At 43.3% G+C, this 143,321-nt stretch overlaps 3 protein-coding genes across 6 annotated transcripts; 1 reads left to right on the top strand and 2 right to left on the bottom strand.

The window, feature by feature from the left end:
• Positions 1-1,218: 1,218 nt before the first annotated feature.
• Positions 1,219-7,434, bottom strand: ZBTB42 (zinc finger and BTB domain containing 42). Its single transcript, XM_058026013.1, has 2 exons — positions 7,397-7,434; positions 1,219-6,014 (listed from the first exon to the last, which is right to left on the bottom strand). Exon 2 carries the CDS (start codon positions 5,998-6,000, stop codon positions 4,573-4,575), a length of 1,428 nt encoding a protein of 475 aa, XP_057881996.1. The 5' UTR covers positions 6,001-6,014; positions 7,397-7,434; the 3' UTR covers positions 1,219-4,572.
• Positions 7,435-38,761: 31,327 nt separating this feature from the next.
• AKT1 (AKT serine/threonine kinase 1) lies at positions 38,762-117,356 on the top strand. Its single transcript, XM_058025451.1, has 14 exons — positions 38,762-38,970; positions 45,414-45,589; positions 77,184-77,312; positions 83,974-84,085; positions 86,860-87,007; positions 93,592-93,723; positions 93,888-93,953; positions 95,788-95,856; positions 96,568-96,693; positions 97,963-98,091; positions 102,983-103,197; positions 110,421-110,508; positions 115,379-115,481; positions 116,023-117,356. Exons 2-14 carry the CDS (start codon positions 45,544-45,546, stop codon positions 116,100-116,102), a joined length of 1,443 nt encoding a protein of 480 aa, XP_057881434.1. The 5' UTR covers positions 38,762-38,970; positions 45,414-45,543; the 3' UTR covers positions 116,103-117,356.
• Positions 111,946-135,061, bottom strand: SIVA1 (SIVA1 apoptosis inducing factor). 4 transcript variants are annotated; one of them, XR_009114534.1, is made up of 5 exons: positions 134,756-135,061; positions 134,457-134,633; positions 133,662-133,818; positions 132,723-132,878; positions 111,946-114,479 (listed from the first exon to the last, which is right to left on the bottom strand). XR_009114534.1 is itself a non-coding variant. In XM_058025453.1 (4 exons), the coding sequence occupies exons 1-4, from the start codon at positions 134,871-134,873 to the stop codon at positions 132,824-132,826; spliced, it is 507 nt and encodes a 168-aa protein (XP_057881436.1). In that variant the 5' UTR covers positions 134,874-135,061; the 3' UTR covers positions 132,667-132,823. The 4 variants fall into 4 exon arrangements, 2 of the variants coding, with proteins under 2 accessions (XP_057881436.1, XP_057881435.1); XR_009114533.1 differs by lacking the exon at positions 111,946-114,479 and adding an exon at positions 127,873-131,903; XM_058025453.1 differs by lacking the exon at positions 111,946-114,479 and having other exon boundaries at positions 132,667-132,878.
• Positions 135,062-143,321: the final 8,260 nt, after the last annotated feature.

Below are 143,321 nucleotides of genomic sequence, written 5' to 3'. Positions count from 1 at the left end.
CTCACAGTTATTTATAGCCTGTTTGCAAGCCATCCACCTCCCAGGTTTAGCTTCAAGCTTGCTTCTTTCTGAGCACCCTCTCTCTCAAAGAAAAGCCTTTTGCCTCCTCCTTCCCCAGCACCACACTCAGATTTGGGCAAATTTATTTATTTTTTGGGGGGGGGGCAATATCAAACACCTTTGAATCCACAACAGCAGAAAAGACTGGAAACAAGAGCGCCACAAATAAGCAGCTGCAGGGACACCTAACTCTCAGCGGTAGAAATTAAAAAAAAAACCTAAAAAAAATTATATATATTTATAGTTTTTAACACTTCACCACATTGCAGCAGATCACCACGCATCTTCAGCAGCTTTCAGCCCTCCCCACAGATGGGGATGCAGGCACAGGATCTCTGAGGAAGGACACATGCTTGAAGGCAAGAAATACCCACCTATTTTGAGACTATTGCGGAGAAACCGCTCCGTGGTAGCGCGAGGGGAGCGATGGCTGTGCCTCCACACCAGCATTAACCATAACCTGCTCATCCTTTAACCAGCACCACGCTGAGGCAGCCCCACTCTGCCAGCATCTTTTGCTTCCAGATAATTAAGAAGCACAAGACACAGTGCTCATGGTGCAGGTGCAAACCTCCCCTGGGCAGCTCGTGTGCCTTCTCCCTCCAGTCCCAGCTCCTGCTAAACCCAGCCCAAGGATTGAGGCAGGTGTTAGGAGTGGGTCAGAGCTCAGCTCCCCAGGGCTGGCAGAGATTCTGCACTTGAGAGAACGCCCTCGTGCCAGTCAGCCAGCCCTGCGATGGGTCTGCATGAGTGTGCTGGGCTGTCCTCACACACCGTGTCACCCCCGTGCTCACAGGTTTGTCACCTGGCCAGCACCAGCATCACTGCGGACAGAGCTGGCCCGCAGCTCCCCTGGAGCATCCAGGGAACACTGAGCCCCAAAACCCTGGTCAAAATGCAGAAGTGGTGCTAGGTTAGGTCCACCCCTGTCACTAAGGAAATGTTCAGTCAGGCTCTGACTGAGACACGGCAGCTCCTTACACGCCTAAAATTCCAGATGGCCCTGAAAAAGAAAGACATTATTAGAGTATTTTGTAACAAATTTTTTTAAAGTGGCAAATTATCAAGTACTTGCAATTAATGTAATCATTATTAATACATCATAAAAAATGGCAAACACCACGCCCCTTCTGCTAAAGGGGGGAGGAAGCTCAAAGCTTACAATTCTAGCAAGTTTTATTTCATGTAAATTTATAAAGACAACAATCCTAGTCACGATTGTCACATTGTACAGCACATACCAATACAGTTGCAAACAGAACTCCACGCAAAACTAAGCGCTAACAGTAGCCTGAATCACTCTTCCTGCGATTGTCGGGTCTAGACTAACAGTATTACACTAACACTGAAGGAAAAATAGTTCACTATAAAACAGTGATAGAACATTTTTATAAAATATATTCCATTCCAATAGCTTTTCTACATACTGTATACTATAAAACTCTCCCACAAAAATTAGTGTCTTTAAATATACATATTTAATCTGAACTGCACCAAGATTAAAAACAATTAAAAATATCAATGATTTTTTTTTTTTTACATTAACTTCACAGTATTTGTTTGTAGTAGAAGACAAATCCAGTGTTTAAAATGCAGAGCAGGACTGTTCCCTATGGAGACAGCAACTGCCCCACAGAGAAATAGTTTATGAAGAGACAAGCCTTAAGTGTGCCATGTTTCAGTTCTTCTCCGCAGAGCCATGAACCATTTTGAAAACATGCTCCGAGCTATTGCAACTTAAAAATAAGAGACACACAGAGAAATAGCCAAAAAAAAGTCACCTTAAGAACAAAAATAAGTGCAAACATTTCTTTACTTTAGAAATTCAAGCTAAGAGGAGTGGGAACACAAATACCAGACTATGAGAACAGCGTGTTCATGATGTAGTCAAGGATGAGAAAGTCTTTTTTTTTCTTATTTAAAAAAAAAACAAAACAAAAACAAATTTTGCCCCATATTCACTGCAGCACAGAGCATGCTCATAGCATCAGTTTAATGAATTATTTCTATATTAAGATCAGACAAAAACTTGTTTCAACTTTTCCCTGCTCCATACGCTAATGATGTTCTTATGGCACATCCTATTTTATGATCTTCTAAAAAAAAAATAAAAACAAACAGTAATTGAAGACTGAAATGCAAACAAAAGTGTCACAAGAATGCAAAATTAAGATTACCAGCTTCAGTAATGCTGACTCTACATTAAACTCTTTACATGTTGCTCAACATGCAAAACCCATTGTTATAAAATTTAAGTGTAAATTAACTAGTTTTGAAATAGATTAACAGTAATAATTCCACTTCAAAAACAAAACAAAAAAATCTAATAAATACTATATCAAGTATCTTCAGGAGAAACAAATAACTTAATTTTAGTAGAAAGAAAAATAACTTAATTTAACTAGATTTTGTTCAGTGCTATTTCCAATCACAGCAAAAATAAAAAAAGGAAAAAAAAAAGAAAAAACTGATTAAGTAGAATAAGACCACAGTACCAAAGCCACTTATGTTCAAGATACAGTACTCTCCCACAACTTTCATATGTAACAGGTTCAGCAAAAATATTTTACAGTTGAGAAATTAAACTGAAAACAAACCCCAAAACTATAAATAAAAGCAAAATTTCACATTACATGTACATTCATAGTTTAAGAGATGAATAATAAGAGGCTGTAACAAGTATATCCTGATTTTCCTTAAAGAGGAAGTACTTATATAAAAAAAAAAATTCAATCCCATATTATTTATGTAGGTAGTGCTCAGTTTTTGGACCAGAGGGGGAAAGGCATTGGGAAGGTTTTTCTTCATAAGATGCAATACAGTATTTTAAGCACAACTTTTAAAAATAATCTAAATCAGTGCTTCAAATTAATTTCAAAACACACGCTTAAGTTTCACCAAACGACTCCAGGAGTGTCAAGAAAGCTGGTGAAGCAATGCTAATGCAGCAGAAGGACATTCACACCCCTCAGATATTATTATTATTATTATATTTCAGTCCCATGTACATGTACCTTGAATGGGTAATTTGACTGGAAGGGAACAAAGTGATATCCACCGACATGCACAGACCAAATGATGATCTAACAGGCAAGAATGTGAATCATCTGGAGTAAAACTGGCTATAGTTACAGGCAGCCTCAGTTTACAAACAAACTAAAAAAAAATAAAATTACCCCCAACAGCTTCCCCTGAAAAGGTGGGACCTGGGGAAGAAGTCAGGCCACGCTTTTCCTCCAGCGGTTCATCTTCATGCTGCCTCTTGGGAACACCAGCAATTGCACACAATTTGGCTCAGAGGGAATTGCCAACTTCATAAAAATAAATTAAAATAAAAAAACAATTTCACGCTGGTGGTTTTAGCACGACAGCAAACTTTTCGGGCAAGACAGCAGGGCATCTCCTAACACATAAGGCATGAGTTACTCTGAACCAGGAAACCCCAGAAACCTGGTATCAGGAGGGGTATTTGGCCACTTTGCAGCTGCTGTTCCCTCCAAAGGCGATGGGATCAGCCTCTGGATGTCCATATGGGAATGAAAATATTCACATATTATACACTCTTTTTGTATGTCCTAGTGTGCATCCTTCAACATTTCAGGAGTGAACAGGCTGCAGACAGAAAGTGTTTTTCCATCCACAATTTTATGCTCAAAAGCAGCTTTTCAGCAGGTCAGCCCAGTGAGGAGGATGGGTGGGAAGGGAAAATTTAAGTCAAGTCCCAAGGCAAAAACTTCTCATTTAGATTTTAGGACCAACTGCAGAACTGTATTAATGGAATAAAGAGAATAAAAAATGACCAGTACCAAAGATGCAGCCAGGAATCCTCAACCCCTTCAAAATTTGGGCCAATTCAATGTCTCATCCAGCTCTATAAAATAAAAGTACATCTGCCCACTCTGCAATGTGTGGACAGGTTTCTCTACACCAAAATGTATTTAAATCATAGTTCATCTCTTCAGATGTTTCTCTGCAACACACAGAGGGCATTTGGGGAACTTAATGGAAGCCAAATTTTTCTCCAGAATGTGCTGATAGTCTTTTTTCCAAAAAAAAAAAAAAAAAGTTAAAAAAAAAAAGGAAAAGAAAACCCAAACCAACAAAACCCTGACCACAAAGCAAGTACTTCCAGTGAGAAAACTGATGCTAAATCATTGCAGAATTACTTAAGATCATTTCACATTAATAATGTAACATGGGTGCACAAGAGAAGACCTAAAGGACCGTGCTGGGAAGGGTGGCAGGGGAAAGGGGGGGAGATGGAGAGGTGGAAGGATTGCATTAAAAGGCCTCTGGAGTGTTTACCGCTGCATCTTTTAAAGATCATATACCTGAAGTGAATATCACCAAAATAAAATAAAGGGAGGAGAAAAACAAAATTAAAATTCAGATGCTGCCTTTTTTTTTTCCTGTTTTGTTTTAAAAGAGTTGGAGGGGGGTTGTAGATATATAAAAAAAAACAAAACAAAACAAAAAAAAACCCCAAACGAAACAAAACACAAGTCACACGTCTCAAACAACCAAGGACTTTACAAGGCCACAATGAAATTTGCGGATGTGTCTGTAGAGATCCCCGGACTGCGTGAAGCGTCTCTCGCACCACTTGCACCCGTGGGGTTTCTCCCTGGTGTGCACGACCGCGTGCCGGCTGAGGTTGTGGGAATACTGGAAGCTCTTCCCGCACTGGCCGCAGGTGTAGGGCTTCTCCCCCGAGTGAGTCCTCTCGTGCCTCTTGAGCGTGTACATGCAGGAGAAAGTCTTTCCGCAGAGGGTGCAAGTGGGCACCGACCCGTCGGGGGACAGGCGGGTCCGCGAGCCGTCCTTGTCGCGGAAGTGAGAGCTCAGGTGCAGCTGAAGGATGTGCGGGCTCGGGAACACCTTGCTACAGAGGGGACAAATGCAGATATGCCCAGGAGGCACCAGGACGCCCGAGGAGATGTCCGACGAATCCATGTCGTCCTCGCTCTCGTCTCGCTCTTGATCTATGTCCTCCTCTCGGGCATGAGAGCTGCCATTCCCCGCGAACATGTGTCCTAACCCTGTCACTAGGCTTTTGGCTGAATTCCCAAAATGCTGACTCTCTGGACTCCTGGCTTCGCTGTCCTCCTGATCTGACAGCAAGTCTTGTTCATCTTTAACAAGTGGCTCGGTACCCTGCTGCTGGCTGTCGGAAGCCAGCTGTCCAAAGACATAGGAGGGGTGTAAGGAATCTCTCCCCGGCACGGGCTTGAAAGACAAATCCAGCGCGCAGTCCACATCACTCGAAGCCAGGGGATGGTTAACAGACCTTTGGGACAAAGGTCCTGTGGAACTATTGACATTAGCCTTTGTTTTTCCAGCTGCTGCGGCGCACGGTTCTGCCTCTGTCGGCACAGAGCTGACACTTATATGATCAGAGGACCAGGCGGGGTGACTGCTGACCTTTTCTTTGCCTGCTGCTCTCTCGTATTCTGCAACGCTGAATTTTTGTTTGTTTCCTGGGTCAAACTCGTGGACCAGGGGCACTCCGGCGTCTAGAAAATGCTCCGCTTTCTCCAAACTAGCCGCCTCATCATTAATCTTCTCTTCGGAACACAATTCTTTATCTTTCAACTTGCCCTTGCAGACTTTCACAATGTCATACATGTGAAGGTAGCTCGCCGCAGCCAGCACATCTTCCACTGGGAGACTGTTGAATTCCAGCTTTCCCTCGTACATGAATTCGAGCAGCAGGCTGAAGGCAGGGGCTGTGACAATGTCACTGTTCAGATGCACAATATCCCTTTTGTCTAACTGGTCCCTGTAGAAAAGATGGAAGTACATACTGCAAGAGGCAAGAACGGCTCTGTGAGCTCTGAATTGAGCTTCTCCAACTAAAACAGTACAGTCACACAGGAAGCCCTGGTGACGCTGCTGACTCAGACACTGCAGCAACTGGCGGCTATGGTCTGGAAACTCCATTCTTCCTTCATAACCTGTTCAAAACAGGAAAAACTTGAATGCTACTGTAAACTAAAGCCTCCTAGCAGCTGTAACAAACAGATCGGCTTTTTGGTAACCCAAGCCAAAGAAACAGCCTTGGAGATAACATTTACTGTTAATTGTCTGTAATAGTTTTATTAAGGGGGGAGGAGGGGAAAAAAAAAAACCACCAACACAACATGTTTCTCATCCTTTCGCACCTGCTCCGAACAGGAAAAACTTGATTGTAAGTAAACAAAAGCTAGTAAAGCAGCAGCCCCTCCAACCTTTGTTTCTCCCACTAAGCACTTTAATAAAATTATGCAGAGGAGAGCGCACACACACCCCCCGAAAAGAAAAAAAAAAAAGCATCAACTCCCAGGCTGTCTTCCCAGCAACGCTAACTTGGGGCATCTTTTAATAAAGCATATTCCCCGCGTCACGCACGCACACACACACACACACGCACATTTAAACTTTATCCTCAGTCGTTATGCACCGAATCACAACAAAACAGCGGCGGCTGGCGCTGGGGGAGCGGCGGCTCTGCGGGGAGGGGGGCGAGAGGCCCCGGCCCCCGCACGCCAAAAGGGCGGGGGGGATAAAGGGGGGAGGGAAAAAAAAAAGTTTCCCTTGAAGTTATTAAAAGGCAAGGAGGGAAATAAGCGGCGGAAGGCCGGCGGGAGGGCAGCACGGAGGCTGCAGCCGGCGGCGTGCCGCGGCCGGGCGCTTACCTTGCGCGGGGCGCGGCGGGGCCGGCCGCGGGCGCGGAGCCGGGCGGGCAGGAGGGAGCGCGGTGCGAGTGCGACCGAGGCGCGGCGGGAGGGAGGGAGGGGGGGAGAGAGAGAGAGAGAGAGAGAGAGAGGCAGGCGGGAGGGAGGAGGAGGGAGGGAAGGAGGAGTGCTCGGTTTGCTAATTACACCGCAAGCTGGAGAGTCAGCTGCTCTGACTTCACTGCGATGGAAATGCTACCTCCAGCTGTGCGCCTTTTAATGCCATATGTTACTCCAAATCTCGCTACCAGCCAACCACAGCTTGCTGCCTTTTAAAGTTCCAGCAGCCCCATTTATAGCCCGCGATTAAATCCCACAAACTTGCCCCGAGCCCGCCCCCCCCTCTCCGACACTCTCGCCACCACCAGCCCCCAGCCCGGACCCCACCTCCCGCCGCAAAGTTGCTCCCCGCAGCCCGCCGCGGTGACCTTCGCCGGTGCCCGGCTCCGCGCAGCGCTGAGGGGGCCGCCGAGGGGAAGCACCGCGGAGCCGCTCCCGGGATCTCCCCCTCGCACAGCCGCGCTCCCCAACTTTGCGGGGAGCACTTTCCCCCGCCGGGGTGTGGCGTGGCGGCGAGTTCCCCCCGCGCTGCCCCGCTCCGCGGGTCCCCCCGCGTTACTCACCGGCGGGCGGCAGCGGCGGCGCTCGGCGTCCGCATGTGCGCGGCGGCGGCGGCGGCGGCGCGGGCGCTCCGCGGGCGCGGCGCGGGGCTGTGGCGGAGCAGGTTGTTCGCCGGCCGCTCTCGCGATACTTTGGCCGCTGCGAGCCGCGGGTGCGGTGGCGAGCGGCCGTGTCCCCGTCTGGAGCACACAATGGCCCCGCCGCCCCGGCCAGCCCCGCCGCCGCCGGCCGGTGCGCGCTGCCGGCTGCGCCCTCCCCCTCGCCGCCTCCTCCTCCTCCTCCTCCTCCTCCCGCTGCTGCCGCCGCTGCTGCTGCTGCTGCCGCCCTCCCCTCCCGGCCGCTGCATTGGCAGCGCCGCCGTCCCGCTCCCAACTCCGCTGCGCCGCCGCGGACAGGGCGCGCCCGCCCGGCCGCTGCAGCCCGACGTGCCGCGGAGCGCGGGGCCGGGGCTGCGCGGCCGCGGGAGATGCGCGGAGCCGGGCCCGCCGCGGGGCTGGGGCGAGGGGCGCGGCGCTGCCCCCCCGAGACACACGCACACACACACACACAGACACACATATACACAGCCCGGGTTTGTCTGTAGTTGCGCGCCAGCCGATAAATACCAAATGCCGACGGATTTCTCAAGATGACCTTTTCGATAGTTGATTTGAAATTTAAATTTTAATTAGCTGTAATCGCATCAGGAGTGAGCGCCCGGCGAGGAGGGGGCGCGGGGCTCCCGCCGGGGCTCCCGGCCCGCTCGCACCCGGCAGGCGCGGCCGAAAGCGCCGGGAGCTGCCCCAGCCCCGGTGCCGCTGCCCGGGATGCCGCGGCTCTGGCCGGTCCCGGAGCCTCGGGGCTGCAGGGGGCTGTGGATGGAGGCTCCGGGCCGAGGTGGATGTTGGCGTTTTTGAGGGATGGTGGGTGAGGGGGAGTGCAGGGGTGGCGGAGCACCGCGGGCACTTCAGAGCTCCCCAGCGAACGCCGTGCGTGGTGCCAGCTGCAGTCTCCAGACTGTGCTTTAGTCTCCAACAAGTACGGCAGGGAAACTCCTTTCCCTTTCCTTCCTCTAGGTTGCTTTGCCTAGATCGTAATATCTGCAAAATAGCAACTTTTTTTTTTAATTAATCCATTTTCCCCCCACATTTTTCTACAATGGTAGCATTAGCACCTTAAAACATCAGGTTTAATTTGGATTTAATCTAATTTAATTTGGATCTCTGATATATCAAGGCTCTTTGTCACAGGAGCTGGGGTCTGCATCACCAACAACACTTTTCTTCCACAGACCTCAACTGTTTAACTCCATTGGCAGTGAATGCCAGGATATTTGGGTGGGTTTGAGCATTAATGATTGCATTGTCACAAAGCCCTTCTCAGAGTAGCAGCATTTGGTAATACTGTCAGCTGTAAGGTTCAAATTGGAAAACTCCAGCTCAGAATGTGGAGGTGCCCAGCTCCAGCAAAAGAGTTAAAGGTCCTGGGGTTAAATCAGTCACCATTCAGTAAAGCTGAGAGCTTTATCTGTTTGTCCACCATGGCAGACAGGACTGGGGAGCTCTGTCTGGTTAAGACAGTGTCATCCTGCAGTCACAGCCTGCACAGGCTCCACCAAAACTGGAGCAATTTCTTCCCCAAAATGCAAGAGCAATCTTCATGAAGTTACCCCATGGATTTGCTAACTTGTGATTTTGTTGTCTTTGTACAGTGGAAATGTTAGGCAGAATTTTGTGCTCATAAGAATTAGGCTTCTTGGCAGAAATACCTAGTTTTGTGTAAGTAATAATTCATGCTACCCTCTCCCCTTTAATGAATAAATTGGGAAAAGACAAGATTACAAAAAGAACCCAGGTATTAGTTCCTATTTGGGTGCTGTAAGCTCGGTGTAATTGCCTACAATCCAGCAGTGTCTTATTTTTAGGAAGCCAATTACAATTTCACAGTAAGTCCGTGGTCATTATCGGGTTAGAAGTGTCAGAAAATACAACAGCATTCCCATTTCCTCTAAGTATCCATTTGGCATGTTGCTGGCTTGCTTTTTCAGGACCCAGACACACTATACTCACCTTCACACCAAGGCAACGCTGGGTACAATGCAGGTGTTGTACTGATTTAGCCACGGCTGTATAAAATACTGGTAGTACAACTCACTAATGTAAACAAGCACAAAGTCATTACTGGAAGCAAGGCAACAGGAAGAACTGCCCCAGAAACTTTATTCTGAGAGCTCCTGCGCTTCTGACAGCCCTTGTGGGAGCACGACAGGGTGAGCAAAGGATCTGCTTTCCTCTGCCTGGCCCCTGAGCCCTTCTCAGGCTGAGGGCTCCCCTCCCACAGGCCCAGAGGAGGCTCTGTTTTCAGCCCTTCCCCAGTGGAGCAGAGCCAGGCAGAGCTGCTCGGCCAGCACTGAGCTTTGTGCTCACAGGAGATCACAGCCACCAAGCAGCAGGATGGCTGAATGGGGATGGGGGCTGATGGAAGCTTTGGGAGTGACTGTGTTCAGCATCCTTGTGCAGCTGTGTGCATTCCTGGGTCTGGCTAAAGCTCTCCTGGGCTCCAGCAAGTCTTTTGCTGCCTATGGAGCTTTCCAGAGTTGAGAGAAAGCCCAGCTTTAGGGCAGAGAGAGTAAAAATCAGTGGTGCTGGCAGGGCTTCCACTTGCCAGGCAAGGCTAGCCCTGCTCCTGGTTGTTTTTGCTGCCTGGACACCAGCCAAAGCCCACAGAAATTAGTAGAAAAACCAACTGGATCAGGTCCATAAAGCCTGAGGACTCGCTTCCATTCTTACCCCTTTGATCCAAGAAGAGTAGGTATTTACTGAGTGGGGCCTCTCTAGCCCTCTTTGTTGGCCAGATGCAGAAGCAGTAGCAACAGGTTTTTCATGCCATTTAATCGTTTTCTCTCTCACCGCATTGGGCAGAAGCCTCTTTGTGTTTGTTCCTACATGATTTCAGTGCTTTTATGTTCCTTTTTATTTTTAATAGGACATCTTCTTTGTGATAGTCCAGTTGTATTTCAGAGGGAGAGTCAGGGCCTGAGACTGTCTAGTACTTGTAAGATTGAAGCTATTTTAAGTGCATTGGTCATAGTGAGGTTTATTTGCAGAAGTTCTTCCAAACTTTTTCAAAGGCTGTTTTATCCCTTGCAGACAGCAGCGAGCATTAGAAGGACCGAATGCTTCATCCTCTCCTGTGAAACAGGGAGGAATTTAACCCCAAAAAATGCAGACCTGCTGGTGGTAAGACAAGGAGCTGCCCTTGGCATCCACGGGACTTCCCCAATTAGCAATCTCCTCCAGCACCTACCCTGCAGTCAAACCCAAGGTCAGCATTTGGGGGTTGCTCAGTTTGCAGCCAAGCCATAAAAGTGGGCACGACTTTCCCAAAGATCTTTTCAAGCATGTCATCCAAGACTCCAGAAAGCATTAACTTGCACTGCTGCCATTCCAGACATTAATCAGAGCATATATTGCAGACAGTCTCCTCAGCAGTGTGCTTATGTGAGTCGTATTTGTTTTATGGCTGTCCTGCTGATTTCTCCCCGATAACGAGACCCTGCGTGTGCTGCAGTGTTTGTGAGAATACATTGGAGCAGCCAGGGCCATTGTCAAATCACCCTAGCAAATGGAGAGGCTGGTGGCACTAAGCTGCATGTATAAATTACATATTGTTCTATTTGCCATAACGTGGCTGTCAATAAGGCTGCATCAATCTAGGAACAGGCATTAAAATCAAAAAGGACTCTGCAGAGGTGCCACTGGCACAGGTCACATTTGACTCTGCAGTGAGAGCTTGCAACATCCCTGTCCAAGCCAGCCAGGCATTTAATATCACACCTGTACCTTGGCTCCCCTGTCAGCTTTCACTCAGTTATTCATCTTCATAGTTTCATTCAGCTTGTCTAACCCTTGGTGTCTGGTTGTTTGGGTTTTTTACAGTCTGCTGTATTCTGTTTTTCTGGAAATGGTAAATGAAGGTACCTTTTCAGCCTTTATAAAGCCATTGCTTTTTCAGTAAAGAGAGCATGCTTCTTGCTTTGCAATGGTGAAGGAAATTTGCATGGCATTGACAAGGCACACTCTTCTTTTAGAGGTTTTTTCCTCTTTCACTCTTGTACATCACCCTGGCAACTGTATTTTAACATTGCTTGGGTTTTCTTTGCCAAATTAGTTTAAAAATTCAAACAAAATTAAGCAGGTTCCTTCCTTTTTAATATTTGTTTTATTTATTTATCAATGCCCAGGAAGGAATCTGAGAACCCACATTATAAAAGAACAGGTGTACAGAAGTTTTTAGCAGGATAAATAGAGAAGGACAGTGAAAGACCAGTGGACAGTAAGAGACAAAATTGGTGTCTGTCAAAATTTATCAAACCCAGACAAAAGTCTTTAAAACAGCTCAATAAGGGTCCAGTGTAGAGTTACTAATTTCTTATTAAAGGAGAGAATTTAATTGGTGTTGCTCTATTTGCAAGCAAATAATGCACCGTGTTAACAATGCACTTTATTTTGGTAACTCCCAGAAGAGACCTTAATACTGCAGAAGTGTTTTGCTAGATTAGGACTGGGAAATCTCAGGATGAAAATACTTGCTAAGCAAAAAATATAACCTAGAATAAAGGGCTTTCATTCTAAAGATGTTCTCACACAACTTTTTCAGCAGTTCCTCAGAAAACACTGCATCCCAGGACAAATCAGTGGTACCACAACTACTGCCCTGAGCTTTGTAAGGCAGAGATCTGGCATATTTATCCCACTATCTGCAAAAGGTCTCTTAAGCAGGATCCATTCCTCTCCTGGGACTTGTGGGGTTGGCAGAATGTGTTCTTGGAACAAGCGTTGGGTTCCTCATTAGATAAATCAGCAATCTCAGGGCATAAAAGACTCTGTCTTTTCTCACATGTGGGGTATATAATATCAGTCTTCTCTTTTGCTTTTCCATGGGGTTTCCGGATCAACCTAGCCTGAGTACAAACAAACAAGCATCCCAGATGCCTGTTAAAATAAGGAAATCCCAAACATCTTTCTTTTCTCCATTGCCCCTATTAAAACCTCCCTGTTACACAGTTCAGGCTGTCCTTGCTACAATGTGATATCCCCTCCTGCCCTCCCAAACACATCCCCATAGCTGCAGCAATCACCTCTACTATTCCCTTATCCTTTTATCAGGTGCTGAATCAAAACCAACCTCTGTAACTTGGGGTGCTCACACTGGTATCATCTGCTAACCCTATTCCTTACCCTCCTGGGATGTTTTCCTCTTCCCTCACCCTTGTATCCTTTTTGTGCTGGCCTCTTCAGCAAAGGCAATTCCTGCTCTTTGCTGTGCCTCAACCTTGCCTTGGTGTTGCTCACGATGTAGACAGAGGAGCTGGGATAAGGATTTTGGTGACACTGGATACGAAGGATTTTGGGTGCTCTGTGCAGAGAGAAGCTGGGCTCAGTGGGCTGTCTCTGCTTGACTCCTTAGGGAGCCTGAATTCCAAACTTGTGCCTCTGAGAGCAGCCCAGCTCCAGAGAAATGGGAGGCTGGGCATGAGGAGAGCAAGACAGACCATTTTTCTAGTCAAAATGAGCTGCTTTTGTCTCAGGGCTGTACAGTAGCCATCACACTGGTTGCTCTACTTCCCTCTCATGTATTCCAGGTGGAGGGGAAGTCCAGGGAATGTCATGTAAGAAATGCAAATAAAAATGTCTTTCTAGACTTCCTTCTCTTACGTACTGTCTGCCAGAACCTTTGCTCCCCTCTCTTACTGTTTTGCCTATGGATGCATTTGATGCTTTTATGTTGCTCTTCTGGTAAAAGAAGAATTACTTGCTGTGAGTTTACATAACTTGCCTTTTACTGCTCTGGAAATGAATATGGGACTTCAGTCTTAATTAGACTTTCAGTGTAAGTCCTGCTTTAATGAATTGCTGAAAGATGTGAATAAAATTAAACTTCAGAATGTGGCTGCAGAGTTGGATACCTGAGGCCGATCACCCCACTGAGTCTGTGGGAGGAGGAGCACTTAGTACCAAGGTGAAGGTGCAGTGAGGGGAAACAGACTCCCTGAAACCTGAGAAAGTTTGAATTTAGATGCAGGTAGACCCCTGCCTGTGGAAGAGTTTTGATTTCAGAGCCTGCACTTGTGTATTCAACACTTTGCTCCTGCATCATGGCTTCACAACACAGCAACAGACTTCACTGCTTCAGGAAGTTCAGGCTGCAGGCTGAGATCCAGGCTATCACATTACCGAGTTCCTCTTGCAACACAGCCACCAGCCTGAGCTCCACCTGCACCCAGGGAGGAGAGGGATTTCAGCAGTTTGCTCTTGGAAATAAAGTGGGAGGGTAGAGATGTCAGAAAATGTAAAAAGCCCTGAGAAAAATATACCGGCTCGTTAAGATATACCCCCGATGCTTTTGCAAAGTGTCTGTCTCACCTGGTGAGCCTGGTGACACTTCCTAAAGAGCAAAAGACACTCAGCACCACACTCAGGCTGGAGGCCAGCCCATAGCAGTTAATAAGTGAAAGGAAGCACCTGGAATGGTGATCACCTGCCGGGGACCTGCGGGTGTCGCTGGTAGGATGTCACCCGGTCACAGCACGGTGGGATGAACGGAGCACTGCCCTGGAAATGGTGCTGTGACCATCTGTAGACAAAATGGGGTTTTGTAGAAGCTGGCACTACAATGAAAGGCTCCTTAGCAGAAGACAAGGAAGGGGCCAAACTAAAAGTAAAACTAAATGGACTGGGAGAGTTGCAGAAGTAGCAGTGGGCCAAAACCCCGTGGCTTTTACATCTCCCTTTTTTGCCTGACCTTCATGACCCAGGCTTGATGATGTGCCATGGGGGAATGGACCCCTGGGCTGGGGTGACTGTAGGACCCAAGGTTTTTGTAGCCAGCAGTGTACATGGTGTGAGGTGCTGCTGCTCATGCCTGCCTTTAATTCCATAGTCCAAAAGGCTAAGTGCTTTTTTTCAGCTGAGTGAAGCAGAGATGGCCTCCAGCTCTAGTCCAGAGCAACGTTCAAACTACACCTTTGTAATCAGGATACTCTCAGGCTCTCTGCTGCATCTCAGTGATGATTATAGGAGAGGATTTGTGACTATATGAATTTAGACCAGACTCCTAAGAAGGCAGGGACAGAAAAGGAAAGCAGAGGTCCTTTTAAGATCAGTTCTAATAAAAATATAAAGAGGAATTTTTAAAAATTTGGTTATTGAGAGTTACTTGAATTTCCCCAGCTCTTTCAGCACTGCATTTGATGTGGAGTCAATACTGAGAAGATCAGCTCTGATGGAGAAGCTGAAATCCAAACAATTTCTCTCTTCTTATTAGGAGATCAGATTGCCCACTTGATTCATGTATACAGGTAAGGTGGGCAAAAGTAGTAAAATTTATGTAAAGCAGAGATGAGAAAGAAAGGAATTGTAAGTTAAATGATGTTTGGAATCATAGGGAACTCTGGGGAAATAAGCAAACACAAAGGAACAGGATAAGGATAAGGAACACAAAGGAAACACAAAGGAAAAGGATAAAAATGGCCAAAAAAGCAAGCTTTATTTACTGGAAAAATAAGATGGGTAAAGGCTAAATCCCACTATCCTTTACTCATGCAAGGATTCCTGTTGACTTAAATACTTGTGTAAAACTATTTCTCTGGGTAAAGGATTTGTTGGACTGTGTCCAAACCCGGGTTAAGGTTGATGTTTTCACAGAGGCAGCAGCAGCCTTTCGAATGCCACCCTGGGCAGCAAACCACATCCATGGGACACCTCTCACAGGACACAGCACACAAGTGAGCAAACAACAACAAGAAGCAGCCTCTGCTGAGGTGCCTGGGGTGCTCGGGGTGGCGGGGGCTGGCAGGAAGGTGACTCGGGGCTGCAGGAAGGGTCGGGGGTGCCGGCTCCGCGGACCCTCGGCCGCAGCTCGCGGCTGCCAGCAGCACAAACTCACACAAGCTGTTCTGGCACCTGGCCCAGAACAACACGGAGCTGTTTTTTCCCTTTTGTGCTCAACTCTGTTGCGCTGGGACAATGTGAGATTTTTAATTTTATATGCAGAAGGAAGAAAGAGTTCGACCTTTTCCTTTTTTTTTTTTTTTAACTTTTCTGTTTCTCCACTGTACTTATCTTTATGTGTGGTGGTGTTACAAGGCCAGGTCAGCAAATACTTTGTTCCAGTGGCAAGTTTTTTGTGCAAAGGTCATAAGGGGTGGCTATGAGTGATCGGGGCATTTTTAATAGTCACAGACAGATGTGCTGCTCCCGCCTTTAATTTTCTGCTTCTTCTGTGGGCTGCCAGGTCCAGCTGTTGCAGAAAGAGGGAGAGAACAACAAGAAGAGCAGTAGAAGGGAGGAGTTTGGTGCTTAAAGCCTGACAGACAAATGCGATAAAAAGTCCTGTGTCCCCTGTGCCCTGCTCTTGGCACCAGTGACTCAGGGAGCCACGTAGCAAACCTTGCACTCGTCCAGGTGTGCCTCGATGGAGATGCAGAACTCTGGCCAGCCACGGCTCTTCCCACACCTTCAGCAGAGCCATCAGAGTGAGCCTGCATGTACCTGCCCAGCAGCACCAGCCAAGGCTCCACTCTGCCAGCCTGAGCCCACTCTGAGGCAGAGCTGCTCATCACCCTCATCCTCCTGCAGGAGTTTGCATTAGGTGCCATCAACATGCACAGCCCTGGTGTCACTGAGGCTCCACTCCAGGCAGGTGCTCCCTGGATCAGGACCTAAATGGTTAATTTTCAAGTGGCTTCTTAGAGCAGATGTTCCCATGTGTATCCCCTCCTTCCTTCTTCTGACACATTTCCTACACAAACAGCAGATTGCATTGCTGCTGTCCTTTTGATCTGTGGGAGGGGGAGGAAAATCCCACACAAATGATATTAGATCTCTTTTCAGGCAGGCTGGTGATGGTGGGTATGGGCATGTGCCTGCCTCCCACCTCTCCCTGCCCAGATGCTTTTTCTGGGACTTTCTTCTTTGGTCCCTGCCCACTTCTGGAGCTGCTTTTGAGGTTGCTTACCTTAAAGTCTGGAAAGAAAGAGGAGGTAAGGATGGGCAAATTGAGGAAAAATTGTTGTTGCAAAACACTGCTGTCTGTCTAAGCATATCCAGAGGCTGGGATACTGTCTGCTCCATCTGCTGCCACCCTGCTGGCTCTTGTGCTTGGCTACCTGCACTCTTTGTGGGCACTGATGAGTTCAGCCACACTGCCTGGGTGAGGCTTAAGTTCTTACCAGTCATGAGACTCGCTTTGAGCTTGTGTCTAGATCATTCCCAACCCCAAACTTACTGTCCAGCCTAGTAGTCTCAGGTTGCTGAGGGACAGCTCCTGCAGCCTCAGTGAGAGGTGACTCAGGATGGGGTGGCAGCACACTGCAGGGTCAGATTATTATGGGGAGATCAGGCCTTCCCTTCTTCTTCCAGGATAAGAACCAGGACCAGCAGAAAACTCTGCAAGATTGTGGGTTCAGGATGAATTAAAGGAGGTGATTCTCTATGGGATTGTAGTTTAGGTGTGCATCTCCTTGATACAGCACCTCTGGGGTGTCAAGGCTGCATGGGTTTGGAGGACCATGAGGAAATTTCATGGTTAATAAATTCATCAAAAGGTGTTAAATGCAATGCAGAGATTTGGGTTTATAAAGCCACACAGTGCTGACAGTGTGAAGAATATTCTGGGGTAGCATCACTGATTGCTTACCCTGTTCTTACATTCATCTGACCACATCACTGCTGTTCTATTTTGGAGAGAAGGCACCAGACTTGATGTTCCTCTGCTCTGTCCCAGGATGACCTTTGTTTGTACATTATTATCCTGAGACAGAAGAAAGCTTCCTGTCACTCTGCCATGGGTGGCACTTGCAGAAGCCCTCTAGATGTGTGATGGGGATGATGGAGGTAAGGTGTGATGGAGCTGATGGAGTCAGGGTGTGGTGGTCACTAATTTTTCTAGCATCACCCACCTGTGACTTGACTGAGGTGAACAAGACAAACAGTTCTGCCTGAGCTCCTTCCTAGAAAGGCTCAGGAAGGAGCTGAGCCTGTTCAGGAAGGAGTTTTTGGGATGTCTGGGGGGCCTAACACTGCAGTGTCCCTGTCCCTGCCACAGCAGCAATGTGGGTGCACTGACACAGGGCAGGATGCACATGTGAAGTAGCCTAGCACTGAGCTGCCTGCTGCTGAGACATCTAAATGTAGCAGTGGAGTTTCAGAAATCATTTTTTTCTTTATTTAATTTTGTCTTTTTTTCTTGCTTTAGCATCATACTCACTTCTAACCCTCAGCAGTGGGCTTACAGCATCAGTGCTGTGTGCCATGGCCTTTGGAAGCTCCCATAACAAACACCTGATTATGATGAGGTCGATGATTCTTGAGGCAGGGGATGGGAGGGCTCAGACGTGACACTGTGACCAGCCAAAGCAGCAAGGCAGGGAGTGACTGATTGAAATGCTCTAAATAACAAATTCTTTTAAACCAAAACCAATTCCAAAGAGACTCAGCATATTTGCAGATGTTATTCATATAGAAGGAGAATCAAATATCATCAAATAACCCACTAAGCCTGACTTGCTCACTGGCTTAGATGGGATAAGTTAAGCTTTGCATGTTATTTCACTCGATTTCTTGAGCTTGTAACCAGAACCAGGCAGTTTGCAGCAGTCAGCTCTCACGTTCAATTCAGCTCCTTCTTCTGTTGCTAAATTTATTCAAATTGCCCAAGAGTGTGCACTGGAGCCGTCTCCATGTGGCTGTTCCCCAGCATTTCTGCGGAGACATAGAGTACACAGGGATCCTGGGTGTGTGTGAGGGGGAGGATGTGTGCACCCTGAGCCTGGCTGGGCACTGCCAGCACCTCTGCCTTCCCAGAACATCTGGGAGAGAGCCAGAACATCTGCCCCTGGCACAGGCCACCGGCCTCAAGCAGTGCTGCTCTTGCAATTGCTCCCACAGCAACAGGCAGCAGCGGGAAAGGGAAGAACAGGCTTGTTACACTCCTGCAAGGAAAAGTGCAGGTTGCTCTTCTTTCTTTTTGCTTTCTTCTTTTTGCTTTTCTTTCATGGTGTTTCACACACAGTGGCTTTTACAGTTGTGTTTTGGAATGTTTCCTAGATGGTGATTTATGGATATCTCTGGATTTCACAAAGGTCTGATGATTGATGTTTCACCCTGTCTGCAGGGGAAAAAAATCACCTGCCCAGTTCTTTGTTTTCCTCATTTACATTTTTTCATTATTCCTCATTGCAACCCATCAAGTGAGCTCTCAATTTTAAAAGTACAGGGGTAGAAAAGCTATAGTTTGCTCTATTTTCATTTCCCTGAAACTTTTTTGAAATTCATGAAATGACGAGAAGTCAGAGACTGCAAAGAAAAAGCAGCCAGAAAAATGGGGACAGGAGAATCCCTCCCACTTGTCACCCTGGCATCACCCCAACATCTTTCATTTCATTTTGTTCAGCAATAACAATAATAGGAAACAGACTTTTTAATCAAGTTATCAAGTGTCCTTTGTGAATACTCAAAAAGGTAATTGTTTTTTTAGTTTACTACCATAAGCACTGGGCTTCATGGCTCAACAACTGGAAATGGAAAAGTTAAAAAGAAAAGCAGGTTATGGTAGGGACAGTCCCAGTCACCAGGAGCTCAGACTGAGTAAGGGAGACAAGGATTCCCCCACAAGCATCAGAACCCTGAGGTCTGCACAGACCATGAGGGTACACTTGCTCTTAGACATTCAGTCCATCAGACCATATTGGCTCTGCAATATCAGTAAAAGCTGAAAGCAATTCCTTTGTGCCTTTCCCAAAGTTGCCAGCATCCCCCCAGTCCCAGCCAGCATCTGTCCCAAGGTACAAGCTGTCCTTCCCTGATGCTTTCACAGGTTATCCCAGGGCCTTAGGTGGTTATCTTTCCCATCGGGAGACTGTATGATGCATTTCAGCTCTTAAAAATATAAACCTACCAGTTTCATTGCCTTGTGTGTAATATGTTTATGAAGAGTGTGTCCATACAATTTATACCGCTAAATTTTCAATGCTGTGGCAGCCCTTAGTAGCCTTAGATGCATTCAAGAATCAAATTCTTTCCCTTTAACACCAAATTGTTCATTATTATGTGATTTATTCAAAGGCTGCAGCGTGGAAAGTAAGAAATGCCTGTTGTTGCCAATAATATAATCACATGTAGGGCTTAATCCTGTAAACATGCACAAGGAAAGTTACTTACATATCTAAATCTTTGGTGCAAGCAGCCATTTGAATAAACTCCTCGGCCTGAACATGCATCTGTACAGTATTTAACATGTAGGGTTTGAGCCAGCCTGGGGTCTTTGTGCTAAATATATAATAATTATTATAATGAGGGTATTAATGATTTGTTTGTGTGCTCTTCTTACATCTAGTGCCAAATATTATACAGAATGTGAATCTGGGAAGAATTTAGCCCTTCACATTTTATATCTGTAATAATCCATGACTGAATTGCTGGATTCCATCTCATTTGTATATGCCATATTTTTTTCCAGAACATCTGTTTAAACCCACACTGGATAGCTGCCAGATTAGTGGAAAGGATATGGTATAAAGAAGACTTTTGTTTCCTCCGAGCAAGGAGAAAAAATAAGTTACAAGTTGGTGCAGATTGCCGAGAAGAAGCAACTTTTTCTCTCCAGAAGCAGATGTCCTGTAGTGTTTGAAAATGAAATGTTTTTGTGTCTTGCAGGCAAAGGTTCTGTGCTTCAACAATATTGATTGTCAGTTAGTGCAGGCTGTCAGCCTGCCGTGGTTAACCTACCAGTTGTTGGAGAGACAATCACGAGCAATTAAGAATCACATTTCGCAGTTTCAAATGCATCCATATTGCCACTTCATTCAAAATCCTTTTTTTTTTTCCATATTGGAAAGTACATTGGTGAGAGAGAGAGAGAGAGAGAGAAGGAGTTTTCTTTTTTCCTCCTGCCAACCATATTTTCATTGCTGGCCAAATTAAGAGAGATATATAATGCTCATAAAGTTGTTGCAGTTTCTTGATTAAAATCTTACATCCAGCACTCCCTTCAACATCAATCTATATTAATAAGGAGGGAGCACATTGCATTGCATGTCTCTGTGTTGTGCCTTAGACACAAAGCACCAGGGAAGCACCAAGGAAAACTCAGCTGCAGAACAAGCAGAAGCACAAAGAGGAAAGGACTGTTCTTCATGAGGACGGATCTTTGTGATTTGAAACATGAAAATGGATAGGAAGATTAAAACCAAGAAGAGCCAAGGGCTTAGCAGCTGAAATTACACCAGTGCTGGCTATGCAGCAGCACTGGGAATGGCTGATAGAGGCAAGGTAGCAAAGAGCTGAAATCAACCTGGTACACTGAGAAAAGCAGCCCAGGTGAGATGAAAATGGAGCACTACAGATTCCCAAAATCAGCAGTGCCTGGCAAGCCTGTGGCTCTTGCCACCCCTCTGCCAACCATCCTTCAAGGCTTCAGTAGCTGGTGGCCCTTTAAAGAGGAATATCAGAGACACTGGGTCTGGGCATTCTCTTCCCATAACTCAATTTGTCACAAAGCCTGTGCCAGGCACAATGCACGTTAATTTGTGACAAACTGTGCAAACTGTCACCTTAGTTGGTGGTTTCAGTCCAAACACCTGGGAACCATCTCAACATCATAAACCAGCATGACTTAGAAGGACTTTAGGCAAAGACAAATCCTGCCTCCTTTTCCAAAACTATTCAATAAAAAATCATTTCCTAAAAGCAGCAAAAAAATCCATCAGTTCTTCCAAGACAGCACACCACTCACAGCCTCAAAAGAGGTTTCTGATCATCAGATGACTCCCATCATGGTGTTTCTCCCCGCCCCAAACCTCAAAAGGATTAACACAGTGAAATCTTCAGAAGCCCTTCCTGTGCCTCTGTAACCCACCTCTCATGAAATCCTTGTGCTGTCTGGGTCTATAATGCTCGGGGGAATGGGGCTGGGAGCAGCACTTGCAGGTTTTGTTGGTGAGAATATGGCTCTTGCAGACACATGGGGTTCTGCCTTATACACAGGGAGAGCAAGAAAATGTCAAATCCTAAGCAAACCCATATACATCATTCAGAGATTGTCAGGAGCAACCAGCAGAAAATGTCAGCACATGCTTCACAGCTCAGAGGATCAGAAAAAGAAGTTGGCTGTGACCCTGTCCTTGGGAAGGGTTTTTCCCCCACCCTGCACTCCCTTCCAACAGCATTGTAAGCACAGAGCAGCATCCAAACACACTGAGCCAGCAATGGACTTGAGCTGAGTCCCACCGAGCTGCTGTGGCATTGCAGCACTGATGGGTTAATACAGCGAAATCTTCATGATTTAGGATCTCAGCAGAGGTATTTCAGGAAGGATGGGCAATTTGGGTCAGCAGCACTGCAAATGAAAGATGCTCAAACTGGGGAATCCAAAGAAAAAAGGGAAATTATGCAGCTGAATAATATTGAAAAATCATTTCCTACATGCAAATGCACACAGGTTCTGATACCAAGGCTGATGTGAGTGTAGAAGTGAAGAGTTTCATGTTTAGTAAGACTTTGTCAATTCAAAACTTAGATTAAAGGGATTTCTGCGCAGTAGCACTCTGACCATCTTCACCTCCTCTCTGTACAAAACACAAGTTTGTGGTTTTACAATCACATTTTCCTATTTTTAAAACATGTTTTCTCTGCTGTCTTGCTCTGTGAGAAAGACATTGAAAGTGCAAGAGAAACTGTCTCAACAGAGGAAACTGAAATGGTTTCGTGCTTGACATGTGAACAAGGGAACAAAGTAAACACCGACAAAAATAGAAAGCAGTGCTTTATTTTCTCTCTGATCTTTCATTTTTAGGGGATATTTGTATTTGTGATTACAGAGAACTTCCAACATTTCAGGCAAATGGGAAATTTTTAAACAACTGATGTAAAAGAGAGTTTAGGTGCTAGCATGCGATGAAACAATATCTTATTCTTACTGACAGCAGGATACAAAGATTGTTTGTGTTCAGGACTCTTCCTGAACTGAGCGAGAGCAATGGATAAATGGCTTTAAATGGACTGCAGACCTTTGCAGCACACTCCATAACTCTGATAGCTCTGTCTCTTTGATTCATCTAGGGTTAAGCATTCAAGAAAACTAAACATGATTTTTCCCCCCTTCTCCTATGTCTGTCTTTGAGCTGAGGAGGAGTTTTCTATCAAGCAAGTCAAGCTGTGGAAAAGTACCCTGAGCACCTCACTGCTATTTATGATCCCCAAAATCTTGCTCCTGGTACCAGAGATGAGAAACTTGAGAAAATCACTTGGTCTTATGCTAATCTCGATCAAACTGTTGACACTGACATTAAGCAAACATACTGGGGTGTAATTACATTTCACACTGATCCATGAAATATTCATGTAATAATAACGAATACATACATGCAATCCTACAATATCATCATCATAAACTGTGGTCAAATACGTATGATATTTGCAATTCTTATACCTTGTTCATATAAATAAATATTCATTAGCACTGAAACTAATTACTGCATGGTTGATGACAGCTGAGAATATTAAGCACCACTACTGAATAATGCCTTCAAAGACAATGAAATGACATTCATTTTTAAGTTGGGTCAGTTTATTTGTCCAGCTATGATAATATTTTTTCCCCAATGGAAAGAATAATGTTTATACTAATTGTCATGAGAATGTTTAAGCATTTTCTGTGACTAGTAATCAAATTAGGGAGCTGCAAGTGTCTGTAAGTACACCAATGTTAGTCTATTTTCATATTTAAAATTGGCCTTTCCCACAGCTCATTCAAGTTTATGTTCTAGCCACATGTCCCACAGATAAATAAACAGATGCTCTATATAAAGAGTTAGATCATATTCTGAATGAGTGAGGAACATATGTCATCATTAAGGGAAGCTTCAGTGCCAACGCTGGCATTAAGGTAGAGGAAAGAAAACAAGGAGGAACTTGAAATAGAGCAACATAATCCCAAGGAAGTTGTCAAAACCAGAAGAGAGGTTATTTGTGCTAGAGTTGGCAAGAAAATGTTGTTCGGCAGTTTTTACTGAAAAACAAAAGAATAGCTAGAGGAAATTTTGATTTTTAATTAAAAAACATCCTCTGTTGTTGGTAGTTCTGGCCTGAAACCAGAGAGTATGTTTTTTTACCTTAACATGCCAAATCCCTATGTTTTGTTTGCACTGAACTTTTTGTGCAGTGTTTGAGGTGCCCAGTTTTCCAGTGAAAACAAGAAAACAAATAAAACTGAATATTCCCAGGAATATTTCTCTTTGTTGGAAATCTAATTTTTTTTTCAAATGAGAAATTTTCATGTAAGTTTTTTTTCACATGCTGCTGATGAAAGGAGGATATCCAGATATAGCTGATGATAGATCTTTGCTGTCTGAATGCAACCAGATGACATTGCCTTTATTGTTACTGTAGTGTTGTGTGCTTCATAAATAGAGACTGGAAAGAGAGTTCATGCCCAAGAGATCATTGTAATCTAAATATAAGTCTAGAGGCTTTATTTATAAAATGTACAGAATCAGGGGTTTTTAATTGCATGCAGAAATATTGTTCAGAGAAAAGTACTATGCACACATAAAAAGAATTTTAGTTCTGAAGTTTTGAGAAAATTGTAAGTGAAAGCTCATGCTATAAGTGACAATAAAAAAATAAAAGAAGAAAAAAGATATTTGCAAATACCTTAAGGATTTAACTGCAATTCAGTCATAGCAAATGAGCAGAGGACTGACACAGAAAACCTGGAAAAGACCAAAATCCCCCTGAAGAACCAAAAGAGGGAGGCGAAGTCTGTGATGGGCAGAGATCATTGATGCAATCAGAGGGTTTATGCAGGATATTGATCCAGATGATGGTTGATTTCCCTAAATAACAATCTTTCAAAGATACATCCAGAGGTGTGGTGAATAATAATGCACAAGATATTGGAAGGAACAGCAGAGCTGCTGCTACTCCGATTTTTATCGCTAAATTCCCTAAAAAAGGGTCAATTTTTTCGTTTTGGGGTACCCAAGGGTGGGAAGGGAGAGACTGTCTAGAGGAAGAGGAAAGACCCAGTTGACTGCTATCAGCATGGGGGGATGAGGATCAGGAAATTGGGGGCCATTTGGCTGATGGTACAAGGAGAGGAGGGACGCTCTGCATCTGCACAGCGCGCACCACCCCCGGGGGAGGCTGCTGCTTTTAGCAGCCACTTTTGGCTGCCACTTGCATTGGTCAGTGGCAGTGTGTAAAGGTTTGGCAGTACACAGCCGGATCTCTGTGAGACTTGGCTGCCTGCACCATCTTTTTATGTACTTGATTTGAGAAATGAGTACACGACAGAAATTTCTCATGGCCTGACGCGACAGAAAACATCCAGTGCTTTGTAAGCTGAAAACCTCCCTTAAAGCCCCAGATCCAGGAAACACCCGCCTGGCACTCTGCATTTGGAAAAGAAACTTTACAGGAAAGTTGTTGAAAGGCTATTTGGGGCAGGATTGTTTATACCAAGAAGCTTTATGGTATTTCTTGTCCATGGCTGTGCAACTGCCCCTCTGTCCAGGTGCCCAGCATTGCCACAAAATGAATCTACACCAACCAGTCTCTGATAACAGGTCCTGACCTCCTGAAAAGGGAGTGGGGGAAAGGGTGGCCTAGACCAGGGTGGCCATTGTATTCTGAATATTCATTCAGAATATGATCTAGCCATTGTTGTGGCCATGACCATCTGCTCTGGGACCCTTGGATGGGCCAGTCTTCTGAGGCTGACTGGAAGAAGAGCAGAGCCATAGGTTGCCAAGCCCAGTCAGCAGGCCCTGGCAGGCAGTTGGCAATCAGGTATGTTCCTACCTTGCTCCAGCTATTTCATTTATGGGACTGTTTGGGGGAAACATCTGGCACAACATCTGACTGACACATATACAGCAACAGAAAGCTGATAAAAACCAAAGCAGATATCAGGGATAACAAAATGAATTTTTGTGCATCTTAAGCCTCATTCTTTTCTCTCAGCCTCCAGGAGTAACTCAGCTGAGGTCAGTGAAGGACAGGCTAAAGATGGTGTGAGTTTTGGTTAAAATGTTCCTGTCTGATGAGACATTCTCTTAACCAAGCCATCCATTTCCCCACTTGCACCATCACTGATTTTGTGTAGGACCTGGGATAGTAATTTTTCTTTCCCACACCTCAGTTTCTCTCTCTAAATGACAGAAACAAAAGGCTGCTTTGGTCATACAAGTTGATATCTGCCAGTGCATTCTAGAAGAGCTAAGCATAATTACAGCCACTCTGGCTCCATTGATGATTGCATGTAACTTTTGGTGACCATTTAACAAGCAAAGGTAAAACAGGATCAGGAGCTGGAAAGTGAAATACTTGCAGTTTAGCCTGAATGTAAAAAGCACGTCTTCAGGACAAATGATGAACATTTGTCACCATGAACAGAAGCTGTTCACCACTGCAACAGCTTCCCAGCCACCATGGTGGATTCTCCATGCAGAGCATTTACAGGCTGCCTGGCTTTTTTTCTAACATTAAAGACAGAGGATCCAGAGGACTAGAAATGTGCTTTAACATTTAGCTTTCCTGTATCCAAGAGCTGCTGTCCCCAGTACTTTAAATTAAAGATAAGAGGATGATGTGAGGGAAGCCCAGGTCCCCGTGGGGCTCAGATCCAGCTACCGCGAGCGAACAAGCCGCCTCACGTCAGCTGAGATGTGGTAACTCTGTGGGTGCTTGCTCCTACAAGCAATAACAATAGCTCCCTACAGCAACTGCAGGCTGCTGCCTCAGCCCTGTTTCACCACAAGCCAGGGCCATTCTGCTGCTTTTACAGGAGGCAAAGCAGGGCCGTGGCTGCAGCAGTCACCCTGCTCGGCTGGGCTGACAGGCGGCAGCTGGTCAAGGGGCAGGAGCTCCACTGAGACCCGTCCAGGGATGTGGTCATCCTTCAGACATCTTAGAAGTGGATTGTGGCTGTGCAGTGGCAAAGTTCAAACAGGAAGCCCACAATCTTCTCCCCAGGTCTACGTGAAGTTCTACGGCTTCACAAGCAGTCGCTGCTGCTGCTGCTATCCAAAAGAAATGCTTAAAATACTTTCTGCTGTTGGAATATGCCAGAACAGCCCTCCTCCCACATCCAGCCCCCATATGGAACGATCTAAATGCAAAAGAAATGACTAAAAGGGTGTTTTTGGAAATAATTAGGTCAATTAGAATGTAACAAGGAGAGTGGTCTAGACATAGAGAGCATTTAAATTAGAAACAAACTACTCCATTTGGGTTCTTCAGTTCAATCAGCTATTTAATCATCAATTCATCTATGTGAATTCCTAGCAAATTAGGGAATTTGCTAATTTAATGTACCCTCAAGGTGGTGACTAAATTATGTATCAATGTCACTGATGCCTGCTCTGTCTAAAGCAGGAGAAACACAGTCAAGCACTTCAGAGTGGGGCTTTGGTGTCACACACTCTCCAGGGATCACACAAACTGATGTGTTTTAGAAAGGTCTGTAAGGGTAAAAAAGAGACTTTGGTTCTGCATTAGCCACTCTGAATTTTCTTTAATGTTTCCTTGCCCAAACCTGAAGCCCAAGCACAAAACTGCTAATAAATGAGAGGGAATTGAAAGGAATTTGTTTCTCAGCATGTCCTGTACTCTGGAGTGGCAGGTGGCCATTTTTGAAGCCAAAGGTAATAAACAATAATCACTTTTATAACTGATACAGTATGAGCAGGTCTAAAAGTGGAAGGTGATATAGGAAACCACAGCATCCTCTTACAAGATGTGTTAAGAAAGTAGTCCTGGGGCATGTACAGCATGTCTCCCAGGCAATAGGAAATGCTTTCAGTGTCTCAGAAAATGCCATCAGTGGAGCTAACCCTTACCTGGGCGAACCTGGCCCCTGTGCAAAGCCACACAAGAGTTATCCATCACTCAGGTCACTCCTCTAATTGTGACTGACACATTAAAAAAATCTGTTCTGACTCTATAATTGATGCCCTGCCAGAAGCCAAAGTGTCCCTCCTCTGGGGCTCAGATGTGATCATCTCACATCCTTTAGGACTGACACAGACTGAAGTCAAGCTCTGAAGAAAACAAGTGTGTGGTGTGTCTCTGAAAGGGACCTTTGCAGAAAACATGGGTGGGGAGGAAATGGAAGATGAGAAAGTTGGGTAGAAAGGAAAACAAAACTGGAATTTTTGAAAAATTTTATTTTGTGCTGCACAATCTGCATGTTTTACCCTCTTTGCCATCCCTTTCATTTAGACTCAGCAATCTGAGGAAGCCCCCACTGTGTAGTCAATAACAGGATTCAATCCTGGGTCCTGCCTAGAGCAAAATGGATGCTATTATTTGTCACACAGTAGCTCTGCTTAAACACCCCATAGAAAAGGGTGTGCTGCTGTGTGCTGAGAGCAGGCTGACAGCCCCAGAGATCCTTTCTGGATGGAGTGGCACCTCTACAGGCAAGAGGCAGCATCCTTCCAGCACGAGGTGCTCTCTGTCAGACACTGTCATCTGCAGGGGTTCCTGAGAGGTGGCACGGTGACGGAGCCAGGCTGAACGTCACAGGGTTCAGATGTTTCTTGAGTGGTGTTCAAATGCCTGGAGATAGAGGGATGGGTGCAGCCTTGGCAAGATCTTAAAAGCAAGATAAGGAGCAAGGAATAATTAGGCATCTGACTGGAGCTGAAAATTCACATCTCTCCTCAGGATTGGTGAACAGCTTTGGCTAAAATAAGATGCAATTTGAATCTCTGCCAGTTGCCTGTATTAAGCTGAACCCTGCTTTTCTTTTCTTTTTTATTTTTTTTCTCCTCAAGATCAGAGATTGCTTTGTTCAATGTTGGAGCACGTCAGAAATTCTTCTGTGATCCTTGGAAGCCTAAGTGGGGGAGAAGAAGGAGTTGCCATATTGCTGCATTTCACACCTGGTGCAACCAAGTGAATGCTGCCTCCAGGTCTGGGTCTGGGATTCAGCAGGGATTTTGTGAAATTGCAGAAGCTGCATAGATACAGTTACCCACTTTGCTACCTCTCTGTGCCTGTTTTTAGGACATTTGTCTTGGTTAAATATACACTCCAAAGAGAGGGACCCACTGCTCATGCCAGGGCTGGCTGTTTTCAGAGATGTTTGCCCTTCAGCCCAGGAGCTTGCACAGAGATCCATAGCTATTCCTTCCATAGCTATTCCTTCCATAGCTGTTCCTTCCACAGCTATTTGCTGGCTTTAAACTGACTTGCACTCTTCCCACATGGGCCTGAAATGGCACAGAGCTGGCCTCCCCAGGTCCTTGGGATTCTGAAAGCTTGCAGGCACCATCACTGAAGCCCAGAGCAGACCCAGGAGAGGGGTTTCAAGAAAAATACCCTTTGACTTCAGCAGAAAGTGAGATTATTTGGGCAATACATGAATACACCAAGTATAGACTAATGTGGTCAGATCTGAAATGAAAATAAAGACAATTTTAGCATTCCTTTACAGTGCCTGATTGAAGAATTTGGTCACATGGCAGGAAAGAAGGTCACTGATGAGATCTCTTTTAACAGAAGCTCATTCGTATTTTAAACTGGTCACATGCCTTCTCATTTGTGTCTTCTCTGATGTGAGTCCCCTCTTCCTTCATCTTTATTTACACAAATCAGTTTTCATAATTTGCTTTGAATTGCAAGCAGACTTTTCTCTGTCAGCCAGTTTGAAGGGGCAGCAGAGGCATCCCCCTCGACTCCTGCTTGCCCTGTGCCCAAGAGGAATCGTTTCTCCTAAGGAAAGCATCATGGCAACTGCTCTGACACGATGCATTTCATGCTGACTGGTCAAGATCAATTTTAGAAACAAACTGTGGCAGGCAAGTGTTGCTACTCTTCCATTTGTCCCTGCAGTCAGGCTCACATCAAACACACTCCACGTCACGTCGCAGACCCCAAGAAAAGGTTTGCAGCCAAAGCAGTGGGACTCACAGCTAACACTATCAGAAGTGTTCCATAGTGATGGCAAAACACAGATTTCTATCACAGAAACATGGATCATGCTCAGGAGGACAGCAATGTTTGCAAAAATGTGCAGTACATAATGAGGAGAATTTCACCACGCACAGCAAGGAGATGTGGCGGCGGCTACAAAGCAATAGATTTAATTCATACCTGCGAATAATTTGATCTTCAATTTTCCTCCACGTTACTTTCAACACCCAAACAGCTTGTACAAGCTATCAACGGGCAGAAATTGTCAAGGAGTTATGGCTTTTTAAGATCTGACTTTCTCAGCAGTTGCAAACGCAAGAGCAGAATGCTGATTAGCCCTAAGATGACATATGCATAAGTAAAAGGACCCCAGGAATATAATAATTCAAGGCTACTTCAAATGGATTGTGTTTTTGTAAACACTACACAAACAGTGATTGGGGGAATCTGAGCCCCGAGCTGAAAGCCAGGCTGAATGCATTTCCAGGGAATGTGCAGTTAGCACCTCGACTGTGCTAGGATTACAAGGAGCATTTTTGACTATTGCTAACTATACATTGGAGCTGTGTGGGTCAGCGTGGTGACTCAGCAATCAAAGTTACTTCATCCTGCTGCAGAGGACTGCAGTTTGGTTTCCAGCACCACATTTAGGATTTCCAGGGGGAGCAGGAGATGAGTCAGGGAATTAGAGCAACCTTGCATTACTTAACTAGTGCTTGTGGCTTGATCAATGGCACTGGGAAGGCTCTGCTGTAGGGAACCCCTGCAACAGTGTCGCAGTGTGCTCGCTGCTACAGAGCGCTGTGGAGGCTGCCAGTGCACTCAGAAACAGGGGGAGAAATAGAGAAGACAAAAAAGATACATACCGTGAGCAAATAATGTGAAAAATTGCTGTAGCATCACATGGCAGGTATTATATACCTTATTGTGCATGAAGTGATGCATACTGTATCCCATCGGCGATGCAGGCAGACACAAAACTTCTAAATAATAATAAAATTACTAAGATAAAAAATACTGCTAAAAAATACTGCTGTTTTATAGGTATAGCCAATTCCTGGAATGTACACAAACCCCACAACATTCCTCAGAGCAGGAGTGTGTCCTCGCTGGTCAGCTGCAACATCAGGCAGGTAATTAACAAATGCCTGGATAAAACGAGCAAGGTCTTGTTTATCAATCAACATCCTATTAATTAGCTCACATGCCAATTTAAATTGAAGTGATTTGTATTAATAATGGTCGTCTGTGCAAGTTGTGTGGCTTACCTGCAGGAATCTGTCCTTGCTCCTGGGCTTAAATTTTGGCACATATTCCAGCCTAGGAAATACCTTCACAATTTCAGAACACTGATTTTTGAGAGCTAAACAGCTGTGTAACTGATAGCTACTTATTAATAGAACCTTTACATGGGAAACCATCACCTGATAACTACATCTGAAGTGAAAACAGAATAACAGTGTTATGTAAGAAACTGTCTAACTGAAACCATGTCATAAAAAAGCTCCAATGACACACATAAAGGGGTAACATTATTTGCAAATTATAATAATGGCTTTCCACATCTGTTCTCATGAAGAGGGAAAGCTGTGTGGCTGCTGGTATTTTATTTAAGGTTTGGATCCATCCCAATTTTGCAAAAAACCCACAAAACTATTACTCTTATTCATTTTACCTTTCCTTATTTTGTTAAAGGCAGTGCTGTAGCTCAGGTTACTCTGAGGTTGTCATCATCCCAAGATCAGGTCAAGCCTCTTCTGGAACTGAATTATCCCAGGTGTGCTTTCAATTTAAAAATGACTCTGTGAGGACAAATATTAGGACAATCACAGCTGCTTCTGAGCTACTGCACGTGATTGTTATTTTATCATTTATAGACTTGTCAGGGCTCCCTGGTGCTGTCTGCTGTCCTCACACTTCACAAGAAGCAATGCCTGCCCCAAGGAACTTATAATCAAAAACCGCAGAGTGGGCTGAGAGAAGGGAATTAATCAATGATTGACTTTCTCTGCATTAAATACAGGAGTATCTGAGGCATGGAGATTCAATGACTTGGCTAGGTTATGCAGAGAGTCTATAAAAGAATTGGGAATTGAAAGTAGCCCTCTTCCATCTAAATCCAGACATGTTGAGTCATCAGTCAATAACAAGACTGATTTCCATGGCAGTGGTGTTTGGAGGCTTTAATCAGGTTTCATGTCCTATTATGCTGGGTACTGTGTAAATATAGAATAACAGATACTCTGTGCCAGCATGTCCTTAAACAGATCCCTGCTGATTTCAGTGGAACTCTACACGTCCAGAAGGGTACCCTGGGGTAGATCTGATTTTCTAAATAGGGATGAGGCACAGTAGGTGGGAGTAAAACCTGCAGGATTTATGGGGAATATACCATTATAGGCAATGGGTAGCAACTTATTTGATCCCTTGTCTTATTTTGGAAAAGGTTAAATGAACGAGGGAAAATCATTAACTTTTTCAGTGATAGTCTAGTACCTATACGCTTTGAAGTATCTCAGTAGTGATGTTTTACTGAAATGTAAAATTTTTCTGCCCAAGAAAAAATCAAAACCACTTAAAACAACTTTGGCAAAGCTCATCTCCAGTTTTGGACACAGTCTTTAGCAAAGAGCAACCTCATTTCTAGCTGGAAAGGTGGGACTGTGAAAGGTGGATGTAAAATAAAGATGCTATAATGGGAGAGCAGTGAGCACGTTCGGAGGACATCTGCTAAGATGTTATCGGTGGCAGAGAAGCCCTGCCCATTCGGTGACATCATTCCCCACAACTGCCAGCCTGTCCTGGCAGGCTCCGGGGCTGCAGCGGGAAGGGAACGCTGTGTGAGAGCCAGGCTGGATGCGGCAGAGGAACACAGTGGGCTCCATTCCCTCCGGGCTGCCAGGAATAAATGGCTGGGGAGCACTCGCTCCTCCAGCTGAATGCAGATGACAAGGCTGAGGGCAGGGAACACTGCAAGGCCAGTCAGCAGATTGATTTCTTTCACGGTTGCCTTTGTTATTTTAAAAGTTGGTATGTTAGATGAGCACCAAGAAGCTGCTGCAGAGATAGTGCTCAGCACAGGACATGGACATGTGGAGAGGTGGGTTCTGTCCCACACTATCCCCTGTCCTGACTTACACAGGCTCCTCTTGGATCCAGCTAATGCATGAGCCCTTCTGCTCAAGGCTGGGAAGCTGAGCAGACAGGCAGTGTCCGAGAAAACTGATGCTACGTGCCAAGGATGCTGAGGGGTGGGGTGGGCAACAAAACAGGTACTTGTTACATCAGCACGTGTGCAGGGGCTTTGACCCTGAATTTGCAGTTCATGTGTCTGATTCTTGCTCCTAATATCTTCTTAAACTTCTCCCTAATATCTACTTTTGGTTTCAATGTCTTAGTCTACTAGCGTGCTTGATTCAGGACTGTGTTGTTGAGGCAGACCTCCAGATCACATTGATTTATTGCTGTTAGGTTTGTGTCACAGACCAGTCTGGCAGTGCATGAACTGAGCGCCCTTCCAGTGAACCTAAAGCAGTGTGATCCTGCAGAGCAGTTCACATGAACTCCGGCCTTCAGAGTTATCCCTTATATATGGATCCCATATCCTATATACTACTGGGTATATAGTCCATGGGACCCCATTAAAGCTACCCTGAAACACTCCCTCTTTTCTGAAACATTGGTCTGGAGATGGAGTCCTCAGAAAACCACTCCTCAGAGCCACTACTGCTCACACACACCAAGTGCATTGCAGCTTGTTGCTCTCAGGGAACTTCAGGCTGAGGGTTTGGGCTTGGAGAGGAACCCAGACCCCTCAGAGCAGGATGGACATAACTCACTCTGGCCACAGAGCACAGCAGCCACAAGCCTATCTGTAGGCACAGCTAACAAAACCAGTATATAGGTAGCCAAAGGCTAGAAAAAGCACTCAAAAGTTTTGTGACAAAAAGACATCTTACAGAAAAGGAGAACTCAGTGATTTCACTGAAGGCAAGTGATAGCATAAGCTTAGGCATCAAAGAAACATAGGAGAGAGATGCTCAAACAAACAAACAAATATTTATAATATATAAATTATTACTGCACCTTTCCTTTCACAGGACTGCTTCTTGTATTACAAATAAAGCAGAATCTGAATATAGATTAATATAGATCAGTAAGCACAATTTTGTGGCTGCAGTAGCCAGAGTGTCAGACCAGACTGATGCTGAAACAATCACTTCTCCCCTTAATCTTCCAAACTATATAATTTTGAGCAGGTGATTCAAAGCATAGGAGATTGTTGTGCACATGCAGATGCCATTGAAAACACACTGAAGAAATTACAAGCAATCCCCTCTCTTCTGGCATTATTATGAAAATGATAAAAACATGTGCCAGTCCCCCAGGTAAATGTCATAGGTATATACACTTTAAAGAATATGGGAAGCCCCTGTCACCATAATGGTCAAAACCTTAAAAAGTTGATTGCAACTCTTGCTCTTTAGGAAACTGCAAATATCACGAGGAAGACTGAGCTGCTCTGTGCTGGCTGTCACCTGGAGATCCATGTGGCACAGAACCCACTGCTGTGCCTGTGCCCTCATCCAGCAGAGTGGCTGCTGCTCCTTTCACAGAGATCTGTTTGTGGGGATCTGCAGGGGTAATCAAACACTGAAACAGCCCCCAGGTTAATATGCCCACACTGTGTTTGGCTCTGTAATTTTGGGTGAAGAACATAATCAGAACTGGGTATGTGAGGATTGGGAATGCAACAGGAACCTGAAAGATTTTGCTTTGCTTTTAGTCTGTGTCTGTAATGTCAGTGTTTCAGTCTCAGAAGATTTGCCTATCTGACTATAGTTAAGATTGTGATGTTGTTTCCCACAGATCATTGAAGTTTAGCTTTTCTGGGTATCTTTCCTGATCTAAGAATTCATGACAAGTCACTTTACAAGGAAGGGGGAAAAACAGTGGTTTGAAGCAGACTTCAGTCCCTTCACATCAAAGCCCAAGTGTTCTGATGTGCCTGCAGTGCCTAACGGTGCCTAGTCCAGACTGAGACTTGTGGTTATTATTGTAACAACAAAAGCAACTGCAGTGGGGTATGGCACACAACTGAATATTTGCCATTTTTGTGTTTTATTCAGTGTCTTTCTATGCAAACCAATTGGGTTCCTGTTTATGCATCAAACTCCCCACAGCACGTTTGCCCCTTGTCATGGCTATCATATTCCTGGTGAAGAGGACTGTACTGCTCTCACTTTGGGGTTAACAGCATGACACCCTGCCATCCTAGGGCTGTCTGGCTTTAGCATCCCAGGAGCAGAAGCAGCAAACCAAAGCTAGGTCTCCTGTCCTGCCTGTTCCAGGACTTCCAACAAGCCATGAGGAAGAGCAGCAAGGCCTCATTCAGTGCTGCTCTCCAGCAACCTTACCAGTTCAGCTGACAGCAGTTTTGTAGGAAATTTGTTGGAGAAGCACAGATGCACTCACACGTCCATTTAGTCTCAAGATGAATTTCTAAAAAGCAAATGCACAATGTTTCAGCATGACTATATTTATTATTTTTTCCAGAGAACCTGGTATTGTTTTGCTATTGAGAAATATACCTTCAAACATTGGATAGCTCAGTTTTAGAAGCATAACTATGTTTATTATATTTGGCACTGTGAAAAGCACTTCTAATTTCTATTTTTATTGAGCTAGATTTTTCTCTGAGTTGTTTGTTTAAAAGTTAATAATGCCTACACTGAGATACCAGCTCTGTAATTCTAATAAGATGTCATATAATTTTTTCCTCTGAGTATGTCTGAGTACAGCCCACCTTTTAAAAAGGGAGGAACAAATTCATTGTTGGCCCACAGAGGTCCTGTCATTACTTGAATCATGGAACAGAGCTTGTTCTACTGGGGATTAACTCAGTAATTCCACTTCATTTTACCATGCTAATCTTTCTTCTTATGCCTGACTGGATAATTTTATCCAAATCTTCATAATTTAAAAATTTAGAAATAACTTTTAACAGTGATGTTGAATTAATTGTTACCTATATATGTGTTAAAAATGGATGGGAACAGGAGTGCCTGCTCCTCTGGTGTGGTATCAATACACTGTCTGGAAATCATCCATTCTTTGCCACTAACTCCTACATGCAGTATTTTCAGGTAATGTAATACCAAGGCTCAGTTGATGCCCCTTATCCTGAAGCACTTAATAAACCAGAGTTAACAGATGTGAAATCTGAGGAAGCGCTCAGGGAAATCTAGGGACTTCCCTGAAAATTAGGGTTTATAGACTATAATCCCACTGATGATAGCTGAGTGATAAAACCCACATTGTTTGTATTTATAACAATTCTTGAGTGATTTCATTGTTCTCAAAAAAAAAAAAAAAAAGCTGCTTTTGTTCATTGTTGATACAAAGTCACTCTTGTTGTTGCAGACCAGGCACTTCCTACTTTACCTGGGTATTTTTATCCACAGTACTTTGCTGTGTTTGAGAGATAAGCCCTTTCTCCAGACTCTGAATCACACTTCCCCCTCAGATTTGGGGAATGTCAGATCCAGATCGGGATCCAAACTTTCTAGTTTGGGCCTGTCTTTCATCATGGTAAATCAACAGTCGGCAAATCTAAACAATATGTTCATGTTGAAATCTGGAGGGTTTTTTTTAATTGTACTTCCTTTCTAGCAAACAACGGACGTTTATTTTCTTCTCTTCAGGACAGAAAACTGTTTACTCTATGATCTTATTTTTTAAACTGCTGCTTCATTTGCAGAGGGAAGTCCTAATGACCTTGCTCACCATGCAGCCTGGGAGCTTATCAATCAGGGGAGGGTTTGTCAGGAAGGTGAGAAAGCTCTCCTGAAATCAGATCTATTACTAGAGATCCCCCTGCCCCCACTGTCTCACAGCCAGTGAACTCCTATACTTACACACATTCTTTATTTCTAGATGTAACCATAGCCTGAAGGCTCGAAATTAGTTGATAAATTAATTTTGTCCTTGTTTTTGTTAAGTAAAATACATGTCCTCTGAGCTGCCTGCAAGTTTTGCACACTGATGATGAATTTAATTTTAAATATATCTTTAAGGACTACCTACATTTTAATACACACTAAGTATTTTGTAAGTAATGCATGGTAGGTCAAAATGTGATCACAAACCCAGATTTTTCTTTTCCATTACCTTTACATCTTAGAGAGTTCCTACAGCCATCTCATTCTGCCCTGGGTAACTGGGCCAGTACCACGGGGCCTGCTCACTCTGCTAAAGTGCCTGAATGGTACATTTTTAAAACTGTGCTGAAATATGCCCCAGTAAACCTAAAGGTGAGGCACAGAAAATCCCACACTGATGTAGCTGCTCTGCCAGCAGGAACTGCTCTGTATGTTGGTGGGAAAGGAGGCATTACTCTTTCTTCACCCTCCATGAAGAAAAGTGAAACATTTCTCCTCTGCCTCAATGTTGGCTCCTCTAGCACACCAGTGTACCCAAAATCCAGGAATCTATTTGATGCTCAGGAACCCTGATGACAGATATGATCAGTCAGACCTAGCTGATCAAAACGGAAGAAGAAAGTGAATTTCAGTAAACATTTACAATCATCAAAATGAGGTAGTAAAAAAGCATCTTATTATATCCAATAGGTTGGTAAAGGCAGAGCTGTATTCCCCAGCTTTAGTGCTGTAAATGCGTTTTATGCACTTTTATGTTGCCAACAGTGCAAAGCTGTGGGAAGATGTGCTGTTTCCTAAATTCCAGGCAGCTTCCGATTGCAGAAATGTGATCATCAGTAATCGTACGTTTCTGAAGAAATCCAATCAGTTCTTACAGCCCAGTTAACGTTTATGGCACTGTCAGTTTGAGAATAAGCAAGATCTCTTAATGACCGAAGAAGACAAATTTTGATAGTGGGAGGGCGGAGAAATGTTAATCTGTCATTGGTGTTTCCACAACATTGTTTTTTAGAGCAGAATGGCTCTCAAAAACCTTACCAAAAATATTGCCATGCTGTAAGCAACAGTTGAAGCAATTTGTCATGTTTTGAGCCATTCCTACCGTGAAAGCAGGACGGCCTTGAGTGCAACACCCAGAATCACTACCCCAGCCCCTCCACGGGCAGTTCCTTAATTCAGCCTGTCCGATGTGGAAAGGGATATTGGAGCATGCTCCAATGTACTGTGGTACCTCATTAGTTAATCATCTGGTATTTTATGGGAGTGTAAGGGAAAACTCTCAGGGCAGAGAAGCAGAAATGGCACCCCATGCTTTTGGGGGGAGCTTGCTGGAAGCACCCCAAGAGGTTTAAAGGAGCCCAGCCCTTCCTAGAGTCTGAAATCCTGGGGCTGCCTGAGCCTTTCATCTATGTGGGGCAGGGTCCCTCTGTTTTGGGGTTGCCTTTTGTCCAGAGAAGGGCACTAATCTGGTGAAGGGGCTGGAGAACAAGTCTTACAAGGAAGAGCTGAATGAGCTGAGGGTGATTAGCCTGGAAAAAAACAGAGGCTCAAGGGGATTTTATAAATCTCTAGAACTCCGTGACAGGAGGGTGTAGCCAGGTGGAGCTCGGTCTCTCTACCCAGGCAATCAGTGACAGGACCAGAGAACACAGTCTAATGCTGCACCGAGAAAGGTTTAGGCTGGACATTAGCAAGAAATTCTTCACAGGAAGGGTGTTTTGACATTGGAAATGGGCTGCCCATTTCAGTGAGAGGTGGTGGAGTCACTGCCCCTGGAAGTGTTTAAGGAACGACTGGATGTGGCACTTAGTGCCATATCTAGTTGACATGGCGGTGTTCGGTTATAGGTTGGACTCGATGACCTGTCCTTTCCAACCTAATTGATTCTGTGATTCTGTGAAATTGTCCATGCTCCAGGCAGCAGTTCACAGGCCGAGTCAGGGCAGGCCACATCCCTTCGCTCCCGGGGCACAGCGTCCCCAGCGCTCTGCTCCGGGGCCGGGCCGCTGCCAGGGGAAGGGGGAACACCGGGCCGCCCGGGGCCAGGAAACGCCGCCCCCGGGGCCTGGGGCCGGGCCGGCGGGTGGGCGGAGGGGGCCGGGCTGGCGGGCGCTGCTCCGCCGCGCTGTGGGAGCTCGGAGGGTGGCGAGGCCACGAACCCCGTCCGGGGAGCGGCGCGGAGCGGGGCGGCCCCTCGGCACGGGCGGGAAGCGGCGGCGGGACCCGGCGGCCGCTCCGCGGAGGGTGCGAGCGAGCGAGCGCCGCGGAGACGCGTGCGGGACGAGCCCGGCGCGGGCGGCAGGAGCGCGGCCCGGGGCTGCGGGGGGAGGCGGCGGCGGAGCGAGGCGAGGCGAGGGGCGGCCTCGCAGGGCGGAGCGGCGGGGAAGGCGAGCCGGCAGCCGGAGCGGGTGTGCGAGCCCCACGGGCCGAGCGCCTACGAGAGGGGGAGGAGGAGCCGCCCCGCCGACCGGGGATGGTGAGGAGGAGGCGGCGGCTGCCGGGAGCCCAGTGAGGCCTTCGCTCGGCGCCCGCCGCAGAGCCCGCCCGCCTCGCCGGCCGCCCCCTTCCCCCGCTCGCTCGCTGGCTCGCTCCCCGCCTTCCCTCCCCTTCCCCTGACTCCCTCCCCGGCTCCCTTCCCCTGCCGCCGCCGCCGCCTCCTCCCCGGGCTCCAGCCATGTAAGTGACCCGCTCCCCGGCTGGGAAGGGCTGGGGGAAGGAAGCGCCGGGGCCGGGGCCTGCTCGGCGCGGCCGCATTGTGCGGGGCCGGGAGGGAAGGGAAGGGCCGGGAAAGGGGGCGGCCGCTCTCCCTTCGCCTTCCCCGGGCGTGGGCTGCCCCGCCGGCCCCCGGGCACGGCCAGGCGGGGTGGGGGGCGAGGAGGCCCGGGCGGTAGGCGGCCCCGGCCGTCGGTCCGTGCTGCCGGCGGGCCCGGAGCGGACAGGAAGCTGTTGGCTCCCCGGGGATGCGGTGGGTGAGAGGGCGGCGGGGCGGGGGTCTCCCCTCGGGCCTGCCCCCGCCCCGGCCCCTGCGCGAGCATCCCCCGGGGAAACGGCGGTGGGGGCGGCTGGGGGGTGCCTTGTGATATTTCTTGTGATATTCCTGAAACAGCGGCGAGCAAAGTAGCCGAGGGCCCCCCATTTTCCCACCTCCCCCGCCCCCATTTTCTCCCCTTGTCTTCTGCGGCCGCGTTGTTCAGCCCAGCTCCGCTTTGCGGACCACTGAGTGTTTGCCGACGGGGGTGTGATTCCCTCCGTGGGCATTTCGCGTGTGTAGGTGGCTGTGCAGCGCTTGTGGACTTGATTTTTTTTTTTTTTTGTCTGTCTTTTTTTTTTTTTTTTTGCAGTCGTGTTTTGCAGAGGTGTAGGGAGCTGTCTGCAGAATCCCCCCCGCCCCCCCAGGTGAAGCAGTTGCCGAAATGTGCTTAGAGACTTATAGGACTCGTGTCTATTTCTTTGTAAAACACGTAATCAAGCATATAAACGTTCTGGTACTTTCAATTCATTTTACTGACAGGACGCTACTGATGCAGATACAGCTTGCACCTTATTGGTGGTGTGTGCCTCCCCCCCGGCCATCCCGGTGGGAAATATTTAACTGTTTTGCTTTGTTTTCCTACCACCTCTATCATGTAAGAAGCAAATCCATGATTTTCACTTGTTTGTTTTATTTATACCACAGGAGGGATGTACATTTCAAAATACAGTTATAAAAGGGAGTTACTAACACTTAATGCTCAAGAGTATTTGTTTGCAGGTAAATAAATTTGACACACTGCATGGCTAGTAATTACTTTCATGTAGTAGTTAGTTTCATGGTGACAGCCACAACATTTGTCTGACTTAGCAGATTTAAAGACACTGTGGAACTACCTTTGATTTTTTTTTAAATAGTAGGGTTTGTGTTGTGTGTGGTGTTTATAGAACTGGTTTTGGTGTGCAGCAGCGGTAAATCAAATATAAGAATTGATCCAGTGTCCACAAGTCACTTTCAGCTCCCCTATTCACTTACGGTCTTATAAAAATGTTCTGCAAGTGATTACATTAACGATTAAATAGTTTCACAACTGTCTTGATTTCTTTGGGGACTGAACAAAACCTCAGTTACAAATACTTTAAAATGGAATTTGATTAAATATATCTCAGGTTGGTAGCAGAGTTCCGGGCAGCACAGTTCTTAAATTATATGAGCATAAACTGTAAAAAGACTTGTCCTTGTTTGGGAGCATAAAGAAGATTTTGTCTGGGCTGCAGAGGGGCTTACGAAGAAGTCACTTTTCTGCCATCACTCAGTTTTGAAATAGGTAGCTTAGTTTGTCCTATCAAACTGTTGTTGTGTTTGCAGCACAGACAGTGGATGTCGTAACTGTGGCCCCTCACCTGAACAGCATTAACCTCCTGTCTATTGATCAGAGACAGGAGAGCACAAATATTTCAAATTACAGTTTTGTAAACCTAGATTAGGCTAATAGATTGGAGAAAAAAAAAGGGGGGGGGGAGGGGGGATGTGGCTGTAGAGATTTTTGTTTTCCAGTTGCCATTTTCCCCATAACTTAGTATCTGAGAGTCCTTTGTGAACCTTGTGATCTGCTGCACTTGCTGCCATGAAATTCCAGTATGGATGTGGTGTCTTGGACACACAGAGCACACAGTAGCAAATACTGGTGGCCACACCTCAGTCGTGGCCCACAATGCCTTTTTGTAAGGGAAGCTAAGATGGTGGCACAACCTGGTCCTTCTAAGCTTCCTTGAAAGCTGTCTGCCCAGATTTGGTAACTGGGTCATGGTGCGAAGCTGCTGCCGGCTCAGAGGGCCTTGAGCGCGTTGGAATCGCTGCAGCTCCCGTGAAACAGCCGGGGCAGGATTTGCGTAAGGCAGGAGATGTACTTCACTGGTCAAAGCCTGGTGGGAACATCTATCTGTACGCTCCACTTGGAACGCTGGCTGGAGCCCAACTTTGTTGTGTCTGTGCTGTTTTGGTGCAGTTGGCTGTCAGCTGGGAGCTTGCACTGGGGAGAGAGGGAAGGTTGCTCGTGGCATCCCATGTTAACGGGCCTGAACGCACCGCCCTGGCCTGGTCCAGCTCCTCATCTGCTCTCATGACAGTGTCATGTGGCCACAGTAGGCAAACTTGGGCAGCTGGATCTTGTTTTGCCTGGCCCTGCTGCTGTGCGTTATGAGAACATGTAAGGATGTGCAGCACGTTGGGCTCGGAGTGTCCTGGGAGAATCAGGACAGTGCCACACCAGGGCAGTGGGCAGTGCTGGTGGTGTGACAGGCAGTGTTAGCCCAGGGGAATGCTTTTTTGTAATCTGCTTTCTGATCTGGGCTAACGAGTGCAGCACAGACACAGTGGGATGTGCCAGGACTGAGGCTGGTGGGTCAGTCTCCCTTTAGTCCCTTGCTTGCTCTCCCTCATGTAGATGAGGTGATTACCGTAGGTGCTCCTGCATCCCATAAGCTTAAGCTTCAGCTTAATGGAAAACTTCCTTTTCTTCCTGATCTGCTCTAGGGTGTGAGTGGAAACAAATACAAAACTTTGCACTGAAAAGAGGATAGGAAGTACAGATGAATATTTCTACTTTCTTAGAGAAAAAAGAAAGTGAGGATAATGTATAGAAGAGAACAAGAGAAGGAGCTCTAACATGACTCTCCCAAATACGGGAGAGGTGGTTCTGCTCCACCTTCTGTTGGATACTTGGTTTGACTGACTCCTTAAAGCAGGTTTCATTGCTGCAGTGCCTACAGAAGTGAGTTATCTCATTATTTATGAAGAACTTAATAACCTTTAAGGCATTAATATGTACGCAGAACTGGTGTCACCATGATACAATGCTGATGTCATGCCATTCATGATTTACAGCACTTCAGCTGCGTGAGGACTATTGCAGCGTTAAAAAAAGTATTACAGAAATGCATGTTGAAAAACAAGCAAAGAGAAGACTAAGAGAAAGACCAAGTTGTTTAGCTTTTGACAGTATTCAGTCCTGTGCAGACACAGACTGGAGCAGCCAGGTCATACTTACCTCAGATGCCCTCTCTTCACTGGGAACCATTCCTAGATGGCCATAAATGAGGACTGTAATCATTCCTTTTCTTTTTTTTTTTTTTCTTTTTCCCCTCTAAGGATTTTATGGAAAAGGAACTTTTTCTGGTTTACACATCTTCAGTAGTACATTGACCTATAGTTAACTTGCTCTTCTATTCCGAGAAATCACTCTTGCTTGCTGCCACTGTCTTCAATAACATCTCTTACTAAAACAGATGTATTAGGCACAGCTTGAATGTGTGATTTAAAATACAGCAGATAGAGCAGGTTTGCTGCTGCTGGAGCTGTGCCTATGGACATCTTGTTAGACAGTGAGAAGAGATCCCCAGCTCTTCACATTGCAAATTAAAAATAGCTTAAGTTTCTCCATGTGGATAAGTGCTCTGACATGGCTGACTGAAGGACTGAGGTGGGACCCATGATGCAGGTTGGTGTCAGGAAGTGTTTAATGTTTTTCCACTTTGTTGTGCCATGGCTTCTTTACAAAACTCTCCACCCCCTTCACCACCCCTCTCCCCTGAAAGGAGGTGGGCAGGTAAAGACACATCCCTGAGAGCACGGCTTCAGTAGCAAGTGGGAAATGTTTCTTGGGTAGAAATGGTAGGGAAAAGGCAGTCCAAGCTGCTTGGACACCACAGAGAGTAGAAAAAGTAGTCCCTCTGAACTTAGTATTTCTTTGTTGATCTGCTTTTTTTGGCTCTGTTGTCATTCAAATTTGGATTATTAAATGACAGTTGAGCTGATGACAAGCAGGAAGCTGCCAAGTTGTAATCCTGACAAGTGTTAAAGCAGGAAAACCTGGAGTAAGTTAGCTGCAGATTGGAGAGTTATGGTCTTTCATGCTTTTTTATGTTTTTAATAATAGTATTGCCCTTTCTACAGCCTAGTTTGTATGGTTGTTGGAAAGGATATTGATAGCTCAGTGCCTCTAAATGGTTGAATTCAGATGTAGGATGCAGAGGTAGGATTGCACAGTCCCTGCACCCTGTGTGACACAGAGTTAAAGCGCTAACTTTCACACCTGGGTGTTGCATTTCCATACTCAAGCTGTGATAATCTTGGGGGTTTTGTTCAACACTTTGCAAATTGCTCAAGCCTCTAACTGAGGTCTAGTCTCCTCTTGCCATCAGCAAGCAAGTCTAGCTTGCATGGCTGTTGTGCATTGTGCATGGCCATTTTGAAAGGAAAAAGCCTGCTGTGTTTGTCAGGTTCTATCCTAATTGCTCTGGACCTCAAGGAGTTTGTTCCAAGGTATCTCTGGCAGCTGTGGATTACTGGTCTCTATTCTGCAGCATACAGTGTTCTCATATTTATTTATGAAATTAGGAATTATTGCATGTCACTTGTTCCAGTGTAATTTTTTGTGTATCTTCACTCCCTCAAGCAAACATCTGTTTCACAGAGTTGATAATTCTAACTAGTGAGATCAGCAGATTTGTAATTTGGAAAAAAAAAATCCAAACTCACCTTGTTTCTGGGAGAACTTCAACATAAACTGTTAACTGGAAAAGCTGAGGAACAGTAACAAACAGTGTAGGTTTGTAGGCAGAGTGTCAGGGGAGTGACCACCTTTCTCCATCCATTTCTGCTGGCAGTGATGGAACTTGTTCAAATTCCAGCTCTGTGCTTTGAACACTGCCTGTTTCAGATCACTGGGATGTAGTACAAAGCCCTCTGCCCCTGCTGGGGTTTCAGTTCTAGGTTGGATTCATTTTGACCACCTGTTTTCTTCCATCCAGTGTTGTGTCTTAGTGAGTTATGGGGAATTAGTTGCTTTTTAATCTAGTTTCTGATGGATGGCTATCACCTGCAATGCTCAGAGGTAATTGATGCACACGTGCCAAATGCATGCAGAGATGGTATATATTTGTCAGGTGGGAATGGGATGTCTCTGTGGTAGGTGAGAGACTCCAGTAAAAGCTGGGTCTTTGGTGGCAGTTTACAAATGCTGCTGGGTTTTGTTTTATTAAACTTGATGGTTACTGCTGGGAATTTGTCACCAGTTAGGTTTTTTGATCATTCAGACAATACCAAATTGGATGGCAGCATGGACACTTCAGCGTGCATAGAAGAAATAAAGAAAAACAGGGAATATTTGTACCACAAGGAGAAAAATAATCAGATTCAATTTAGAAAAATAATAAAAGTTAATGCATTTGGGAAGAGATTACATTCAGTGAGGGAGAGAAATGCACAGAATGTTTCTGTGGTAGTCAGCCACCATCAAGGCACATTTTCAATAAGAAATGGCAATCTTGAACTATTTAGAGAGGGATTTTGTCTCATAAAACAGAGGGGTAAAAGTCCCAAGTTGTGCTTGGGTATATTTCATTGTGAGAAAGGCAGCAGCAAACTGCAGTGCAGTTAAGGAAGAGCAATAAAATTGATCAGGGTGCTGTAAGGGCTGGTTTGGGATAACAGTAAGGTACATGAGCTTATCTGTGGTTGTTTGTATACATCTAGGAGAGGTAGAAATTAGAAATATCAAAGTTAGAGAAGATACTTTTTGGGGAGTCAAGGAGATCTGAGTGGGATTAAGGGGATGATGCTGAAGGTAGGAAAATTGTGAGCAGGATAGGAATATTTACTGTCAGAGGTTTATCTCTAAGACACACTGTGTGCTGGTTAATAGACTATTATAAGGCTGTAAAGCAACCTTCCAGGAAATGTTCTGGAAGTCTTCCTTACCAGGAAACATTGCAAACTGGTTTTTGTGGTATTTCAGAATTTTTATTGTTGCTAAGAACGAGGTGGTGTTGCAGAGATGGAGGACTACTAGGGAAGGTCTTGAATCCACCTGTAATTCAGACAGCACCTGGTAGTGTTGTGAGTCTGCCCATGATCAACCTGCTCAGTGAAGAAGCAGGACTTTAGCAAACTTGTATTTTGGCACCTCTACCCGCCAAGATAAATTCTTGTGGAGAGCTAAGCCCTTGCTTAAGATTTGTAGTAATAATAGAACAGAAAAATCCCAAACCAGCAATGCAGCAATGAAAACTACTCCCTGTTGTACACGTTGTTGTACATCTGCGACGTGCTTTGAAATGATGGTGTACTCTTCTTTTGATCCTTTTAGAAATAGCTGGAAAGGAGGAAAACGGAGGAGAAACCCTCATCCCTCTTGTGGAGCCTTCTGCTGGAGTTCAGGAATTTCAGCTGAGTGATCTTTTGCCATAAACTGGTTTTCAAGAGACATTCCTGCCATTATGAATGAAGTAGCGATAGTGAAGGAAGGCTGGCTTCACAAACGAGGTGAGTGACTCTTCCCTTCTGGACAGTGAAATGACTCCAATCCCTCTAATCTGGTGTTTAGCAGCATGTCCTCAAATAATCCATTATTTTCCTGTTCATCCTAGTGGGAAACAGCACATAGGGAGTGTAGGGAGTGTGCCTGACTTTTTTTCAAGTGTTAGAAAATGCATGCATAAGGGGTTTTCTTGTGTGTGTGTGTGTTCATGTGTTCACCAAAAATTGGTGTCAACTGCTTTGAAAATGATGATAAAAGTAGCAAGTGAAGGAGATATTACTTAGAGTGCTAGAGGTTAAACAGTAGTAAATAATTTTGGTTTGTTTGTAGCTTTCCTTTTTATGCTAGAAGGGACAATTAAGATCAATATTTTTGATCAGTGAAAAATATGCCTGTATTTTGTGAGCAGTTCTGTGCTTTTGCAGAGACTTGCTAGAAAATGTGCTATTCTGTGTGTGTCTGAACTGCTCTGGGTACCAGTGTCCTGGACAGGAAAAACAGCCTTGAGTTTCTGCACTCTGTGCATTTTGCTTGTACCATGAACAACATTTGATTTTTATAAGAAGTCTTTATTCTTGACAGAGTGGCAAAACTGAAAAGACAATCACATGTATGGTTAGGCTTTTGCCTTCTTTTCTTCCCAAAATAGTGTGTTTGGGTTTTTTGGGGAGGTGTTCATTTTCTAGTACCACAGCACAGATCCTATAGGGTATTACCTGTTCCTTTGTACTCTACTATTGTTTCTTGGAAAGGAGAGAGCAGTGTTAGGTACTTTCCATGATAGTGTCTCTTTTTTGGACCAAAACCAGGATCTGTGTGCTCTAGCAGTAGGGAAACTTACGTGGTTCTGCAGACTCAGGATATTTCTAGAGGGTTTGCAACAACTTGCCTGAAGGTGCAAAGGTGTATCATAATTATTTGTGGAAGAAATTTGAAATGCATTATCATAACCTTGGTAAAGGCTGGTGGTTCTTTGGCAACAATAAGAAATATCTAGGAATTTAGAAAACATGTTTATCATGTGTGTTTAACAGGGTGGAAGTGTACATTTCTAACAATAGGATATGCAGTGTAGTTTAGCAGATTGATCCTTGATGTACAAATGTTTTGTTATGGTTTTTTTTAGAGGGGTGTGTGGGATTTTTTTTGTTCCGGTTTATTTCAGTTGGAAACACCTTTGCACTCATTAGCTTAAGCAGCTCATTCAGTAATTCTGGTGTACCCAGGCTGCTCTGCTTTGTTCTGACAAAGTATTTGAGAAATATTCTGTGTTTGGATTAAATAGAAGAAAGAAACACAGAATTATACTTCCCATTCCCATTTATGAATGTAGAAACTCTTCAAATCAGAGAATTATTTTTTTTTTTAGTTTTAAACAATGTTTTCAGGCTGAGGGTTTTTGATCATCTGTTGTTGCAATTCTTCTTACACTTACCTGTAATTTAAAACAAAAGATCTGTTATTTTGAGGAGCACTGCACAAAAATCTGAGGGAGAAACATTTATTTTAAATGGTGTGGAAAAGGCATTTTCAGGATGATTCAGAGGCACATGTGTCTGAAACTTTTAAACAATTGTGTTGTATTTCAAGTTTGTCTGTGTTTAGTTTTGGGAACTGAATTTTTGTTGTTTCTAGGATTACAATAAAGCTACTTTCGAGTAAGGAGACCTCTGGAGGAGGTCTTAGTAAAAGATGCCCAGATCTCCTGATTTTTTTTTTTTTGTTATTTTAAAATTGCCTTAGAGAAACAGATTATTATCTCTGATGGATTGCTGATAATATTATGATGAGATTACCTGCTGAGCACATTCCAATTTTCAAAATGTTTCTCTGCATGTTCCGCATATTTGATGCTGCAAATTTGTGCCTAAACTCCTAAACTGTTAAACATACCTTGGCATTTTTTGGATGCCAGGTTTCCTAATCTTTTTAATCTGTTTCCCAGTGTCCTTTTGCCCTCTTGGTATGTGCAGGACACCTATTTCATTCCAGTCCATTGGCTTTGCAACTGTTAATTTGGTGTTGTCCTCGTGAGAAGGTTTTTAGAAAGCAATGCTCTATTTTCTCTTCAGCCTGCTGGTGTCAGCCCTGGGAATCTCTTGGTTTTTGTAGCTGTTCAGGGATGAGTTGACAAATTCAGTTCATTTGGCTCTGTCTTTGCTGGGGAGTAACTTACCCACTCTGTGTATGCATGTGTTTTGTTAAACATCTTTTTTTTTTAATAATCTACATTTATTACCAGACACTATCAGTTTGCTGGCTCTGCTAGATTAAGTGCTTCAACCACAGGATGTTTCCAAAACTGATGTCTGATACGGTGAGCTTCTGAAGTCAAGGCATAAACAATAATTAGTGCAGGGAGGGACTGCTAAAGGGGGGATTTCAGATACAAGAAACATATATGTGTGTGTGTATATGTATATGTGTGTGTGTATGTATATATATAATATTTTAGATAATTTATAAAATCAAAATTTGCACTGCATGTGCACTTTAAAGATCCTAAGGTTTTCCACATGCAAATATATTAGGTAGTGACTGGCTAAAATCCAGATTGGGCAATGATGTTCTCTGAGCCTAACATTCCCCATAGCTTTGGTTGGATTTGGTCTCTCTTACAGTTCCTGTCCTGAGCAGTCAGGCAGCATGGCTGCGTGCAGTTAAACAGTTGCCACGTCTCACCCCAGCAGTGGCTTAATTTTGGTGGTTTTAATGATTTGTGTATGTATAAATCAGGCTGCAAAGTGCTCTGGAGCCCTTCTGGATGGCAGGTGTAAGTAAGCATAAAGCCATCATTAGCAGGAGCAGGTGTTTCGGCCTGGCAGGGAAGTAGCAGGGCTTTCTAGAACTGTGTAGTTGTTTTCTTCTGTCAGCATGCTTTACATTTATGTTTTTATTTCCAAGATTAAAAATACAAATGGAGAAATGAAATTCAACATTGCTGCCTGACCGAGAGCTCTTGGCAGTTCTCTAAGTCAGTCACTGAAGGAAGCTCCACTTCCAGTTTGTGCAGGGGCCAGTTGTGTCCATGACATGTCTAACGTCAACCAGGCAGAAATAAAGGAATTCATGAATGAACTTTGCTCTCCCCATCCCTTTCCCCATTGGTGCTGTTACTCAAATCCCAGCAAGGACAGACTCCTGTGTGTATACCTGCATGGCTGGACTGTTCCCAGCACACAGGTGGGAGCTGTGAAGGAGCTCAGGCTTGGGTTGGTGCATCCAGCCTGTGTGTGTACATCCAGGGTATGCAGCCCCTGCTTGTGTGACACTGAGGGTTTTGTTTAGTGGGAAAGGATGGGGGAAATGGTTCGATGCAGAGGTGCTGTAATTGTGATTGAATATGAGGAGAGAAGGAGAAAATTATCTGCCCAAATTGCTGCTTGTTGAGCTCTGAGATTATAGGTTTTCTGAATAGATGTCATGAGGATCCTTCATTTTGGTTGTGTGTGGGGAACTTTTTGGAGAACGGAGGTGTACCCAAGTGTATTTTACTTGCTTTACTGATCCATTTTAAAGATCTCATTGGATTTCTTGCATCTTTCTGCTCTTATCCCGGTTTATAAAGGTCCTTCTATTGTTTTCAGTCTTCATCCTGTTTTTTTTTTTTTTTTTTAAAGTCTTTCTGCATGGCTAACAAAGAGGGGATTGTGTGTTTTGATACTCTGTCATCTCTGTCCTCCCTAGTATGTCCGGTTTTCTTATTAGGGCATAAACTTGTATGAAAAAAAGGAGTCTTTTGGAGGCAGGGAAAGAGGAGGAGGGAAAAATACACACTGACATTTGAAAAAGGAAATTGAAAAATCTCCATTTCTCAGTCTGAGAAATCAGAAGCAATTATAAGGAGCTGGAGAGACTTGTGTATTCATCCATTAATATTTAGCAGGAAATGCAGAGCTATTTTGTTTTTAAATAGCATATTAACACCACATAGTAATTTTAACCATGAAAACCATAACATGTCCTCCAAATGCCATTTTTTATGGACTTCAGGCAGGTAAAACTATTTGACTGATGGAGTCTGTAGCTTACAAACTGATCAAATCTAATAGAGGCCTTAAAAATGAGAAATAATACGTAAGATACCTACTCCACTTCTGGATATAATACTTTTTTTTTCTTTTGGTTAAAGAATTATTTCTGTAATGAATGGAGTGATACAGACAACCTAATAAATAACAAGTGGCCCATTGTGATTTTTCTTGCTATAGCTTCATTGCATAAAGGGGATGCAAGATCTGTTCGTAAAATACAAACCAGGACTAAAATGCTGATTGTTGCTCTTTTAACTTTCCCTAGCAGAATAGCACAGATGGTGAACTTTACCTTTGTTATTTGGAGCACAGGTTCGTACTTCCAGTATTCTGTTAGTGTGAATCAGAAGAGGATTTTACAAGACATGACCAGATGTATTTTTAAGCCAGGGAGTCTCTGGTGTTGCTGTTGTTCTTCGCCTCTTCTTTCTTCTCTCTTTTCTGTTCTCACCATGTTCCCTACCTCTTTTTCTCTGTGTATGTGTGTGTGTGTTTTATTTTGGGATGTTTTTTTGTTCTTACCTTGGCTTCTGTCTGTCCCTGGGATGTAGTGATGCACTGTCTTGGTGACCTGTGTAGTCAGAACCTTTGAGGTTCAGATTAGTTCAAGGATCGTCTGCCTTTCATGGCATTTCAAAGAATGGCTGTGGCACTTGATGCAAAGGATCCTCAGAGCCATCTGAAAAGATGCCAGCTACAGAGGGCACAGCTGCTTCAGGGGGGAATGGAAAGGTAAGAAACAAGATAGGGGCTGAATGAAGAATGGAGTGGGGAAGTTGTGACAGAGGGAAAGAAGCTGATGCTGTTTCTAGAACTGAAGGGCTGGGTTTATAGGGAAATCTGTTGCTCTTCTTGTTGGAAACAAAAGATAAGCTGTGTCAGTTTGTGGTTTTCCTTGTGTGTCTCTTTTTCAACACAAGGGGCAATAGTTTTGCAATTCTAGCTCTTGGTTGCTTTCATTTTGCTTGTCCTGTTCTGGGAAAAGGGGACTGGGGAGGAACCAGGAAATTGTCAACTAATAAATCTGACCTTGGTGGTAGGCAAGATGCTAGAGACATTAAGAAAGGATGAGATCACAAAACATCTGGAGAAATATGAGCTGATAATGGCTAGTCAGCTAGACATTTGGAGGGTAATCTCATCTGATGGAATTATTTGTGGAGTGATCATAAGAAACAGGCTGGGTCCAGTATACTGTAAAAAATTTGCTCTGGATGACAGGAGAAGTCAGAAACTGAGAATCAGCTGGTGCAGTGTAACTGTATTGTACTTCATCTTTGAAAGAGCTGGTGTAGCCTAGAAATGGCTCATCTTCCTTTCACAGAGCAGACTACTTGTCTTGGAGTGTTTCTGTACTTTCCAGCAACCTTTCAGAAAACTGTCTTCCAGAACATTTTTGCATGAAACCCTTTCATTATTCTACAGCCTCACATTTTTGAAGGGTGACATCCAAATGTTTCTTTCTTCAGTAAAAATTACTTCCAAAAAGTCTTTATTCTAACATTTTCACAAAACACTTTCAGTTCTTTAGAGAAGTGATGCTGGGTTAGATGTGTTTTTCATTGATTGTAAACTGACTAGAGCTTACTTGGAAGTGAGACTGAGCACTCTGTCTTTGAATGGCAAAGAGGAAGAGCTGGGATGTTGATGCCCACGTTATTTATGTCAGTCCTGGAAGTTTACTTTCATATTCTGTTTTATTGCACATCAGAAGCGAAACAAACTAGGTCTCAATTTTATCTCCAAAAGTGGGGTAGCGTCATAGATTAATGTTACTTGTTATTAAAAGGGATTTGAGAATGAGGGATCTAGGACGTTGCAAGCCCTGTAAAAGCAAGCCTAGGAATGCATGATACAGTGGATCATGCAGAAAGTGCCTGTATTGGCTTTGATTTTCTTTTTCATGGTTCCTTCCTTTTCAAAAAGGGAAAGGTAGGCCTCTGAAAAAGAAAAAAAAAAGCTCTCCATGTTTTCTGTTCTTTTTTTCTCTCAGTAGGCATATTGAGAAGTCATCGGGTTTGGATGTAGGAAGAAAGAAGTTCTGAGTGAGAATGCTATTTTGAGGTAAAGAGAAAGGAAGAGAGCAAGCTTGCTCATTCCTGCAGAGGTGATTTTAGGCAAGGTGCTGTGCCATGCATTTAAGATTTGGCGCCTTGTCCTCACTTGGAAATGTCTTCCCCTGCAGCCCCTGTGTGGATGCCAGAAGGTTCCTTCCCTTCCAGCTGGTGCTGCTGCCACTGTGTAAGCACTGTCAGCTGCACTCCTTGTCTTTGCCTGTGCCTTCCCCTGCCCAAACTTGCTCCTGGTTATCCCTTGTAGCCTGAGATTCTGCCACCTGAAAAAGCTGGTGAGGACTTTGATGCTCTTAGAGCAGTACATGGTGACATGAGGTCTCTCTCCTTTCATACACTTTCTGTGTCACTGATAATTCTCTTAAAAATTGGAGTGGTGGTTGGTGTCAGATTCATTTGGGAAACAGACCTTGATATCTGTTGGGGAAAAAGAAAAGGATTTGCTTAATAGCTCAACGTTTAATTTTAATGTGTTTTAAAAGAGAGAGCATTGTAAAAACCAAATACTTGTCAGCTGTTTGGGGTTTTCCCCATTTTACATATTGGAGTAACTGATTTACAAAGAAAAAAATTAGTTAAGCCTTATTTAAAAGTCATCTCTCATGGGGGAAGACAGAGGAGGGATTATTATTTTCAGATGCATTATGTTGTAGGTACAATATGCTTCTTAAAGGGGGAACAAAAACCAGGAAACTATGTGAGGAAAGAGGAAGAAAAAGAATGGAGAAAGAAAAGCACCATATTAGGTGTGAAGTAGTGTGTTTTTGTGAGAAATATTTACTGCAGCTGAAAGGGGGAAATAATGAAGGCTGACTTTGAGTGCAGTTGGTAAGCATGCCTACAGACCTCTGGGGTTATTCTCCCACCTCTTCAAGCTGAGCCAAAAATGTGAAAAAGATAGCTAGTCAAATAACATTGTGAAATTTGTTAGTTTATTCAAAAGTGCATGGTCATATTTGAGGACAGCTGAGGTAAACAATCATCACAGACTGTGGGCAGTCAGTTACTGTTTCCCCTGAGCCTCTTGGGTAAGCTGGGAGAGCATGTTTTGAAGTGCTGTCTAAAACCCAGGCCTTTGGTGAACTGCATGTAGAAATACACTTTGGAGTCAGTGGTTCTGTGCATGGTGCAGTGGTGTTTCATGCTCTTAATGAGACTGAGTGCAGCATCTGAGTAATTCATGGGGCTGTCAAATCAGTCTCCTCTGCCTGGGCTTTACTAATGGTCTCCTAATGAGAACCACAGGATAAGCATGCCAGAAAAGTGTGTTTTGTGTTGGTGGTGAACCAGAGCCTTCACAGGAGATACCTGTATTGGGAGGGAGCTCCAGCCTTGGAATGGTTGGGGTTGGAAGATGATCTAGTCCAGTCCCTGTGTCAGAGGCAGGCACACCTTGCCCTAACTAGACCATGTTGCTCAAAGCCCTATCCAAGCTGGCCTTGGACAGTTTTGGGGATGGGACATTCACAGCTTCACTGGGCTGCCTGTGCCAGTGCCTCACCACCTTCATAGTGAAGAATTTCTTTATTAAATATTACATAGTCTGAATCTACTCTACTGTATTTTAGAACCGTAACCTGTCACAATAGGCCCTGATAGAAAGCCTCTCAGTCTTTCTGTACTCAGTATGTATAAAAAGTGAGCAGTAAGGTCTCTAGAGCATCCTCTTTTCAGGCTGAACAGCCCCAAACTCTCTGAGCCTGTCTCCATAGGAGAGGTCTTCAAGACAAGCATTATTTGCTGATGGAGACTCAAGAGGTAGACACTGGTGTGCTCTGAAGTGAACTGGTGCTGATGGAGGTCAGGCTGCTTACAGCAATTGCTACTAATTCTCAAATTTTAAGTGCAGCCCCTATGTTTATGTTGGCTTTATAGATCGGTTCCCACCTGTAGAAGTCACAAGATTTTGAAAGTTTTGCCTGTTTTTCTTCCTGAAGCAGAGAAGTTTGCTAGTCCTCATGATGTTGAGAAAAATTGGAAAAGATAAGCAGAGCCTGGTTCATGGTTTAGAATAAGCAGAACAAAAAGGGCTGTTTAATTACTTGTCAGAAAAAAGCTCAAAAAATAGAGGATTTGAAATAATTTGTAGTGTGTGTTTTTGTTTTTCTGGCCTCCCAGCCTTACTCTGCTATTTCTGCAATTGTGTCAGAGGGTCTGGGGATCACAGAGCACATCCTGATTACACTTCAGAAAGCAGGCAGTATGAAAAAAAAAATTCTGATTACCTGCAAGATGCTTGACAGGTCTAATTGTTAATAGAAACATAGAAATGAAACTGTATTTGAACTGCTTATTTTTTTTTCAAATTCCTAAAATAAATCTTAAGATTCAAGAGAAAAAATACTGAGTCAAAATTTTGCTGTATCTTCTGTACAAGCCTTTGTATGTGCCATATTACAAATGACAACATATTGCTGCTTTGTGCAGAGTGCTGTAGTTAAACTGGTGTGGAAAATATTTGCACTGAGTAGGGTTTATGCCCAGAATTACAAGACTGCACACAATTCTGTGTATTTTTGGTTTTATGCCCACATTGGAGCTTCTCAGTTGGAGTATTAGTAAATAGTTACACCCTTGAACAACCTGTTAAGCAGCTCAAAATCAATTGCCAGGCCTCTGCAGAGTGGGAATACAGCTTTTTATTTGCTGGTTGCTTTTCAGGGGCTTCCAGGCATGGATTGTCTGGTCTGGTGTTTTTACATGTCATATGTATCCCTGTGCCTGTCTGTGGTCAATACATCATCTATAAATAGCAATCATTTAACTAACTGAAAGTGTTTTCTTTGTAATGTAGATTTTTCTTTGTCTTGTTTTATTATTTTTAACTTTTGATCATGTAGTCTCTTTGCCTTCCTATGCTCATTAAGCAGAATGAAAATTTGGGAACACCAAGGAATAATTCAGGACTCAAATGTGTAGTAGCATAGATTTAGCTGTATTAAATGTTTATTATTCTACTGGAAGTTTATGCATAGAGCAGTCTGGAATCCAGTTGTGATTATCTGTGGTGACAGTGCTGGTTGTAGGATTTAGAAGTCGTTTTCTAGGTGGACTTGGATTTCTGGGCAGAGGATATTCACAGCTGCTCTGGGCAGCTCATTCTAGTGCCTCACCACCCTCAGCCTAAGGAATTTCTAACCTAATCTTATCTAAATATTTTCTCTTATTTTGAAACCATTCTCTGTCGTCCTGTCACTGTCTGCCTGTGTAAGAAGTCATTCTCTCTTTAATCTCTCTTAAAAAATGAAATTGGTTACTTTAATGCTGTCTTTGGTGTTATTTTTCAGACAGTGGAAGAGTAGTGTATTGTTTGACCTTTTCTGTTTGGAGTTTTCTTTGCATCAGGGATAGCTGTAAATCTGGTCTTCCTTTCTGATGTAGGTATATTTTTACTCTAGCAGGAACATTTGAAAGGTATATAACTATGTATCTCCTGATGTGGAAGTCAGAGTTGCCTTATCACTTGCATGATAAGAAAAGCATTTATTCTAAATAAGAATTAGGCAAAAATTACGTTTTCATTTGTGGAAAACCACTGCAAACTTCCTGGCAACAACCTCCAGCTGACTTGCAGTATCTCTATATTGCCTATTGAACACTTGTGACAGCTTGTTTCTGTTGTTTCTGCTGAAGTTTAGCCTGTAAAGTCAAGATATCTTGGTCTGAGAGATGGGAAGATGGTTAAATTACATCATCATGGAAGAATAGCAGCATACTTAGCTTTAAAGCCATTCACGACTACATTGGCACCCCTTTGTTATACAGTGTAGCTGAAAACGAACTGCAGCAATAATGAACCAATCCATCTAAATCACAGCAGCTGAACAACTGACTGTTCTATCTCAAAATGCAAATGCTTTGTGCAGAATGGATTTAATTGTAAATGTTTGCTTAGTAGGGAATATGAGCCTTTTAGTTTGTGACAATAATTGTGAATACAAAGACCCGCAGAATTTTAGGGTTTACATAGCTTGTCCCTGTTCTCATAACAATATTTCAAAGTCACTTTTTTAAAATGTACCATTTGGCTTTTTTCTAGCCAGTGAATAGAACTCTAAATGCCCAATCTCCAAGTGGTGTTTTGGAAACTGAAGGATAAATTTAGCTCTGTGTACTTTGATCAGGCAGAATTTTTTGTTATATTTCTTTCAAATCTATGCTAGAGCTTTTATGTAGCTTCAGATAATAAGAGGGAAAAATGCTGACTTTCAGAGCTTGAATTTGTTTTGCTGTGCAGAAATGCCAAGTGTAACTTAGAGTATTAAGCATTTTCTTTGAGATTCTAGTAAGGTGCCTCTCAAACAATTAAAAGGTTACTGTGAGGAATTTCTTTTGTAGTCAAACTAACAAGCAAAACCCCTCTGTATTAAAATCTTCATTCTTTGTTAAATTCCTGAAGCCTGACCACTTGAGTGCAGCTCAAGAGGGTGAATCTCTCTCACTGATTTGAATGAATTAAAATAAAAGCAGCATTGTAATTTTGGGAAAGGAAAAAGCTTACTGAGCTTCATCAAAAAAAGCAAGAAAGCAGGAATACCTGCCTCCAGGCTGTTCTTAGGTATCTGTGCAAGGAAAAACAGATATAACTTGGAAAACAGACACACAAAATGTGCCTGTTTATGCTTCTGTTGGCATTTTGTGTGTTCTTTAATAGCCTTCACATGTGGATTAGTCCTTGTGAAAAAAAAAGGCAACCAAGCCCCCTGAAGAATAGGCCTTTGTGACACTGGAGAAGTTTACTGTGCCAAAGTTATGGTAAGAATTTGTAAATTTTGGCTGCTGAAGTACTTCCTTCCCCTGCTATGTTTTTATGTTGGAAACTTGTAAGTGTGGAATAGAGGGTGTTTTTTGGTTTGAGTTGTTTTTTCTTTTTTTTTTTAATGACAATGCAAACATTCATTTCACAAACTAAACCGCCCGTTCACATGACACTGCTGCTGTATATAAACACCCTGTTGATCTTGTTCTGCAGAAGTGTTTGTTGGGCTTCCTGAGTCATACGGAAATGCTCCACTGCTCCTCTTGCTGCTGTGCTGTGCACTTGGGCTCTATCTGCTCAGATGTAGTTTCCAAATGTATGTCCCTGAAAGACATGGTTTTTCTTGGAACAGGGCCTTCAAAGTTGGGATGTTTTCCTGCACCTCATTTTCTCTCTGTCTTTAAAATTTTTCATTCTGCTATCTCAGGAACAGGTTTTTACTTAATTAAAGTTGGACCTATTGAGAAGATGTTTGGTGCTTCGTAGTTGCAAACCTTTCTTCCTCTTATATGTGATATTGTTTCTTCACACAGATCTTAGTTTGTGGCAGGCAGTAACTCAGGCTGAAGGAGCTGTGCAGAGCACACAGGCCCAAGAGGATGCTGCTGGCTGCACTGCCAGGTGAGCCTTCCTGGCAGCCTGGGATGCAGTGTGCAACACAGTTGACTTCACAGGGGTTCTCTGGAGCAACCAAGGGCAGAATTAGAGTCCAGGGCTAGACTGTCATGGTGACAAAATATTTAGAAAACATTTTCTTGCTTGAAACAAAAGCTTGGATTGTGCAACACAAAGTACTGTCCCAGTGTAATAAACGATGCTGTGTATTTTTAAAGGGTTCTGTGTGTTCCCTGACTGTCAGCTCTTGCCAGATTCAGCATGTTCAGGTAAAATGAGGCATTTTTTCTCCAGACTCTTGCTTTTACAAGCTGGGTTAATTGTCACCCTTTATGCAGTGGGGTTGCAAAGATGTGGCAGCCAAATGTGACCTCACATTTTGAACACAGTGGGACATCCCTGTTAAAGACAGATGCAGTGGAGCAGTGTCCTCCCTTCAGCCATAGTGGCACAGCTGCATTAAGATCTGTTGCTTAAAACTTACACCTTGTAATTGGCCTAGATTGATCTGATTTCTTGTGTGCTCTGTGCTCAGACCTGGTGATTGCTTTTATTGGGTTAGAATGTGCTGTTCTTGCTGCAGTAGGAACTTTTTGTTTTGTAGATGTTTCATCCTTCCGTAATAACTCATGTAACTTTCTTTTTGTTAATGCCTGAGGTTTTGTGATGCCCCAGTCTTACCAATATCTACACTCTGACTTCACTCTGACAACAGAAGCCACAGGTTTAAAGTGTCTGTAAAAGATTGTTCATTGGGAATAATATAAAATGATTTTAAGATGAGCAAACCTATGAGAACAGAATGAAGACTGCTAGCCAGCCATGCACAGTTCAGTTCAGCACACTGCACCATTTGGCATTAATGCATATTTTTCCCAGTCTAGTCTGTGTTTCCTGGGTAATATCAGTTGTAATTTCAGAGAGAGCATGATTTTACATGTATCCCGCCTTCTCTGCCTAGAGCAGCAGGTGGCCAGATTTCTTTCTGAAAAATAGTGACTTGTCTCAGCTCTAAGCAGATCAGCTGCAGCGACTTTTTTAATCTTCTAAGTTCCTGTAGTTGTTGGACTGTACTGTTATTCTTGAAAGTGGAAAACAGAAGCAAAACATGGAGGGGGGGAATATACTTTTCTAAGGTTTGCATCATCTTGCATCTTTGTATGCTTGTCATGTAACTGCGTCCCATTCAGAGTGCTGCTCTGAACAGAGCAGAGCTCGTTCTTTAGGCTGCTGCTTTGTCCCTACCACTAGTTCCTCTGTTGCATTGAGCTACAAAACCAGCTGCTTTTGCTTTTCATACCTATTTGTACCATCTCTAATTTGCTATTAAGATGTTAACTTCTGCCTCCCCTTAGCCTAGCATGTGTCTATACTGTGACTGCAACGTAGAGGCAAGCAAGCAGTTTTTCCTGCTTTCTCTTGTGCTACCCTTTCACACTTGGGAATTGGTCCCTGTAAACAGCTGCAGTGCTGCTTTATTATCCTCTTCAAAAGCTCTGGCTCCTTGTGTTGCTTATAAAAGGCCCCAATGAACTTGTAATGTGTGTGTACTGAGACTGCTGTTCCCAGCAATGCCCAGTATCGGTCCCCTTTTTGTGTCTGTCTGTGTCTGGCTTTCCATTGTCCCTGTCCTGTGACAGTCAGCTCCCAGAACAGGGACTGTCTCGTTGTTCCATGTGTACAGCAGGTGACTCAGATCCAGATGTGTATCTGAAGTTGCTGTGTACTGCAGTAACACAAATCATGTTACAGAAAAGCTGCATCTAAAATAGGGGAAAAAATTCAGGTACACTGTAGTAAGTTTTATGTACTTTTAAGGGTTGGGGTTTGGGTTTGTTTTTTTTATTAATCCTCTGACTTGTTATTGGTAGGATTTTGCAAAAAAATGGGTATATATGAATTTCTCTTCACATTTTAAGAAACCTTTCCTATGGCCAGAGGAAAGCTTTGTTCTTGGGAGCTGCTCCAGGCTACAAGGAATGGGCTACTTCATAACAGCTCTTGTTGGTTTCTTGGAGAGGTTTGTTTATTCCTGTGAATAGAGTGGGTGTGCTTATGGCAAAACCTCATGTTTCTGGAGACTTTCCTCTTTTCAGGCATTATTTTAGAAATGGAATGACACACAACAGGATGTGTGGTTGTAGATACATGTTCATGCTTCAGGGCCCATGCATACCTTTGTGACCATGTACAATCCTGTGCTTTTTCTCTCATCATTCATGTGGTAAAATAAACCAACGGAGGAACAGTGGATTCATTTCTCCTTTTTATGCCCAGAACACACAGAGAATGTATTGATACTCGTCTTTCTGTTGACTCTTAGAATGCTCAGACCAGTTATTGGAGGTAAGGAGATAAAAATGAGGACACTTGCCCATGCAGGCTTGAGATTTATTCCTCAAATTTGATTTGAAAATTTCAATTTGACAAAATTGCATCTGATCTATTTCTTGTGTTTGTATGGTTTTTCATTCTGAATTACCTACATGCAGTATTAGTGCTAGGAATTCTCTTGCAGCATTCTGAGTGGTTCCACTTTGGGGGAAGGATGATCAGACCAGATCACCTCAAATGGCTCTTTTTAACATAAAGTATTCTGTGGTTCTTGACCAGTTTAATACTGGGATATTGGGGATCTCATGCAAAGCTCACCTTGATTTTGAAGGAGAAGAGCAACTTTGTATGTAGAGGTGTTTGGTTTTATGTTTTCATATTCCTTGTGATGGCCATCAAAGAGAAAATAAATAGCAATTCCTCAGTTGTCAACAGGCCTTTTAATGTTTCAGTGCTGGCATGTCTGTTCATATACAGAAGTTGGCATTTTTCAAGGGAAATGTTCAAAACTTGGAATAATAAACAAACTGTGCTTATTTACTACTTTTTGTAAGTGCTCTGGGTCTGAACCCAAAAGTTACTTTTTGCTTTAGTTGCTAGAATTTCTAGTTTACTAAGATTGCTATGTAGCTGTGAAGCTGCTGGAAGTTTTGCTTTCGTTTGTTTATTTGGCTCTTGTTGCTGTGAGGCTTGCTGTCAGAAAGTAGAAATGTTTCTAACCTCATCCCAGCCTTTCTCCTTCCCTTTTTTATAGTCTTGGTATAAAAGAAAGGGGAGAAATTTGGGTGTAGCAGGATGTGTGGTGGAACTAGCTCTGTTCTTTCTGGGCACCTTCAAGCAGTGCTTCTATTTTGTCACTGGCAGGAGTTAAATTAGGTGCCTGATGGTGCTGCCTTCAGAAGAAGCTGGTTGGCTCCAGCTCCTTCAGACTCTGTGGCAGGGGAGGTGTGATTTAGGTGCATGTTGTGTTGCTGGTGGCTGGAGTTTGCAGCAGCAGCCTGTTGTGAAAGTTAAGGCCTGGGCCCTGAGGTCCAGCTTATCAGCAGCAATTGCCAGAATAGTCCATGGATAGCAGAGGTGGCCTGGAAGCTCATCATGGCTGATCTGCTGTCCTCAGCCAACCAACTCACAGATTTCTTCCTTTGACCTAATCAGTATAGTGGCTGTGTCATTCATCAAGGCCTGTTCCTGATGGTTTAGTAGCAGTCTTGTCATTTTTTGGCCACTGAGCTGAGCAGTCACCTTTTGGAGTCAGATTTGATAAACCTGATGATCCATGGCGTGATGGATCTCTGCTGTTTGTTCCAGGGTAATAATCACCTCAAACAACTGACATTAAATGCTGCTTTATGAATGCCCTTAAATTGTAGATTATTTCATAACAGGTTCCCTGGATGATTGCAGCTAGAGTCCCAGAGGACAGAGTAAATTTTGGATCTGATGTGCTGTTTCACTTAAAAAAGAGAGCCTTTGAGGGCAGGGTTGAAGCCTGGCTCAGCCAGGAATGGGAAACCTTGAGTAGTATGCAGCCTCTGGAATTTGTTTTATCTGAGACAGTATTGTGTGAAGTCTGGAGCCAAGGTCTCCATATGAAACTACATTAGGCCTGTGTTTGGATCTGTGTATGAAAGGAGATAGCTGTACTACCAAAGGGACTTTTTTTTTATTTCTTATTGTTGTATAACCTAAACTATCTAGAGCAGGGAGATTCTTGAAGGATGCATGTCTAATACCAGCTTCCTGTTAAACTTTCACTAATTATTTTAAAATTATACTTAGAATCTGCAGTGGATGTTTTTAATTTTCTGCTTTGAAAACTTGATACGTCTTCCTTCCTTTTCCCACAATACCAGGATAGTGGTGGTTATTTTGGAAATTGTTTTCCTTGTTCAGGTTTGGGTTTTTGCATGCAAACAGCCCTTATGTCTGATACCCTCTTCCATTTTTCTTGGGCTGGAAATGCTGTTGCTAAAAGACATATCCATTACCCATTCCATGGGGCCCAGAGGAGCTTGGTAGGTCAGTCAGATTGAAGGCAGAGCATCCAGGAGCTGAAGAGGTGTCTGGAGCAGGAGGGTACCATCCTGGAACTGAGAATTGAACCCAGTCTTCCCCTGCTCTGCCGCAAACTTCCTCCTTATACAATCACCTCGGACAGGGTTATTTTTCTCTCTGTGTGCCCCAGTTCCCTCTCTGTAAAGTGGTGATAACAGCACTTCCTTGCTTCATGGGGATGTTGTGAGGACAAATGCAGCTCAAGCTGTGGGGGTCTTGGATACTGTGGTAACTGGGAGCACAGATGGAAGAAGGGAAATGTTCCACATAAAAACTTTCTGTTCTTTGAGCCCAGTGATAGATTATGGCACTGATGTGAGTGTGGCTTCCACTGAAGTCGTGGCTTGACTGGTGCTGTGTCTTCCCTTCAAAGGTTTCCTTCCTTGTGTGTGCCAACAGGGAAAGCCCTTGACGTGGATGTGATTGTTTGGGTCCTTGGCTGCAGGCTCTGTGAGCCCAAGAGCCTGGGTGACTCTTGCTGTCTGTTTTCCAGCCTGGTCTGCTCACAGTACTGAATGGAGTGTGTGCTTCTGGCACCAGTCACCCAGGGCATTTCACAGACTAACTCACACCCTGGAAGGAGTTAAAAATATGTATGAATGTATTTTCAGTTGTGAAATCCAGACTGCTGTAGCAGTTACTCTGAGCAAGCTCTGGACTGCAGTGTGACCAGAAGAAAGCAATTGTCCCTGACACAATTGGTTAAATTTCATAGAAACCACATCCTTTGTGTTGCCACTGACAACATAACATTCCTTAATGTTTGATTTCAAGCACAGCTTTATTACCCAGCTGTACATGCAAACATACTTTCTTCTAAAGAATTTCTGTCCAGAGTCACCGAGTGAAGCTCTTTCCATTTTAATGTGGACTTTTAGTCTTGTTTATATATAGTACAACCAGGTAAGAGACAGGAAACCTATCTGCTTAATATGTACATTGTGATGTGTCTAAAGGGAAGGAGCCAGTGAGTTGAGTATTTGTTCAATTGAATCTTGTTCATGCAAATAAGTTTTGTTTTGGAAGCTTTTTGGGCCTTGAAGTAGAAGTATATTTCATTTATTGCTTACTCCTTGAAACATGGGGCTCATGTCATCTTTCTTCTTCACCTGCCTTGATAAATTCTATATTTAGTCATCTCTGCCCATCCACTTGAACAGGACAAAAATAACTTCAGTGTAATCCATCCTCTCCTTTCCTCTCCACCCCTTCCCTCCCCTTTCCTGCTGCTAGGTTTAGGGCATTCAGTTGTTTGGGAAGTGGTGTTTGTTTTGCTTTGTTTCCTTACAAGTAGGGTTGGAGGGCAGGAGAAAACATTTATACTCTGGCATAAAGTTGTTGTGAAGAGTATGCAAACTGTCAGAAACACTTCCTCCTCTCTTACAACATTTGCTGAGGGGTCAGAGTGTGTGCAGAGTGTGTGGAGGGAGGTGGAGCAGAGAGGTTGGGAAATGACTTGCATGTGGCATACATCTGTCTGACAAAAAGCCAACCGTGCCAGGGGATAAATGGACAAACAAATAGTGTTTCAGTTCTGAACTCAGAGGTTCAGAACTTAAAGTTTGCACAGGAGCAACTCTTCAGATAAGTTTCCAATTGGACCTTGACTTGTGTTGTGCAAACACATAGTAGCTAGCACAGAGGAGTCTGTCCTCTAAAACCGTGCCTGGGAGAGGATCTGGGCACAGGCTGTGCTTTGCATGGCTTCTCCTGTGTCCTTCAATGGGCATATATATCTATAAAAATATATATATTTGTGTGTGCATATATACATGGCCAAACACAGATCAACACTGGCCAAACCCCCAGAAATATTTAAGCTGTAACCCCTTGCCTTTAGCATGAATTAAGGTGAAGTAGCATTTCTGTTAATCTGGCTGTGAACATGGGCTATTTTTGAGTCGGATAAAGAATGTCCACTGAATTTACCAAAATGCTTGCTGTCTGTGTTATCTGAAATATTATGGTCCTCCACTATTAAGCTGATAGGGATTTAAGGGAAAGGGTATTGTTTTGGTGAAACTGCTTTGAAATACAGCCTGCCAAGTTCTTGTATCTCGAGCTGAGTGTTGGGTATGTTGTTGTTCCTGACAGACACGTTGTCTGGAGATGTAGAGGGACTGATTGTTCCAACAAAAAATGTTGCTTTTTGTAACTCAAGCATTTTTTTTATTAAAGGTGTTAAAGAGGGTGATGTGGAGCAGAAAGATTGAGGGTAAACCTTTTAATTGATGCCTAATAGAATTCAAGCTGTTTTTCATTAAATTTTTCATTTCAGTATCTATTTTTCAAAAGAAAAGAAAGTGAGAAATTTTCCTTTTTTTTTTTTTTTTTTCTTGCTTATTTTTTCATTCATAGAATTGCTGCAGGACAGAAGGAAGAAAGAGTTGGTTTTGAAAATTGGTCACAGTTTTAAAGATTAAAATTGTTTGTTCTTCCTCCTCTTTTGCCTGTGTGCCAGCAAAAGCCTGAGCCATGTGGCAGGGTCAGAGTGGCAGCGCAGCCCCATTTTGAGTTGCACCCTGAGTGATGTGGGTGTGAAGGACAACTGATTGGAAGGACACTGATCATGGAGGGTCCTCTTTAGTGTGAGCTGTGTTGGGCAGTGCAGTGGAGCCACTCACCAGACCTGGCTTGCACTCAGGAGCCAGAATCCTGGTTTGAGTCTCCACGCTGTGAATTTGTAGCAGGGCTCGCTACCAGCGCCCACCTCGCCTCTGTGCGTGGTGCCCAATTCCCTTGGCCCCCTTGCTCAGCCCTGCTTTTAAAGCAAAGGGCACTTGAGTTTCTAGGAATGTTAATTCCTTACTTTGCAAGCACAAATACGTGCTCAGAGTGTTTGGAAAGGAGCAGGCCCTGAATTTAGAGCTTACACTCCCAGGCACGGGGTAATCCTGTTAGGAGTCTGGGCTGCTGCGAGGGTCCGGGGCAGGCTGTGCTGCCTCGCAGGCATCTGCTTCTCTCCTGATTGAGTCAAGTCAATATCCTCAAAACTGTAATTTACACTGTACTGATGGATTACACTTGTCATGGTTTACAGAATTTTGTGTTGTGTGTTTAATAAAAGAAAACGCTTTCTAATGCTTATTATTTCTGAAGTCCAACATGTCTGGACTAAGGCTCAGTGTATGCAAGGCAAACTATGCCTTAATTTTACAATTGTCTGATGGGACTTTGCGATTTATTTGTTGTTACTTCCTTAATGATGTTGCAGTCAGAGGCACTGTTTTGCTAAATGTTGTGTAAAAAGTAAATTGTAGCACAGCAGATGTTGGTATTTGGATGGATGTCGGTGCAATGGGGGGACAGCAACAGTCATCTCTGTCAGCTGTCTTCAGGCTCGGCAGGCCTGCTGCGTGGTTACTTTGGTGTGTAAAAACAGCTCGTTTTGCAACTGGGAAGTTTGGCATTACATTTGGCACTGAGCCATGTAGCTGGGTTAACACAAGTGTTTATCCAGTGATTTTCTCAAAATTGGTAACTTGGAGAGAATGTTATTAAACTTCAGTACAAAGAAAGGGGGGATATGGATGGATCTCTTTGTAAAAAAGGCATTGATGTTTATAATCCTAAATTCCATTTAAAAAAAAATCCTTTTATTTCCCTCATCCCTGTCTTCTTTGCTTTTTCATCATCATCCTTTTTCCAGCTTGCTGTTTACAGTTTCCTTTTTAAGGATTAAGACATGGAAGCATACCTAATGAAATGCCATAACCACCTTTTTCTCCATCCTGTGTGCTGTCATGAATTAGGTGCAAAGAATAGAGGACTGCAAATGAAGGTGTTTAATTGCCACCACCCAAAATTTGGTAGAAGTTCTAACTGCAGCATGAAATGAGAACCTGCTTGTATGCATATCTGCAGAGCAGTTGATTTCTATAATATAAATTACTGTAAATTTTACCTTTGGTTTAAGTGCAATATTCCTTGCAGGCCATCAAAAATTTTTCATAGAACTCCTGTTAGTATTGGATGTATTTTTTTTATGGAAGTAGCAATTTAGGCTGCATTTTCAGCGAGGACAGGCAGGAGCATGTAGGTGGTAGTTTTGCAGAGCAGCAGTTTCAATCAGATTTCATACCTGAAATTTGGAACCTGTTGATTTAATGCTCATTGGGAAACTTTATCATAAAGGATTAATTTTTCAAAACCATTTTAATCTTGTATTGCATCTGTGATTAAATATCTAGATTTCTTGGAAAGGCTTCCATTTCTTTTGAAATTGGGAAAATGATTACACTAGGAAATTTGGATTCTCTGATGAGGGGAAGAAAAGTGTATAGAAAAACATTTTCTCAAACCAGTGATAGTGACCCAGTAGTGGACTTGTGCTTAGTTAATCTTGTAGTTGAGCTGCAATTTTACCACCAAATAAAATACCAGTACAGTAATTTTCATTTGGGTCCTTTGTTCTCGCTCTTTTTTTTCTTTTTGTCTCTTTTTTAAAGAAGAAGGTGTTACCTGTATTGTCCAATTTCTGTAGCCGAATGTGTCTTCATTTAGAAAACTGTAATTTGCAATCAGTCTGCCCACAACCAAGGTTCGTTTAGTATGCTGTGGATAAATGAAAATTTTAAGTGTTCAGTGACTGCTTTTTGGAAACATTTTTGTCCCTTATTTTGGTACCCAGGCTGTAATCCTGAAGTTAAAAAGGGGATGCGGAAATAAATGTGCAGCAGCAGTAAACAGGAGAATAATCTAAACCCTACAGCTTCCCAGCCCAGAGGGTGGTACAGTCTTTGTGGGCAGTGTGACACAGGAAGATTTTCCTGTGTGTTGGCTGTGCCTGTGAAGGAGCAGGGTGAGTGCAGGGACCCTGTGCTCCCAGCCATGCTCCACGTTAGCTCTGTGGAGCATCCCTGCCTGTCTCTGTGTATCTGAAGGATTCAGCTTTGAGATTCCAGCTTGCTGCATGTCAGCAAGGAGGTGCTGAGTGGGGAGCATACTCTCCCCACAGACTGGGCACAGCCTGTGCTTCAGCTGCCTGTGTTGGTGCTGGGACAGGAGCAGGAGAGGACTGGTGATGGCCGCAGGCACAACTGGCATGGCCTGGGGTGGGGGTCAGGCTGCAGCCTCTCCCTGCCCTGCCTGTGCTCTCAGCCCAGTCAGTGCCTTCCCTTCTGCCCACCAGAGACCCAGCTTGTCCCTTTGTCAGCACTGCTCCCATGCAGCTGTTTCAGCCAGAATTGTAACCATGTCTTAACTCATGTCTAGCACAGTTCTCAATTCCCCTCCCACCTTACTGGCAGCTGCAGGGTTTGCAGGGTGGCCTTGCTTGGCTTGACCTTGCTTGGCTTGGCTGAAGTGGCAGAGGAGCCCCCAGCAGCTGCCACCTGAGCTGGAAGCATCAGCTCAGGGACCAGTGGCAGGCAGTGCTGTAAAACAGGGTGTGCTAAGCATCAAACAGTGCTTGCATGCAGGCTTTCCTGTACATGTGTCTGTGCCTTCCTTGCCAGAAGTCCCTGAGGCACCTGGCTTTCAGGAATGTTACCCCAGGTGACCTGTAGGGCTCTTTCTCTCTCCTTTTTAAAAAAATGAAATTAATAAACAAGAAAATGGAAAATAAACAAGAAAAAGCAAAAAGCTGTCATCTAAACGTTTAAAGCTTTATTTATGGTTTTCTGGTGTTCTCAGAATGTGGCCATCTGACTTTCCTGGAGAGTTGTTGTAGTTGTTGCAAGTTCTACACCTGATGAGTTTCTGTAATGTGGTTAGGTGAGGGATGTGTTTTGGAGTTTCTTTGGCTTCTGTCCTTTGGGGACATCCTAGTGAGAGTGGGAAGGTGGAACTACAGAGAGTGGACTGTGTTCAGTTATGGGATGGGGCTTTCAGGATTTGGGTGGATGGAGGAATGTGAGTTGTGTGGTGTGCTGTGCATGGAAAACCAGGTGTGGAGGAAAGGTGGGGCTGATGTGGCAGTCCCTGACCTCAGAAGATCCAGTGAGGCAAGTACCAGATTTGATGCCCACAGAAACTGGTGTGAGTTCAGGGCAGGCTGGGGATGATGTTTATTTTAACACTGCTCATAGGAGCAGTTTGAATAGAAAATGGAATTTTTGCCATGTCCTTCCAAAACAAAAGTAAGAGGCACTGCAGACTAGAAACTGTAATTCAGGCTCCCATCTCTGTGTCCATCTGCTTTCCACTTCTCTGTGGGATGTACTGTTCATTTTTTATGCTATTTTTAAAATGAAAAGTGACTTTAGTGTAGGAAAATGCTGTTGGCAACAAGAAAATTAATTTTTGGTTGCAGTGTCAAGATAGGTAGGTCTTTATTGTGTCTTTTTTCAGGTTGATCTTTATTTCATTCATCCTTGTGTAAGAAACAGATCTTTGTGTGACTGAAATGCATTCTCTCCTAGGGCTTGGAGCTGTTACAGAGAAGTATAATGAGGTTAATATAATAGATAACTTCGAGGCTAAAAAATAGTTGTGATTATATGCATGTGTCTTTAGTTGCATTTTAGACATGTTTCATTGTCACAGGGCTAAATTGTGGTACCACTGAAATCCAGCATGAATTTTGCTGTTCGATTATTTTAAGACTCAACATTTTTACTGTCTTTTAAAAAAATAAATGAGATGTAATAGTGTGTCTGACTGAGCTTGTGACCCTGTTGAGGCAGCAGTGTGGATTGTGCTCTGCTTTACAGTGACAACACACCTTAGTTCAAGGCACTGAAGTCCTTGGCAGAGTTTCTTATGCCTGGGTTACTCAACTAAGCTTAGCACCAGAGCTGCTGTGGCTTTTCTGCTCTTACGCTACTCAGTGGTGAAGTTGCTTTAATAAATTCTCAGCATGCAATTAAGTTACTTTGCAAAATTCCTCTGAAATGAGGCAGCACTCCTGTTATCTGGAGGAGATTTTCATTGCTGAGTTTGGGGTAGTGACTCAGTAAAACTTATCTGTGGAATACTAAATTTGGAGGCGTAACCAGGAGGTTGCCATGATAACAAATATTAGGACTTGCTTTCTGGGAAGTGCTCCTAATTTTTCCATTGATGGCCATTAAATGCCTCAAGATAAATGAAACTTTTTATTCGAACTAACATGGTCTTCTTGTCCTCCTCCAGGATTTTGTAGACTTGCTAGTGACTAAATGAAGAAGGGAAATCCAAATTAGCCCCAGCCCTATAAAGACACCACCTCTTATTTAATGCCATTTCTTATTTTTTCCATTGAAATGTTTGTTTAACTTAGCTTTCATTCATCTTTCTACGAAATATTTATCAGTTTGTATAAACATTTTAAAATTCTACATTGATTTTATTTTCTTGGCACTTCTAAGAAATTTCCTGATGCACAGCATGATCACACAATTACTGGTAGAGCTTTTATTGTAAGTGACCGAAAACAACTCAGTGCATTTATGTTGAAAATTAGGACTCAAACCCAGAAGCTAAAGAGTAACAGTACAATGTGTTAATTTCTTACTCTCCATAAATTGCTTATTTATTAAAATCCGTGTCCTGCAGCTTAGTTTTTACTAAGAGAGCTTTTTTCCCCCTCTTCAGACTGCCTCTGTAGTTGGTTCATATCTATTTTAGAAATGCCACTGTTTCCATAAATCTCCCCTAAGGTCCTTTAACCTTTTTTTCCCCCCTCCATTTCTTTACAATTCCCTGAGGTTTTGATTCACTTTGTGAATGACACAATGATGTGGTAATGGGAGCCTAGAAGAGCAAGCCAGGGACTCAAGGAGTGGTGGATGAAAACATCCTCAATGTGGATGTTTTCTGTTTTCTTCCAGGCTGTGTCCTGCTTTTTCCCTCCCCTGTTCTTGCTTTCCCATGGGCTCCCACCCCTCCAAGCTACCAGGGTATCTCTCAGCCTCACCAGCTTTGGGATTTTAATGAGGAACCTCTGCTGAGTACTTTCCAGGTTTAATGTTCATAAAACAAATAAATGCATCATAAAAATCTAAAAATCACTCTTGCCCGAGTGTTTGACTCGCCTAATTTTTTTTAATGGGGCACAGTGAGAGAAGGGTCCTAAAATAATTTTTAATCAATCCATGGTGCTTTTCCTGAACATCCCCTATGTTTAGGTTGCTTGAGGAATAAAAGTTAAAAACCTGACCTGTGATTTCACCTTGATTTGTTCAGGAAGAGCTTTGGTTTGTGTATGTTTTTTTGCTTTGTCCCCTCAGACGCTCTGCCAGTCTCTAGATGGGATTTACTGAAGAGCAAAACTGGATATGTCATACTCAAATCAGGCATGTGTTCAGATAAGCACTAGTGTCATGCCTAAGGATTCTTAGGCAAAAAGGTAAAATCGTTGAATCAACTTCCAGAAGCTGTCTAGAAAAGCCCATCCTTGTTCAAATACACCAGGGTGTGGTGTGTTTGGTGTTTCTGCTTTAGCTTTTATTTTTCTTTGTATTTGTAGTAGACATAAAATCTTTGGAGCACCAAGTCATGCTGTTTGTATAAGTACATGGGGTGTATTTAAGAGCCTGATTAGCAGAAACACTGACCATATTCAGACTGAGCTTGAGGAATAGTTGTAGCTACCTCCTTCCTCTAAGGGAAGATATTTAAAAACTTGCAGAGGCTCATTAGCTTAAGTGCCTTGTTAGCTGCTTGTGCTATTTTCCATCATAGTGTCAAGGTAAAAATTACTTGGGGAGAAATAATTGTTCTAAGTATGCTTAATTCAGTTCAGTGAATCTGACACCTCCTCTGTCATTTTTATTTATTTATAAAAATGGGAGAGAGTTGGGCACCTGTCAAAAGCAGAGAAACACATGATGGCACTTTCTGTTACAGGAATGTTTTATTTTGTTAAAATCCTGTAGCTGCTTGCAAGTTTATTTCTAAGGATTTCTCTAATCGTGTTGGACACCTCATGGTAGTTTTAAGTCCTTTTGTTCACACCATGAGGTAGTGAAGATGCAATTCACTCTGAGATTGTTTTCAGTATAGCTTAAGAAACCACTTTATATTTTCCTGTAATTTATGTAGCTATCCTTAAAACTGCTGTTTTTAATGAAATTTCATTTACATCTTCTCCCACTGGAGACAGCTGTAGGTTAGGACTAGCCTGACTAAGCTGTGCCAAAGGTAGGAGTAAGGAGTTTTTTACATGCTGATTAATTCTCTTTTGCTCCTTTGGGAATATCTGGTATTGCTTAAATTGATTGCTGTAAGCAATATGGCAACATTTTTGACCTTCTAAACTGAAATTCAGCAAAAAAAGAAAAAAGAAAAATATAAACCTCCATGTTTCAGTTTTACATAACTATACAGTTGAAGTATAGTGGTAAAAACAGGGGTGTCATTTTCTGCAGTGGTGGTGTTGGCTTGTGATCTCAAACCCTTTGGGAGAGATAGAATCTGAGAACGTGGTAGTTGTCCATCCCCTGCACAGAGAAAGTATTGGGTGAGAATCTGTTTTTCTTTCTCTGTAATCTGGCTTCTCATCTCTCCCATGGCCAGCTTTGTGAATCAGAGCACCCGATGCCTTCCTTAGGTGTCTCCCACCTGCACTGTTGTGTAACTACAGACAGGGGCAGCTTCCAGTACGTTTACTTCTCTACAGAGCTTTGTGGGAAGCCCGAAGCCAAGGCTATGTGCTGCTTTCTGAAGTTAATTTACAGATGTGGGGTGCCAGGTGACCAGGAGTGTCCTCCCACAGCTCCCTTTGTCGCACAGAGACCAGACGGCTCATCCATCACCCTTCACCCCACCTCCGGTGCCCGCCTCCCTCCTCCCCACATTCCCCCAAGATATGGTAATGAAGCAGGTGCCCTGGACTGCAGCTCTCCCTGAGCTTCAGAAGCAGCAGGAGGTTTAGAAAAGCTGAAACCAAGGAGGAGGAGGCAGCACTTCTGCTGAACCTGTTGGCAGTCACGTCAGTCACGGCCATGCACCCCACAGCCATCGCACTGCCTGCGGGGGAAGAAAGTGAGGAACCGATTTATCACACCCCAGTCACCCCAGTGGGACCGCGGGACCCCTCAATCGGGCCATGGCAGGCACGGAGGAGCTGAGCCGTGCAGGGCTGGCCTGGTTGGTGGTGGCCATGCTCAGAGCTGTTCCCACAGTGGCCGAGGGCCGCGGTGACCTCCCCGCCGGGAGAGCCCCGCCGGAGCCCCAGGCTGCTCATTGAGATTCCAGGCACAGGGAGCGCCTCTGCAGCTGTACGCTGGAGGCCGTGGCCGAGGAGGCATCCAGAGAGGGGCCCCAAAAAATCATCAAAGAAGCGGCCCCTTCGCTGCGCCTCTGAATAGGCAGACAAACCAGAGGTCCTCCTCTCTCCGCCAGCGTGTTGGGAAAGACATTAACATAACCTCTTTTTCTTTCCTTTATTTTAATTTCCCCAAGCTACCGAAATGCTACTGTGTTTAAATATCATGTTCTGACAGTTTGCATCGGGGAGCGAAGAGTGGTGCACCAGCCTGGTGGGTGTCTGTGCAGCTATTTTTATAAAAAACGAAACTTACTTGAGCTGAGAGTTTTCATTCAGGTCACCCTAGACTTAATTGTTTGGTGTCAGGTCGTTAAGATCCAGAATTAGCTCCCTGCACTTGGAAAGGGCTTGCTTCCGAGTGCTTTAGAAATGCAAAGGCAAGTTTTCAAGCCCTGCTTTCTTTTTCCAAATCTGTTTTGATTTCAGCTGGTTTTGAAGCGAGTGGACACTTACTCAGTTTACTCAAGCAGCAAGAACTAACTGTAAATCCGCATCCCACTGCTCAGCATGAACGAGATGGCAGCTCCTGAAACGTTCCCGTCTTTAAGGAAATTGGCGTCTGTTTTCGGAGTCCTTATTAGGCCGACAGGATGCAGACCACTTCTCATGGCCATTGAGGCTCAGAAATGAGTCACTGTGCTTTGATGGGTGGCACATTAGCGTTTCGATTGGCATAACTTTCATGTTCCCTCGGACAGGAACTGGGGCTGTACAAGCAGGGAGTGCCCTACATCATCAGAGCGTGTGGGAATGTACAAAAGGCTTGCATAACTCAAAAGCTCTAATTTTTTGTGTTACGCTTAAATGCAATGAAAGGTGCTACTTCTGATGCTCAGAGCAGAAAGTTTAATGCATTATTTATTGGTAGATTTGTGGTAGCCACCTGACTGCATTTCATATAACTGAGACTTTGTTTTCAGTCAGTGCCCCTGGGCTTGTTACTTGGTTACTTTGGGCCATAAGAAAGTTAATAGTCGCTCGGGTGCTTTTGTAAATATCAAGGGTAGCATTGGATGCTGACTTGGTTAACCTAATGATTTTTTTTTTCAAACCATTGGTATGTATGAGTTGATTAAAACAAAAGCAGAGGCTTCTTAAATATAGTCTGTTCTGAATTAAAGGGTGTGGTGTTGGCTTTGAATGAGCTTGATGCAGCAACAAGCATGCAGCAGTTGGTAAATAAAGATGGATTTTCTTTTGTTCTGCTGGTGCTTGCTGCTCATTATTCTCCACTTACCCCGTGAGCTTCCCAGGGAGTGGCAGCTGTTTCTGATGTTAGACACTCTATCAGTGGTAGACAGCTCCAGATTCGGTGAGATACTGTTGTGGGGAGGAGAGGAAAATAATCTAACCCTGCATTATTGTAAATCCTCAGTAGAATTAACTTTTCATGAGCCAAAGGAGTTTTGTGTTTAACTTTTTCTGAAATATTCAGGCATAAGAGTGCTTTGCAGTATGTGTTACAGCAAAAAAGCTTTTCTGGCATGAGATGGATTTACATTCTGAGTGTGTGTTAAGTATTTTAATGTGCAGTGTGTGGGGGCAGGCACAAGGCAATAAAGGGAAATCAGTCTATAACAATCTTTGTGTATGTTTCCAGATATATACAGTTTGGGAATCTTTGCAATTTGGAAATTGCTCGGAGTAAACAGAATGATACATAAAGATTTTAAATAATAAAGCCAGCAAGCTACAGAGGAGTCTGTTTGGTTCCAGGATTTTATATGTAGGATTTATAACCCATGCTTTTGCTTTCCTGTCTCTGCAGTGTTAGCATTCTGTTACTGAAAACAAAGAAAGCTCTGCCAGGGCATTACACAAGCAATGAATCACAGAGGAAAAAATGTTTTGCTTTGTAAATTGTTCACTTTTCCATGGTGGATCATTATTTTTTTTTTAGTGTTGTCTGATAGAATTTGCCACACATGCTTGCATTTACTGTACTCTGTATGATTCTTTCTAGTGTGACTGCATAACTGCTAATATTAGTGACTTCAAGTAACTTCTTCTTGTGATTCTTAAAAACAAAACCGCAACAGGAACAAAGAACACAGGGCAAAAATTGAAACAGCTCAGTTCACTCTTGAGGCATGACAGCTTGCTGAGTATATTGGAGGAAGGAAAAGGTGTTGATGTTTTTCAGACAGCTTTGTCCCAGCAGTTCCACATAATTATTTTTTTGTCTGTATTGACAAACTCCTTTTCTGCCTCCAGTACTCAGATTTGCTGTCACCTTTTGATGTGGTCCTCGTGGGCTGTAGGCCATTTATAGTCTTTTAGCTAATCATAAAACTATAAACTCGTTTCTTAAGAATATGCACTTTGTACATCTTTTTGATGACTGTTGGTGAGTCTGTGTTTCCGAGGTTCTGCAGAGGAATGATGGCTTGCTCAGGCTTGAATGTAAAATTATACTTGGAGATCATTTCCTTGGGAAGTCACACACCAGGCAGTGTCTTGCCGCTTTTTTGCAGGATGCAGAAGTACAACCTCAGTGTGTTATATAATAAAAGCTTGTACCACAGATGCTGCACTGTGCCTCATACTCTTCTTGGCAAGAACAATAATCAATAATATGTTGGATTGCCATATTACAGTATTCATTAAGCTCCAGACATGTGGAAAAAATTTTAAATAAAATCATGTTACTTATTTGCAAATTAAAAAGGTGGATCAGGAACCATAACCAGCTAAAGCAGTGCTTAAAGGAAGATACAAGTAGAATGATCCCTGCAGAAAGGCTGGTGGTAATGAAATCCTGGATTTTTCACACAGAAGCAGTGAGTGTGGAGGAGGATGCTATATATGTATGGAATGCACAATTTTAAAGACTGTGTGATTAATCCTGTTAGAGGATGTGTTTCTAACAGAGAAGCAGATCGGTGGGATAAAGCTGTAAGGAAGTATGAGAGCCAAACATAAGCATCTAATCTTAGAGAAAGTCTCCTGTGACAGTACAGTGTTATTCAGTTTAAAATTATGTGTACTTTGCTGCAAATAACCAGATAATAATTTCAGAATCTGCAAAAAATTATTGTCCCTTCTGTAAATGCCAGTGGGGAGGATGTGTAGCATAAATGAGGGAGTAAGGGAAGTAAAAATTCTCAGTCTTGTCCCTGTTCAGATATTATTTGTCCCATTCAATCTGGATTTAGTCCTAAGTGCAGGTATGATAAGGGATATGTGGTGGCCATTAGGTCTCCTGGGTGTGCTTTATGCAAGAGAAGAAAATACCAACGAGTCAGGTATGTAACAGCCCGTTCCAAAATCCTGATGGTCTAGGCAGCCACTTTCCCAGCCTGCTTACCTGGCAAACCTCTAGTCAGGAGCTGGGCCGAGCATGCCAGTTTCTTCTCGTCCCTGTAGTCACATCTGTGGTGTAACAGTAATGAGATTGGAGTAATCTCGCTGATCTGGGCCGAGTTGGACTGATAATTTAAATGTGAAAGGCTTCATAATCTCCTGCTGATCCCAGAAAGTTTTTGGCATTTAATTAAGGTCAGAATTAAAAAGATGATGACAACAAAACCTTCTACATTTACCTCCTTGCCTATAAATGTTAAACCATGACAGGTGAGTTCTGAAATTCCTGGAGCGATGATGACACTTTGGTAAGCGCCTTACAGGCTGGTGTAACACTTAGGGCAGTAACAGCCATCGCTAAAAGGAACAATGAGAAGGTTTGTGCTCCTTTTCCTCTCCTCTTTCTTGCCCCATACCTGTTTCATTAGTTCACATGGATGTTTTCTGCAGACATGGCCACTGCAAAGGTGACTCTGTGTGACTCTCCCTAACAGCTCAGTAGCTCTTAGATTTTTGGTTTAGATGAGGAAATTGAAATCCCAGTGAGGACTAAAGAGGTGAAAGCAGCTGGTGGGGGCTGTGCACACCCCTGTCTGTGTTGTGTGAGTGTCGGGGTTGCTTCTGCTTCTGTGTGCAGGAGGGAGAAGGATGAGTGTGAACGGAGAAGTGACACAGCTGCTGCCCAGAGCAGGTTGAAACTGCACCACAGACAGAGAGGAGCTCTGTGGGGACAGGAAGGAGACAAAGCAGCTGCAAGGGAGTTCCTGGGGCAGGGTGCACTTTGCTGGGAGAGAAATCACCAGCAGAGGAAAGCTGAGCAATGGGAAAGCATGAGAAGAGCCTTGGAGAACAGCAGAGCAGCAGAAGGTTGCCAGAGCCAGTAAATCTGGTGAGCCTTCTCTCATCTATCTTGGTTGTTTGAAGAGCTTGCCAGCAGGTGAACCTGTGGGCACTGGGCACCAGCCACTGCAGGGCAGCATTACAGGGTGCACAGGCGTGGTCCTGCTGTGGCAAGCTGGAAAGGAGTTCAGCTCTGAGTGTGCTCTGTCATCTTCTCAGTGTTAAAAAGACCAGTGAGAAACCATACAGAAGGGAGAAGGGCGTGGTTGATGTGTGGCTGTGAGTGCTTTGTAGTTGACCTCTTGCTTTTAAAATTTTTAAATCAGTTTTTGGGGTGAGCAGAATTGGAAAAGTGTGGCCAGTACTGTGTTTAGAATAACACCTTGAATGAGATTTTTGTGACTCAGCTGAGTAGAAACAGGACCTTTTAGGACCTAGAGGGGCAGCTTGACACCATGAAAAGCTATTTGAGATTCTTGAGACTGCCTCAGAAAACAATGATCTGGTAAATGAGCAGAAAACTCAGGCATACTGACAGTCATCCAGAAGAGCCATCGTTGGGATTTCTGCTTCCTTCCCTGAAGACCTTAATAAATCCAGTAAATAACTGAGGTTTTGATTAACTTTTTTCTTCTTATTCTGCTGCTGAACATTTTGAATGTGGCTGTAACGCAGTCACGCAAGTGTCACCTGTGCAGGTTACTCAGATGAGCAGTAGCATGGTGTGAGCAATGGGTGTTTCCTCAGACAAAGAAAGGTGGCATATCTTTCAGAGTAGATGTTTGTTTTCGACTTTGTGGTGGCTATACATCATCCAGCGTTTTCTCCTTCATATTGTGATATATCATCTTGTGTTTCATGCTTGAGATGTTGTGAGAGAAGTGAGTGATGTTATGTAACATAAGCAGAGAATTATCTTCTTATGGTCTGAAAGTGACTGTTGGTTTGATAAAGCAGTTGACTAATTAGTAAATTACCCATTCTTGTTTAAAATACTTGCGCTGCAAAATGTAAATGAAAAAAATTTCTCCACTTGTCAGTATGAAAAATGACAATAGCAAAAATAATACATAGGACATCTGCTCTGATTTTTTTTTAAATTTAAAATGCATTTAAGGCAGATGTTGCAGAATTTGAATGGAAATCAAAGTAGATGGAAGAACAAAACATAGCTGTTTACCTTTTGTGAAGTCCCATTTTTATGGCTAACATCGCTATCAGTATGTGACTCAGTGCCTGTGTTTTTCCACTGTTTGTATCAGACTGAACTGAATGTTCTTACAACTGCTGCTGTCAGGATGACATACAGTTCCAATATTAACAGAAATTATTGGTGTGTCAGTATTTTGGGGTGTTTTCTGAGGTTGTTTCCCTTTGTCCATCCTCTCTTTCCAGGAGAATACATCAAAACATGGAGGCCGCGGTATTTTCTCTTGAAGAACGATGGCACCTTCATTGGCTACAAGGAGCGGCCACAGGATGTGGACCAGCGGGAATCACCTTTAAATAACTTCTCAGTAGCTCGTAAGTGTTTCTAGCTGCTTCCTTGTCCACTTTGGGGCTGATGTCTTCTTGTAACATAGCTGGGAAGCTGCATCAGTAACATTCAGATCTGCCCAGAGCACTGTCTGAACACAAAGTGTGTTTATTTGAGCTGATAAATCCCACTGTATTTCTCAGGAATGATTGTAACGTGGAGGTTTGATGCTCTACTTATTTTTCTTGGTTTTTTTAAGTTTTCTGGTAATCTAGCATTTCTGGTTATTGAATAAAACGGGTTTATTTGTTAATATTTTGTATATATGTTAGTCAGCAAATTGCTTTAAAGTGAAAATTCACTCAGGTGCATGTACTTGGTGGGTAGGTACAGCAGAAGCATTTCTGCCACCAGATCTGGATTCCAGTGGCATTGACATTGGTCAAAGTTATTTAATTGTCAGCATAAGAGAAAGCAGAGTGAGCACATGTTTTCATGAAGCACACTTGGATTTTCTTAATTTTGAACACAAACCCATAGTTCTTCTATCAAAGCCAACAAAAGGGTTTGGAAATAATAACATCTCCTAACCTCTGCACTCTGTACTATGCAAACATTTCCGACTTTGCTCAGGTGCTGCAGCACAGGATGTGATAGAAGACTCTGAAGATAATTTCCTTTTCTTGCTCATGTTTTTAACTTTTCACTGTATACTTCCAGCTTTTATTTTCTCCTGTTCTTAATCTTTCCTGTCTCGTGATCTGCCTGTGTCTCGTTCCACCACTTAAAAATAGATCATTGTGGCACCTGTTATTTAACAATGATCTGTTCCATGTTCCTGGTGACTACTGGAAGCAAAGCTCTGCAGAGAGAAGGGTAGGGGCTTTCCCTCTTCATTACAAGGTAGCTCAAAATACAGGGGATTCATCTTTGTAGCTGATCATTAAGCAGGTATTTATTTTGAAACACCTGCTCCTGGAAGAGGGCTGGGCAGCAGTAGGAATTAATGGAAATGTTCATTATTTTTCCTCCAGTAGCAGCACCTACCTGTTGTGAGTGATGAGGGAATACATAATGGACATGCTGTTTCCTGGTGCCTCTGTGCAGGATTCCAAGAGTGCTTTGGGGCTTTTTGTGTCCTTTGAGAGAGAGAATTCTCAGAGTGTTTTCACTTCAGTAATGACATGGTACTTTCCTCTTTAGACTGGTATCTTCTTACAGATCAAGAAGGTAAAGCAAAGCAGAAGAAAGCCATTAATTTATAAATTAATTCAGTACTTGGTCTATAGCCAGAGGCTTTTAACAAATGCACTTTCTGGAGGACCCTTCCATCCTCTTGCTGCTGCTAACTGCATTACTTGGGCAGCTCAGTACTAAGGAGTAAAAATGTGTCCATCACCTTTTCTTTGTCTAAGTTGCCTTTAAAATGGGTTAACTTAAATCAGTTTTCTCAACAGCAACATGGTGCTTTTTTGGCAGATTGAGCCCATCAGTCTCAGCATTTATAGATAAACAGGTTTGTTACCATGGCATTGGAGCATTGTCAGAGAAGACACAGCACGTGCCTATAGATAGATGAGTTGTGAGAGTTGCCTGTAAGAGGCACTGTGGGCTGGTGGTGGGTGGGAGGATGTTCCTAGCAGTGGCTCTTGCCTGGTGGCATCTCAGGAAGGCCTTGAAGATTGGAGTGGGGCCTCCTTGCTAGAAGTCATTATTGTGGATTTGGGCCCACAGAAGCAGCTGTTTCCCCACCAGGATTTAATTTCTCATGTAGGCAGCAGCAGGCAGTGCTGCCAGCACTTCTGTCCCTTCTGGGTGCCCTCCACACTTCCACAGATTGACAGAATATTCTGAGTTGAATGGGACCCACAGGATCATCGAGTCCAACTCTTCATGTAAATGGCCCATATGGGGATTGAACCCACAAACTTGGTGTTATTAGCACCAGGCTCTGAGCAGCTGAGCCCATCTCAGGGATCACTTTGGATGTACTTTGCACCACAGGCTTTCCCTTTGAACCTGCTGCCTGATCCTTTCATTCAGGTTAACATCTTGTGTTAGTGTGAATGAATTTGAGCTGTCTCTGGAGGAAGGCTCAGGCCAGAGCACAGGCCTGCAGAAGCCTCCTGCCAGTGAATGGTGGGGGAAATTATTTTGTAAAAAATGAATTAATTTAAATATCAAGATTAAATATTTCGTAAAAATTAATCTTTGTTTTGTTTTCGTCCAAGAGACCATGATAGCCCTGACTTTTTTTGTTAATTAGTGAACCAGATTTTTTTTTTTAATGAGATGGCAGGCTGTCTCTGTCAGTCTGTTCTTTGGAAGTGGTCCCATGTTTCTGATTAAAATCTTTACCCTCTTCTGCTGTACAAAAATGTAGGCTTTTTTATCTTTGCAAGTAAAAGGAGGTTTTTTTTAATGGGGGAATTTTATTACTTGTCGTGTAAAATTCATATTGAGTGATTTTGTCAGCACATGAGATGTGGGAAATAATTAATGAGAAAGCTATGACAGAAGATAACAACTAATGGTCACCTGTCTTTTCCTTTAATGGGTATGAAGAAAATATAAGCAATAAATAGTGTGTGATTTCCATGTGCTTGACAGTCCTTTCTTTCTCCCACAGTGCTTTTTCCTTTTGGTCTGTGAGGGTTTTAATTGTACATTTTTGAAAACTTGTTTCAAAGCCCCTCTAGCTAAAGAGAGGCATACTATTTATTTAAAATAACCTTTTCTCCACCTAATTTTCCTTTTAAAATAACTATATACTGATGTTTGCTGTGCTTAAGGAGTTTATTTTCTCTGGAATTAACCTATTGATGATTTAAAAAAAAAATGACAACAGACAAAAAACAAATACAGAAGACCCCAAAGTAACACTTGTGAAGCATGGTGCCTAAATGTTTGAATTTTATTTGTGTTTTGTGTTCTGTACTTTACTGCTAATAAGGTAGAAGGAATAAAAAAGTCTGTACCTAAAAGTTCTGCTCCAGAGCTCCTGCAGATGAATAACCAGTAGAGGCTGAGTTGTAAATCTGTGAGATAAGTAGCCTTCATACCAATTGTAATCTCGGATTATCATGTATGTCTCCCTATTAGGTTATAAGCCTTTAAAACCATATAGCTGAGAAAAGCAGTATATTGTGAAAAACCACATGGAGAGAGAGGCTGTTCCTGTTAGAAAGGGATTATTGCTGCCGGCTGTCAAAAAGGAAGATGGACTGTGGTGGTTTTGTTGTACTGCTGAAAACATAATTGCTCAACAATACGAGAGCTCCTTTTGGGACAGGACTGTGTGTCTGCAGTCAGGCAGTTTTCAGAGGGCACAGGATGGCCAGATTAGTGGTTGGATCTTTTGATTTTTTTTGTGTGCTGCTGCTAAGAGCCACCTTTGTGCAGGTCTGTAACTTGGTGCTCCTGGCCCCTCACTTTTGCCATGCTGAACAGTTCAGAGTTGAATCTATCCAGTGATGTTACAGAAAACAGACACTTCAACATAATATTTGTGTTTGTCTTCCAAGAGTTTTATTTCTTCATCATTCTATTTTCCTTATTTACCTTTTTCCTTTTTTTTTTTTCTGTTTTCTTTTTTCTATTTCTCCATACCCTTCCTTAAAGAAACCAAATTAGGAATAGGAAGGATTCTTCCTTGACATTATTGTTTTAAGTGTGATGTCATTATATAGGGAGCAGAGTTTGACACTTTCATGGAAAGTAATCTGCCTTTTAGCTTAAGTGCTGGGAAAGCAAATATTGTGACATTTTAGAAAGTCACTGGGATAATACTAAGTGTCTTTCAAATACAAAATGGTAATTTACATTTGAATGCCTTGGTGTCTATTCCTGTTAAGAACAATTTCTCTGTCCTACTTACTTTAAAAGACCAAACGCCAGGAAAGAATCAAGAGGTTCTTTAGAGAAATTTAAATAATTTTCAACAGGCTGCTGTTTATAGTACCTACTCTAGTGCAAATGGGGAATGCTTTCCTGTTTCACAGGAAAAACTTCCTTCAAAGTGGGTAAGCGACCCTCAGCCCCTATTTGAAATGGAATGTTTTTATAGCAGAATCCCCAAACATGCCATAAATCAGACCTAAAACTAACACAGCATCTCTCTCTGCTCTGCTGGAGTGGTGCACATTGCAGTAATACATTGATGATTAGAGAATGTCAATTTTGGATTTCTCTAACTTCAGCTACAGTGAAGAGCACACAGTTGAGTTTAAAAGTAAGAAAAAAAATACTGTTCATTTGTTTACTGGATAAAATCCATGTGATTATCATACATGGTGAGAAACAAGTAGTAGTTTCAAACTTCTAGAACCTATATGGTATGGCATTTTGGTAAAGGAAAGCCTTCTGTATTTCTTGATATGTGTTGTTATGATTGAGCAGGGTAATTAGACAGCATATTGTTCACTAAACAAAACAATTCTGGGTGACATTCCTGAATTATAGTGGTTATTAACTGACAAATCTCTATTATTCATCTTGCTGTATGCCTTAAAGATTGCTGGATCAGCACGCTTAACAAATATCAATGGACAGTGCTGATTTAGGGGAAGAGTGACATGTAATTGGTCCCTGTCTACAACAGGAAAAACCTTGTGTGGTTTATCATGCTGTAATTAAATGGTTAAATCTAGAGTTCTTGGCTAGTTTAAATATCTATACAGCTACTTCAGAATATGAATCTAAAGTGTTTTTAAAATCTAAGCAAAACCTCTGTGGTTATTTCTTTATGATGCTGTACTTTGGTATAAGTATGGGAGAACAGCTCTGGGTTAGGAAATAGCCTGATGTTGTTCTTGAGTCTGCAGCCACATTCGGTGTCTTAGGGCTGCATTGTGCAGGCTCCTGGAGGACAACCTCAGCCTCCCTCTAATGACATTAAGCAGATAAAAACGGGAGGCAGAACAAACAAACAACAAAAAAAGAAGGGCAGCTAAGGAGGTGGGAGGTCTGGAAGCAGGAGTGAGATCTTTGGGGTGGAATTTATCAGCCCCAGGCTCACCCTGGGCAGTTGTGTTTGGCTCTCACAGAGGTGGCTGCCAGGCTGAACCCAGCACGGCCACATCGCTGCGTGGAAGTTGTTTAATCTGAATGAAGGAGTGCCATTTATTGCACTAAAGCCTTTGCATGACTCATTAATAAACTTTCTCTTATCTAATTGGAGTGCTTTAGGAGGACGCAGTATAACCTCAGCGTGCTATTAAAGAAAAATTATATTTTCTTGTAATGAAAAATGCAGAGTTACTAATTGAAAAGCTTATAATTCCAGCAGCAAATGAGGCATGAAATATATTGCCAAAAATACAGTGCTCAAAAACACTGGCAGTAAATATTTTATCTTGGTGCTAATTAAGAGCTTGAACTTAAAACTGAGCATTCTAAATTTACACAATAATGAAATTAACCTAATGGTACCAGTGTAACCTTAGTAATGTGTACTGTTATTCTGGTGGATTGTGTCCTCCACTTGCACATTGCTGATGGTGGAGGAAGTTCATAGCTCTAGCAGTAAACAGAAATTTCTTCTTGTCTTCATAGTGCCTTTTTATTTATTTAGGAGTCTATTTAGAAACTGAAGACCATATAACAGCAAGCTTGTGGTTTCATTAACTGCAAGGAAAAGAGTTTAATGCAAGGAAAAAACTCCTACAATTATTTTTTTTTTCCCCTGCTGACTTGGTTTCTTAATTTGACTTTCCTCTGGCAGGATCTGTTTAATTAATTAGCTTTTCTATTAACGTTTATCCAAAAAATGTGGTGGTTTGGCTCCTGTTATTTCATTGATTTTCTTCTGTTTTTCAGATCTCTGTTAGTAGAGCTAAAGCGTACACTTTATCCAGGAGCATTTTCTGGCCCAAATTTGAAGGATAAACACTTGTAACGTCCTAAGAAGCTTAAAGTAAAATTTAAAAATTAAAAAAAAAAATTTAAAATTTCAACATTAAAAAAAAAATTTAAAATTAAAAAAAAATTAAAAATTACACTCAGGTCTCGACAGAACATTTTGATGAAGGAAGTGGTGGCTTAGCATGTAGCTGTACTTCTGTAACCTTTTTAGGCTGTGCTTAGAGCCTGGCAGGGATGGAAGCTGCTCACACCCGACTGCTGCAGCTCTCCTGAAGGCTTTTGGAGTGGGGTCTTCTCAGGGGGTGCCTTTGCAGTTTGATGTTCCCTCTAGTGTTTGAGGACTGGAAATGCTGAGTCTGATCTTCATCCAGTTGCTGTAAAATGATCAGATGTTCTTCCTGCAGCTCCCTGGAACCCACAGACAGGGTTTTACGTGGGAAAGTCAATAGAAGGGGATGTGGAGGCTTGATTTTAGTTTCAGTGTATGTAATTGCTACATTATCAAATGGCTTTGGCCGTGTGCTGTGCTCTGGATGACCTTTAGAGTATGGGACCTGAGTCTGAATGGTTTCTGTGTTATCACATCACATTTCTGCTTACCTCTATGGGCAGACCCAATGTGGAGCCTTTCAAAGCAGAATTTGATTTCAGAGCTGCTTAGATGGCTATCTCCCAAGCTATTTATTGGTTTCATCAACACAGTAAATTGTCTCAAGTCTCCTAAAGAAGTACTTACAGAGATTTCTATGGCTGATTAATTGCAACAGTTTGCTAGATAAGAATAAAGACAAATGATTATTTAAACCTGCTTATGTACCATGACTCTTTCTTCCTTGATTGTGGTAGAGTGCCAGCTGATGAAGACAGAGCGACCTAAACCAAACACATTTATCATTAGATGCCTCCAGTGGACCACAGTAATTGAAAGAACATTTCATGTGGAGACTCCAGAGGAGCGGTATGTTTCATTCATATTTAATGCATAAACTCCTTGCAAAAGCAGATGCAAGTGTTCAGCATTAATAGTGAGTCCTCTGCTGAAGCTCTTATTTATCAGATGATGTACGTCTGGACTGAAAAGTGACAAAGAATTTTTGAGTGCCTTCAGTTTTAGTGCATTTTCCAGTATAAAAGCAACCCTAAAGGAGGGTTTCAGAGAGTGGATTTTGAGCAGTGTTTGTAAGTGAATTGTTGCTAGGTTGGGTATCCAAAATGGACCGGTGCAGGTGTGTACCAGCACACAGGTAGTTATTTCTGGAATGTAAGGTTCATTTCTCACTGGAAATGTTGTGGTATGTAAAATGAAGGGTTTCTGACCTGGGAGTTTCTGGAAGGATGAGCACAAATGAAATAGAGATTCAGGCAGAGTTGAGTTGTACCAAAATAGTGACCTTTTAAAGTCTATTAAGACACCCTATTTCTAAAGGAAAAGTTAGTTGTATCATTGCTGATTGCTAATGTTTTATGCAAATTAGATAATAAAGGTGATAGTTATCTGCTGCAGGTGCAGATTGCTGTTTCATCTTTTTAGGAAACAAAGCTAAGAGCTACATCCTGTGCTCTCATCACTGGAGAATTGATCTCTTACCTCTAGAGAGAACAGTTTTCCAGCACAGCTATAACACAGCAACTGAGTATTTAAATATTTACTTGCTCTCCAGAAACGGAACTGAAATTATTCCAGTATCATTGCCCTAAAGGAATGGATATCTTAAAAGCCTGGTCCTCCCTAGATATGATCGTAGCACATTTTTATTTTGAAGACCACTAAATTCTACCAAGAATTACTCACTTATTTCTTTCTTAACCTTTGCATGCACTTTGCATGCTCCTTATTATTGTTTTTGATTCTGTTACAATGATCACAAGAAGGTTTAGTCAAATTAAAAGCAAAGAAAAAGAAACTTGTCCTTGTTTCTTTTAGGAACTTCGTGGTCACTGACCCTAAAGGGAGTGAATAGCAGTTTCCACTTGGGGGAAGATTGTATTTCAGTCTTGTTTTGTTCCCTCCTAGCCAATTAAGTCAGCTTTGTGACACTTCAGGGCTCAGAGTGTTAGTCACCTCTGTTGTGTACTCTTGGGACATAAAAGCTGAGGGTGAAATTCTGTTCTCTCAGAAATCAAAGATACTCACTTCAGGAGGGCTGAGATCTCAACCAAGTCAGTAACAAAAGAGATATGAAGGTCAATATGCCTTTAGCTTCCTATATGCCTTTAGAACCAATGTTTGCTTTTTTGAAAGAAATGGAGAGAGAAAAGTGTTGAAGAAGAAGTTCTTTTTGTAATAATTTTGAATGTAAAAATATGATTAGTAAATAAGGGAATTGTTTAGTGTTAGTGGTGGTGAATAGAGCAGTCTGTGCTGGGAATATAGGGAGAATGTTCTGAGTATTTGACATCACCTTGCTGCCCCAGATAGGCCTGGGTAAATTGTGCACAATTCAGGCAAAATCCAAAATAAAAATGCACGAGGCAGGGAAGACCTTGTGTGGTGCAATTTTTATTAAAATCTTGTATTGGATACTTTTTCCCATGGACTTTGCTTCCTCTGGGGAATGATCTGCCTCTTGCATCCATTATAAATGGAAACTCACATGTTCAGATATGATTTAAAGAAAAAAAAAACAGCTTCATAGGACCAGTGAAAAATTGGACATTGGTGAGGATGGCACAGCTGCACTGCAGATTGTGCACAGTTGTTCAGCATTGGCTGCTGCTGATCCTGCTGTAGTAGCAAAATATTTTACCCGAGATGTCCTTAGGAGTAGAATTTAACCAGTCCCTAGAAACACCATCTAAATCACCACATCCTGTTCCCTGTGTATACAAAAGACAGTAAACATGCAAGTGCATATAGTCCACTGGAGGTGTCTTCAGCCCCTGTGTGTGTCTTTAAAGCCTGTCCTGAGACCCTGGAAGCCCTTATGAGTTGTATTCTTTATGTTCAATAAATTTGCAGTGAAATCGAGTGAAGGCCAAGAACTTTCACTTCAGTAGCTTCAAAGGTGTGAAATCTCCCCAAGGACACTGGAGTGGAAGTTGTCTCCATGGGAGTTGAAGGGGTCACTGTTAGAGCACTGGTTACTGAAACAGCTGTGGAAACTTTATTATAACCAAGACCTGTGCCTAAGATGAAATGTCACTGCTTTTGCTGACATTCTGCTAAAGTTTACACAGCAATTGCTGTACTAATGTCATCATCTTTACAACAGAAGAATAACCTAAGTGTCCTGAGCTTTAAGACCTTTTCCAAGAACATCTCTTGCCACTGCAGCCACTAAAATTCGGGATCCTTGTTTGAAGAGGTGCCATAGTGTCCCCAGGAGTTGGATGTGTGTTTCAGTGCACCACAGAAATGTAGAAACTGTCTTTAATTGCTTTGTGTAAGCCTTTTGCTTTTTGGTTTTGGCAAGTCTGTTTTGGTTATGTAAACCTCTGTATGACCAGGTCATATCCTGAGCTGTTGACTGACTGCCCATTAGAAATTCTGTTATCCAAAAAGTCTTGTATTATGTCCAGACTGGGAGGACTTCAGTTGTCTCTTGTTTCTAGTATGATTAATAAAGATTTTAAAAATGCATTTTTACAGTGCTTGAAAATGCACATAATTCATCATATCTTCCATTGATTCATGAGAGAGTATTAGTGGCTCTGTATTCCTTGGTGATCCTTGCCATGGCGATGGTAATCTAAAGCCACAAGTAATTAATGCTTTTGCCTATATTTTGCCAGGGAAGAATGGACAAAAGCCATCCAAACAGTAGCAGACAGCCTCAAGAAACAAGAGGAAGAGATGATGGATTTCAGATCTGGCTCTCCCAGTGATAATTCAGGTGCCGAAGAAATGGAAGTTTCTATGACAAAGCCAAAACACAAAGTGGTAAGTGTGTATAACAGGAATGACTCTTTTTTAGGTCTTCTCAAATATAGACAAGAAGTAGCCATCAAGCTGTGTCTGTACCCCTGACAATTACATGACTGGCTGTAGATGCAGCTTCTGGAGGAAACAATTGTCCCAGCTGAGCAGAGCCCCTGGTCTGCCAGAGTTCTGAGTTCACGTGTCCTTACTGGATGGCTTTCAAGGCCAGCTCAGGTCTGGCTTTGGTTTGCCCATTTTCCTGTGGTACAGAGCCTGAAACCAAAGCTCCTGTTGGACCTTGTGACTCTGTAAACTCCTTGCAGGCTGGTGCAGAAGTATTCTGATGGATTTGCAGGGTTTAGGGTGGGTTCATGGATTTAATTGCTCTGAACTAAGGGTTTAGGCTAACTCCAGTCAACCACTGCAGTGTCTGTCCATAGTGCTCCTACAGCTTGGGATTTTGCATTAGGCACTACCTAGTCTGAATGCAGAGGGCCAGCTAAGCAATGGCCTTCCATGGCATGAGTATGTGCCAGAGGAGATCTTTGTCCTGTTGAGCCTTTTTAGGTGTCTGTCTTCAACTTCCCTTTATTTCTTTCTACCCCATTGTGTTCTCTTTACTATTTAGAAAATAGTATTTCTATTTTCAAAAGTTTTCCCACCTGTTCCTGCAAGAGGGAATTGATAGAACCTTTCCCCATGCAAATCCATTGTCTGTGGATTTTAGGTGGCCAGTTCCTTGTGTCTTCATCTCACCATTGTCATCCTCACCCACTTTCATAAATTTGTTTCCGTTTTGTGAAAACCAATGAAGTTTTTCTATAAAAAGATATCCACCAGGGTCTTCACTAAGCTTGTGTGTTACCCTTGTGTCATGTCAGTGCTTTCAGAGTGATGTGGTTGGCTACTTAAATGCTACCTGTGTCAGAGCTTGCCAGCAGGCTTCTGGGTCTTTGGCTGAGCAGATCCTGCTCTTGCTGAGGAATCCTTCATAGAAATGCAGGAACCACCTCATTCATCATCAGATGGATACAGTCTTCTGAACACAGTGAAAATCTCTTCCTGGACATGTTAGTGAGGATAACCAAATTATTATCGGGATCCTGGCATCCACTATATTGAGCAGTTTGGCAGAAAATCTCCTCACCCAGCTCTAGGGAAGAATATGGAAGTTTGCTGTTAGGGGCATCTTAAATTTCTTCCCAAACTGAGGCTGCAGCAGCCTCTGGTTGTGTCAGTCCTGTTGTTGCCATGCTGGCAATGGTCACTGATCCAATGGTAGAGTCTCTGCTCAGCCTCTGATTCCTCCAGTGTTTTTCCTCATGGTGAAACTAATCAGAGTAAATGGCTGATCTGGGAGGCAGTGTCAGAGACTGGAAAGATGTCTCAAGATATTTTGGGGTGCATGTGTGTGAGGTAAGGGGACAGTCAGGCCTTGCTCTGGTGAGACAGTGAAGTGCCCCACATCCCTTAGAGCCTGTATCCCAGCCTGGCAGAGCTGCCAGTCACTGACACACCAGAGGCAATGCTCCATTCTCCCTAACCCAGCTCCTGAGAGGCCAAATGAACATGAGTCCCACCTGGGGGAAGGGCCAGTGAAGGCCAAGGGATATTTAGGGTCCAACACAAGGCCATCACCTTGTCTAGACCCTGCCTGTTCTTGGAGTTTCTGTCTGAACACATCTGGAACCCAGGAGTTAGTAGCTGTATTTGTGCTTTTCTAGATATTTTCTATCTTTTTCTCCTCATTCCCTCTTGTTAGAATATTTTGAGTAACTTACCATCAAATGGATTTAAAGTTTGCTAAGGTGAATGGTCCAAGTTAATATTGTGAGAAGTGTTTTATGTTGATTGGATATTGTAGTAAACCTTTATCCAAAGTTGCCTGATTTTCTAAAGTTTGCCAGGAAGTGTTTTGTGTTGTTTTTGACCTCATGAGAATATCTGGTTGGTATTTCTTCCACACGTGTAGCTCAGAATAAGGAGAAGGTAGTTTTCAGTCAAAACCTGTGTTTGCTGGCAAAAAGGTCCTGGAATCCCAGGTATGGAAGCTTGATCAGACACAGACATGTGGTCTGAGAAAATCTGGCAGAAAACACAGGTATATATTGAAGCTTTGTCAAAAGAAAGGAGGAGTTCCACTTCGGAGTGCTAAATGGCTGCCCAGAAAGATAAAGCAGCACGTGTTGGAAGGGCCAGGGAAAGAGCTGATGAAGTTGCAAATTGCCTCGGAGGCTGAAACAATAGCTCGCCTCAGGGTGGAGTGAGAATTAACAGCCCAAAAGCAACTAGCCCGAAACCTGAGAAACCAGTTAAACAACTTCGTGCGGGAACCAAAGAGCTTTAGAGTTGCAAATTAACACCATTGAGGAAGCTGTGGAGGATGAACCAGGGAATCCAGCCTAGGGGAGGAGTTGTGCCTCCCTGAAGGTGTTTTCAGTTCTCTTTGCTCTTCGGAGGAGTTTGATGCAACAAAGCCAAACCCCTTCCCAAAACATAAACGCCGCCCATCGGTAAAAAATGACGTGGTGGGACTCTCTGAGCCTGATGTCACTGATGTCGCCTCTCTCCGCCCCCTTCCCAAAACATAAACGACGCCCATCGGTAAAAAATGACGTGGTGGGACTCTCTGAGCCTGATGTCACTGATGTCACCTCTCTCCGCACCTTGGAGAAGGGGTTTGGCTCAGCAAAGCCAGCCCCCACTGCCCCCCACCCCAAGCCCTGCTATCCAAAGGTAAAGGTGATGGTGATGATATGACACACTGCAACAGAATTGGTTAATTTGCAAGGGAAAATTAGCAGTCCTCCTAAAGAAAATAAAACTGAGAATGTTTTGAAAATTTCACTGATGAGGAGTGAAACAAAGCTTTCTGAGGAGGGAGTGACGTATTGTGCGAAAAGTTTAAACCTGTTGGAGTGTATATTAATTTGTTGGAGGGGGAAGAAGTCATCCCTCTCCCCACTCCAACCTGTGGTAAACTGCTGGAAGAGTATGGCAGGCAGTGGGCTTCCAGCCAGTGCATGGGAAACAACCAGTGCCCTGTTGGCCTTCTCCAGTGTTATTGTTATTTATTGCAAAATTTAAGGATCAAGCCCAAGACAAAAAACTCTCTGTGCCAGCTCCAAAAAGTGGGAGAGGGTGTTGAATTCAAAGTTTCTGTGTATTTGCAATGAAGCTTTGCAAGCTCCTCCTACCCTGCCTCCTCCTGGCAGCAAGGGGGTATTGAGCCTTCCCACCACCAGAGGTGGGACTGCAGAATCCCTAACCTCTGGGGGAAAAATACTTTTGTCATTGTACAAATTTGTTGTTCTGGTCTTGGTAATAACTCTGCATGTTCAAGTACATCCTGACCAGACAGAAGCCTGGGTGTGTATCTGGAAGTGGAATGAAGAGCTTCTTAAGCAGAAGTGGAAAGGACTCTAACTATACACACAGCTGTGAGATCTGCAGCTGGAGACATCTAAATTATGTGATTAAAGTCAGCTCTGGACAAAGAGGAGCACAGAGGGACTGTATTGAACAATATAGTAAACAGCAAATCCATTGGAGAGAAAGCTGCAGTGAAATCTGAAATCTAAAATTAAATACATTAAATGGTTTATCATCTTTATTTTCAGAACAGTGTCCCCAGTATGCCAGCACTATTGTTTGCTTCTGGTTTAGTTGACCATCCTAGTAGGACATAGTTCCTAACAATTGTAGTAGCAAGTATGGTTTCAAGGTAGTGAGCAAAGAAAGAAAAGAGAATGGTATCCTTTTCCCTAAGGACCACTGTAACATCACACACATAGAACAAATATATGTTATTGGTTGGCTTTTGGACTGGAGTCCAAATGTGCAAAATTGGATGTAACAGAATATGTAGATCCAATGAAAACTGTTTTGTCTAAAGTGAAAAGGCCTCAAAAGTATGGCTGGCTACTCTAATTCAAGTTGACCTACATGGGTGAGAATGCTTATCAGTGTTGTTAAGGTACTAGATAACTTTAATTTCATTAGTGATGGTTGCATTTTTTATATGTTCTAAGGTTATTTTCACAGTCTGTTAATTATTCAATTAAACTTTCTATAGCAGAGAACACAAAAGATTGCCAAGTAGATGCTTCCTCTTTTTAAGTAGGTTGGAGTGGGACCAAGTTTTCTCCTAGAAGTGTTCCATGAGAGGATGAAGTGATGATAGGACAGAGGAGTTGCTGTTCTTTGCTGCATCAACCATTTACATGTTTTTATCTTGAAGGGTTTTAAGATATTTATGTTCATATATGTTTGTATAAGTTTGTTGCTGCAATATTTTGAGATGTTCATATTTTCCCTCTGGTTGCCAGAGTGAGTGGAAAGATTCCTCCCTCCTGTTTAGTTCTGGGGGCTCACACATAGGATTTCTTATGATGATGAAAACAAGTTTGTGTACCTCTTCCTGTCTTCTGAGTGCAGGGTATAAAATTACTGTATTGAGGGAAGTGTATGTAGTAATGATGAGCGATGTGTGAGGCATGATTGTACAGAAGCAGGGAATGTTGAACTGTTGGCAGCCCTGGAATGAAGGAGAAAAGGGGCTTCCCAGTGGAGCTGGGAAGTTCCAGCTGTAGATGAAGAAGGCATAAGTGATTAAGAGAAAAAAAAAAATGGGGTTTGAGAACTGCTGAAGAGTCTGGTAAAGTTGGAAAGTATCTGGTCCAAACTCAGGACCTTGACTAAAACGATGTGCTGAGGAAGTTGGAATGACTGACTGAATGTTGGTGTGTATTGGACCCCACCCCTGAGGCAATTCAGACAATTAGTAGAATTTTACTGAATGTTTCCCATGGTGCCTCTTCCTCTTTCCCTGGGTGCAGGTTCTGGTAATCCCCCTGAAACCTGCTTGGTGGGAGGGATAACAGTGGCAATTTGGGATGTGTGTATTTGTTCAGGTGGTGCTGATACCTGGATTATCTTGAAGATAATGGACTCCAAAAGACAAAACAACCTAACTATTGATCCTTACAGAGTTTGACAAGGAGTGCAATGTATTGCACTATCAATAAGTCATAGAGAATCCTAAATTGAACTCACCAAGCTATTTTGGAGCCCAGCTTACAGGTCCACCAAGTGGCAAAAATAATTGCATAAAATTGTATAAAACCTCCCAGAAAATGAGTGCTGTCTCAAGAGACACACGGGAAATCATGGACCAAACTTCTGGACTCTTCAGGCACTGCAGCTGAAAGAACGGTTCATGAACTCTTCCCCTGGATCCTGATTTGCATCTCACCTCACCTGCAGTGAGGAGGGAGGGGAGAGCACTGCATAGGAGGATATTAACTAGACTTATGTTTTGGTTATTGGAATAGCAATTGACCATTATATGAGTTTTAGTGTACTTTCCTCTTCTTTCCTTTTTGCCGTCTGCTAGATCAGACCACAGGAGGAAAGGTACCATTACTGTGGTCCTGTCTTGAGGCATGGAATGGTTGTCAGAGACTGGAAAGATGTCTCAAGAAATTTTGGGGTGCATGTGTGTGGGGGAAGATACAGGTGAGGCCTTGCTCTGGTGAGACAGTGAAGTGCCCCACACCTGCTGGAGCCTGTATCCCAGCCTAGCAGAGCTGCCAGTCACTGACACACCAGAGGCAATGCTCCATTCTCCCTAACCCAGCTCCTGAGAGGCCAAATGAACATGAGTCCCACCTGGGGGAAGGGCCAGTGAAGGCCAAGGGATATTTAGGGTCCAACAACAGGCCATCACCTTGTCTAGACTCTGCCTGTTCTTGGAGTTTCTGTCTGATCACAGCTGGAACCCAGGAGTTGGTAGCTGTATTTGTGCTTTTCTAGATCTTTCCTGTAATTTTCTCCTCATTCCCTCTTGTTGGCATACTTTGAGTAACTTACCATCAAATGGATTTAAAGTTTGCTAAGGTGAATGGTCCAAGTTAATATTGTGAGAAGTGTTTTATGTTGATTGGATATTGTAGTAAACCTTTATCCAAAGTTGCCTGATTTTCTAAAGTTTGCCAGTAAGTGTTTTGTGTTGTTTTTGACCTCATGAGTATATCTGGTTGGGATTTCCCCCATATGTTCAACTCAGAGTGCATGAACCACTGGAAAGCCCTTTCAAAAGTCCCATTGAGCAAGTAGATAGAGACCTTGCAGGGTGTAATTTTGTCTCTGGTTTTTGGTAGTGCTCAATGAAGCACAAGAAAACTGATCTCCTAGAGAGGTGGGGGACATCAGAAAAAAGGTGTGGGTTTAATCCCTGGAATCAGAGCAACATTTGCCTTTTAATGAATGTCTGCACTGGCTAGGAGGTCAGAATGGCTGTGGATTAATATGTTCAGTGTTACTTGTACAGTTCAGTGTTGAGTCATGCAACAGAGCGTTCAGTTAATTGAAAGCTTATGGTTTTCTGTAGATAGTTTGATTGATTATCTTTGGGAGTGCACTGGCATTCATTTTTGTGGAAGAATCATTTCTGCTCCTGAATTCTACTAAACAAAAGGATTAAAAAACCCACATGTGCAACATATGCGATGCATTCTCAAGTGAATGAGAAATTCTAGTCTGAGAATAATACACTTCTTGTTAGATCATGTAATTAATTTCTTCTTTATCTGTATCGTTAACAGACCATGAATGAGTTTGAATACCTTAAGCTACTGGGAAAAGGCACTTTTGGAAAGGTCATTTTAGTTAAAGAAAAAGCAACTGGACGGTATTACGCTATGAAAATTCTGAAGAAGGAAGTTATTGTAGCAAAGGTGAGTAGATGGGAAACTTTGGGATGTGATTTACCCTTGATACAGCCTGTGTCAAAGTCATGGGAAGGATTCTCGGTAGTTGTTAGTAATTGCTCTGTTAGTGTTTGAAATGGACCCCTGATCTGGGGAATCACTTTGCTGATTTCCTTCTGCTTGCGTTTCAGGATGAAGTAGCGCACACGCTGACAGAAAACCGGGTTTTACAGAACTCTCGGCACCCCTTCCTAACAGTAAGCATTTCTGCCTCTGCACAGTGTAACTTGATATCACCACCACCAAGGCTTTCCTTATATTTTGTCTCTTAATGCATCTGAGGTCTGTGTTTACAGAGTGGCTGAGTACTTTTGTAGCCTTCCATTTTAGGGGTGCATAAATGAAAATACTTTTTCAAGTTTTCTGATTCTTGCAGGGCAGGTCCTCAGCACCTCTTGAAGACAGTGTTTCAGGCTGTGGTTTGACATTAGGGCTCACCCATTTAATTGCTATCTCAAGAGGAATATCTGCTTTCCTTGCCCTTCAAATATTTGATCTCCCCGTTGTGGCAGAGGTCAGGGTGACTCTGCTTTTGTGACAGACAAATTCAGGAAGATATACTGGGCAGAAAAAACTTTGATTTTGTCTTTGTTGTTGTTTTTTTAAGCTCCCAGATACAGCTCACCAGTGGCATCAGAGCACTGGTAATGCCAGCCAAAGGATAGTGGTAGGAGCATGTGGAATGGGAAGGAGAAGAGCGGGACTGTGCTTTATCTGCTGCTTTCTTTTTGAATTGTAAAGTCAATCCATACTTTCATTTTAGACCTCCACTGCCAGCAGTCTCTCTGGGCTGAGTTCAGATATCTAAGTTCCATCTCAAGATTTTGTTTGTAATATTTACTACAAGTTGTCCTGAATTTTTTACAACTGCTTAAAGCCTCTAAGAGACTGTGTAGGATCCTGGTTGTTTCATTTGGCCAGGTACAAGGGCTTAGCTCAGGAACTCAGACCTTTTAAGCATGACCTCTGGAAGTAAATATTGCTTGTATTGAGTAAACTCAATAGGGTTGACATGTCTAAAACCTGGTCCTTCATCTTTCCAGAAAAAATATGACTGGTTTAGAAGTGCCACCCTTTGTAATGAAGACCACAATATCATATTCAGTATTTTCTTTTCAATGCTTTTATAAACCAAAGTATCCAGAACAAGGGCTTGAGAGAATAGACCCAGACAAGACTGGGTCTAGCTTGGGTGCTAGGAAAAAGTTCTTACCCAGAGAGTAGTTGGACCCTGGAATAGGCTCCCCAGGGAAGTGGTCACAGCACCAGCTTGTTCACCAGAGTTCAGGAAAAATTTGAACAACACTCCGAGGTCCCTTGTGGGATTCTTCGTGTGGTCCTGTGCAGGGCCAAGAGTTTGGCTTGATGATCCTTTTGGGCCCCTTCCAGCTCAGCACATTCTGTGATGAAAAACCTTAATACTATGGCAAACAAGTTGATGTTACTCTAGGAATCCCTGTGGCAGGACTATACACGGGCACCTTGTGACTCTCCATCACAGCCTCCATCTGGTCTGTTTTTGTGAATTGCTCACAAATTGGTATTGCCAGTGTTGGCCAATCCCCTGGCAGGCTGTCAGCAGCAGCAGGGCAGAGGCCAGGGGGCTGGAGTGTGAAAATATGTGTGTTTCATATAAGAGGTCTTGTAGCCAGTGTGGTGAAACCTTGTGCTCCAGGGTTTGGTTGTGGCCTCTTTTCTGTCAGTTGAACCTGTGGCCAGAGGAGGAAACTTCAGTCACTGTTGATGCATTCTAAGTCCCTGTTAATGGGCCAGAACTTTGTTTTGCAGCATTTTAGGTGATGATGATAACTTCTGCAAGGAATTTGTTTAATGTTTTATTAAATTTTTTTAGTGAAATAAGTTGGCAATTTCCTCAGCGGCAACAGGAAAATAAAAGTACTATATAAGATTTAAGGACAAAACATTCACTAAAATAGAAAATTTCATGTCTGCTTCTGAGAATCTATTAAAAATGCTTTTCTGATTGTCACTATGATCTGTCTTTTAAGTTTTGGTTTAAATCTGTTTCAGGCTTTGAAGTATTCCTTTCAGACACACGATCGCTTGTGTTTTGTTATGGAGTATGCTAATGGAGGGGAGGTAAGGGAAATACAATAATGTTTAATACTTTAGGATTTTCCTGTTCTACTGCTAATTTTGCTTGACATTATTTAGCTAAGGCCCGTTTTTGCAATTCTAATTAATCCAAGTTGTCCCAATTAAACAGAGCTGTTCACAGGTTTAACTAATATAAAGAAGTAAGACTCATAATTTTTTCAACTCCATTTTTAGAACATAGAGGTTTTGGGCATAGGTTCATATTTTACATGACAGCAGTATATTGTAATCTGACATTCAGAAGTTCAAGAAGACAAGGTTGCTTTCTAGTTGCTCTAGCTGTCAGACAAGTTTTAACACTTAATATTGTGAGTATACTTGGAGGGAGAACTAGCAACTGCTGTCTGCTATTACAATCAGGAGAGAAAAGTTGGAATATTAACATTTCTCTTAAATCATGCATTAGGCTTTAGTTTTAACATGTATTTGTAGTTCAATCAAAAATAGTTTTATAATTTTCTGACCCTGTAAGACTGTAGTACATGTACTGGTTATCAGTGTGTGTCTGTGAATATGAGACATAATTATCTAATAATTTAATTTATGATGCTTTTTAACACATTTGGGAACTCACCTGGGTGAGGGCGGGAAGGGGTTTTCTCTTAGTTAATAGCATCTTCCAAGCAGGATGGCTTGTGAACTGCAAGGCATAATTCAGACACATTTAAAGGTAACAAATTACTGTTCTTGTAGTTATTTTTCCATCTGTCAAGAGAGCGTGTCTTCTCTGAAGACCGCGCTCGGTTTTATGGGGCTGAGATTGTTTCAGCGCTGGATTACCTGCATTCAGAGAAGAATGTGGTTTATAGAGATTTGAAGGTACGTAGAAAAATCATTTTCAGGCTTTTGGGGTTTGGCTTTTTGTTTGTTGTTAAAAAAAGCAAATGATCCTGAACTATTAAGAAATCCTTTCCTGACTGAACTTTATCCAAACTGTTGCTGCAGCTGTTGGGCTGGACTTTACAGGATGTCTAAAGCCTTTGATAGTCCAAGAAGCTGCATAAGGCATTTATTGTGGCTCTGGCAGCATTTCAGAGAACATGAAGGGTTACTGGGCTACAGGGGTTTCATTTTCACTTGCCTGCTTATGTTCTGAGAGAAACTTTTCTGGTGCTTCTGCACGGTGGAACATAATCCTGGTCTTAGCAGAGAGATGGAAGTTCACACTGCATGGATGTTGTGCTTCCTTGCAGTGTGCTCACATCATCTTCATAGTAGCTGCTTGCAGTTAGAAAACTGCCTGTGTTTCAAGTTTCTAATTTGTTTGGAGAGCACAGAAGGGGAAAAGAAACCCCAACCAAGCAAGGTATCTCAGGGCAAACAGACTTGAGAAATTCTTGAGGAAAATGCAACAATAGCATTTTCTTTCTTCCTGAGAAGAGTTTTTAGGACAGGATGAAGGGATCCTGGTAGTTTATTTAGGGGCAGTCTAAAAGGAAGCATGCTCTGTAATGTTCTCAGACTATGTCAGAGTAATTTTGGGATCTCTGTCTCCATATCACTGTGATTCCCCTGTAATGCACTTTATTGATACATTGAGGAAACTGTTCTAATACCTGGGTGACTTTCACAAAAATTAGAGGCTCAGGGTGGGATGAATACCATGTGCTGAGCTGTGAGTAAATGTATATACTGATTCTCATTTAAAGGGTCTCTTTGGAAGTGGTTCCCTAACCTTCCATATGATTTCTGTTTTATTTATTTTATGCTATTACTTACTGGTATAGATTATTTAATAAAATCAGAGCAGGGATGAAGTTGTGTGAGGGGGAATACTTAATATACTTTCTGAAGACCTGGTGTTCTATTGATGATGATACTGTAGAAGCATAAATACAATGTTCATGTTCTGCATTCTTTCCGTATATATGGTTGGTTACCCCAAGACTACAAATTAGTTACTTTATGTTCCCTAAAGAATTGAGCAAAATGTTACCAATGTATATTTACATTTTACATGCTCTGGCTATGATCCCAGTGAGGATGAGGTTCAAAACTGATCTGCAAAATTCATGTCTTTGATTATCCTGCTCAGAATTAGTGTATGTTACAGGTAATCATGTCTTTTAATTTGGCTTTTCTTCCCAGTTGGAAAATCTTATGCTGGATAAAGATGGACACATAAAAATAACAGACTTTGGACTATGTAAAGAAGGCATCAAGGATGGAGCAACAATGAAGACTTTCTGTGGCACTCCAGAGTATCTTGCACCAGAGGTATGTTTATGTTGGCTGTTGTGTTAAATTGCCTTCTTTCACGCCTTCCGTGGTAGCAGTAGGAGTACCGAATAATTCCTGTGCCATGATGTGCTCATGCACTAACTGCTGTTATATAATTACACATCCTGAGACTCCTTTATTCATCATGATCTGGAACACATCTTTAGCATAATGATACATGATAATTTTTTGGCAGGGTAGTTTCTTCCACTTGACAGAGTATGTACGTTTTACTGGAACAGTGCTTGTTTCTTGTATCAAATACATAATTTTTAAAAAAGCCCTTTTAATCACTTCAAATATTTCATGATAGATTATCTTTTTTGCAGCTTGCTATGTGTTTTCCTATTTGAAAGGTTATCAGTAGGACTTCCCTTGAGAAGTAGAAGTATTGTCCAATTCTTTTACTGTTTGAGGGCAGTCAAAGGTGACATGCTTTCAGAAACAGGACAGACCAAGCTGTTTCTGCATTATTTAGCATGGCATGCATTAAAAGTGCTGACTGTTTTATGACTATAAAAGCACAGGATATTTCTCAGTGTTGATTTGAGCACTCCTGTTTCAGAGGAAATAAATCCAGGCAGGGGATCTCGGTTCCCAAACAGTCTTGGGTAATTTTTTTTGTGGAGATTTTACTTTTTCCTTTCCAAGTGCAAAGTTCAAATACATGTTTGCAGGTTTGTTCCTGGAAGCACTCAGAGTTGTGCACAGAGGTGGTGTTAGAGCTGGGGGTGAGTTGGGGTGGATGAGAAGTGGGATCTGGTTGTAGGGGATGTGTGTACACTCGTTGCTCTGGGCATGTTCTGAGCTGTGTGGGAGCAAACTCCTGGACTCCTAGGGCATGAAGCCCAAGCCAAGGTGGGGTGCCTTGTACAAGGGATGCTTCCCTTGCAGTTGGGCCTTGCTTCCCGTGGCATTTGCATTTCCATCCTGCTCAGAGCACACAGAGAAGCAAGCCTTGGGCTGCCAGCAGGTTATGGATTGTTGGCACAGCTTTCCTCTGAGTTGGGAGACTTGAGCATTGCAAACCTGCCTTGAATTGAGCTGTGCAGAAGTAACAAAGATGGGAAACCAGCGTGGAGGAGGAATATTTCTGCTGCGAGCTGATGTCTTTGCTGATCAGTGCCTTTGTGCTCCCTGCTTTCATAGTGGTGGCAGCATGCTCTTGGGTTTTGTTTGGTTTTTGTTGTTTTGGGTTTTTTTTAACTCCCAGCTGCTTTCAAGGGCCTCCAGTCCTTTGTAATAATGAAGAACGTGGGCACCTGTCGAAGTAGCTTGCAGCAAAGAGGTGGAGCCAGTCTCGTGGTGACTGCCAGCTTTTCCATGGATCACCAGAAGTCTTCAGTGAATCTAAATTGGGGTCCATGCACCACAATTTGAGATTTACTGATGCAGAAAGTAATTAGCAGCATGACAGAGTGTTTATTATTCATAAACATGCCTTTTATTTAAGCTTCCCTCTGAAAATCAATTGCTGAACTTCAGTTTCTCATCAAGGGTTTTATGAGGATGCTAAAAATATTTATTGCTTTGGTTTTTCCTAACTTGGAATGTGGGGATTCCCTGTGCAGACAGTTGGGCTGTTCTTTCTGTTCTGTTACTTGATATTATTTTTTCTTTTTTAATATTTATGATGAGTTGGCTCATCCAAAAACCCTGAAGGACAAATCCTTTTGATTAACTCAGTTCTCTCTCTTACTTGCAAGTCCCATCTGTGAGTTGGAGTGTTAAATTCTGGGGAGGCTTTTGTCATCTGGCTGATAGCATGCAAAAATCTGGAAATTGTGTGCAAATGATCTTCTGTGCATTTGAGGTCATACATCCTTCAAAGCAGGGGTGTCAGTGCTCCTGTCTGCATTTGTAACTCGAGTGCAGCACAGCAGTGTGTCTGTACAGTTGTTGCATCGTTGTTTTTAGGTTCATACTGGAATCTCATGCATGGATGACAGTGACTGAGCCATGTCAACTTTGATGTGTCAGATGCATCAATGGCTGTGATGTGTACAGCTGTTCTGCCTTCTCTTTTGAATTCCATCTCACAACAGTCTAGAGCTGCTCGTTAAGAAATTATGATCCCTTAATTTAGGTGAAATGACCTTGTTACTTTACTGCTCCCCAGCTATCCAGTGTCTTGCAGTAAATCATGGATGAGTGCAATATTTTTTTTGTTACATTGCAGTGTTGACACTCACACCATTGCTCTCTTCTACCCAATCATCAATATGATGATATGCTCATTGTGCTAAAAAACTTTGAAGAACTAAACATTTTATATTCTGTTCAAAATTAATGGAAGTGAAGGAAATCGTTGCAGTTAGTAATCTAGTTTATAATACAGAGCATTAATACACTTTTTAAAGTAACACGTGAAGTGTTTGCTGCCTTTCAGAAGCACCTGTAACATTAACTACGTGCGCAGCAAAGACCTCTGTGGTTTTCTTTTTCTTTCAGTCTCTCCTATTGCATCTCTTGCAGCACTTTAAAAAACAAAAATACAAATGGGAGGCCGTGTGAGTGTTTTATTTTAGGCAAGCCGAGCGTAGGGGAGTGTGAACAGGAAGCGCTGGTTGAGCGGGGTGACTCAGAGCGGGAACTGCATTGTCACACAAACTCCGTGAGCCGAGGGGAGCCCGGGGCTGCCGTGCCTCGGGACGGACAGGGCCGGCTGCTGGAATCCAGAATTGCATTGTCACACAGCATCCATGAGCCAAGGGTGCCGTGCCTCGGGACGGATGGGGCCGGCTCCTGGAATCCAGAATTGCATTGTCACACAGTGTCCATGAGCCCAGGGCTGGCGTGCCTCGGGACAGACAGAGCTGGCTCCCGGAATCCAGAATTGCATTGTCACACAGTGTCCATGAGCCGAGGGTGCCGTGCCGGGGCCGGCTCCTGGAATCCAGAATTGCATTGTCACACAGTGTCCATGAGCCTCGGGACGGATGGGGCCGGCTCCTGGAATCCAGAATTGCATTGTCACACAGTGTCCATGAGCCTCGGGACGGACGGGGCCCGTTCCTGGAGTTCCAGAATTACATTGTCACACAGTCCATGAGCCGAGGGTGCCGTGCCGGGGCCGGCTCCTGGAATCCAGAATTGCATTGCCACACAGTGTCCATGAGCCTCGGGACGGATGGGGCCGGCTCCTGGAATCCAGAATTACATTGTCACACAGTCCATGAGCCGAGGGTGCCGTGCCGGGGCCGGCTCCTGGAATCCAGAATTGCATTGTCACACAGCGTCCATGAGCCCAGGGCTGCCGAGCCTCGGGACGGACGGGGGCCGGCTCCTGGAATCCAGAACTGCGTTGTCACACAGTCCATGAGCCGAGGGTGCCGTGCCGGGCCGGCTCCTGGAATCCCAGCCGGCGGCAGCTGTGCCGGCCGCTCCATGGAGGGGGCAGCTGCAGAGCCAGCTGTCGTTTGGTGTGAATCATCCGGCCGGGGATGCTGGAAATAGACCGACGTGGGGTAATCCAATACCTGGCAGCCTTTTGATTTTTACTGCAGGCCCTCTCCCTCGTTCAGATAATTAAGGGGAATAATTAGTGAATAAAGAGAGGCACAGTGCAAACAGTTGTTATGTGAAGTGCCTCGATGGTTCTTTTTTATGTGCAAAACCTTTAAATCAAGATTTATAAGATGTAAAGATCTTGCATTTGTTAAACTTGCACTGACTTGGGCTCTTTTACCTTTTTAATTTTGAATGTTAAGTATTCTGAATCTCAGGAATGTAAAGCTCACACAGACACTGTCCAGTGAGAAAACAGGATGGTGGTGCAGTTGTGGTTCATGTTCTTGGCAAGAGTAAGCAGCTCAGTGCAGGTCCCTGCAAAGAGCAAAGATGATAACTAAAACCTGAGGACAGGGTTTGGAACATGAGATGTTGGTGTCAGCTACGGACAACTGCATAGGAGACACAAAGTCTGGAGAAGTCCTGGTAACATCCACTGCACAGGCCACAAAACACTCCCCACTCCCTTCAGCAACCCTCTGTGCAGCAGATCAGAAATGCACTGTGGCAGGGCTTCTCTGGAGCAAGCAGGAGAGGTGGAGAGCACTGCTGGTGTCCTGAGTCCCTGCACCAGCTCCTGCTTTGCTAGGTGGAAGTACCCAGGGGAAGGGAAGAATGAACTGTGCTGGGCTCCTTTTGCTGTGAGACCTGGCAGAAATCCACCCCACTGACTGTTCCTGTGTTTGCAGCCCTCTGAGCAGAGGCAGAAGAGCCTTTGGAGCGGGGCAGAGGGTTGGAGGGGAAACATGTCCAGACAATTTGGCTGCCATTTTACAGCCTGAGAGCTGGTCAAATGTTAGAAGTGTTGTTCTGGCTCTTAGTGTTTAATATAGATTAGTCATTGAGTATTTGTGGGTGGTCTTTTAGGATGTGCAGAGCCACCACTTTGGGGTGCAGGTTGATAAGAAGATGATGGATATGTTTGGCTTTTTGCTTGTGAAGGAACAGATTGATGGCCTTTTCTCCATGTACTGGCTTCTTGGTGGGTTGGGGTTTTTCTAAAAACTTGGATCCTGTTTGGAACAGTTTGTGATGAATAAGTGAGAGTTTAACAGCTAGCTCTCTAATGTGAGAACAGTTCTTGGCCTTTGGACTTTCAAAGGTTGTGCTTATCATGACTGTAATGTGAGGGAGGATGGGAGAAGGAAGACAAGGAAGCTGCTGTGACACTCCTGCTGCCTCCTTTTCCCCCTCTGCTCACTCAGGGTGGTGAGCATGGATGCCAGTTCTTTTCACATGGTTCTTCTGCAAATACTCTACTGTTAGATATGGCTGTGTGATCAAAGATGGACTTGCTGGGGTAAATTTTGCTTCTTGAGTTCTGTGTTCATGCCTGGTGTGGGAGTATCTTCTAAAGCCTTTTCCTTGCAATCTGCAGGTTCTGGAGGATAATGACTATGGCCGTGCAGTGGACTGGTGGGGATTAGGAGTTGTGATGTATGAAATGATGTGTGGACGGCTCCCTTTCTACAATCAGGACCATGAAAAGCTCTTTGAACTCATCCTGATGGAGGAGATCAGATTTCCACGCACATTGTCACCTGAAGCAAAATCCCTCTTGTCAGGCTTGCTGAAGAAAGACCCTAAGCAAAGGTGAGGCTGTGCTTAATAGTTGCACTTTTTTAAGGTATTTGAGACAAAATCGTAATTTAATTTTTAATCCATTCAAATTGATTATCCAGCAAGATGCAGCAAGTGGATGTGCTCATTTATTTTTGACTTTTTAAATGAGCTGACAGTGTAAATAGTGACACGAAGCAGCTTTGGTGCTGAACTTCAGAGTATGGTGGCTGCCATTAAAGTAAAACTGTAGCCTGGGAGAAAGCAAGTTAACCCTACCTTTGGCTGTAATGAACCCAGTGGCTGCTGTGATGCTCTACCCCAAATGCTTTTGCCTTCAGTTGCAGTTGAGGCTGCTGTCCCTTTCCTGAATTTTTGTCTAGATCTGTGCCAGTGGTTTAGCATCCTGCTTTGGACAGTAGGTGGTGGTGTTTGTACCATGTTTGTAGTGGAGTTTATACCATGCTCAATTGACTTTTCCTATTTCCTCCTTTTATTTTTGTTTTTCTTTTATTGCTGTATTTTTTAAAAAATAACCCTTGATTTAAAAACAGAAAAAAAAAAAAACATTAAAAAAGCTCCTAATGGCTAACAAACAAAAAATGGAACAAGATCCAAAAAGGATGTTGACCTTGACAGAGATAAACATCAGTGTAAAAACCTGCCATCTTGTCAAGCCAGACATTTTTAAAACAAATAATATTGTGACTCTGCCCCTGATCTCCTGTCCTGAACCTTCCACTGTTAATAGGCCCCAGATAGGAAACCTTTCATGTGAGGTGCAAGCAGGGAATTCCGGTTTACTTTCTGGTGTTTGTTTAGTCTCTGTGCTTGTGTGTGCACATAGCAGGAAAATGGGATTGCCACTACCTGGATACTTGTAGAAGGATTTCTGTCATCCCTGTAGGCTATTTCCTTCACTATTTTTTGATGGAAAATCCTATTGGGAGGTCTCATAATGCAAATGCACAGTTTTTAATGTTGGAGGATTCATCTTGGTGGTGCTGTGGGGAATGTGGCCAGCCCTGTGCAAGGTGGCAACAGCTGCAGCCCCTCCTGAACCCAGTGCCTGTGAGGGGACCTCCAGGAGAAGGTTGTGTAATTGATGAGCAGCCCCCAGGCTCTGCTCTGCAGCCCCTGCCAACAGCATTCCTGTCCAGTAAAGCACTGGGTTAAATGCAGTTGTGACCCTTTCATAGCTTATTCAGGTGGGGCCTTTCAATCACTGGGAACACAGGCAGCATCTGCTGCAGTTTGTTCTTAAAGGAGCATCTCTGATGAACCAAAATGCAATTTGTTTACAAACAAAGAATGCCCACTCGTTTCTAATTGCGAGATTTTCCCAATGCCAATAATTACTCCACAATATGCTCACTTCATACAAATAGCCACTTCTTCTCATGGATCTTTTGCAGGCTTGGAAGCAGTGCTGCTCTGATCTGGTGGACAGATGATTTTCATGCTGCTGATAGAAATAACTGTTGACTAGACAAGCCTGCACATGTGCCTTATTGTAATTATGCCTAATTACACTGGTGCTTCCCAAGCTTTTTTGGATCATGGACTGTTCTTAAATACTGGTTTCCCCCCAGTCACTGTTCCCATAACTTCTTACCTGAAGTTGTAGTTCAGCAAATTCAATGCACTTTGTGACATTTCAGTCAGCATGGAGAACTGATCTGGAAGCACTGGAGTGGAAGTCCTGCATCCTGCCCTTGTAGTGTTATGTTCTTTTTTCTGGGTGGTCTGGGTGCTGGGGAGGATGCCTGGCATAATTGGTAGTTGACTCACAGTGTGCTCATGGAACCATATGGACAAAAAACAGCCAGAGAGCTACTGAAATACATTCACTGAAAAGTTATGTAATGTGTGATAGTCTGTGCTTTGGGGAGCCACTGTGTAATTCAGCAGAAATGCCCTCTGGTGCCAGTGGTGGACAGAAGTTAGTGTCATTGTAATGTTTGTGGCAGAAAGCGTCAGAATTGGCAGCGTAGCTTTGGATGAACTTCAGAGTGAGATGGAGGAGGCAGCCAAAACCATGGGAAAAAGGAAACTGAGAGATGTTGTCACTTCCCCTGAAATCATCAAAAAAAAACCTGACCAACCCAACAATAAAGGTTGATACAATGAAGCGTAGTGCCAAGGATACTTTAGGTTAAATATCAAGGAGCTAAGTAATTGTGATCTGTATCAGTGAATTAAATCTTAAAAATGACCTGTTGCACCTGAGCTGGATGTACTGAAACTGTGTTAGCACACTCTGTTCAGTAATACCAGTTCAGCCTCAAACTCCCAGGCATATGGAGAAAATGTGAAGAACAATAAATTGCATTCTGCTTTTAATAATAGCTGTTTTCTCAATTTGGTCATATGAAATCCATTTTGTAAGAGAAAAGGAATTTTGAATTTTCTTTTGGGATTGATAGAAGTTTATTAATCTTGTAATGTGAGTCCTAATTTTCCTAAGAAGGAAAAAATATATTCTGTAAATATTTCCTGTTAATGTGACCTGAAATTCCCCTTTGCTGCTTTGTGACATGAATCAAATGAAAGAAGGTAATCAGAGCATATTTTCATACATGAAACAACAAATTTTTTACCTTTTATTGTTCTTCCTGTGGCTGTGGAGACTGCAATCTGTGAAAGTGGGCATGGATCAGAGCACCCTGTGTAAGCAGGCTAAGTTTAGATGGGTGGGTAGGTTTACAATCAGTGTCTTGCAGGCTTTGAATCTTGGCAGGTTTTTAACTTGAGAGAACTTGAGGATGGTTTAATCTGAAGTGCCTTAGTTCCTTGTCATGGGCCAGGGTTGTTCAGCCTTTCTCAGATGGGGTTTGTCACAGGCTGCTTCACCTGCCTCTGGTGCTGTTGGACCTTGCCATTCAGCAGGAATGAGAGGAAGATGATGCAGCATTTCAAAAACACCTGTTCAAAAATCTGATGCCTTCAAAGAGTTGCAGTTGTGGCTTTGGAGAGCTGAAGCTGCTCCCTGGGACCTGGTGGTCAGTTCTTGCAGTCACAGGGAGATCTGGTACTTCATTCTTCCCTGGCCATGAGGGTTCTCTCCATCTCCAATGAATGTTTGGTCACAGAAGTTCAGGAATGTCAGAGTCAATCAAGCCCTTACTTGTATAACTCCTTGGTTTTTTCCCTAGTGAAAGGAGGAGATTTGTAGAGATTTGTGTGTCTGTGTCCTCTCTGCTGCTCTGCCACAGGAAGCTTAGGTGGCTCTTGACACTGCTGGCATTGGAAGAGTTAGAGGTGACATTTGTGGGGACTTCAGGGGCCTGAAGGTGCTCCCAGCTAGCTGTGGCCAGCAGGAGGAGGTAACCTTGAGGAGCTGGTCCTCTTGGAGAACACACTTGGGTGCCTTGTGGACATGCAGAGTTTTGGAGCCACACGTGACAGGTGAATTGTGTTTGCTCTGAAATGTGTGTGCCTTGAGTAGGAAAGTGCTTCTGTCTCTAGGCAGCTTCAGGGTCCTGTGTATCAGCTGAAGTGCAAAATGCTCATGTCTTCATGTTTCACCAGGTGCTTTGAGACAGGCTGAGATTTAGCTGTTGTGTATGATAATTTTAGTCTAAATCAGTTCTGTCCACAGTGATTTAGACAAACTCAAACAGTTCTCCCACAGAGATCTAAATTGAAGCTGAGAAAAACATAAAAGGCAAGTTTACAGGATTTTTTCTCCCAGCTTTCCAGAAATTACTATTTTAGAGACTTCCCAAGCTTCACCAACCTCAAACATGACTCCTCTCGATTACTGATGTGAAGTGGGAGCTTTTCAGGGCTTTTTGGATCTACCATGTTTGTGTCACATGCGTGTGGTTAATGAAGAAGTGGGGAAGTAAAGCTCAGCAGACAGCTGGGAGTTAGCATTAGGCTTTCCAGAAGTTTTAATCTCTGAGCAGGAAAGCACCCAAAGACTCTGTGTACAGGGCTTTGGGAAGATTGTGGCCTTTTCCTTCCAAATATGGAATCTTCCAATCATGCTATTCTCAAAGCCAAAGACAGCTTCTCCATGCTGATAGTGCCACTCACGGGAAACTGATGTGGATAGAGCTCCCAAATCCTTCCTGTGGTTATTGGAAGCCTCTGAAGGTAAGGGCCATAGTAAAGTAAACTACTGGTGTCCATCCTGACTGTATCAGAGGAGGAGAAGTAGGAGTCTGTGTGCTTGGAGCTGGTGAACACCAACAGCCTTGGCTGGGCTGTTGTTCTTGAGCCTGGAGGAGATGTTTGTGCCATGGTAGAATCAGGTTTGGGGGCAGGGCTGACTCAGAGAAATCATGTGAAGACAGGGCTGGAGAACCAGAAGTGTGCAGGTTTCTTTTTAAAGAGCTGGGAATGGACCTGGGAGCTGAGCACTGTTTACTTCTACAAGTAAGTGGGCAAGTAGAAATACATTATTTTTCATGTGATTCACTAATTGCAATCTTCCTATGTGTTTACAGACTATATTTATACATATATGTTAAAAATACAGTACAGCAATTTTTAAAAATTATTTCTGTATGATATATCTGTGGAATGATGGCTGACTGCCCTCAGTTTATGGAGCACAGACATTTGTCATTAAATGGTTAAAGGGACTTAAAAGCAATATGCAATTTCATAAAAATTTAAAATGTGAAAATCATTTCATTTTAATATTGATGTTGCACTTTATTAATAATTTTCACTTTTGGATTTAACTAAAATAAGAAAGTCTCTCAAGTGTAGATAGAAGTTGATTGAATTACCAGAATTGTTTGGTGGTCAGGTTTTGAGGGGTGTTTTTTCTTGGTTTTCGCTAAATTGATTTTGGCTTCCATACTTTCTGTTCTATTTCTTTATATACTGTAAATTTCTGTAGCTTTTGCTTTTCAAGTCCTGTATATACTATTTTTGATTCTGTCTGAGGACTTAAATGTGCAGAATTTAATTTATTATCCAGGAACCTCTTCAGAGCTCTTATTTTTGCTGCATTTTACTTTATTTATTGCATGTCCCTATGAAAGGTAAACCTGCTGCTCTTTACATTCTCACTGGTGCCTAATCATGATTTTTGTGTTAGTTGTCAATTTAATTGTGTTGTCCTTGAGATGGACCTTTTGTAATAATTCTGGAAAACAAAACTGTATTTTGGAATAAATCCATATCCAAAATACGAGGTTTCTATTGTTTCACCATTCACTTTGACTGGATTTGTGTCATTATTAAAAGGTAAGTAAAACATCTGGAGTCTTTCTTGGCATTTCCCTGAATATGTGTTTGCCCTTCATGGAACACAGGCTCGCATTAGATAACATATTCTGCAAAGCACTTGTACATGGCTGCAGCCAGCCAGCCTTCCTGCCTGCTTCTGCAGAGCACATTCAGGTGCTTCTTAGCTCAGAGTCACTGCTGAGCTCCTGTGCAGTCTGTTGACATCTGTGGATGAAGAGGATTGACTCCACCCTCTCCATCAGCCATCATCATTGTGCTGTGGAAGCAACAAGGAGTCTGGCAGAGCCTTGGCAAAGCCACTGCACCTGGAGGGAACCAGCCGAGAGATGATTACTCACAGAGTTTGTTTCTGTTCCCAGGCTGCCCTGGAGTTTGTCTCTGTTCCAGGCTGCTCTGCAGCTGTACAAAGTGCTGCCAGGCAGATGGGAGAGCTCTCATCCAGCTTGCTTTGGCCCCTGGGGCTCTGGGGTGGACTTGGCTTGGTCTTAGAGCTCACCTGAGGAGGAGAGAGTCCCCCAGGTACTGGGAGGCAGGGGAGCTGTTCCACTGCACATTTCCAGAAGGATGATGGGGAGCAAGCCCCTTAGGTCACTGTGGCACTGTGATGGAAGAGGGCAAGAAGCAGGAACAGCCCCTGGACTGTCAGGCACCTGTGCTGCTGGGTGTCCCTGGTACAGCTGTGGCCTCTGCCAGTTTCCCTTCTCTGAGATGGTGCTGGGGCATGGCTGAGGGCTTGAGTGCCTCAGGATCCATTCCCAGTGAGCATTGAGAACAAAGTGTCACAGTATTTGACTTTTCCATGCTGAGCTGTCATCCAGTGCTGTCCCAACAGCATTGTGCTTTCATGCTGCATTCCAGAGCATGCAGTGTAAAAATACCACTTCAATGGGTTTTAGCACAGCCTTCATATTTTCTCTGATATTTTGAACCAAACCCCTCCCCTCTATTCCCAGATAATCATGAGCTGGGGCATGGGGTTACCACAGGTGGCCCAGAGGACATTCAGGGCCAGATGTTGTGCACAATGGATGAGGCCTGGCCAGGTGTTGGCTCCAGGCCCAGAGAACAGCCCTTGTCCCTGATGTCTGTAACAGTATAACTCTAGCCTGGCTCTTGTAGAGTCATTGCTTCAAGCTCTGGAAATGGGGTCAGTATCTCAGCTTGCCAGTGGCACCAGGCATGGGAGAACAGGCAGATCCTGGAGATCAGCCTGGGTGAGCATGGTAACACCTGAGCATTGTTTTAACCTTGTTACCTGAGTCTCCTGCTGATGACCCAGTATCTGTTTTGTTCTCTCAATGCCTCCTTTGCTTGCAGATGTGGTTCAGTCTTTTAGAGAACATTTTAACCTCCACAGCAAAATTTAAGCATCAGTTAGCTCAACACTGCAGCAAAACTGATTGCATCTATAAGCTGTGTGGACAGTTTTATTTTGGAATAAAAGTGCTTTATCTTGATATACCTCAAGTCAATAAAACACCCTTTGTGCTTTCCTGAAGCCAAGGAAGAGGAAAGATTTGCATATGCTGTGATATTATCACTGCAGTTGTCAACTGTTTTCTTTAATGGAAATTTAAATCAGGTTGCATAAATCAGTTTGCCTTAAAAAGCCTGGTCTCTCTTTCACTTCAAATTCAGTTTTACTGCTGCCATCACTGTGCTCTAGAAGACTGTAAGGGGTAGTTGCATGTTAATACAGAGAGAAGGATTTGTGGCTCAGACCTTTTACTTTACAGGATCTGCTGTGGTCCCCAGGACAGCATCATTCCTGAAGGGCAGCTTTTTTGAACTGTGGTTATTGTTTTTTCTTTGTCTAAGAGAGACATTTTTTTCTAATTCTGTTTGTTAGCCTGTTTTTAAATCTTTTAGTGGAACTGTGTTGAAACCTAAAATAGGCCTTGCACAAAAAACCAAACACACAGCAAATGCTAGAACTGCTCCCAAATGCATTATATAAACTCCAGATTTCTTCAGTACACTGCAATAAAAATTGTATTAGAAAAAATAACTGTACTCAAACATTTAATTACTTATTTTGCCTCCTACAGGTTAGGTGGTGGTCCTGATGATGCCAAGGAGATTATGCAGCACAAATTCTTTGCTGGCATTGTTTGGCAAGATGTATACGAGAAAAAGGTATTTATACAACTGTTCTCCCGAGGTGAATTGTAGCTGTGGATGTATCAAATGTTTCAAATTTTGTTGCTCTCTAAAGGTACACAGAAACCCTCCACAGAAAAGGTTTGTAGTTGTTTTTAGCAACAACTTAAAATACTGTGATCAGATTACTTCTGGATTTTTATTTTGCAGTGATAGGAGTATCTTTTAATGAGATACATGGTTTTATGGCTCAATAAATAGGATGTAATCAAAATAGCTTCCAAATTTAGGGAGTATATAAGCTTTTAAAATGGCTTTTTCTATGAACTCTTGCTGCCATTTCTTGCTGTTGACTGAAGCATCCCTTGCAAGCCCAGAGTTGCTGTTGGTTCCTGAGCATCTGAAGCCAAACTTCCTTGAGGGAGTAGTAGAAGATGAGCTCTTCTTGCCCATTGCACTTTTCCTGCCTTTTCAATCTAATGTCAGCATTCAAGACAAGTCCAAAACTGGACTTACATCAATCCAAGGCTAATGCTATTTTTTGTGTGTGACAAAGGAGTGATGTGACGTGTCTGCACTTGGTCCTATTTCTCATGGGTTTGCTTTGAGACCCACTGGGTTTGTTGGCTTTTCAGTGGGAGCTGAAGTCAAAGAGCCCAGCCCTTCCTGTAAGAATGTGTTTCATCAGTTGTCTGTGCCTCACTGCCCCTTCTTCTCAGATAACTCTTTCACACCTCCAAGATGCCCTGCTTTGTGCTCTAGGGGTGGTGTGCTGTTGTCCTCTCACGTTCAGTTCTCAGCAGACACATTCTCATAACACTCATGAAATGCAGCCAAACGTGCATCTGCTGATTCAAGGCTCCCATCTACTGGTGCCACATGATCTCACTGAATCCCAGCCTTTCCTGATTTCCCTCCTTCCCCCAGCAGTCCTTCGTGGTATCAGATCTCATTTGATCTCTAAATGCAGTTTGGTTGTCCCTCCAGTTGGTGGGAGCAGGTAAGAAACTTGGCAGAAACTGAGTTCCCATACTGTAGTGCCTGTATACTGCTACAGAGAGGGCTCTGTTTCCTTCTTTTCTTTCATTTCCTCACAGGTCTGGGTGGCTAAAAGAACTGAGAAATCATAAAACAAGTTTTTGTGCCTTGAAAGTGTGGATAAGACATTAAGACCTCAGTCCTTTCAGAGCATCCCTTGAGGGAGAGCTGCATGCAGTCATGAGGGCAGGAGAGAGTTCCATGGAGTTTATTCAGTATAACATGAAAAGAAGATCTGAATTCTTATTTTAAACAGGAAGTTGTCCCCATTTTCACCCAGCTGACAAACTGAGTGCTTGAGGGTTTGCTGGTTTTTTGCAGTTTAAGGTAAAAAGCTGACAGTGGGGCTCAGATATTTTGAGTAATTTGTCATTTGGGAGTAGTCCCAGTTCCCTGAACAGAAGAGAAATCACACAAGCTGGAGACAATGTTTTATTTATCTACAGGACTGAGAAAGCCTTCATAAATTGTTCCATAGTGGTAAGGATTCTGAAAACTTATCAGGAAATTCCAAATACTTCCATCTTTAGAGAAAACTGTGTGCTGATTGAGACTATTCCTGACCTTGGCATATCCAAGGAGTCCAGATCCTGGCTTTGCTTGTGTCCCATTAGTGTTTGCATCTGAGGCAGGCACACTGTGCAAATGGAGAGCCTGTGAGTAGTTTCTGCCTACATTCTGGTGGTCCAAAGGGGGCCTTGCAGCATTTACCCAAAGTGCAGTCCCATGGATTAAAGCTGCATTTTGTCAGCTGCTGAGAGCTGTTTGTGTGCTAAACCTGGTTCCCCACCATCTCCAGTAATGCTGGGTATTTGTATGAGTATGGGCTTGGGTAATCCAGAACATTTGCTTTGTAATTAAGCTTTTTGCAAACATAGCCTTGCTTTAAATTACAAGGAGCTTTGAATAACTGGAGTTGCCCCCCAGATTTAAAATGTTTATTAGGCTCACTTGGCAGAGTGCTGTCTGTCTCTGGTGCAGAGAAAGGTGCAGCTTAATTTGCAGTATTTTGCCCACCCACAAGCAAAACATACTCAAAGAGATTTTAATCACATGGGGATTTTTTTCAGGTCCCTTTTCTCTCTTAAACCAGCATGAGCCTGTGGGTACCAATGCAGGTCTGCAGCCGTGGGAGGCTACAGGTGGCACCTCCCTGCCAGTTGAACTGCAGAGCTCTTGCAGTGACAGCTTCCCAGTAAAGTGACATATTTGCTTGTTAAAGGCAGCGTTGGAGCTTTCTGCGGCTTCCCCTCTGTTTCCAGCTTAGCGCTCAGAATTTGACAGCGAGGGGGAAAAGATGTCTTGTGGGTGCATCATAATCTGTCTCAAGTTGCTTTTAACAGATAGTAAAATAAAAAGGAAAATGATCCAGGCAGTGCTAGCCCATTCCACATGTGTGCTGGCTTGGGATTGCTGCTCTGAGTGGCTCCAATGTGCTCAGTTCAGGTGGCTGCTGCAGTGCCCAAGCCCTAAATCACCCCGAGCTGTGCACAGCAAGCAGAGCAACTGGGGGCACTGTGAGTGCCAAAACCACCATTAGCTTAAAAGGACAGATAGAGCTGCACACACACACATGCACAGCCTGTCAAACCCAGGCTGCTTTGGGAAGTAGGCAGAAGCTGCTGCAAGGAGAGAGAGGGAATAGAGTTACATGAGGAAGAATCTTCCTGCTCCACAGGGCTTTTATATGTAATATGTTGGTGTGATTTGATTGAGAAGTGTTATTAACATCATAATGTAAAGCATTCCCTCTTCAATAGCTTCAGGGGATGCAAGGCTCAGAGTAACTCCTGACTTTGGGATATCCTATTTCCTGTTCTTTTTTAAATTCAGGACATAAAGACCACTTCTGAGGATCTAATATTTTTTTGTAAGGGTAATGTACCCAGCTCCTTTAAGCCATTCTTGGGCACAGAGAATTGTGAGTAACTGGGAAAAAAAGATGATGAATATATACTATAATTGGGCTCTCTTATAATGAACAGAGCTTTTATGCTTGTAAATTTTTAAGCATTGATTTTAAACAGTAAATGTTTCTTTGTATGTGGGAGCACTGGCATATGTATACATTACATTTCTTACTGTCTTTACATTGAAAATGAATGCATTTGATTGGATTGCTGTTTGTAAGACAGGACACTGTTAGGTGCTCTCAAAACAGATCAGAAAGACCATCCTGGTGATAGGGAGATTGAAAGTTGACAAACAAATGATTCTTCACATCCAAGCAGGAGGTAGAGTTGGAGGTGGGGAAGAGGTGTTTTGTGTATTCCAAGATTTGCTGATGTTTTCCAGGTAGTGATTTCTGTTGGCGTCATTCTTGTTTGTACAAATGCAGGAGTGCATGTCTGGGGTCACTGCATAATTCCAGTTGGAGCAATTTACCATCCACCTTGCTAAACCTCTCCCTGCAGTTTTGGATTGGAAGCTTGAGGCTTCCTCAGTCATGCTCCTGAATTGCTGCCCAGTGTGGCTGTGCGCTATTAAAAGGTGGCCCCGCGTAACCCCGGTGGTGGGCGAGCAGGATCCCCGTCCCTGTGCACATCCTGGTTCTGCCCCCATGCAGGGGAAGGTGGGCAGGGTCTGAATCCTTCTCCAGTGCCCTCCAGAGTTGTCCACGTTCCAAGTGTGTGCATCTGTATGCAGCCAGCTCCCCGTCCCGCTTCCCCGGCGCGCTCCTCCTCCAGCCCCAGCCAGGCAGCTCCGCTCCATCTGGAGCTGCTCTCGCCAGAGCTTGCCTAGGTACACATGGAGGATTTCCAGCCTGTCTGCCTGAGTTTCAGGAATAAACCCCAACAAGTGCAGCTCCTGGTGTAGCAAGAGGAGGATGTTCACTGCTGACTGGGCTCAGGTTTTTGTAAGCACTCCAGGTTTTCGAAGTTCAGAGTTGACATCAAACTGCTTTTGGGGACTGTGGTATTTTCGGGGTCCTCCGTGGCAGGAAGGAATGATGAATCTGATTCCATGTTCTTAGAAGGCAAATTTATTATTTTATTATATTATATTCTATTAAAGAATACAATACTAAAACTATACTAAAGAATAGAGAAAGGATACTTACAGAAGGCTTAACAAGATACTAATGAAAACTTGCAACTTTCTCCAGAGTCCTGACACAGCCTGACTGTGATTGGTCATTAAGTCAAAGCAATTCACAAGTTGGATAAACAATCTCCAACCACATTCCAAAGCAGCACAACACAGGAGAAGCAAATGGGATAATATTGTTTTCCTTTTTCTCTGAGGCTTCTCAGCTTCCCAGGAGAAGAAATCCTGGTGAAGGGATTTTTCCAGAAAATAGGATAGTGACAGGGGACCAGGAATATTAAAGCTTAGTGTTGCTGCAGCCTTGGCCTAGGTTCTGCTGGGTTGGTCAGACCTCCAGTGTGAGCTTGCATGGGCACAGTAGCACTGTAGCTGAAACTTCTTGGTGAATGTTACAGCCCTTGTGGTGACACACAGGATTAGCTGATAAGTTTCATATCACTAAGCATCTTTCTTAAAAATTTTCATCCTCCTTAAGCATAAATCTGACTAGATGAGGTTGACAATTTCCATATAATTATGTGGTGAACTAGTATGTGTTGTTATTTTTAAACACTGGTCAGCATGTTATTACTTGAAGAAATTTTAGGATTCTAAGTTTTCTTGGTGCAGAAAAAAAAATGCCTTAAATGCCCCATAAAAAGTAAGTGCATACCTAAGTATTTTTTACTATTTATGCTTCCTTCTTTGTGAACTGGTGTTTTTTCGACATTTTAGGAAGATAGAAAAAGGCACTGTTGCTTATAACTGTGTCAAGTTCTACTTGTTTCAAACAGCACTGCAAGAACCTGTAAAAATGGACACTTTTTTTTTCTTTCCTTAGCTTGTACCTCCATTCAAGCCACAGGTTACATCTGAAACAGATACAAGATACTTTGATGAAGAATTTACAGCACAGATGATAACAATCACTCCTCCTGACCAAGGTAAAGGTTTTCCAAATGTTTCCCACTGTGTTCTCCATACCACCAGAAATAATTTGCTGTGATGACTCTCTTCTACCCATATGAAAAATTATCAGTTTAAACTTGAGGGTTTTCCATATGTATTTGACCAAGAAGTTGGTAAAATGAAAAACCTGATTAATAAGAATGAAATTATTTGTACTGTGGTCTTTTCCAAATTTGCACACTCCCACTGGAAATCAGTGATAAAAATGTTTGGCTCATATCCATATCCACGCACACTGTGTATATGCAAGCACTCAGTTGAGCATGGGCTAATGTCCCATCAAAATATTGTATTTTTGTGATAACTGAGCATGTTTGATGCTCTAAAATAGCAATTGCCAAAAATTCAGAACAGTGAGTGTGGATTTAAGCAATGCAGCTCCTAGCAATTTTAAATGGACATCTGAACATCTATTTTCTGAAATAACTTTACCGTGCATTATCTTATTGTTGATTTGCTGAAAATAAAAAAAAAAAGGTAGCAAATGTTACCTAATGTTTTTTATTCCTCTTTCAGATGACAGCATGGATTGTGTAGATAATGAGAGAAGACCTCATTTTCCTCAGTTCTCCTACTCAGCCAGTGGAACCGCTTAATGTTTTGCCATTCAGAAACAAAACAGACTGCATTTTGGGGACCTTACTTCAATGGACACTAGAGAACTTTCTATATTATCAAGTTACAAACTGTGTTTGTATTACGACTTAGATGAATTTGTAGGAAGCCTCACAGATTCTGTATTTAAAACAATTCTTGATGCGTTTTTGAGAAGGAGAACAAATCCATTCTTTAAGTATTATGTCAAGGCTTTTATGCTGAATCACCATAGGTTTTTAAGAATATACACCAAAACTGTTTACTTTAGAAATAATTAAGGTATTCAACATATCAGCAACTCTGACCAGAAAATCCCCTTATTTTATTTATTTCATACAGTTCATTATCTAAATACAGAATCTGCACTCTGATCAATTAGATTTATATAGGAAGATATAAGACTTTAGTAGCTAGTGCAATAATATAAGCAACAAAGTGAACAAACTCTGGAGGGTTAAGGTTCAAACTCATTTTGGACAGCAGTGAAATGTCATCCAACTCCAGAAAACCAACTATAGGAACAGCATTAATGGCCTCAGTGAGGTAAATCAAAAAGCAAAAGTTATTTTTGTTATAACATCTGCTACAAGACATTACATATCAAACTGAATCCGGTGGGATTGCCACGCCGTACAGACGAGTATTTCATTCTAGGCAGTGCATTTAATGATTCCGTTTGCATAGAATCTAGGAATACTTCATAGGATTGGCTTCTCAGAACCTAGAAAACGCTTGATTTACCAATCTAATATGAAAGGCAACAACACAAAATCACCCACTTCCACCACTGTACAGAAATACCACACAGGTCTAAGTGAGAATCATCCTCATGAGCGAGTCAGCCAGACACGAGTTCATTTGGCACTGAAGTAATGACTTGTTGCCGCTTTTTTTTTTTTTTTACGAAAAGATATATGAATATATATAAACACTTAATGAATTTTTGCATCATGCCAGATCATTTCTTCTTTCTTGAGTGTGCATTAAAGGTATCAACCAACAGTTCATGGTGCCTTCTCACTCTTGAAGATTCAGTTTTAACAGTGTTTCCCATGTATAAAAAAAACTAGGTTGAAACTTCATATGTGTTTGAATAATAATGGTGTTCAAAAAGTGAACTCTTTTTTTGTTTTTCATTTTTAATCTTAGTGGGAAATTCCCCACACCCTATTTTTGTTGTATCATGTTTCTTTGTAATTTTCATAAAAGCAGTCTTATTCTGTCTCTGCTGCAAATAAAGTTATTCCATTGTAGGTTGCGTTCTTTAAATTGCGCTTTTTTTTGTTTTTCATTCTCTTGACTGTATAAAAAATGATGACATGTATTCCAGTTAAGTAGCATTTAATATTTTTATTTGAAAGGAATTATATTATGAAAACCCTCCTTTCCCCTCTCCATCAGACACTGCTGTGCTTGCACAGAGAGCCCATCATCCTGACTTTTTTTAACAACATTCAACTCTAGTATTTTTACTCATGATATGAAAGTTTCCCTCCAAATACTTAAATAAAATTGCTTTAACCAGTTAGGTTCTTATGTCTTGTGGTAGGAGCCTTCTGAATTTATAGAGATGCAACAACTGCTCCAGTTTCTCAAGTGTGATGTGCATATCACTGAGGGATTCAGGTTGTTCTGTTCCTCCTCAGTTGTTTCATCTCTGTGCTGATCATTATGCAAAGATAATTTTGGAAAACGCTTGTTCAGAGAAAAGCAACCTGTGCCAGGAATAAATTGTCTTGAGGTGAATGAGGACTGGCCTTGTTTTGCTGCCCTCCTGGTGCCAGCAAAAGGCCCTGATCTGCAAAGGTATTTCTGTTCCACCACCCAGGCCAGCCTGTGCTGCACAATCTCCAACACTCTCCAGGCACTAATGTTAATCACAGCTGGGAGGTGCTTACAGGAGGCTGGAATGCCCCTTTTCAAACAAGAATACAAAGAACAAGATATGAACATCCAAGAACAACTGCAGTGTGCTTCAGAATAAGCAGCAGGAACTGCAACTGTGGTAAGCCATTGAACATCCAGCACATTTTTTGGTTCAAAGAATAAGCTGTAATTCCCAGTGCAATTTACTGTGTGTTTGTGCAAGGGGGGAAGGGGAAGAAGAGATCTGTGTCTCTGTAGGACTGGTGCTGGACAGCCTGTCCCATTCAGCAAGTCTGATCTAACTGCTCTCCCTCCTTTGCTTCCAAGCCTTCATCTACATCTCCAGCCAGCCCAGGGACCAAGTCCAGGGAAACTCTTCTGCAAGTCTACAAGTCTTGACAAGTTCTGAACCAACACAGCTTTGTGCATCCAAATATAGGCAACACTACTGAGCAAAGGTTACCATTATCTGCCCCAGGAAAATCTGCTGTGTCAAGTGCAGGAGCAGGCATGGATCAGGTTGTTTTGTTGAGGCTGATTATGTCTCACTGTTTTTCTGCCAGTTGTTGCTAATGGATTGTGTTAATTCCCTTATATATAAAAAAAAAAAAAAAAAAAGCAGCTGCCAGAAATCTCTGAATCTTAATATTGTTAGCAACTGAGAGCTGTGAGGGCCACACCTGAATGCTGGACACATTCCCTCATTTTGCCAGTGATTGTTCTAAATGCCTTACTTGTCCATAATTGAATGGTTATGGCTGTTACCAGCTGTATATCTGCAAACATCAAATGTGTTCTTTACATTTTTAACACAGCAAAACCTACTGCAAAAACCTGTGACCTGTGTCATTCATCTCAGATTCTTTTTGTACCGTATATGCCGAGACTGCTTAACTCTTATGTGTTTCTTTAGCTCTTTGATTTGAAACCTCAGAACTTTTCTAACAGTTGTCTACAGCCAGAACCTCCCCATTTTTTCTTCTGGCATTGAAGAATGTCATCTTGCTCAGGTGTTGCACATTGCAGCAAAGCTGGTGCATCCCAGGTTTTGAGCGCCAATAGTGGATCTATGTTACAGGCCAGGAATGTTGTTGTAAATTTGAACTTGGAGAAAAACAGGGAGAAAGCCCCTTGGCAAGAGCACATGGGTAAGTTCTCTGTGTGCCTGTGACTGCAGTGTGGAACTGAGGTCAGCTGGGCAGTGGCTGAAACAGATCCACTCTGAGTGCTGCTTGGGGTTGAGACATGGGCTGGAGCCAGGTAATTCTGCAAATTCCATTTTATACTCCCTGGTGTAACTAAAGCATCCAGTACAATCCCATTAGGATATGACAGGCTGTTCTCCCTTTAAAGTGGATGAAGATAACTCTGGTTCATAGCATTCCAAACTTTGCTCAAACTGTGACCTCTGCCCCCCACCCCCAGTACAATAAGCAGCTTTTTCTTCATTTTTCTTTCTGCACCTTCACTCCTCCAGCAGGTGACCTCCACCTGCTCTCCAGCTCTCATACTTGCCTTCAGTTCTAGCTGTTTTTTGAATTTGTTCACAGCTTTCCACCTGAGAAACAAATTATTATAGTTTTGGAGGTCTGAGGGCAAAACCTTGCCTGGATTGTTTGAATTGGACGGTCTTTGTTTTAACTAGTGGGAAATTTTTGTCTGCTGCTTTGGATTGTGCCCATGTGTTGAAGTGCTCAGTACACCAGCAATGTTTTCATACCCCTGAGTGTTTGTGGGGCCTTCTCAATCTTTGTCAGAGAAAATACCCTTTGCTTTTAGAGAGCACATGCCAGAACAGATTTTTATCTCCAGTAGCTGGCGGTAGGATGGTGGTCTGAGATCAGAGGTCACAGCCCACAGTGGGCATGCAAACTCCAAGGAGAGAGAGGTGCAGAGGGGGAGCCCACACACAGAAAGTGCCCATGCAAGTTGTACAGATGTGCCTGAGAAGTTTGGGAAATGATGATTTAGCAGGTCCAGTTTATTTCACTTTTTTTTAGAAGAGCTTCAGAGGTAAAAAGAAAATTGAAGAAACAGGCGAATGTAAAGGATCCTGTTTCTTCAGCGTCGCAAATGAGTGTTTGTCTTCCACTTTGAGCTCAATTTTTGTAATAACAGGGAGGTTAATAGCCACGAGGAGTAGCAGGCAAGGAACACACAGTGCCTGTAGTGAGCAGGGTTATTGTCCCCCTGCAGCTGAGAGTGCAGCCGTGTGCCCGCTCCCTGCTGCAGCATATGCTGCATTCTAATCAGCTGGTGGCCTCTTGCTCTCTGCCCAAAATCATTTTCAACAAATGCAATTTGTTACAGTAGTTCCTGCTTGACACTTTTTAAATTTTCTGTAACTGATGGTCGCCACCCTGGTTTTGTGAGCGTGGTGGGTTCCTAAGGACCAAATCAAGGTATTCATGTGTAAAAACTCCACTTCCCTCTGTGGTTTTTCAGCCTGCACATAGCTCAGTTCTGTTTCCCGTTTGCTGAAGTGCTGCTTCACATGGGGGTTTTTTTGCTTGTAACTGGGTTTTTTTGCCTCCTCCCAAAGATGGGCTTTGTGTTAAATGTTACCCTGTTTTCCACACTTTGTTAATGTGTTTAGTCAGGTTACTGTAACTGCTTGTAATGCTGCATTTCACTGGGGCTTTGAATTTGTTTCCAGAAGATAAATGGCAACGCAGCATTTGCTTTAGTTTCTGGATTATGAAGGTCTTTCAAATTCTCTACAAATTATTACATTCATCCTGCAGAAGATATAATTATTTTTATGCTGGAGTCAAAAGTCTTCACAGAGGACACACAAACTCTTCCCAAACACTGTGATCTTTAGTTATTGGTAAACTCCCTGTATCTATTCCTTTGTGCTGCTGTGTCCTTACAGTACTGATGCTGTTACCCAGGAAGTTGTGTAGTACTGAAAAAAATCAATATCAGAATAAAAAAATAGTGATTGTGATCTTCAGCAGAGTGCCTGAGAGTTCATAGAAATTGGATTAAAATGAACATGAAATCCATTCTTAAACATGCTGGACTTGATGGTCCTTGTGGGTCCCTTCCAGCTTGGTTTATTCTGGGATTCTGTGCCCCTACTCTGCATTAGGACTTACTGCACTTTAGAGGCTCCTTACTCTTTTTATTTTAATTTATTGGGACACAGATCTGACTGCAGAGAACAATTCCAGCACCATCTCCCACACACAGGACTGGAGTTCATACAGCATTTGAGTGATTTTTTTTTTCCTAAATAGCTAATGAACTTTTCTTACATACTTGATAAATCGCTCCAGTGACTTTTAAAGGCTTTATAGATGTGCAGAAAGATCAGAACATTAGCCCTTCAATGAACTTCCAGAACAAAAATGGAGTGATATTGTTAGGATGGTTGCAGCACATAGTAAATTTTCCATATGATATCTTTGGCTGTTGTGATTGTTCCTTATTCTGATAAGATTGGGAGAAATGAAACTAAAGAGGTAGACAGGAATACCTGGTGCCCATTCAGTAATGAGTGTAGAATGAAACTGAGTAAAAAGCAGAGAGAACAAAGTCTCTTGGAGCAGCTGCAGATTGGAAAGTTGCAGAGGAAAGGAAGTGGAAGAAAGCGGAACAAAATGTACTTATTTACGCAGGTGAGGTCATAAATTTAATGTGTAACTAAGATAAAGGGATTAAACTTAGTATCTCCATTTACCTGATTGTAAAACTTAGAATCAGGTTACCTCTCCAAAGTTTTACTTTCTGTGGTGACTTGCTCAACGTGAAGGAAGTAGGGATCAAAGGTGGCTGCTTGGTATTTAAAATTATATTTTTTAAAATTCCCGTAAGTGGCAAAGGGAGCTGCAATGAGGGCGATGCTTCCTGCACTGCCCAGTGATTTTTCAGGTAACTTTGAGAAACCTCTCACAGCTGTGCCTTGCTTGAGGTGGGAGAGGCATCCCAGAGGCAGTGCAGGAAAGCACCGAGTTTGGCTGGAGGTCAGTGTGTGAGTGGCACGGAGCTGTCTGGGGTTCCCCTCTGCAGAACAGTTGTGTCAGCTTTCTTTTCAGATCACTGACAGTAACTTGGCCTTTATTAGCAATCTCTCCATAATCTCTCCTCACAAGAAAGGAGAAGTCAACAAGGACACCTCAGACAGGGAGAAAACCCTGGCTATAAATCCATGTATTTTCCCAGCGGGTTCAGCTGCAGTTTCTCTGAGCAGCGCTGGATCCAGGCACGCAGGCTGGTGGAGCCCCAAGCACCCGAGGCTGCTGCACAGGAAGGCTGGAGCAGCACAAAGAAGCTTCCAACTCCCCATCTGGAAAAGCCCCCACAGGAGCACAGGCAATGGCAATGCCATCTGTCTGCTGCTGAGCAGAGCTCCTCTCCTGGGAGCAGGAAAAGCTGGCACATGGAGGTGGGCTTTCAGTTCCTTGCGGCACAGAGGTTGGACGCAGATTGCTGGGTGGTACCTGTAGACACCAGCCTGCACTTCTGAGTTCCTTTTCCCTGTTTTTCAGGGTTTTTCTTTTTCAGAATTCCAGTTCTCTTTATTTGCCTTTTGCCTTATGACATCATTCTCCCATCTATGCCCAGCAGACAAGGAACAATGGATTCCTTCTTCCTCTTCTCCCTTGCTTTCATTCTTTTTTTGTGCCTTACCCTGTCTCTCATCTTCTGCCTTCTAGAAGGGTGTGTTATCAACTGACAGAATATCTCTTTAAATAATTATTTTCCTCATGCTGGATGTTCCTTGGATCATTGTGGAGACCTCCTCTGACCCCAATCCATAGGAACACTTACACTGTCTGTACAGAGCAGGTCCTCAAGGTTCATCTTGACTGGTGTATCTTGGCATAAAATACTGGCCTAAACAAAGAAAAGAGCAAGTCTCCCATTGAGTTTTAAAGTGATTTCCTATTCCTATTGATATTTTTAATATCAGTTCTGCTGCAGATAAGAGGAGGAGATAAGTGCCCAGGGCCTTGTGTCACACACTGTTTCTGCTTTAGTAGAGTTAGAAAGGAATTTGGTTACCTACCCCTTACTGTCTGGCACTCATTTCTGTTACAGGACATACCTAAATTTGTGTGAACCTGATAAATATAAAAAACCTGGGGAAAACAAAACAGAAAATTTGTCTGCCCTTTATCTCACTTTGCTTTGCTTTGTGGTATGAACTATCAAGTATAAGCTATCTAGAGTTCTCTAAAAATGTAGAGTTAAGTACCTGATAAGACACTAACTGAAAATTGCTGATGGAAAATATTTACATCTTCTCTTTAAAACTCTTACAAACACTTAAGAACTCATTAAAATGTGGGAAACTAAACCCAAGCTACTTCAGCATCCTCAAGTTCACAGCTTTAGTCTGCAGCCTGTATATCCTGAGACCAATTTACCCACTTTTCTAGGTGTGAAAGCTTGCAGTCCAACTCAACAATATTGATAAATCTCTTGGAACTCGAGACTTAATGCTGTCTTTTCCCATCCTACTGCAGAACCAGGGAAAGCTTCCCCTCTCTGGCAGCCAGCCCACATTATCCCCTGGGTACCCACTGATCTCATCTTCTAAGAGGAACTGAGAGGGAATTCCTGCCAGGCAGCTCTGTGGAAGTTGCCCAAGAAGTTTTAACACCCTATTCCTGGATGATATTGTCCCATCCTATAGTTACCCTGCTTGGCTCCAGCTAGTCTGCAGATGCAGGTTCAAAATAAAATCGACCTCCATCCTGCTCCCTCCCCCCTTATTTGGGCAGCTAAGTGAAATCCAAACATATGGACTCCATAAATCCTTTGTAAATGGCCTCGTGTGAAACACTCAGCCAAAGCCATGGTTATCATTAAACAAACAATGACACCACTGGAACAGAACACGAATTACACACGGGGCAGATCCTCAGCTGTGCAGCCCAGTTTGCCCAGTGACACCAGGCTCACTGACACTGGTCCCTTGGTGTTGGTGCTGCCTGCTATGAAACCAGCCTGGAAGCCACACAATCCTCCTGCAAAGATTCCAGGGGTGCCCTGCAGTGCCAGGCTCTGAATGAAAGGAGGTTCTGCAGAGTCTGTGGAGCAGCAGGATGTGAACACCGGGACAGGGAGTGGTGGAGTCACCCATCAGCCTGGGGGTGTTTAAAAGCTCTGTGGATGTGGCACTTGGGGACAGGGTTTAGTGCTGGGCTCGGCAGTGCTGGGTGAATTGGATGGATTTGATGTTTTTTACAACCTAAATGATTCTATGGTTTTGTGAGAGCGAATTTTCAATAAACACAGATCGTAATCAAGAATGCATCCACAGCTAGGCAAACCAGAGTAAAACAACTGAAATAAAATACTGCTGGAGAGAGGTTTAAATATAGACTGACTCGAAAACACGTGAAGAGCTGTTCTACTGCTGGGGCAAACTGTCTCTCAGTAATATGAAATGCCACAGGGAATGTGTCAGAATAGTTTGCTACAACAAATAAACACACACACACCCCAACCCACTGAATTTTTTCAGTAATTATAAACTCTTACATGCAATCTAGGTAATCCCAGAACTTTCTGAACAGTTATGAAACTGTGGAGCACGTTGCATTAAAATATATATCAAAATAATCATCTTAAATTTATTTTACACCTTCCAAGGAGCTCAGTTCATCACACTTTTGCTTGTGTGGCATCTGACCAGATTGTCAAAACCCATTCTTACAGGGTACTGCAGGGTACTATAACTTAAGTGATTCATGCATGCAGCTGTTGGAACTGCTTGTTGGGTTGTGAAAAAGCTTGTGGTGCCAAGTGCTGATCTAGGAGAACTCAGATCTCCATCAGCCGCCTTGGCTCCGAGCTGTTACTGAACAACAGATGGTAGCAGGAGTGAAGCAAACTAAGAAAATATTCTAAGTTAAAGGCCTCACAAGAACTGAAATTCTTGAGAAAATACAGAGAACAAGTGTTAAGGTTGGAACTAGTTTCCATGTCCAAGTGATGTATGCCACTAAACTTTAAAGGGTGCTCCCATTTCTGGCAGCACTTGTTTTGGTGGAAGTTTTCATTTAACTTGGGCAGAGCAGCCATGTATGGAATTAATATCCCAGCCATTTCAGGGACAGCTCAGAGCCACGATTTCTGCTCATGTAGCTGCACTTGCCACAATGTCTGGCACTAAGGGAAAGAGGAAAGAACCTCAGGTTGTGTTGTTCTACAGTAGATCACAGCAGCAGCAGCAGCAATGAAGGGACAGCATCACGAGCACTGATGATTTCTCCAGCAGAACAAGGACAGCACTGCAGTTCACAAATGGGAACTTGTTAGTGCTAAGGGGAACAGAAGTGCACAGGCTCTCACTGTGTCCTTATCAGCAGCAACAGCACAGAAGGGACAAAGCCAGTGCAAGATGTAAGAAAAACTGATCTAGCAATGATCTCTAACACAATAGTGCACAGTGTAAACAGAGTGAAGTCTTGTACCAGGGAAGAAAGGAAGTCCCTCCAACTCCATGTTCAATAACTTCTAGTTTTTGGTGTCACCAAGACAGCACACTCCAGTATCAGCTAGGTGAGGAACAAGAGGTATTTTCAGGACTTACAGAGTTTGTGTTCAGCAGTGCTGATCCAAAGTCACAGGAATAAAGCAGTTTTCTATAATATTTCTTTACTCCATGTCCTGGCTGAGCAAGAAAGACCCTGCATTCCTGTGACACATATCAGAACACAAATTCTTCAAACCAGCTCTGTAAGCAGCAGTACAGGCGACTACACCCAACTGAAACCAAGTTCTCTCATTTTTAGAGAAGTGAGGACTTCCAGAACAACCTGGAGTGAAACCATTCAAGAGAAGAGAAAACAATTTACAAAGGAAATATTCAAACTGGCTTTCTTAACATTTTTGGGAGGAGACCATGAAAATATGCACATTGACTACATATTTTTAACCTTACATTTTACTGTACTTTTAACTCCTTATACTGGTTATCCCAACTGATCCCAGGTTTTATTTTTACTGCATTTAAAAATACTTCAAAATCTGTTTTGGGGCAGTAAATAATCTTGCTATCATGGAAAGCAAAATGAGAACAATCAGATTACTCATTTGGGGAGGTATTACTCAGTGCAAGAAAGCGTGGGAGAACCAAGCTCCAATGAATGCAATGAAACTCACTGGGATGAAATACATAAAAGTGCATTAAATTCTGTATGTAAACTACTTGGTTGAAAATTGAATCATTTCTTTAGGTTCAGAAATCAATATTCAGCAACGTGCTGCACTCTACAGCGCATCCCACCAAAACACCTAAGGATATGAGTAAGTTTGATCATATCAGTAGTTCTAGCAGAGTAAACAGGATGTAAGAGTGGACATACTCATTGCCTTTTACCAGTTCCTCATTTCTGGCAGCAGCAATCAATGCTCAGGAGAGCAGAAGATCTCAGAGTGCTGAAGAGTTTCAATGGCACTATAAACTCCTAAGTGTGTCCACACCTCAACACACAGCCTTGAAGTCCTCAGAAACTCATGAAATCCTCGTGCTTTGGCAGACTCTGAAGAGCACAGATGTGCCCCACGTGTGCCCTGGAAGTCACCAGGCTTCTTGTTCCCCTCTGTGGTTTTTCTGCACTGCAGGGTCTGCAGGGCCACCAAAGCCTGTGTGCAGCAGCAGCAGCTCTGGATCTCTGGCACAGTGGGGTCTGTGCTGTCCCTGCTCCTGCAGCCCAACAAGGTTTGCCTTTCCCCTGGCAAGGACACCTCCATTTCTCTCCTCTCATCCAGTGCTGCTCACCTCATCTCACCAGAAACACCAGTGGCCACATGCAATAGGTCCATGATAAATCTGTGTGACTGTTCCCAATTATGTTCCCACCCTTCCTGTGCCGGGATGTGGAGCTGGACACAGCTTTTGTGAGGATTCACACCATAACATTCCTGAGGGCTGAGGTCACACTGACCAGCCCATCTTCCCCAAAATGTTCTCCTCAAAGACTGGCACAACTCTCACCTTTTTTCCACCACCAGGATGATCCCTGAGGTGCCACTGCTGGCCAGCACCCCACTGCACATTTCCTGCTCCAGATTCACAGTCCTACCCTTGGCATGGACATCACTATACTCTTTCACATCTTTGTGAGAAGCAACTTGAGCAGGATATTGATTAAATGCAAATAAGTGTGTAATGTGTAATTTGGTTTGGTTTTTTTTGGTTTTTTTGTTTTTTGGTTTTTTTTTGGTAGGGTGGTTTTTTTGTTGTTGTTGGGCTTTTTTTTTTAAAGAAAAGTGTGACATAACTTACATGTTGGCATATAATCACCCTTATTTGTCATACTGATACATTGGAATTCAAAGAAAAAATGGGATCAATTTATGCTTTTGCATCTGATTTACATTTTGCTCTCGTCTTTGCAGGCAGCAAAATGGTCTGGTCTGAATTTCAGGTCAAATTTTATGAATGGTACAAAATATCTGGGATTAAAAAAAAAAATCTATTGTGTGAACATTTGACCTACAGATTAATGAGGGGAATATTTTAAAACACACTTCCTCTCCAAACTAGCAGTCCAGTTACTACAGTATCAATAGAGCAGTGAGGACTTGAGAAGAAACCCAAGAATTTGGGTAACAAAAGGCATAAATCCAACGTCGTGCTGCCACCCTGTGGCTTGAGGATAAAACTTCTGCTGCGAAGCTTGGAGGAGGGATTGTTTTATCTTAAACCTCTAATCAAATTAAAGAGCACTTCTGCACAAGGAGCCGCTGGCAGCTGGTGGAATTCAGTGCAAGTCTGAGAGAATTCGTACAGAACAGATCAGGACAGCACTGGTGCAGGTTACCTGCCCTCAAAACCTTCAACTGGGTCTTTGTCAGGCAAAGAAGAAACAGAAAAACATCTGAATCTTACAGAATAAATGAGAAGGGGATCATGATTTAAACTATGACACTTGAGCAAAACAATGTAAGAAAATACAATTAAATAAATCCTAACATTTAAAGTAAATCCTATAACCACAAAATGTTCAAGCAAAAATAAGCTCTGCAAGAGATAAGTAACTTAACATCTATCACAGGGTTTTAATGCAAATCACAGCCATGAGAGTAAAAACTTTTAATAAAAGTGTAACACATAATAATTTGATTCCAGCTGAGTTTTTTCCCAGAGGAAGAAAACAAAATAACAAAAGCCCAGAATACACACCACCAGCAAATATTAAAGCTTGCATTACAATTGTAGCAGTTCAAAATGCAATCAACTGTAAAAGCTATGGTATTTTAATATCTATCAATATAAAATATCTGTACAAAAAAGTTATATATGTGTGTGCATGTGTATTAGCCATTAAAATATACAACATTGTGTGATCACTTTCACCCTATTCCAATTTTAAGAAAGTAAAATAAAAAGTAATTTGGAAGAATTTTATTCCAATTTTCTACCCACAAGTATTTGCCTTTAAATTAAACAGCTCCTACTTATTTCTTAAAGAATCATTTACATTTTCTGAGACTTCTTGGCTGCTTTTAATAGGTTAACCAATTCACCTTACTAAAAACAGTGTTCAAAGCTTTGCTACCTTCCCTTCCCAGTAGTGAAAAACTCCAAAGAGAGTGGAGGAAAGCAGGTACAGGTGATCTTCCTCAGCCTTACCTGTCCTCACTCAGAAGCCTGCTGGGGGCAGGATGCTCTCTGGGAAGAGCCCTCACATCCCTCTCCTTTTCCAAGCTGCCACAGCCCAGGTTGTGCTGCTGCAGCAGTTTTGTCCTGAGTGCTGCTCTTGGGTGGGTTGAGGTTTTCCTCTCCCTCCCTGGACAGCCCCACATGCTCCTGCAGTGGTCTGGATCTAAGCTTAGCCTGACAATCCATGGTAAAGCACTGCAAAGAACAGAGGACGGAGCTGGACAGACACAGAACAAACAGGAGGGGCTCTGCCACACTCTGTCAGCACAGAGGGCTTGGTGTCCAGGCAGTCAGTGCTCCTGGAATCCAGCTGGGAGGTAAAGGCAGCACAAAGAGCTTTTAGTTGCAGAATTTGCCATGATGAAACAGTATCACACCTAAGCAAAAGCTACAGAGCAGCAGGAGATGCAAGTTTGTACACATATTCCACAAGTGGGAACTTAATGACAGGTAAGTTTTGCTGGGATTCAATTTTTTAATCCAGTTGGATCCTGTCAAAACCCAAAGCCATCACACAATGACTGGCAGGGAGCACAGTGAGACAGAAGTGTTTATTCCTTGCATGGTGCTGGCATTTGCTGCTGTCTCACCAACCCAGCCAGAGGCCAGTTGAGAGTTTACAAAAGAAAAGAGGCCCAGCAAACCCGGGGACAAAGAAAACTCTTTTCATTTCTACTTCTTGGCTGCACCTCTTCAAAGTAAGATTCAGATTTAAGCCCTTTGCACATTGCTGCCACTTCTGATGGCAGCAAACCCAGCACAGAACAAAGCATAAATGCCTTGCCCATACTTGTAAGGAAAAAAGAACATTGTCTCTCACTCTCACCTGCATTATTTGGGTTATGCCCTGCCCTGAAATAAAACACAGCTTCATTTAGTTATCACCTGTTCAGAAAGGAATACCAAAAAAAGCCTATGAACTGAGTACAAGTCAGAGTCCAAATGTGTAGGACACTAAAACAAAAAGGAGGGGAAGAAGCTGAGGTGCTGCTGTATTAAACAAAAGACACATCAATCACAGAATGGAGAGCTAACATTTATTTATTTTTAATTTTCCTGTTGTCTGGATCACTGTAGGATGGCTCACCTTTCTCTTGGAGGAAAGCAGATTTCTGGACTGAACTGCAAAATATTGAGAATTCCTTTGTGTACAGGACAAATACTATTGAAGAGACAGCTCAAGTGTATTTGTTCTTCTCAGTGAGCTTTTTTACAATGTTGTGGGTTTGTTCTAATACAGTCTGGAGATTACTGCAGTCATTAACCACCTCAGACTGTCCTTAAATATCTGATGTCTACGAAACCACACATTTCTAGAACTGACTCAGTTAGTAGTCTTAAGAAAAATTGTTTTATCCTGATCAGATCAACTGACTTCCTTTTGGACATAAAGGTCTGCTCTTTGAGACAAATGTCACCAGTAATGACACACAGGCCTCAGAAGTTTCTCATCCATCTGTAAAATCATTACTGCAGGATATTTTTACCCATCAATATGCTGGCTCCTCAGGGGATCTCCTTCCCTTGGAACAGCAGGCAAACTTTGATTTTTGACACTTTGCACTGAGTGGGAGGGGAAGAACATACAATTACAACAAAAAAGCACAGGATTGAACCCAATTTCCTGCTCAGCTAATAAACCAGACAATTTCTCTGGCTCTCATTTACAGTCCTAGGGGTACCCTATGTGTTGTATTGTAACAGCTCAATGATCAGTGGCAACAGATAAGTCCTTGTGAGGAGGAGTTAATAAGGCAAAGAGAAAAATCTTTGTACTTCTCACCCAAAGATTCTTCCCTTCACACTGGTTGTTTGTTTTTATTTTTTTCCTGTAGGCATTATAAAGATTTACAGTCTCCAGTCTTACCTCCCATTGTTTATCTGAGAACTGCAGGACTAGAAAAAGAACTTTCCTGAATAATATTTGAGTCTTTTGTAGACACAGGCAGTTTTGTCACCTTCTGAACCCAGAGAAGCAGATGTGGCAACCACTAAACCCCATTTCTCACATGTAAGAAGGACCTCCCCTCTGCAAGAGTTGGCCATGCTGCTCTGTGCTCCTCCTGCCCTTCCCCTCCCAGCCCCTAACCTTCTTCCAGCCCTCCTGCTTTTCTTCTCCCAGCTCCTCACCCTGCACTGGGTATCCATCCTAATGCACAGCCATCTTTCAAGCAGCTAGAGGATAACAAATAACAACATTAAGCCATGAAATTTATGTCATTGTTTACAGAGGACAGCTTTCTATGAAATACAGCAGTGACTAAATGAGCCAAAAAACCATTTCTATCACTACTTTGAAACACAAATCATTTGTAAACAACACATCTCATCTCTCCCAGAGCCTAGAAGCAAAACATTATTTTCAGTCTCTCACCCTCAGGAGAGAGTAAGAAAAAGCAGACACATACTTAAAGGTTTCGTTTAGAAAAATATACTTTACTGAAAAATGCTTTAGTACATTGCCTAAAGCTTCAAATAAAACACAGCCAAGTTTTTAAACTCTTTCCTAAAAGTAACATCTAAATGCAGTAAACCACAGGTTCTTCCCATCCATAAAACTGATGGATTTTAAGCCAACATTTTGTGGCTTAAAATGATTGTCACAGGAGCAACATTTTTATCTGCCCTGTGACACCAGCTGGGAACTGCACCAGAGATCTGCCACCACCCTGACTTCATCTATTAGAGCTTTGAAAAGACAGATAATGCTATGGAATTCCTGCACATCCCAGCTAATTCTTCCACTACCAAGTCACCTGAGACTTTTTTGTTTGTTTGTTATGGGAATGAAGATAAGACACATTTCAGAGTTGCTCAAAACAAAGACTGGAGTAAGAACCAGTAAAGTCTCCCATTTTAACTGGCTTCAAAACATGCAGAACAAGAAAACCAACCAGATCCATCAGCATGTCCAGGCTGGCACAGATGGTCAGTCTAAGCTGGCACAGATGGCTGGGAGTGAAGTGACACCCCTCAGGAAACCCTGGAGTGCACAAATGCTTTCAAAGTGTGCCTGCACAGTTACACAAAGTGCTACTCAGGCCAGAGAGGATGGCATCCTGCACCTCACTGTGGCTGATACACCCAAAGCCATGACACTGCAGCTATGAAGAGCTGCTCTCCTGCAACAGCCACCCCCACCCTTTGCTAAAACATTTACCATTCTCTTTGGGGAGCTGCAGCATTCTGACAGGCAAACACCCAGAGTGCCTCCAACAGAATGTCAAATAAAGGTGTCCCCACGAGGGAGAAGTCAGGCTCTCAAACTGCACTGCAACGGCCTTTCCATCTCTTCAACAAGAAATGGCTAAAGTGGAGGGAAACAGGTAAAAGCAGGTTACTACACCCAAAACATACTAACTACAGCTGAGAAGACTGGGAAGCATGAGTGGCAGGCTTTGCTTCAGGAGTTCAGGGCAAAGAATTTCAGAAACAGACCATTAGCTGAGCCACAAGGATTTCTTTTCTTGTGTGTGTCAAACCACTCCTGTTATCCTACAGTCTGAAATCAGCCACTCAAATCAGCATTTTCCTGAGGTAAAGAGCACTGTAGTTCTCTCTAAGGCATAGTTGATTTGCCAGATGAAAAGTGGCTTTTTTTATAAAACAGAGCAAAATCAGTAAAAGAAAACTACTTTGAGGGGCTGTCCAGTAGTACTTTACTTCACTCTTACAGCACAAACAATACCAAGCCTCTGCAGTGATTTGAAAAGAAAATGAGGAATGAGCTGGTTTATGGAGAGGTACCCTTGAGTGCTGACCAATTTTCAGCCCACTTCATGAGCTATTTCTGAGTGGGTATTCAGAACAATATGAAGTTTACAGTGTAGGTGATAAACTCATACAGATAAGTTGCTTTCAGTGAAGGTACTGGAAAATTCTCATTTACAAATGAGAAAAACTTTCCTGCTCCAAGTCTGGTGTGCTACTGCTCTTTCTATCAAAGTTACCAGAAAGATTAGAACCATTCAAGCTGTCAGTAAACACAAGATGTTCATGATAGCTTAAAAAAAAACTTAACCAGAATCAGCAAATTCTGTTATTTGGAAAAGCCCTCAGGCCTGGCTGATTTTCCTACTAAGCTCACAAAGGAAATGTTGTGTGTCCAGAATGGATTCACACTCACCTGGAAGCACAGAGGGAGCAAATGATTTCTATTCTGATCCCACAAAAGTGTGTCCTAACATGACCAACAAGCGAGGAGAATATTCTGAATCCTGTATCACATCAGGAACACCAGGTAAGAGCACAGAGTGGTCCCTTCCAGACAGGCATAGCACAACTAGGGAAAAGGAGAAAGCCGACTCAAAATAATCTAAAAAGTTTTAAAATATAAATGTTTATTTAGCTACAATATTTAAAAGTACAATATAAAGATATAAAACATAGAAATTCCATAACTAATTCACATGCTAAAAGGAGTATTTGATCAGCTGCAAGGAGAAGACTTCATGAAATTCATGGATGTTTTAGCCACAAGAGTTATTTCATCAAGTTTCAGACTTGAAATACTGAACAACCACTGCAGAGAACTTGCTCTCCCACATCACCATAACTAGGGAAAAAAAACAAAAAAAAAACCAGAAGAAACAAAAGTCAGAGTGCCTACTGTTTCTGGAAAATAACAATGGCACACTATTCCATTATCAACTGCAACCACGGGACTCCCACACAGCACACTCACTATTTCTTTATACCACAGGATTGTTAACAATGAGGGAAAAAAGATTATTCCTTGGAAGTGCATGCATTCAGCACTGGCCAGCATGCTATACTGCTGGTGGGAAAGCAAGAGAAATTTTTGCCTCCTAAAGCATTTAAGCAAGAAGCTGAACTAGACTGGTCCTATGGTTGATTAGAGTGCTTCACACATGCATCTTGGTTTGCACGTTTCAGACAGTTTTACTGCTGCTAAAGCATGGGAAGACTTTAACTCCTTTTTGTGTATGAGCTAGATATCTGCTGCACCCGACTATCAGGCCAATTAAAATTATCAGGTAATATCTGATATTAATACCGACTATCAGGTAATTAAAATAAGCCTCCAAACTGGAGAGGCACTTACTCAGCAGCGGAGCACAAGGAGCAGGTGACCGTGTTACAGCAGCTGCAGAGCCTGCTGCAGCTCTGGCAGACGAGCCGGTCACACTGCGCACACGCCTCCTTCACATCGGCCGCTCTCACACACGACGAGCAGGCTCTGGACGCTCCCAGCGGCGGAACTGCTCGGCAAAGACACGGTAAAGAAGGTAAAGAATGGATGAGCTTTACAGCAAGGCAGAGAAAGCAGCTGGAAGTCTTGGGGGCTGCAGAGCGCGGCGCCGTGCACAGCTACAGGTGGCAGCACTTGGGTAATGCCAAGGGACAGGGAGCGCCGCTTGGAACTGCCTTGGCTCTTTGCTCAGTAGCAAGACTAAGGGATGATAGAACAGAATATACGCACAGCAATTCCGAAATCCGAATAGACTTCCCTTAAGGAAAGTCAGTAAAGAAGAACTACACAGCACAACACTACTCATCATCGTACAGACCTCCTTGGGAGGGAAAGCCAAGGAACAGCATCGGTCTCTGTAGTGACCAGGGAAGGAATAAAGGGAATGGTCTCAAGTTGTGCCAGGCGAGGTTTAGATTGGATATTAGGAAAAGGTTTTTCACCCAGAGAGTGGTCTGGCACCGCAATACTCCTCAGGGAAGCGGCCACGGCCGCAACCCCGCCACAGTTTAAGAATCATTCCGACAACGCTCTCAGCCTCACGGCGGGAACGTCGGGGATGTCCTGGGCGGGACAGGAGCTGCACCTCGCTGGGTCCCGTCCAGCTGAGGGCATCGCGCGGTTCCGTGACACGGCCCGGGCACTCACCCCTGTCCGCGGGCCGCCGCCGCAGTTTCCCGTCGTGGCCGATGAGGAGCTGCCCGCTCCAGCGGGACCCCTCGCCCGGCGCCTCCCCGGCCGGCCCCGGCTCCGCCGCACGGGCCGCGGCCGCCGCGCCCTCCATGTACGCCTGGGCACCCCTGAAGAGCAGCCGCCGGGTCCTCTCTGCCGGCCGAGAGGAGAGCAGAGTCAGGGGCGGGCTCCTCATGCCCGCGGGCCGCGGCGGGCCGGCACATCCCCCCGGCGGGGCGGCCGGCCCGGCGCTCCCCCGTCCGCGCCCCGCTCACCGAACACCTCCCGCCGGTACTCCTCGCCCCGCACGCCGCGGCTCAGCTCCCGCAGCCCCACGCGGGTCTTCAGCTGCAGCGGGGCCGCGTCCCCGAAGGGGCAGGAGCGCTTCGGCATGGCCGGACCGACCCGCGCCCGCCCCGCCCCGCCCCGCGCCGCGTCACGGCCGCGCCACCGCCTCCCTCACATCCCGGCCGGGGCACTCGGGAACCGCGGCCGCTCCCTTCTTTCTGCAGGAAAGCGAAAGCTTCGTCTGCAGCGCAAAATTTCCCTTCCCGCTGCGTCCCGAGCGCCCGGCGGGGTTGGCAGAGGCGCCGGCCCGGCCCCGTCGCCCCGCCCGCTGCCACCGCCCCTCAGGCGTCACCTCCGTGCGCCCGGAGCGGCGGCGCGGAGCCGGCGGGGCAAAGCGAAACCGATTTTGGGACTCGCGTTTGTCAATAAACTCAGAATCATGGATATGCTGGGTTGGGAAGGAACCACGAGAATTGAGTCCAACTCTTGGCCCTGCACAGCACACCCCAGGACGCGCACCATGTGCCTGAGAGCATTGCCCAAACACTGCTGGAACTCTGTCAGCCGTGGGGCTGTGACCGCTGCCCTGGGGAGCCTGTTCTAGTGCCCGACCACCCTCTGGGTGGAGAACCTTTTCCTAAACCTCCCCTGACACAACTTGGCGCATTCCCTCACGTCCTGTCGCTGGTGGCCAGAGAGAAGAGATCAATGTCTGCCCCTCCTCTGCCCCTCATGAGGAAGTTGTAATTGCAGGGAGGTTTCCCCTCAGTCTCCAACAGGCTGAACAGACCAAGTGCCCTCAGCTACTCCTCATACAGCTTCCCCACCAGACCCTTCACCTTCCTCATGGCCCACCTTTGGAAGCGCTCTTATAGCTTTAATCCTTCTTTATTTTGTGGCACCCAAAACTGCCCCCAGCACTCGAGGTGAGGCAGCCTCAGAGCAGAGCAGGACATTCCCCTCCCTTACTGGCGATGCTGCTCCTGATGCCCCAGGACAGGATTGTCCCTCCTGGCTGCCATTCACGGCTGACTCACACCCAACTTCCCATCAACCAGGACCCCCAGGTCCCTTTCTTAGCTCCCCAGTCTGTCTCTACATTCAGAGCTGCCCTGTTCCAGGTGCAGAAATCAGCACTTTTCAGTTTCAAACTTCATACAGTTGGTGATTGCCCAGCCCTCTAATTTGTCGAGATCTGTCTGCAAGACCTCTGCCTTCCAGGGAATCAACAGCTCTTCCCAATTTTATCTGTAAACCTACTTCATATCCTTTCCAGTCCTGCGTCCAACTCATGAACCCTCTTTTCCTTTCTTAGCAGGCCCCCACACCACACTAGGCTCACAGAGCTCTTTGTGCAGCCTAAAACCCCTGCCCAGGCCTGGGCTGTCTGAATGCTGTGGAACCAACAAAAAATGTGCACAAGCTTGAGAATTTCCTTTTTGAAAGACCACCAAGGAGGGGGGAGAATCCCTGTCTGGCCAGGGGGCTCTGCTGGGCTCCTTGGCACCAGCCAACATCAGGAGTGGGTTCACCACTTACGGGCACAATGAGTTTTTGGGCACTGACACCCAGTTTCAGATAAATCTGGAGTTCCCCAAGACCTTCTTTTGTGAGAGGGAATTACTGCAATTAATTTGCTATTTACAGGTGGGCTCTATAGCCCCCCAGGTGTGGTTACATGGGTTAAAAGTATCAGATGCTGTTTCAAGTGGCAGCCAGTCTGGGTACTATGTATATTTTGAAAATACATTGTTTTCCTCAGGGCAAACAAGTTTAAAACTGATGGAGTTTAGGTGCTATGTTTGTGTCGCTTGAAGGCGATCTGTCAAGACAGTTTTATTTTTTCCAGACTTTATTTTTTCCTTTCTTCCAGAGGTCTCTGAATTCAAAACTTCCCCTGTATGTACTGTGGACAGAATCACAACCAAGTATAGGAGCGATTTTTCCATGAATGAACTTACAGTCTGCTAAGGACTTGTTCCTGGTTTCTTTGTTTTGTTCTGGTCAAAACCAAGTTATGACTTGTGTTTTTTCCTGAAAAAACCCAAAGAAACAAACAAAACCTCCAAACACCAAAACCCAAATAATAACAACCTCCTCAAATAGCAGTGACAGAATGAGTATTTTTTAAAAAGGCTTTCATTCAGAAACTCATAGAAACTTCAATGTACTTTTTCAATACTAGCACAAGATTTAGAATGACATAGATTAGTGTACTGAAAATGGGCCACAGTACCTAATGGACTAACTCTTGTCTGGTTTCATTGCTTGAGTTCTTCCAAAATTGCTGAAACCCCAAGACCAGTGAGCACAGTGCCTGACTATGGCTGGAGGATCACAGGCTATCCTGAGTTGGAAGGGACACACAGGGATCATCAAGCTCTGCATCCTGGCCCTGTCCAGGACAGCCCTAAAAATTACACCAGTGCCTGAGAGCATTGTCCAAACACCAAAATGATGAGAGTGAGTTGCTGAACTGCTGATAGTTTGCAGGTACAAGCACTCTGGTTTCATACAGATTAATATGATTTTAAAATTATTTTCTGTAGAGCTGATGAGCCCAGACTTGTGGTCTGTGGAGCCAAAGTCGTGGTTGTAATTCACAGCAACTCCCAAAAATCCCTTCTGAGCTCCAAAATCTTACTCCTGCCCCTCTTTCTTTATCTGCAAGGATTTCTACTTTGGCTTTTTCTGCACATACCTGCAAATGCATCCTTAAGGATGTTCATCAGACTTTTCCAACTGCATATTGAAAACTCATGGCCTTTTCTTTCTGTCTAAGGAAACTACTTTGTAAATATTCACTCTGATGTCCCTGAAGTTCTCTGGGGAACATTGGTTAATCAGAATGTAATTGCAGTGTGAAAGAGCCCTGCCAGGATAGAGGACAGTGGATCACACATGTTTCACTCACATGGCATGGGATAAACAAGGATGGAACTCGGCTGTCTGAGAACTGGATGAAATGCAAAGAAAGAACTAAAAGCACTGTTCCACTTGAGGGGAAGGAGTGCTCTGAAACACTGATCTCAAATATGAAGTAGATTTGAAAGGGAGCAGTGCTGCTGGTGCTGTCATTGAAGAGTAAATTTAAGAGCACTTTTGCAGAATCACAGGATATTCTGAGTTGGAAGGGAATCACAAAGATTATCAAGTCCAGCTTTTGCTGAGGGCTGATTACATTTGACACATTGCCACTACTACCCCATTTCAGGAATCTTCTGTTGCAGCTCTGAGTCAGCCTCAGGTGGTGACATTTCTTAATTGCTTTGTGAGACTCACCTTCACCAACATCTGCCACTGACCAGCTCTCTCTCTTTGCAAGCTATGAGGGCAAAATGATTCTGTCTGCTCTGGGCAAGCAGGCCTGAGCACCCTGCAGGGAGGGAATTGCTTCACCTGCCTGTCTTCTGAATTGTCACCCAGCAGAATGGTGCTGAGTGTTTTATTCGTTCCAGAGCAGTGGGCCTTGAGGAAGATCCACTGGTCATTTAGAAGTAGATAAATAGTGATTGAGGCCTTAAAATACTTTACCTATTCCTTCAGCTTTACTTATACCAAAGCCCTCCTCTCTATGTGCTTGTAGTAAAACTTCCCAATTTTTTCTATTCCTTTATTACTAGGGCATTTAGAAAGATATCAAAGCACATCACATAGAGGTGGGACTCTGCCTCCTCCTTTAAATAGGGAGTATCCTTAGGGAGTTGAATTGGTATAAAATGAGTCTTTTTTGGCGAACTCACTGGTTCTTCTTTAATGTTTTCATGCTAAAATGTTTAAGAAATAATCTGGAAATTCTTTCAAGTGGGAATTATATGATAGTAGCTGATATAGTTGGCCATGTGGCAGCATGCAGTCTGTGTTATGTGGGGTGGGCTATCAGGGTGGGCACACATCCCCTGGTGGCCTAGGGCAAAGCACCACACCCCATGTGCTCAGTGCCACTGCACTGTCCTTTCTCTGCTCTGCTGTATGGATCTGAAGATAAAAGAACCCTCCTTGCATAAAACTGCTTTTACTGGAAGGGCTAGGGGCTGTTTTCTTTCTTCTGTGTCCTTTTCCTAGCACATCAGCCTTAACAGACATGTTTACAGCTGGGATCAGAGGGCTACACCTGGTTCAGACATTATCTGTTCACAAGAGCATGTTGTTTCATGAGGACTTGCTAGCACAGAGTTCATGCCCTCATCTTGACGAGCTCTTGATGAGGTTCATGCATCCAAAACATATTTGACAAGCCAGTGATATGCAGATTAAGGGCTGGCTCTTGAGAAATGCTGCTGTTTAGAGAAGGCTCTGCCATCTTGTCACCCCAGCCAGTGCTTGCTCTTAAATTAGCACAGCATGGTTGAGTTTCAGAGTGTGTTTCGTTCCTGCTCAGCAGATCAGAGCACCCAAGGGTCCCACTCACTAGAGGGCACCCTTAAAACTATAAATTATTTTTGCTGTTACAAAGATGTTATTGTTCTGCTGACAGGGGTTTACAAAAGGGCTGCTTTTCCCAGGTTTTTTTCATGTTGTGGTTGTTGTTGTTCCTCCCATAATGTGCTTTCATTTCTGTTGCACTGTTTTCTTTCAGTTTGCTTCTTTCCAGGTTATTTTAATCTGTCATGAAAAACAGAATATGAACTCTGACAGTGAGAACTGCTATCACTGACCTAACATAGTGCCAAGGGTTCTGTTTTCTTTCTCTGCAGGCAACAATGTTTTTGATTTAATGCCAGGTGATTGTCCTAGGAATTCTTTAAATCTTTGTCCAAGTAGTGCTGTCCATTATTGAGTGTGGATTTACGTGGGAGAGGCTCTGAGAGGTACCTCTGTCCTTTCACTATCCCTGCACAGTACAAACATCCTCTCCCACACATGGCTTGGGAAGGGATGGGCAAATCCTTCCTCCCTCCACATTGCAGCTGCATCCAGCCCTGCTGTTATTATTTTGTTGTGGAAGTGAACCCTTGTTTGAGACAGCTTGATGTTGTTCCTTGTTTGCTCTCCTCTCTCCATTCCCCAGAGCAGCCGTTCAGCTGGAATAACTCAGGGTGCATCTGCTCAGCTCAAAGGGGCAGTGTCAGTGCAGGCTGGCCAAGAACCCAGCCCTGCACTCACCATGTCTAACAAACCATGCCCAGCAGCAGCCCACAAAGTGTGTTTATTTTAAATGTGTGTGGCTGTGTTGTCAGCCCTGCACAGAGAAGATCTCTGTGCACAGAACAGAAGCTGCACAGAGTCAAGGCAATTCCCTGAACGTTGCCAGGATAACATGCCACAGCTACAGGGACCATCACAACACTAATGTGGAAATTTCCTGAGCACAGCCTTTGCAGATGAAATCCATTTATGCAGGGAAGTCTTGAAGGCACTCATTCTGTGTGCTCTCTGCTGAGCAGTTTGCATGAGTGGTGCGGTATAAGCTATAAAAGTAATGCTCAATCCTAGGCCTACCATTCAGGGTGCCAATTAATAGAACGAGACTTTTTGTGCTGCTGGCATGTTTCCTCTGCATGGAAATCATCAATGCATTTTGCACAGGGCTCAGACTTTTATCAGTACCAGTTTTAGAATTTTAATTACATAGTGTGGGGAAAATCAATGTCTAATAGGCAAAATGCCTTATCCTATTTGTAATGCCTTAACTAGCTAACTTCTTTTATTTTTTTTCACTTGACTTATTTTTCATGTATATTAGAATCTATTATAACTTGTTCTGTGTATTTATGCTCAGTATCTTCTTATCATGTATTTACATTAATGTTTTTGATTTTTTTTCTGCATGAGGATATCAGAGAAGATATTGCAACACAATCCTATCCTTCTTTTTTTCTTTCCTATCTGAAAGATTTAGAAGATCCCCAGATTTTTGGTGAAGGTGTTCAGTGTTGCCTCTGTTTCTTTTACTGATCCATTATTGATACCTAAACTGTAGGAAGGGTTACTTAAATGTACAAATGTATCACCAGTGTAACTGGTTCAAATATCAAACTGTGCTACTGGCATTGAATAACTGATGGAATAATGAAGAAGAGTAGCCTGACATTCCTCCTAGCTCTTCAAAATTCACAGCCCCCACCCAGGAGTGGATTGTTTTTCAGGCCAGGTCCAGCACCCAGCACATAAGCTTCCTGCCACTTTATTCCATCTTCAGTTATTCTGGCAAAGAAGAGAGATGTTGCTTATTGGAGCTGTTACATATTCCAGTACCCAATATACACAAGTAGAGATCACTGAAGGCACATTATTTTTTCCGCAGAACATGCAGTACTAAAAATCAGTGGACCAAAAACTCAGGGAATGGGTTTGATGTCTTAGTCCCCTTTTCCAATAACCTCCTTTGGAAACTATAGATAGAAACTTAATGCTGTTTCAGAATGACAAGGCAAGCCTTTTGTGAACTTACTCAGTAAATGTCTTCAAGCTATATTTTATCTCAGACAGACATGACTGAGGCCCTGTTGGTACAGCCACAAAATGCATTCCTGAATTCTGAAAGACCTCAGCTTCCAATGAAAGCATGAAACACAGATAAGAGTCATTGCCAAGGTCACCACAAGGGCATAGCCTCAATGGCTGCTAGAAATGAAGCAGCAGAAAATTGGAGTACAAAATCTGAACTGTTTTCAGTGCTATGGGGTGGTAACTGAGCAGCAGATCTGTGCCTGTGGTACTGACATACACGTGACTGTGCACTGGGAGCAAAACAAGTCTTATCTATAGCAAGACAGAGTCTTGAAACTAGAATATCAAATTGTCTTGGCAATTCTCCCTTTCTTCTTCACCCATTTGTTTAGGATGCAAAACATGCCATTACAAGGGATGCAGTACAGTGGACATGTAGCAGGAGTCTGTGGTACTACTCATCAACATGAGTAATGGGAAACACCTTCCCTGCCTCTCCTGGCCTGCTCCTGGCCAGTATAGCCCAGCAGACCATCTGCTTTATTCAAGATGCAAATGCACTGCTGGCTCATGCTCATCCTGACATCTCATTTAAACCTCAGGTTGCCCTTGGCAGAGCTGCTCCTTAAGCAGGTGCTTCCCAGCCTGTACTGAGACATGAGGAACCTTGGGCCTCTTCCTGAGCTCCAGGAGCTTTCCATGGTCCAGCCCCCAAGCTTATCAATTTTTCAGCCATTCTGGAATTCAGAGCTCAAAGGGCAAGTTTCCATTCATGGCGGAGGGCTGCACTATTTTAAGAATCTCAATGAAAACACAACTTTAATTACCATAGGTTTGACACAGTGAGTTTCCTCTTCAGAAGCAAAGAACACCATGAAAAACCTCTTTATGATCATGACTGGTAATACACTGTATTTCCACGCTTGTCATTTTGTCAGACTCACCAAAAGCTGACTCCAGCACCATGTGCTTGGGAACTTTTCCATTTACAGGCCAGCCAGGCTGACAAACCTCAGTAGCAAACACATTTCCTCATATTTCAAGAATTAGGCCAAGTTAGCAGGAAAAGTTTTGTCTTCTGTAGCAAAAAATGTACACTGCCACTCTGCCGGAAGGGCATGTGTAGCTGACTGTCCTTAAGACAGTCTTTTGTATATTCTGCAGCCCTTAAGAAAACTTGTCTCCAGCGACTCAGCCCAGGGTATTTTAAGGATTTCAGCAGCCACCTAAACTGTCTGCAGTGCTCTGCCACTCCTCAGGCACTGTAAAGGTATCACCTGAAACCCAACACTGCTGTCTGGGGCTCTATTTACAGCCCTGCAATGTAAACTCTGGTATCTACACTCAGCTCCTGAAAGGCAGTGCCTGTCACAGGAAGGGTGCATTATCCTGAGACTGTGGAATTATTAAAATACATAAGTGTTTGGGGTTTTTCTCCTGACAAAGACATTTTCTTGCCAAACACATTTATTTAGACAGTGTTCAAATTTGTACTGCTTTCATCTACTGAAAAATGCAGCTGTTGGACAAAATTTTTTACATTAATGGAAAATATAAAGTGTATGTGCTTCTCTCTTGTTTTGTTTTTCTTACCGTCTCACAGAGCTGATGGGCAAATATTTAATGAACAGTGTCTGCTCCAGAAGTCTACAGATATATTATCTTAGAACAACTAATTTCCTGTATGTACATAAGAGATTAAATGGCAAAATCTTGCAATCATTCTGTAAAACATGCTCATTATCAAAGCTCATTTGTGTTGGACCAGTGCTTTGGGAACAAAAGGATCCAGTTCCCTACCTCCCTGAAGCAGCCTGTGCAATCCCACTTTCCCCATGCCATGGATCCATGCAGCACCGTGTCAGCTGAGCAGGCTCCATGCTTCAGGCATCCCCTTTGTCACTGGCAATCTGGATCTGATAAAGAGACAAAGCAAGCACCACACACTCATTAGTGACCGACAAACCACCAGGCTACAGTCCTGATGGACTGCCACAAACAGGCACTTGTAGAAACGAGATGGCCCGAGCTGGGTTTCATTTCTTACCTGATGCCCAGTTAAAAGGGTAATGTGAGCTCATCATTTTGCCAACATCTGACACTTTAAACCAGCTCTCTGGTGGACAGGACATGTTACTGTACAGGAGGCAAGGCCACTTC

Source organism: Melospiza georgiana, chromosome 6 (assembly GCF_028018845.1).
Source record: "Melospiza georgiana isolate bMelGeo1 chromosome 6, bMelGeo1.pri, whole genome shotgun sequence".
Classification (NCBI taxonomy): Eukaryota; Metazoa; Chordata; class Aves; order Passeriformes; family Passerellidae; genus Melospiza; species Melospiza georgiana.
Note: the sequence above shows the minus strand (reverse complement) of the source record. Positions and strands in the feature narration are given on the sequence as shown.

Excerpts from the sequence above, each read along its gene's own strand:
- SIVA1 (XM_058025452.1), bottom strand. The coding sequence starts at position 134,873 with ATGCCGAAGCGCTCCTGCCCCTTCGGGGACGCGGCCCCGCTGCAGCTG. Across the intron at positions 133,819-134,456 it reads GCGGCGGCCCGCGGACAGGG|TTCCGCCGCTGGGAGCGTCC; the intron begins GTGAGTGCCCGG and ends TTTGCCGAGCAG. Across the intron at positions 133,152-133,661 it reads TCCTTGTGCTCCGCTGCTGA|TTATGGTGATGTGGGAGAGC; the intron begins GTAAGTGCCTCT and ends TTTTTTCCCTAG.
- AKT1 (XM_058025451.1), top strand. The coding sequence starts at position 45,544 with ATGAATGAAGTAGCGATAGTGAAGGAAGGCTGGCTTCACAAACGAG. Across the intron at positions 87,008-93,591 it reads CAAAGCCAAAACACAAAGTG|ACCATGAATGAGTTTGAATA; the intron begins GTAAGTGTGTAT and ends TATCGTTAACAG. Across the intron at positions 110,509-115,378 it reads AAGATGTATACGAGAAAAAG|CTTGTACCTCCATTCAAGCC; the intron begins GTATTTATACAA and ends TTCTTTCCTTAG.
- ZBTB42 (XM_058026013.1), bottom strand. The coding sequence starts at position 6,000 with ATGGAGTTTCCAGACCATAGCCGCCAGTTGCTGCAGTGTCTGAGTCAG.